Source organism: Hippopotamus amphibius, chromosome 4 (assembly GCF_030028045.1).
Source record: "Hippopotamus amphibius kiboko isolate mHipAmp2 chromosome 4, mHipAmp2.hap2, whole genome shotgun sequence".
In the NCBI taxonomy this organism is placed as follows: Eukaryota; Metazoa; Chordata; class Mammalia; order Artiodactyla; family Hippopotamidae; genus Hippopotamus; species Hippopotamus amphibius.
This window is the reverse complement of record NC_080189.1, coordinates 110,381,085-110,525,263: the sequence shown is the minus strand read 5'-3', so window position 1 is coordinate 110,525,263 and position 144,179 is coordinate 110,381,085. Positions and strand designations below refer to the sequence as shown.

Here is a 144,179-nt window from a genome sequence, read left to right as displayed (position 1 = left end):
CTTAGGAAATTCTAAAAGAGACATGATTAAGAATTTAAAATTTAGCTTATTAGATATGTGAAGAATTTGGTTGTACATCTAATAAAGCCCTTGAGTTGTGAGGGTGGATGCTTGTATTGTTTTTCACAGGAAATGGTGTTAAAACCACTTGATACCACTGTTTTCAAAATGCCTTAACCAGGCACTCGGCGTTTAAGTGGAACCGTCCATGACTCAAAGCGAAGAAGAGGAAACTGTCCATTTCTGTCCACTTGAGTATAAACCCACCTGAAGTCACGGTATCTGGGAAAAATAAGCAGAATAAGAAGGGTCACACTTGACATCATTGCCCTGATGGGAGCAAAGGACACAGCCCTCACTGGACAGCTGGAGCACCTGTTCCTAAAGAAAATGCAAGGAAATTTATTTTCTAACATTACAGAGGCTTGTATTTTTTCTTAATTTGTTTTTATTTTTTGAGGTACAGCAAAGTCAATCAGCTGTATTTATACACATATCCCCATGAGGCTTGTATTTTTTTATTCTTTAAATTTAACCATTTCCTGTGCAATGAGGGGGGAAGTAGTTAGTGTGCTAGCTGGCTTTCGACAGTTAAACATTGAGAAGATAAGGTTTCTAGACAGCTGAGCCTCACATCTGGGAGAAAGAGTAGATGCAGAAATTATGTGACTGAGCAAAAATGAAAGAAAAAAGAAAAAAACACTGTATAACTTAGAGTCAATTAAAGGCTGTTAAATACCCCATAAGCCATAGCTTCTCCATCTTTCCTTACAGTAATAAAACAGTTTTAAAAGCTAAGGCTCAGAATAAGAGGTCTAATGTCATTTAATGTATATATGTATATATATATTCATTTCACTAATATTGTAAGACAGGAAAGATTAGCACATTAAAAATTTTCAAAAATTATCCAAAATATTTTTGGTAATTCTCAGTTGATCAATTAATCAAATTAACCTAACAACAAAGGACTGAGTGGCAGGTACCCTGATTCAGAACAGATTCGATCCAAGCCTCCTCCCTACCCAGCTTCCTACTCAGGGCACATCAGGTGGTACATGACCCTGGAAGTTTTAGGCCCCTTCCCAGAAAGAAGCATCATTCCCTCCTGGTAAATGCCACAGTAATCTGTCTTATGCCTGAGATTACGACCTGTGCATATTGACTATGTTTTGACTTAAGGCTGATAAACAGTTATGAGACTCAGACCTATTGGTAAACATCATCTCCTTTCTCCTCTGCCATAGCTTCTGCGGCAGAGGACTTCTCTGCATGTTCTGAGCACCCGTTCTGTGCCAGATGTGCTACTAAGGATTTTTTTTTTTATTGTTTTGTTTGTTTTTTTAAGCATTGACTGCCTTCTCTAACCTAAATCTAAGTCAGCTTGAGAGATGAAGAAGGTGAGGCTTGGAAGTCGCACGTGTATAATGCCCACGTTATTAAGCTGTAGCATCGCATTAAGGACTGGGTGTGTCTTACTCTCAAGCCTGGGTCTGACCGTCCACCAGGGCCTGGGTGAGCTCAGCAGACAGCGTAGCTAATACTGTTCCCTGTGAGTGAATGTGGACCACCCAGTCACCTTCCTGTCCTCTTTTGCCCCAGAGCTGCCTCCTTTGTTTTAAATACCAGCCCGGTGGTGTTTCTTTCTCTTCTTACTCATTTTCTCCCCCATTTCTCTTCTCTCCACTTCTTCAATTTCCCCTGAGGCTGGAAGGACCCTGAGAAAGGAGAGAGGAAGATTGAATCTGGGCTGCTGTCTCCATGATCACATCTCACGAGTCCCATGACTGCTCTGTTGGTGATCGCACCCCGTCTTTGGTGGATGTTTCTCTCCCCGACTAGACTGAAGCTCCCTGAGGTCCAGGCGGTGTTTGCTTTGCTCTAATATTTATCTACTGATCCCTGAAACCGTACTGAGACCATGGGCTTACTTAGGTAATAAATGAATACACAGATTACCTCAAAATGAAAATTTTTGTAGAGTTGTGTCTACTTTCCCAATCTTTTCTATTTTATTTTTTCCTAATTGTTTGAGTTTGTTTTTACAAAACTATTGTAGATCATGAAGATGATTGCAGGCATCCCTCACTTATTTCTAATTTTGCTGGAGGTTCTTCCAATGGGATACAATGAAACGTAATACTGAATATTAGTTTGAGATATGTTTTTATGAAATGTCATTGATTTATTTTTTCCTTCCTTAGAAAGAGATGGTAAATGTTATCAAAAACTTTTTGGCAACTCTGAAGTGGTCCTGTGTTTTTTCCCTCAACCTATTAGTATTGCAACTACATAATATAATTTCAAATATTAAATTAATAATTTATTCCTGGGAGGAACTGTATGGGGAGTATATTATTCTTTTAATATACTTCTGAGGTATGTTTTGTTTCAATACTCTCATGTTCAATTTGTCTATTTTGTCTCTAGGTTTGTTTCTTTCATGTTAGACTGCTTCCCACCCTCAGTTTAGGAACCAGTTAATTTGGTTCTTGCAAGTGCGGTCCTTCCATCGATTCTAATTTCATTTGGTTGGTACCACATGGTTGTGGCAGTGCCAAACTCCGCTGTAGATGTTGTCCCGCTTGACGATGATACTTTTAACTTATTTCTGAGAGGCTTAGGAGGAGAAAGTATGTGAATGTACACTTACTGAACCATCTTTCTCATAAAACCAACAATCTCATTTCTCATTTCTCGTTACGAAGCCACTCTAAGATTGTCCTCTGGTAGTGAGAAGCCACCCCAGGCTCAGAGCTGCCCTCCCTGCAGCCCACCCTCATTTGCAGTGAATGAATCTCCTTAGGAAAACAAACGTCCCAGAAAGCTTCCTGTTTACAGAGGCCTCAAAAATGGGCTGTTAGAAACAATGTGAAGCGCTGGGACACATCCCTAACCGGAGTCCAAAAGTATATAATTGTCTTAGTGCTAAGATGTCATGTTGCCTGGTCTGAAGAGTGATCTCATTGACCAGTAAGAATTAAAGCTAAGACTACAGTTGCTAAATGCCAGGTTTGACGCTAGGTGCACGTTCGTGCATTTATCCATCTAGTAATCACAGGAACTTAACGCTTTACTGAAATTATCTACATTTTGCAGAGAGGAAAGCTGAGGCTCAGAGAGGTTACAAGCAGAAACATCAAGATCTCAACTAGAAACCGAAAGGGTCGGCCTTCAGAGTTTTTTCAGTCCATCTGCTGGTTTCATCAAAATCATATATTACCCAAGATGCAAATTCCAAGAATTTGCTCCCCTGGATAAAGAGTCTGTAAAAATCTTTAACAGTATCTCTTTGCTACCATGTCCCAGATCACACTTAGCACTTAGCTCCATCCACTGAGCCAGCCGTGTCCTATAAGTGACCTGGAGCCAGAGTTAGTTCTCAAAACCACACACGTTTTCACTATCTCCTTCCATCCATCTTTTCCAAAGCCCTGTGTGGTACTCCTGTCCCATAAATTATCATCGTGCAGACCAAAATCACACTCAGCAGAAGCTCGGCTTTGATTACTGATGTGCTGACTCAATCAGAACTCTCAAACCCAATTGCTTTTTAAAAAAGAATGTGTATTATACTTTAAGGGAAGTGCAATTTCAGCCATCACTTCATCTAGTACGACGTGAAAATGTAGTAACGTCCAGTTGGATTAAGAAAAGGGAATATTCTGTTTAGTTTTCCAGGCAATGACCTGTGATCCTGCTTTATATTAAAGTTTCTAGGATGTATTTTTTTGTTTATCAGTGCTTAAAAGTCACGTTTTTCCCTGTGGTTACTAACGCTTTGGGAAATCTCCCACCGAATGCAGTTGTTAGCACTGTGTGCTAAACTGGACTAGTGGAGTGAAAGTCAGTTATGCAACCTCAGAATGAATGTTCTGCTACTTTTACAAGAGGAAGTTTCTGTGGTGCTGTTCCCCCATCAAGTGAGGTGGAAAGAGAGCGAGGAAGAAAGAGAGAGAACAAGTACAGACCCATCCTTCAATTTACCAATTAAAAGGGCACAGTCTCCACTACTTCCAACAGTAAAGTCCATTGCCTGGAAAACTTTACTGTGCAAATAAGAGGACTAAGAAAGTAATTGGGAGTACCTTTGAGCTTATTTAGAGTATTCCATTGTTATTTTTACTGCTCTTGCCACCACCATCCTTATGACTAGTGTTAAAATAATTGAACAGGGAGACCATTGGACTGAGGGGGCTCTAATGTCTCAGTAGCCTACATGACCAACCAAAACCAAAGCCAGAGTCAACGCACTCAAATCTGAGAAAGTGAAACCTAAGGACAACTCTTACCGAGTCCAAGCTTGTACTGTTTGCCACACGACAGGCCAATAAGTCGAGAGAGGAATTGTTGGGACAAGGAATAGTGACTTTATTCGCAAAGCCAGCTGACTGAGAAGATGGTGGACTAGTGTCCCAAAGAATCATCTTACCTGAGTTACAATTCAAGCTTCTTTTATACTAAAAGGGGTGGGGGTTTGGTGGTTTCAGAAAACTTCTTGGTGTAGGAGTCCTTTGTTCTTGCAACTGTCCACATAGGTCAGTTCACAATGTTCCTATAAATCTCCAGCAATGGGAATGTAAATTGATACAGCCACTATGGAGAACTGTATGGAGTTTCCTTTAAAAAACTAAAAATAGAGTTACCATATGACCCAGCAATCCCACTACTGGGCATATACCCAGAGAACACCATAATTCAAAAAGACACATGCACCCCAATGTTCATTGCAGCACTATTTACAATAGCCAGAACATGGAAGCAACCTAAACATCCATCAACAGATGAATGGATAAAGAAGATGTGGTACATACATACAATGGAATATTACTCAGCTGTAAAAAGGAACGAAGTTGGGACATTTGTAGAGACATGGATGGACCTAAAGACTGTCATACAGAGTCAAGTAAGTCAGAAAGAGAAAGAAATATCATATATGAATGCATATATGCTGAATATAGAAAAATGGTACAGATCAGCTGGTTTGCAAGGTAGAAATAGAGACACAGATGTAGAGAACAAACATATGGACACCAAGGCGGGAATGCAGGGGCCGGGGTTTGGGGTGGGATGAAATGGGAGATTGGGATTGCCATATATACATTACTTATAAGAAAAAAAATCAAATTGTACACTTTAAATATATACAGTGTATTGTATGTCAATTATATCTCAATAAGTCCTTTAAATAAATAAATAAATAAATTAATTAATAAATAAATAAATACGATGAAAAAATCTCCAATAAGACAAAGGTTAATCTCTCTCCTGCAACTTTTTAATCTCTGTGTGAATGGAAAAGTATTATACCTTTAAAGGGCAGAGCCTTGAGATTGGGCTACCCTGTATATTTTAAGCTATAGGTAACATTCTGAACTTGTAGCAAAAGCAATAGAATACAAAGGTTAAGGTAAAAGAAAACAATAGGGAGTTAGATTTGTTCCTTCCTATTACACAACCAGCCAACTAAGCTTTTCCAAGTAAGGCAACCACTTAAGCTACAATAATTGCTTTGCTTTGTTTCAGTGTCTTCTGTATAAAAAGCTCTCCCCAGCTCCCTCCCATGGAGTGCTCCTAAACACCTCTGGTTCGGTGCTGCCCAATCTGAAACGATGCACACTCAAACTGCTGAAAAAATATTTGGAATGCCTCAGCTTACCTCTTAACACTATTAATCAATTAGTTTCCAAAGCAGTGATTTCACACCTTCTAAATGTCAGCCCACTAAGAAGGAGCAAAAGGTTCCACATTGCAAAATCCACATCCCCCAGCTTTTCCTAGAAAAAGAGATCAGTGAAACACAAGAGAATGTCACGTCCAAAGACGTTTCGGAGAGATCATGTTAAAATGGCTTTAATGACGAGATGAGGAGGATGAATGATTTTGCACTGCATGTGCACGTTTAAGGAGCAGTTAATGAAAATTCATAAAACATGATGAAAATATGTAAGATGACACCATACATTACAGATTAACCAAGTCACAATTAACTTGAAAATGCACGTTATTTAAAACAAAAAGAGGGAGAGAGCTGCCATTTCAAATTCCCGCTCAAGACACTATTGATATAAACACAACCACGGTGTGCTTTCTGTAGATATTCCTTAGATGTATCTGTAGGTATTCCTCCATGCTCTTTGGCCAAGAAACACTGAATTCTCCCCTGATTGGTAAAGTGGCCAATTTCATTGAAATTTTAGTAGACCAGACTTTCCAGTAGACCAGTTCATTGAAATCCTCTAAAATTCCAGAAATGTGCTAATTTTGGTTCAAGAATAATATATTTTAATAAACCTTAATAACTTGGCAAGTAAGTTGCAAGTGAATAGCCCTCATCCTATTCATTTAGAATACGAACATCATTTAGAAGGATCGTGAGTAGAATTAGGTTATTTGCTGACAATCAAACAAGAAGGGAATGTTTGGCACAGCCATTTCACCATATGTTTTATGATTCTTGAAATACCATCCAAGGAAAAAAGAAATTGTGTAGACTACCACGAGATGAGAATTGCATTTTTGTGGAGGAGAAGGCACAGTCAAGAACCAGATCTGTCGAATCAAAAAATGAAACATGCCTGATATTACCTCCTACGTTGAGCACATCTAACAGATTATTTTGTGAAGTCACAATCAGGAAATTAGTTTTTAATACAAAAGCCATAGCCAATGATTGCTCTAAAACTTCAGGTTCTTTTTGGACAGAGGAGGGTAGAGGGTGGCGGGCTGTCCCCTGCTGGTGCAGTAGATGCCGTGATGACTGAGATTTTCTCTGGTCCTACGTATTGTCTACTTGCTAACAGGACCTGGAAAAGTTGGATTTGCAGGAAGAGCTGTGCAGCAATCAGAAAAGAAGACAAAACAAGTACTGTGTCAGTTTTAGAGTCGGACAGTGAAAGGCACAGGAAGAGAAGGGTAGGAGATGCAGAGCAAGGGAAGGTATTTGCTCCCAGAGCAGTTACAGTGTAGCGGTTTCAAGGAGCACTCAAAGAAATGCTGAGGCATGCTCACCAGTTCCCAGGGGTGCAGTAGCTTAGTTCCCAAGCAATAGAAGGAGAGGAAAAGGGCACATGGGTTGTTAGTCAGAAGAGTCTTAATGATCACAAGTAACATTGTCTTTTGTCTTCTTCTTGCCCAACTTTCTGAGAGGATTTTACAATAGATAGTTTTCTCTGGGGAAAAGTGATGTGATGGAAGGGGCAAAATTTTCCAGCACAACTGTGCCCATGAGAAAATCCATCTAAGCAAGAGCAGAAGACAGTTCCCAGACACCAGTGAGATGAGGTGTCACTTGTCAGAGCAGGAGCGTTTGTGAGTGGTGTGGGGGCAGGGGTGTCGAGAGAGAACAAGAAAACATAAGCATTTTTAAAGCAAGGAAACCAGAAGTAGGGGGAGAACATTTTAACAGCTGCTGTTAAATTTCACACTTAAGTGCGAAATGTGGGGGAGAGTGAGAGATGTCTGAGGAATGATTTTGGAAATTTTGGAGGTGTGAATGACTGTCACCCCCTGATTCACCACTTTGGGAAGATCTACAGTAAACAGATTATTTTTCAAGGATGTTGGTTTTAGAATATGATTTCTTTTGAATGTGATGTTGGGCTGAGGCTGACTTTGTCCGAGTTACACACGTCTATTGGGAAAGTGTCCATAAAGAAACATTTCCATGTAAGGCATTGACTACAGACACCTAAATGTGAACTCAACAAACCCTTGCCCCAGGTCAACCAACCATTTCATATGTCATAATTTTGTTAATGGTGACACTAATTTCCTAGCAATGAACAATATCAATAGCTTCCTTGTGTTCCCCTGAGACTGCTAGCTTATTAGTATTATTATCAGCAGAGAGTTGCTAATCAGTCACTTACTGTTTCATAACCTCGGTTATGGGTTCCTGTTGAAACTTATCCCAATGTAGAAGTAGAGAAGCCGGAAGTGATACAGAAACTGCAAAGAGGAAATGAACTCAACTTATATTTGGCAAATAGGTTACAAACACACTTCTCAGACACACAAAAAAATAGGCATTTTCTGTACAAAACTAAAATATGTACAAAAATGAAAAAAGAAGAAAGGTTAAAATAGATGGGTAAATAAGTGACAGACACTTTCCCACGTGAAGATAAATAAAATTGTTTTTAATTAGAAGAGTTCATGACTCTAATAAAAGCGATGTAAATTTTTATTAAAAAATATAGAAGCAAGAAAATCTGTTTGGCCTTCATGTAAATAAGGAGCCAAAGAATTTTTTTTTTTTTTTGTATTTAGGAGGCTGATTTGATTCCTAAAGCATATTCTACTTCAAAGCATATTCTACTTTTTTTCAACCTATAAACTCACTTATCCAATGTAGTCATTCTTACAGAATAATGATGTGAAAATAGTTTTTATAAAAGAACAGGTACGAAATTTCTTTTGAGGGATTAATACATTAACTTCTTAATGACATGTTATGGAGAAAGAGTTGGAGAAAGAAAGAGACAGAGATAGATAGACAGACAGACAAAGAGAGACCGACAGAAAGATGCATGGGAGAGAGAGAAAAAAACAGAGACAGAGACAGAGAGTCTTAATGTTTCTCATTAAATCAGAAATCAGAAGAAAGGCTGAAAAATCGACAGTGCAACGTGGAACTAGCATTAGAAGGCAGCTCAGTAATACACACTGGTTGGTTTCTGCTCTGAAATTAGCATAACTGGCAGCTGACATGTCATCTATTTCAAAGTCACTGCAGGCAGGGAGGTTCTTAACATCAGTAAAGGTAAGGCTTTTAGCAAATTTCTTGCACATGATCAATGATTGTTTTAGAATTACAAGCTGAAGATAATCACCCTGTACGATCCATTAGAGTTGGGGCCTTTTTTCCCTAAATGCTTTTAGAAATAGAAAGGGCATTACATTAATTCTCCGTGATATTTCATTAGTTTCATGTCACTCGTTTCATTAGTTATATGCTATTTCACATTGGTGTCAATGACACAACACTAATTTCTTGACACGTACTTTTTTATGGTCTTCATGAATTGTGCTCATTATGGAAAATGGGCTGAATTTTTTATTGGTTTATCCTGAATGAATGATTATAGTGAAATAATTCACTTCATAATTGTTGCCAAGAAGATGCTTTTGCAAAAGTGTGTATATTTCTAAAGACATGGTTTGTTGGGGATAAAAATTTACAGTATTTGATAGACAATGAATGCAAATGACATAGTCACCATCTTCACTGAAACTCACCCCCCACCCGACGACTGCCTCAGAAAATAATTTTTGCAATCTAATCTAATTCAAGAAAATTCTTACCTTTAAAAATTGCTGATATCAGTGACATTTTAAAAGAGGGAAGAAAGGCTTCGAAGAATTTAATATGATAATTTTGCTTATCAAAGATATGGACAAAATTTGGCATTGATATTTAGAAGGATATAAAATTGCTACAGTGCATTAAAACCTGGGAATAGTAACTATACTGGAAAACATTTTGTCCGTTTAATGAAATATTAAACGGAGTTGTCATATGACCTCACCCGCAAAATTGGAAACGAAAGTCCACACAAAAACTTGTACATGCACGTCCACTGCAGCATTATCCATCATCACCGAAGAGTAAACAACACACTAGCATTCGTCAGTGGCTGGATGGAAAATCAGAAGGTGGTGTGTCGCTACGATGGAATATTATGCAACCATAAAAAGCAATGAAGCATCATTCACACTGCAACACAGATGAGCCTTGGAAATGTTATGCTAAGTGAAAAAAGCCAGACACAGATAGTTATTTTTGTTTCATTCCATTTTTATGAAATATCCAGAGTAGGCAAAGCTATGAAGTAGAAAGTATATTATCGATCACCAGGTACTGGGAAGGGAGGTGAACAGGGCCTGACTGACTGTCAGGGGGCTAGTAGTTGCCTTTTTGGGTGGTGAAAATGATCTGGAATTTGACAGTGGTGGTGATTGCACAACTTGGTGAATATATTAAAATCCACTGAATCATATGCTTAAAAGTGTGCATTTTACAGTGTATGAATTTGGCCTAAAATATGAATGAATAAGTAAAAAATAACTGGAAATTGATGACTATAAAATAACTAGTGTTAGGATTCCACTAATATCTTGGTCTGCATGTTTTCCATGAGCTCATGTTAAAACAAAAGTAAGACTGGGATAGAAGGAGGGTTTTTTCAGGTCCTTGACTTGTGTCTGCCTCAGTGCTTCTGGGTTTGAGCCTGGTAGACACAGAACATGCAGAAACAGAGAGGAGTGAAAGTGAAGCAGAACTGGATATTTGGCACAATGAAAGAAGAGATTTTGTCTTTTAATGTTTGAGAAACACCCCAGCATCCTATTTCTTTTTATTTTCCTTTTCTAGACTTCGTATCTTTCTGATAATTAATTGGAAAGGACACATATGATACTTTCTTCCTTTGAAAGAAAATACCTTAATACCCTACAGTTATTTCTGTATGAAGGGCAAATAAGTATCTTTTCAAAAAAGAATTCATCACAGTATTGTTTTGAGTTTCCAACAGAACTTGAAAGCTATTGGGGTTTGAATTTTGTTTGTGCTTAGCAAAAGCCAGCTATCTTCTTCAAAGAAAAACATCTATAAGGGGCTTATGAGCTTTTCTGAACATCAAATAGCTCTTGTAAAAATACATTGGGGTGATTTAATTGTAAACAAATAAAAACTAAGGTTTTAGCTTTCTTCTCATCACCCATGAATTTAAAAATTCAAAAGCTGTGTTGGGGTGGGAGGTGGAGTAAAATGGAAAACTGCTACCTGAAGATTTATTTAGAATCTTTTGGAAACCTATCATGGGATCATGAAGGAAGATAATTTTCTTTAAAACATTTTTTTCTTTAAAAGATAAACATTGTGATGATTAATATGGTGACAATTGCTTTAAAAGATAAGGACCAATGGAAGGATATGTCACAATTGGACAGCAGAATACGTTTCAACTCTCTGAATAGCTGAGTTTGAATAATAGCTTTGATTTAGAACAGACATAATTAAGCACGTATCCATGCAGTGGTCAACGTTTTCATGCATGAGGTAAAGACATGATATGTCATTCTCCTTGTCCTAAATTTTTCTAATAATTTAGGTAGGAAGATATGATTTTTTTCTGAATACACTTGGAGCGCTCTAGATGGAATTAGAATTTTGTAACCAATACAGTGAGCTTTACTTTGTAATATTAGGCTACACCAAAAGCACACACCTGTTAGATAAACCACATGTATGATTCAGTTATATCCTATCAATTTGACTGCTTGTTAAGTGTGAAAGAAGAAGGAAAAACACGCTAGTCCATTTAATGAATTGGCACCTTATCCAGACGCTGGGTGTCGGCCTCAGAGCTCCTTCTGCTTCTGAACCACCGGATCTCTGGCCCAGTCTGTGTCTGTTGAATAAATCAAGCAAATAACCTATGCACAATCTAGTCATAAAAAGAGCGTTTGCCTCAGATTGTAATTGTATTTGTTTTGAGTCAAATGTGCTAAGTGAGGAAATGTATGTGGGAAAATCACTGAAAATGGCAAGGGGTGCAAACCGCAGGGATCTGAGTTGCTGGCCATTGGGATAATTCGTGGATGCAAGCCGGATGCCAGCACCTATTAATGTTCAAGATGAACAGCGAGGAAATATATCTTTGTTGACTACTGGTGAAAGCAAAGAAAGATTAGATGCAAAATCACTAAAGAGCACTCTCTGTAGTCTGAGGGTCTGTGATTAGCCTTGTACACTAGCCCAGCGATCAGCAGGATATTTAATGCTTACAATGTGTGTCAGGTTTTACTCTCCCGCAGTGTTCCCCAATCACTTCCTGCACTGAATCAGTGAGGGCGACAGAGTTACACTTGCAAAGGAATGCACGTGTCCAGACGGTTTCTGTTGACTTTATAGGACAGTACAGTACTTCCTTTGAATTAGTTTTGCTCGACTTTTTATTCCCAGCAAATTCATAGGGAAAGAGCATGCAGTTGATTAGAAAATGCCCCTTAACATACACACACCACTATATATAAAATAGATGACCAACAAGGACCTACTGTATAGCACAGGGAACTATATCCATATCTTACGCTAAACTATCATGGAAAAGAATCTGAAAAAGAATATATGTGTGTGTGTGTATATATACATATATATGTGCGAGTGTGTGTGTCACGGAATCACTTTGCTGTACACCTGAAACTAACACAACGTTGTAATCAACTAAATGTCAATAAAATTTTTTTTGAAAAAAGAATATGTCCCTTGCCTCCATTACCTCCAGTGACTATGCTCTTTGTCAAGATTCTGGGGATCTAGAACAATAAGAAACTAATCGTGATTAATTGCTAAGAACAAATAAAATATGTCTTTGATACTACACGGAATTATATTTTGAAGGAGAGGGAATGTCGTGACTTCCAAATTGCATTGCCGTAATGACTGTATAAGTACATTTTTAACTTAGTGGATGTAAATCCCAAATTATGAATTCTCAAGAAAAGAAAAAAACATATGTTTAATTTCCCTAATAGTAAATGAAACAGGTAAAAAGAATTTTAAGACAGATGAAAATAAAGGGCGATTTGGCAACTGGACAGCCTATGACCTTAATATGTCACTGTTAATTAACCAAAAAAAGTCTTATTTGTTTTAGTTAAGTGGTTTGTGCCTATTCTTTTCAGATTTTACCATGGAGCTAACAGTGTCATTAATCATGCCATTTTAAGCGAACACAAATTCAGCACCTTTGAGGATGAAATGTGCAGAGAAAACAGTCCCAAATCCAATGGCAACAATGACTTCTACCGAAAAATTCCCTAGAAAGGAGGCTGTTACACATGTATATTGAAATTCACAATATGAGGCAATCTAGAGAACGGAATTAATTCACCTTCATCAGGCTGTGAACGTGAACAAGCCGTCTTCTTTGACAAATCCAGCTATTAGGAAACCAGGCAATGCACTCAGCCGGTTGCCAGCTCAGCTCTCAGAAGAATGGTGGTGACATGGGAGGTGGCAGGGAAATGTATTCTGTGCACATCAGGAATTCAAATTTAAATCCTTAAGTATAATCAGGTAGGAACACAAATATTCCAGTTACTTGATTATCAGAAATTAAGGCATTCAGATCCCTTTTTGGCGTTTCATATTTTATTTTGTTTTGTTTCATTTTCTTTCTGCCCTATACTATCATCATATGACATAAATCCAGTACCCACTTCTGTCAATTAAAAAAAGGTGAAATCTCAAGCCTAACTTACTGTTTTATCCTTCCTGGCACCGTCACTAAAGACGTCAATTCAATAATGGGGAAAAACAGTAGGTTTGAACTTTTTGTTAAATGTGGAATTTGGGGCTTATTTGACTTATTCTTTGTACTTGTTTCATTCAAGGGGGAAAGATTTGAAGATGCTAAATCTTAATTTCACGAGTTCGTGCCAAATTACATTATCCTAACAATGGAGATAGAGGGAACTGATTACAAAGATGTCTTTTTGGTTGTGACTAAAAGGAACATTTCAATTCTAATTGTAGACAAATTAAATACACCAGGGATTTGGCACCTGAAGAGGAACATTTTCTTCAGCATTTCATCCTGAAGGAGAACAAAATATGTATAATTTCCTCTTGACGACTAATTCTGAAGAGGGGTGTGTGTGTGTGTGTGTTTGTTACACAGGAGGGAAATGTCTTTAGAGCATAAGAGATAAACATATAACACAACTCCTTCCACCAGAAAAAAGACAAGCTGCAAAGGAAAGCCACATATGTAACTTTAAATTTTCTACTAGCCACATGAAAGAAAGGGAAAAAGACAAGCGAGTGAAATGAATTTTAGTGATAAAGTTTATTTAACTCAATATATCCAAATTGCAGCATCTCAATACATGACCAATATGGAACACCTACTGAGCTATCTTACTTTTCAATATTTGCACTCAATCCTCAAAAACCCATTGTGTATTTTATACTTATTATCACATTAAGTTTGGACCGGCCACGTTTCTAGAGCTCACAGCTAGAGGCTGCCTTATTAGACAGGACAGAGTCTCAGGTGAGCAACTCTAGATTTACCTGTGACCTTGACACCCCCAGATCCTACACACACCCCTTGACAAATCACGCAAACAGTGTACCTTTGTTACTCCACCTGTCCAAAGTGGGATTACATGTCCAGCTATGTCCAGCTGATTATGAAACTTTCCAGATTTAACCTATGATTAGAATAGTTCTCACAAGACCTGATGACCATTACTTGCTACTAGATGCCTTTAACATTGTGATGAAAGTTTGTTTCTTAAGGCCATGGGGTTTAACTTTGTCAGGGATAAAACCGATTAGTTTTTAGAAAAATGTCAAACGTTTGTTGTTTACCCCCAATTCATTTCCCCAGTGTTCTTTGCTGACGGAACACTGATTTTGCTTAAGACTCTACCTGTCATGGCAAGTGACCGTATCACCTTCTTAGGGGTTGATCCTGTGTGAGGTTGGGGTCCCCAACGAACAGGCTGTGAGGCAAAGCCCTCTCTCTAAAGGATTAATTAGGAAGGTCTCTCTTGGTGAACCCCCCCCAGAGGCTGATAAAACAGGTGTAAGCCCCACAGCTGCAACTTGCTGAAAGAGAGAGAGACAGACAGACAGACACACAGAGAGAGGGCAGAAGGTAGACAAATTAGGGTACATAGAATTGATCGCATATTCTGAAGTCCTTAAAATATCTAATTACAATCTGCTTTTAAAACTGCTGGGTCTGCAAGGGACTTAAAAAGGATAACAGTCAAGGTGTTGGTACAGCAATGATTTTTATCTTAATTTCTTTTGCTTTCATTGAAGTTGAACAGTATTCTCTCAGCAATATACCTGTAAGGTTGAGGAGTATTTTAATCCCATTTTAAGATCAGAAGAATGCATTAGAGGGGAATATTTAGATCCCTTCTGCAGATTAGAAGAGCAGGTCAGAGAACAGGTTAAGTGAAATGGCCAGAATTGCCTTGTAAACCGGCAGCAGAACGGTGGGGCTTGGGCAGGTGTTTTTAGCGCTCAGGTAACCACCTCTGGGCTCCAAAGCATCTGTGCTCATTGACAGCGACTCCACTGCCGAGGATTAGACCAGGTCTCGGGAATAAAATGTCGTATTTGTTTCTCCAGCTACCTGGTTGCATTCTTCATATTAAATTTGGTCTCAGGAAGGGATAAATTGGGGAAATCAGGTAAAATACTGAAAACCTTCATTTTTGTTTGTTTCGTCTCGTTGTAAGGTAAACCAACACTCTGCTTTGTTGCGATGATGCCGGCCTTGTGTTTAACTCCTGCTTGGTTCAGTGAAGATGCATTCTCCTGCCCGGGTTTATTACTTTCATAGTTATTCACTTGAGTAACTGTGTTTCTGAAGCAATTTTGGTCATGTCGCTGGACCCAGACAGGCTGATGGGGGCCTCTCCATGTTCCTCACTACGGGTAATTGCTATTTCTACAAATGTCAAAAAGTGCCATGTTTTCTCGGAGCTGTGAACAACGTTGTCAATTCAAGGGCAGCAAAATGTGCAAACTATTTCAACGCTTTTACGGGTATTGATTTAGGAATAAATAACAGGAATCCATAGTTAATACTCAGGAGTTGCCTTTATAAATCTAGTGGTTATAAGCTGTAGATATCCATTAATCCGAAGGATCTAGGAAATGGCTAGGAGAGCACCTGGAAACTTCTCCCAGAAAAGACTCATGATTTTCTTTAATTGTTCACCATTAGGCCTGCCAAATCAAATGCGGCCAAGAGAATATCCTAAATGGAAGCCCTGTTTCTAGTCGGAGTCTGTGTTAAAATTTTTTGTTTAGAACGTGCTAATGAAGGTTTTGAGTGGCAGTTGTGTCTCCAAGAAAATTATATTACAGGCCAGAAATTGAGAATCAGTGGCTGTCAGTGAAGACAGGAATGGGTCCTGGTGTTTTTCTTTCTGTGGCTTAAAGCTCCGACTGTCCGCTCTTCAGCCAGCAAAGATGTAATGCCTTTGCTGAGCAAAGCATGGCTATGTGCTCACAGGGGATGAGATTTAACTTCCCTCCTCTATTCAGGAGGAGGTAAGAAACAGCTCCCTCCGGTCTAGAAGGGGAGGTGACCATTTCTGCATGCAGGCTTGGAAGGAGCTCTCTTTGACGTTTTCCCTCCTGGAACGCAGGTGCCCGTCAGGCTCCATCACGGGCTGCACTGGTCCACGGACCTGCTCACTCCTGCTCCCTCCCAGCAGGCACTGCGGCCTCTGCAATCTCCGTGGACCACTTCTGACACACAAGGCTGGTGAGGATGGTGCCCAGGTCAGGGCCAAGCCTGCGGAGGCCTCATACCACAGGGAGGAACACAGCCGGGCTCAAAAAATAATACTCATAATTACAGTAAGGAGACCTTTCGGTTTGGAGGTGGCCTCTGCAAGGACTTCACTGTTTAAAGGGCATCGAGACCAGGATGCACACTCCCTGAGCCTGAAGGTCTTCCCATGAGGGTCAGAATTTGGGGTGTGCATCCATGAGGGGGTGGAAAAGCCCTGGAGCGCTGAATCCACTTACCTCCCACTGTTTCTACTTTGTGTGTGTGCTTAGTGCCTCTACTGGGTTAATTATTGTGAAGTCTAATCTATTTTTCTTTTGTTGCTTGTGCTGTTGGTGTCCTGTTTAAGAAGCCCTTGACTAATCCGAAGTCACAAAAATTTACCTCTGTGTTTCCTTTTAACAGTTTTATACGTTCAGCTGTTACGTTTAGGTGTTTGATTCATTTTGAGTCAATTTTTTAATGTGGTGTGTGGCAAGGGTCCAACTTGATTATTTTACATGTAGATATCCATTTGTTTTTGCACCATTTGTTGCAAAGACTCTTGTTTTCCTATTGAATTGTCTTGGCTCCCCTGTTGAAATTAACCGTGACTTATAAAGACTTATTCAGGGACCCTTGACTCTCTTCCACTTGGGTAAATGGGTATCCTTATGCCAGAGCCACACCTTCCTGATTGCTGTCGTTTGTTAGAAATCAGAAGATGAGCCCTTCAGAGCTTCCCTGATAGCACAGTGGTTAAGAATCCGCTTGCCAATGCAGGGGACATGGGTTCGAGCCCTGGTCTGGGAAGATCCCACAAGCTGTGGAGCAACTAAGCCCATGCACCACAACTATGGAGCCCACGTGCTGCAACTACTGAAGCCCTTGCACCTAGAGCCTGTGCTCCACAACAAGAGAAGCTGCTGCAATGAGAAGCCTGTGCACCGCAATGAAGAGTAGCCCCTGCTCACGGTAACTGGAGAAAGCCTGAGCACAGCAGCTAAGACCCAGTGCAGCCAATAAATTAAAAATAAAGAAAAAAAGAAAGAAAGAAAATGGGTCCTTCAACTTAGTTCCGTTGTCCAGTATGATTTTGATTATTTTGGGTTCCTTGTATCTTATTTCATCTTAACTAAATATTTTGATTGGATTATTGTAATTTACCTTCCAAAGAAATACATGTTCTCCAGATGGAGGGATGTATGTAGGTATCTCAGATTATCTGAGACAATCTGCACTGATCCTTAGTATCTTAGTGTAATTATTAAGTGTCTTCCTTTTTCCCCCGAAGAGTCGTATTTTGAAAGGCAAAATATTTGGTCATCCTCATTTTAGATCACATAGGAGTCACAAAGCTCTTTCAATGTCCAAGTAGGGAACTGAGTCCATTAGAGAAGTAGGTACAATTCGTAATCCATTCCAATTTCACGGAACTTTTGAGATTATCCTTCACTTCAACTTTTTGAGATAAGCTTATCAATCATTTTTAATGTCATGTTATCTCTCATCGGATATCCTCTGAGTTAAAGAAAAAAATCAATCCCTTTCACTCACTTTCTCCTTTAGGACAAAGCATGGAGAAAATATGCTTATTTAATATCTCATTTTTATCTCCCCAATATTATTACATTTGGAAATGCTTTAGAATATTATTCATTATTTAAATATTTTCTTACTGTTGCATAAGAATTTACATAAAATATTTACACTTAGCAAATAAACTTTTATAAAGCATACCGAACAATACCCAACAATAAATAACACGCAATAAAATTTTAGCATTGCATTCATCAAGTATGATATAGCAACATCAACAATAAAGATAAATTTGCCAAAGAATTTAACATACAATCAAACATTTAAAGTGAGTAAAGGATTAAAAACACAAAGTATAAGAATAGCAGTTGAAGGTTCTAGAGCAAATAAGATCGGGAATTTATGGCTAGAGGGATTTGTATCTGGGTTGTTTATTTTTACTTTTAACTTTGAAAATCAAAAATTATGTAGACCTGGAAAAAAATATGAATACATAGTCAGTCTTCTAATCCAATAACTGTGAGAAGAATGTTCATGAAATGGAAATCAAGAAAGAAATATTTGAAATTGCTATTAACTATTTTACTCGTAATTGTAGGTGAGTTTTCGTTTCCTCTGTGTTTGGACATTGACTTAGAGCAAATCTCTTCAATATAAAAAAAAATAGCTAAATAAGAAGACATTACACAGCATTTGCTAGGGGCACTGAAGCGTCCTGCGACATGAAGAAATAAAATTAGGTTAAATAATGCTGAACCTGTTTCACTGTGTGTATGGGGAGAGAATTTATGAGATAAACAACCGCCAATGGTGACTCCACCTGACGCACATTCAGTAGGATTTTGGATCATTATATTAAGACTGCAAAACTTATTTGCTTATTGCAAAAGTCTTGCTTTGCCTATGGTGACAAGTGTTTTTATATGGAAGAGAAAAGAAGAAAAAGCAGAAGAGAGGACAAGGATGCACTGCTATTTTATGCCTTCTCTTTTCCATATCAAACCTGTAGGGAATGTCTTGGTTCTGTATTTCAGACAATTTGCCAATGAATTCTCAACAAGGTCATTAATGAAAGGAACGTAGGTGCTCAGTGTTAGAGAAACCTGGAAGAAGGCTCAAGATCAAGTCATGAACTGTAGGAAGCTCTTATATTTCTTCTTTAGAATATGAATTGACTGTGAATTGAATATGTATTAAGTTCTACAGTTTTTCAAGTTGAAGGTCACTTCTAAAGCAAATGATTTGTCCCCCACTCTCTCTCTCTCTCACACACACACATACACACACACATCCTCCTATAAGGTGACACATATAGAGAGACAAAACGATTTAGTTTCCAGAATTTATATCATGTGCTGACTGTCTTAAAGAAATAAAGAACGGGCCATCTAATTTCACATCAGTGATGATATTAGGAAAAAATGCCAAAGACTGATAAGGATTGAAGGATGCTGTGTAAATAACCCGACCCGAATTACCAAGGAGGTTTTATGAGGTCATTTGTGCAGTGGAATATAACTAGTGTGCTGGGTTGGATATGATGTCTTGCTCACAAAGAATTAAACTTTATTACTCTACATGTTTTGAGTAAGGAGTTCCTCTTGTCTAAAATCTACTTCCCCTTAAAATATATCATTAACAAATTATTATTATTAAACAGCTCTATATGTAGAATAGGTACTTCTTGGTCAAAATAGAAACAACTCAACTAAAACAGAAATCTTCTTATTAGCGTTTATCATATGTAAGCCAATGAATTAAGGCACAGTCACTGTAAAGGTGTAGCCCTTACCTACCTGTAATTAGCTTTGTGGTAAAATTACACTCCTCTCAGTTATTTGTTCATGGTGGAAAATACATTACAAAGACATCCGGGAACTAGTGATAGCTATTTCTTTTTATTATGGAACTTGATTCCACTATTTAATTGTTAGGTATGATACCATTCACTGCCACTGGAAACAATGGCAATGTTCTTTTCTGCCTGTGCAATTGCCTTATGAATCAAAGAACACTGGTAGGCTGCAAAGTAATAATAATAAAAACGCACCATAAATTTCTCTGAGCAATTATCGTATTTCATGCCTTATTATTAAATGGAACTTTGAATTTTTCTACTTAGGTAGAATGATGGCTTTATGTTGAATGAAAGGTCTCTCATTCAAATGTATTGTGATATGATATATGGGGTGGGGAGGGGGTGGACACAGGATTCCATAAGGGGGGCTCGCCTCATTTGTGATAACGAAGGTTGAAACTCAGGTGTATATGCTGGTCCATCCCCCCACCACCCATCCCATCCTGCACAGACAAGCAGTGTTATCCCCAGTGAGGCAAGTCCCTTGCTTCCCCATCAGCTCATCTGAACCATTGTCTTGGAGACATGGATTCAGGGTTGTTTCAGTGCTCTGTATCAAGACTGCAAACAATACGAAAAGATACTGCTGATTTCCTTTTAAGCAACCCTTAGGCAATCCTTAAGGGTCACAACTTGTAGAGAGAGAAAAATAACCCATTTATGAAGCAAAATAAAACTTTTTGATGGTTAATTTTGTAACATATCTTTCTTATGGGAAATTATAGTGGGCACATTGTGAGATACAGTAGACAGTGCTCTTAACAACGTCCTGTAGCAGCGGCAGCAGCAGGTGTCTGAAGTAGTAGATGGCTTCTTGTATTTTGAGTAAATTCCCCTCATAAACATAATGCTTGCCAATGTTTGAAAACTGCTGCAACAGGAGTTTAATAAATGTTTCCTGGCTGATTGAATTTTAAAAAGTTATACATGATTATCGACACGACAAAATCAGAAACTATATGAGATAAAACCATATAAATGCTCGCTTTTCTCTTAGGCATTCAAATCTAAGACAAAAATCTGAAAACAGAATAACCAGTTTATGTGATATTTCAATCTACAGTAGATACACTCAAAGAATTGCAGCCAAAGTTTATGCCAATAAAGATTCATACTGTAAAATCACCCTGTGTGCCAATACGCTACTTCACATTGACAGAAAAGTGTTCACAAAGACTTTGTAATATCTTGAGGGATATTGTGGGCATTACTGCCCACTGTACGTGTGTGTGTGTGTGTGTGTGTGTGTATGTGTGTGTGAGAGAGAGAGAAAGAGAAAGACCTCCACCCTTAATAAACATCTGGAGTCATCCTTTGGCTTATGGAAATCCCCTCTGCTACCAGCATGGCAGAATTGAGACTCAGATTTTGCATGAGGATAATTCTCATTATATTTAATGGGTAATTTTAAAGATTGGAAAGTATAATTTAATGTTATAAAATTCCAATTAAATGACTTCACAAGAGCTGTTATTCTTGTAAAATTGGTTGAAAGATATTGTGCTATAACAGCTTTACGTGAGCGTGATTGTATTTAATTCTTACCACTGCTCTATAACGTAAGCACAATTATCCTTACCCAAAGAAATTGAGGTGATGACTTCTAACACCTACTACTTGCCAAAAAAAAGCACTGTCTGATTTTGTGAAGGTACACAAGTTCCTTAAAAAATCTCAATATTTTTAGAATAAGCAACATACATGTTATAACTGTATCTATGATGTACATATATGTATGAAGTATTCAAATCGTCCACAAGCACATGTTTGTTATGACTGGTCTCTTCTTCTATGTTCTTAGTGATATACCATGAAACTTGGTACCAAAGAAGAATAACACAAGCTGTGAACACACCGGGAACACGGTTCTTCATCCTTATTAGGTACTCAACACCAGGAGGTTAATTTCTGGGACACTGAAAGTTTTGGTAAAACTGCACTGAAGCGTCGCCTTATGAAACTAATGCATTTCCTGTTTGCCACCAAAGGCCATCCATGCGAATGCTGCGTTTCCCTCTGCCTCTGATTGTCTGTCTCTCCAGTAGAAACTGTTGGTCTAGTTAGTGATTTGGCCAGCTAGTAATCATTCCCTCAGGCTAGCAAAGCACCTTCTGTTTTTATATAGTGCTCTGAGCTATAGGGGAACCATTTATTCTCCCCAGTTAGATGTAAGCTAGAGATATTGGTCTTCTTAAACATCTTCCCTATTAAGGATTTAATGCAAGATGAAAGCTATAGAAATTTCACCACGATTTTATATTAAAATAATTGTTATGCTTGAGAGAGAATCCCCAAGTCTCCAAAATTCTTACTGTAGTAACCCACTTCTTGAAATAAATGTGCATCATGTGCTCCTCAATTATTAAAAGAAAGTATGTTTATTATGAAATGCTGAACAGATGAGGAAGAGGAAAACAACCTGTAATTTCACCACCCAGAGATAGCATTAATAGAATGAACACATATGTACAGACTTTAAAACTAGGATCCGATGCTCCATTACATTTTTATGACAAGAACAATTGTCCTTGTTAAAACACATTATATAGTCTTCTAAATTCTCACTTTTCTGACTTTATCATCATCTCTATGACTAGTTTTCTACTGTTAGACATTTAGGTTATTGTTTCTTTTCCACGCATATTATAAAATGTGATAACCTTCTTTCGAGGTAAATCATTACACTTATTTCTTATTATTGCTATAGGGTGTATTCCTAATGGTATTTCTGGGTCCAAAGATTTAAGTTTTATTGCCTCAGTCTATATTGACAACTGCCATCCATAAAGTTTGCAATCATTTGCAGCTTTGTGTTCAGTATAAAGATGCCCATTTTCCAGCATTCTGTCTAACATGGAATATTGCCCTTTTAAGTCACATTGGTTTGCAAGTAAAAATTATGTTTTATTGCTGTTTTAATTAGCATCTTGTATTGTTAACACACTACGATATTTTTCTGTGTTGGCTTTTTCTCATATGTATCATCTGTTCATACTTTGCCCAATTTTCTATTGCAGTGTTGACATTCTTCTCATCGACATAAGGAAGGTAAATAAAGGAAGAACACAGACACATTGTATTGTGTGTATTTTAACCATCACACACGTGAGCGTTCATTCAGGGACAAGTTTCTTCTACTAAAGATCAGGAAATGGATGGTTCCTAGTGTCCACGTGCAAGTAACTGAGATCAAAATTTAGAGATTCCTTTATTTGGATAAAAAATCCCTATCCTTGACATACACTTGAAAAATGCATGTGCCACCTGTTTTTAACCATCTTGTCCAAGATATTTTAAAGGACAAAATCACTGCATAATGATAGTGATAATGTTAGCCACAGGTAACATTTACTCTGAGTGTAGGAGGGGTTGTACCAAGCACTTCACATCCTGAGAACAATCCAGGAAGCAGGCAGTCTTTCTATTTGAATTTTATAGACAAAGAAACGGACCCTTATAAGGTAACACGCACCTTTTGTTAAATTTACCACATGTATTTTAAGATTTTTATGCTACTCTAAGTCACATTAAAAAAATCCCTTTATATCTGCATTTATTTTTCCATATTTTTGCTGCTATAGTAAGAAACAGAATTGCTTTTGTTTCTTGACCAGACACCATACTATTTTTATTTATTAGTTCTTTGTGATGGTTGTTTTGTAGGTTTCTAAGGATTGTGTGTATGTAAAGGATAGTGATCACTGAGAATAAACAGTTTTACCTCTTCATTCTCTATTCCACGTCTGGACCCCTTTCCTCTCGTGTGGTCTGTGAAATGAGCTCTGAAGTCCTGATCAGGTCTGCATACTGACTCATTGCATCTGACCAGGAAGAAAAGGGTGGTGCCCAGCTTTTTCTTTAGCCCTTCACCCCAACAAGACACTTCCCTACATACTGCAGGCTTCTCTCAGAACATGCCTGAAACACTCAGGTGGCAGACAGTTGTGTGAAGCTGAGGTGTTTGGGGTGGTAGCCAATCCAAGCGAGGCTTTCCTGCTTCCAGATTTTGTATTCTGGGCAACTCCATTAAACACACAGGGTAACACTCAGTTAAATGTCAAGTTGCCCATAAAGATGCTGCTAATTAAAAATTATAAAAAAGAAAAGAACTCAGAGTATCTCATTTCTGGGTTTTTTTTTTTTTTCTTGTTTCTTTTTCTGTTTTGGAAACTGTCCTCCAAACCTTGCTCAGCAGTTGAGTTAAACAAGGGCAGAATTTCGCTAGAAGTGAAGCTGGCCTAAATCGTCCTTTTGGAAGCCTCCCAAGAACACAGTAAAGAACGCGTGACATTTCGGGTCCATTAGGGGTGAAATGTGACCAATTCCAAATGTTTTCCGCTTTTCCGATGCCAGGCCACTCCATGAAGTGGCAGTTGACTATAAAATAGGCTTTTAGCCTGTAATGGAATCTCACTATTTCTCCACCTCCTTTCATGCGAATATTGTTTTAAAAACACCATCGATGGGTGAATATAATTCTTCAACTATTTTACCTTGACTAGTATACATTTTATGGTAACATTATAAGTTATGGACCACAGTTCATACTCTGTCATATAGGATTTTTTTTCCCTATTATTTGAAAGCAGAATAGTAACTTTAAGACCTATGAAAAGATGCAAATACATTATCCTCATTTTCTCCATGTTGTATAATGAATCACTTTTAAATTTATTACGTTTCTTTCCAGTTTAAATAAGTGTTATTTTTCATTCTGTGTGTCTATGTGTGGATAAACATGTAGGTACTTATATTTATGTTACATCTAAGCATAAATATTTATATGCTTAGGTTTTACATATTTTACTTTTTTATGTTACATATTTTAGATTTTAATATTTACATGTATATCTGAGCATAAATATTTATATGCTTATATTTATGTTACATTTAAGCATTAATATTTGTATGCATATATCTATGAATATCTGGATTAAAAAATAAGAATCACTTATTGTGTTTCTATTTGCTCATCTAGGGATTTTATACATCTCAGGTATAACAAATGTTTATTGAGCACCTACTGTGTCAATCACTCTTCTAGGTTTTGGGGCTATTTCAGTAAAATTTAGACCAAAATTCTGCCCTCATGAGTTTTAGATTCTGTCAGTTGCAGCATTCTTGACTTATTGTTACTATTTAGGGTAAAGGGAGTATATTTGTGGTTTTATACAGTATCAAAAATATTATTGTATGGGAAGAATAAATAATTGAGACTATTATTTTTGAGTTTTTGCTTCACTTGTATCAATTATTAAGTGTAAGGTATTTTAATCTTGATCAATTGCATTTTGTTACATTGTATCAGTACAGTCTTTGTTAAGAAGTACTCTATGGCATTTTGTATTCATATTTTAGATTTTAATAAATATTACCCAGCATAAAAATGACAACATAAAAGTCAAATAAATATATACTTGTTTATCTTCTACATTAATTTATTGACTGATAAGGTAGTGTAGAGATTTTTGTGTTCTGTATTCTGAGCTCAAGATCCAAAGCCGAGTTTCCTTCTGAGCATAGACTTCTCTGTTCACATCAATCGTGCAGTGTTGTTTATTTGATTATGAAAATTGTGGAAGCCAGTTTGTAAGAATGTGTAAACTACAACAAGATAACATGTTAAAACTGGTGATAAAACAACAATGGAGACGCATAACAGGCAGAAGTACGTGACTAAGATGCATTTCTGTTAGTGGGTTATACTCTATCTGTGCTTCTCAACCATAGTTGTGGATTAGAATGATTAGGTACCTTAAAAGTACAGATTACAAGACCCCTTTATCCTTAAAGTCTGATTTGTTTGGTGCTGTGTGGTGTGGACCTTGTAATGTGAGATTTTAAAGAATTTCATAAGTGGTCTTAATCTATAGCCAAAGCAGGAGAAACACTGCATTAATTGGAACTAGATCTTCTGGGAAGATCAGACCACTTATTTAATAGTGTCTATAAAGTTAAACACAAGCAAGTTGTCCAGGAGAAGAATGGTGCCTTGTGGTCCTAGAACTACATAGATTTTTCCTGGGAGATGCTTGTAGGTGGAGGTATTGTGACATAATGAACCACATTCTCAGTCGTATCTCTGAGAAGGATACAAAGATGAGATGCATCCGACTCTTTCTTATAACAATTCTTTTTTTTAAAAGATAGATCAAGAGAAATAATTTTAATTAAGAAAAATATCTATTGAAGGATATTAGTGAAATCTTCGCTTTATGTGATGGTATATATTTAAATTTGATATTGGAATTTTAGACCTTGCTGAATTGAGGGTTTTTTTTTCATTTTTAATGATATTTATTATTTTCTTTCTAATTTTACAAACAATACATGTTCATTGTAGATAGGCAAAAATATATAAGAGCACAAAGTAAAATCTAACCATCACACATAATCCTCACCCCCCCTAAAAAAACAGCATTAGCATTTGGATGCATTTCCTCCTAGAATCTACTTTTTTTTTTTTAGAACTTTTATTGAGATACAGTTAACATACAACAAACTGCATATATTTAGAGCGTACAATTTGGTATCCCAATCTCCCAGTTCATTCCCCCCCAACCCTCCCCGCTTTCCCCACTTGGTGTCCATATGTTTGTTCTCTACATCTGTGTCTCTATTTCCGCCTTGCAAACTGGTTGATTTGTACCATTTTTCTATAGTCCGCATATATGTGTTAACATACGGTATTTGTTTTTCTCTTTCTGACACACTTCACTCTGTATGACAGTCTCCAAGTCCATCCATGTCTCTACAAATGTCCCAGTTTCATTGCTTTTTACAGCTGAGTAATATCCCATTACATATATGTACCACATCTTTTTTATCCGTTCACCTGTTGATGGACATTTAGGATGCTTCCATGTCCTGGCTATTGTAAATAGTGCTGCAATGAACATTGGAGTGCATGTGTCTTTTTGAATTATGGTGTTCTCTGGGTATATGCCCAGTAGTGGGATTGCTGGGTCATATGGTAACTCTATTTTTAGTTTTGCAAGGAAGCTCCATACTGTTCTCCATAGTGGTTGTATCAATTTACATTCCCACCAGCAATGCAAGAGCGTTCCTTTTTCTCCACACCCTCTCCAGCATTTACTGTTGGTAGATTTTCTGATGATGCCCATTGTAACTGGTGTGAGGTGATACCTCATTGTCGTTTTGGTTTGCATTTCTTTAATAGTTAGTGATGTTGAGCAGCTTTTCATGTGCCTCTTGGCCATCCATATGTCGTCTTTGGAGAAATGCCTATTTAGGTCTTCTGCCATATTTTGATTGGGTTGTTTGTTTTTTTGATATTGAGCTGGATAAACTGTTTATATATTTTAGAGATTAGTTCTTTGGCTGTTGATTCGTTTACAAACATTTTCTCCCATTCTGAGGGTTGTCTTTTTGTCTTGCTTATAGTTTCCTTTGCTGTGCAGAAGCTTTGAAGTTTCATTAGGTCCCACTTATTTATTTTTGTTTTTATTTCCATTACTCTAGGGGGTGGATCAAAAAAGATCTTGCTGTTATTTAAGTCAAAGAGTGTTCTTCCTATGTTTTCCTCTAGCAGTTTAATAGTGTCTGGCCTTACATTTAGGTCTTTAATCCATTTGGAGTTTATTTTTGTGTATGGTGTTAGGGAGTGTTCTAATCTCATTCTTTTACATGTAGATGTCCAGTTTTGCCGGCACCACTTATTGAAGAGGCTACCTTTTCTCCATTGTATATCCTTGCCTCCTTTGTCATAGATTAGTTGATCATAGTTTATCTCTGGGCTTTCTATTCTGTTCCATTGATCTATATTTCTGTGATTGTGCCAGTACCTTGCTGTCTTGATCACTGTAGCCTTGTAGTATAGCCTGAAGTCAGGAAGCCTGATTCCACCAACTCCGTCTTTCCTTCTCAAGTTTTTTTTGGCTATTCGGGGTCTTTTGCGTTTCCATACAAATCGTAAAATTTCTTGTTCTAGTTCTATGAAAAATGCCATTGGTAATTTGATGGGGATTGCATTGAATCTGTAAATTGCTTTGGGTAGTATAGTCATTTTCACAATGTTGATTCTTCCAATCCAAGAACATGGTATGTCCCTCCATCTGTTTGTATCTTCTTTGATTTCTTTCATTAGTGTCTTATAGTTTTCTGAGTACAGGTCTTTTACCTCCTTGGTTAGGTTTATTCCTAGGTCTTTTATTCTTTTTGTTGCAATGGTGAATGGGATTGTTTCCTTAATTTCTCTTTCTGATCTTTCATTGTTAGTGTATAGAAATGCAAGAGATTTCTGTGTGTTAATTTTGTATCCTGCAACTTTACCGAATTCATTGATTAGCTCAAGTAGTTTTCTGGTGGCATCTTTAGGATTTTCTATGTATAATATCACGTCATCTGTGAACAGTGACAGTTTTACTTCTTTTCCAATTTGGATTCCTTTTATTTCTTTTTCTTCTCTGATAGCTGTGGCAAGGACTTCCAAAACTATGTTGAATAGTAGTGGCGAGAGTGGACATCCTTGTCTTGTTCCTGATCTTAGAGGGAATGCTGTCAGTTTTTCACCATTGAGAATGATATTTGCTGTGGGTATCTACTTTTTAGTATCTACTTTTAAAAAAAATTATGATATAACTGATCTACCTCACTATATTAGTTCTGGCTGTGCAACATAGTAAACATAACAATTCTGATTCGTGACACCACATTTGTGTCATTGCTATTACATTTTCTCAGATACTTTGTACACACTTTGTATAAATGCTCTGTATAAAATAGAAACAAAAGAAAACTTAGAAAAAGTTCAAGCCTGTGGAAATGTATTGCACTAGAATTTACAGCAATATCACTCCCAGCTTATTTCTAGTAGACATTGATTAGATAGAGACTAATTCTTACTGCATTGACTCAGCTGTACTAAACAAAAGGACTCCCTTCACTAAATTAACAAGGGAAGCAACCTATAAAAGTAATTAGGGAGGACAGAAGGGCAAAATTAATCCTAATAAATGGTAAGAGAAGGGTTTATTTTAGTAAGACTTGGACATTTTGCAATAGCGAGGATAATGTTTTATAAGTATCATTAATCTTGGTAAAGGGCTGATACCAGTGGAAATTGAAAACGGTGAAGCACCAAACCCTGGTCTATGTTTTAGCTGTCATTTTAGAATTAAGGTTTGTGAATCAAAACAGCAACCTTTTACTTTTTCCTGCATCTTTTGGTATGGCAGAGAAAGGATTCCCATCAAAATCGATGAAAAAGCTGGCATTACTTGGAAGCATGAAATGCTTAATGTTAAAATCACACACACAAAACAGATTGTAAAAGTTTAATATTGTGACCTTCAAAAGAGCAGATTATACAAAACAGAAATCAACACCCTTCCTCAACGATGACCAGGGGATCAATTATCAGTGGCATTATGCCTGAAGGCAGGTCATTGATCATTTCTATTGCCACAGCTGTGACTGCTGCTGCTGGGCTTAATGCATGCTCTTGACCCTGAGACCCAGCCCTAGTCATGAGCATCAGCTACTCCTTGTCTCCGGTTTCCAATATTTCAGGAGAATAAGGGTTAGAAACCTAGGTTTGAAAGGTCACCAAATCCTAGTGGATTTTTTTTTTTTTTTTTGATGCAGTGTTTGCTGTAAAAGATACTGGGAAATAGTTCAATAAATATCTTCACATTTATCAAAGTAATGGTAACTCAAGTGCTAGGCTAACCATTATTTTTACTTCATGTACAGCAAAAGTCTGCAGTAAAAGCCCATTTGGTCCACCCTAAAAACTTTGGAGAACCAGTGCTGGCCACTGAATGTTCACATACTTGGCGTCTTTAGTCTCTTGAGAGAGAGGGTGAGTTGAACTGGTGCTGCTAATAAGGTCTAATAATGTCAGGACTGAAATTTTCAGGAGGAAGAAACAAGTCTGCCCTATTCTCCAAGGTGAAGGTCTAAGTAGTGAGGGACACTTCACGGAAACTGAAAAGTAAAAAACAGAACGACTTTCCTTTGGGATACCATTTTCACTTTTTTACTAAGTAATATAGAATGGTTTTATGTGCGACAGTGCCAAGGGACACTTGAAGAAACTTGAACCCGGTCCTGCATAAGGGATTCGGAAGAATTGAAAGCTCCGGACTATTTACTGGCAACCTGAGAAGGAGCTATATATACAACAATAAAACAAAGACCAGTGTAGGACAACAAGCACAGCATTAGCAAACATACCAGCAGTGAGCGAAGGCAGATACCTAAGGCAAGAGTGGCAGAAGTGACGGCAAAAAATCCAATCAATTTCGGACATTAATGTACCAACAGAAAAGAAGCCCTGGGAAAAACAGCCTGGAAATTCAAAAATTACTAAAGATGATGTGTTCTTTTCTTTTTTCAGGAAAAATAAAGGGACCATGAGGTGTTTGATGCTCCAGGTGTTGATGTATAGGTCTCAGAACTCAAGACCCCTTCCTGGTTACCACTCATGGTCCTGGTCCTCCCTCCGTGTGGACTCTGGCTTATCTGATGGAGAAACTTACCATCAAGGCATCAGCTGGAGCTGTGGTCTTATCTGAGGCTGGACCAGGGGAGGGTCTGCTTCCCAACTCCATGGTGCTTGTCACATTCAGCTCTGTGAGGGTGTCACGGGGAGGGCATCCTCCCTTTTGCACCTCTGCTGTGATTAGGAGAACATGCCCAAAGTAGCCTGATAGAGGATGAAGGACGTGGGGCACAGACACTCCTCACATTCTATCCCAGAGCTCACCAACTGCCCCACACGTACGTAATGAACTCATGTGAGAAAATACGTCCCCTGAGGCCATCTTAAACCACAAACCCACAGAGTCACGGGCTAAATAAAAGCTTATATGTTAAGCCACCAGTTTTGAGGTGGTTTGTTAATGCAACATCATTTTGTAGTACAAAACTGATGCACTTTGAGCTGTCTCAAAATTTCACCTTGAAGGAATTCTCATTTATTTTAAGAAGCTATCAGTATTATCGAGGACTGCGTGTATGTATGTGTGTTTAGTTGGTTGCAAAGCTTAGTACTTCCTATTCTGGGTTTTAAGTTTTTTCCTTGGGTAGCTCAGTAGTCAATTTTCTAGTAATGAAGGCAGTGCTGCTTCAAGATCTCAGATGTCAGATGTGACTTGCAGAGGATATTATATATAAATGGTTGGATCCCAGTAAAATTTCCTAGATGTTAGTATGATTTGTTTTTCCCACCAAATTCCAGATTTTAAACAGTAAATCGCCTCTAATTTGTGCAAATAAGTGTGATTTCCCTACAGAAGAGTTCCAGTAGGATGGCACTTGACACATGCACTCATCACGGTCAAGATATTTGTTTTGAAATATGAGATCAATCTACCCGTTGCCTCTCAAATTTTTGGTGAAAAAAGGACTCTAAGAGTTAATTTCCACTTTTTATGTTCAATTCATCTCCAACAAAAGTTACCCTAGTTTTAAAAATAATCTTTCTTTCATTTTAATATCAATGGACTCAGTATCTTACAGGTGTAAATCATCATCAGCCCTTAGACAAGGCTCTTAATGCACAGGTAAGGAATAGTGTCCAGTATTAAATGGCAATCAATTAATTTCTAGTTAGATTTCTGCTTTTAGCAATACCATCTCTGAAATTTTTTAACTGAAAATGTGCATATTTTTGTATTTCTCCTTTAACATTTATTTTTAAAGCCTGCTAGTGATGTTCCAGATGAAACTTTTCTAACCAGATATTTTTATTATAGAAAGTGTGATAGGAATTTTGAGAAAACGCATGCCCTCTCTGAGCAGCCATTGACGATGCTAGAATCCTGAATGGTACTACGTGATGGGAAAGAATTCCAAAAGTAACCCCAAGGAGTGTATGACACTCAGGAATAACCTTATTCTTGAGCTAATTTCATGATTTAAGCTTTGTTCAGAATTTGAAAATAAAACTGCAGACTAAAACTATAATTTGCTTCAGTGGAAAAAATTGTATGTCAATTTAAATTTTATTTTGTCTACTATATTAAGATAGAATTCATTTGCAGTAAACAACACAGATGTAAATTCCACGATTTGAAGAATTTTGACCCCTGTATGCATTGTGAAACCATGGTCACAATCAAGATACCAAATATTTTCATCTCAAAAGTTTTTTTCATGCGCTTGGCCCATCCTCCCCCACCCCACCCCGTTCCCCAACCCCGCCCCCCCCCCTTCCCAGCAGCCAATGATCTGTTCTCTTTCAGGACAGATTAGATTGCATTTCCAAGAATCTCGTACAGGTGGAATCATAGAGCAGCTGTGAGATTTTGTCTTCTTCTGCTCTGAGATCCATTCCAGCTGCATATATTAGGAGCTTGTTGCTTTTTATTGCTGCGTGGTTTCTAGTGGAATAAGTATACTGAATTTTGTTTACCTGTGTTCCTATTTGGGAGATCTCCAGTGTGTGGCTATTACAAATAAAGCTGCTGTGAACACTCACATATGTCTTTTATGGACGTATATTTCCTTCTCTCTTGGGTAATACTTAGTAGTAGAAGGGTTGCTTCTTACGGTAAGTGTGTGTTTAACGTGTTTAAAAACATGTCAAACTGTTCCAAAGCACTTTTATCACAATCGTTCACAGGGTATGAGACACCCAGGGATTCTATATCCTCTTGCGAGTCTTTTCAGCTACTCTAGAAGGTGTGCAGTGGTATCTTTTCTATGTATTTTTTTCTTTTTTGGAGGGAGGTGAGATTTTCATGCCTTATCTTATGAAGGACCCATGCAATCTTTTGCCAAGTTCATTGGGTCATTTTGTCCCCTATCAATGAGTTGTCAGAATGTTTTTATATAATCTGAAGACTAGTCGTGTGTCTGATATACGTATTGCAAATATTTTCTCTTAATTTGTGCATTCCCTTCTGATTTTCTTGTGTGATTTCTTAATTCTTTGTTAGAAAAATAGTTTTAATCTTAACGAAGCTCCAAGTTATCTGTCATTTTTCTTTTAAGAATCACGAATTGTGTGCATGTGTGTATGTATATGTACTTACCCGAGATCATAAAGTATTTAATTTTTTTTTACCTGTTGTACTAGATATTTTAGTTTTAGGTTTCATATTACTGTCTATGATCCATTTCAAGTGTATGGCATGAGTGAAGGGTCTGTGTCTAATTTTTTGTTATCATTTGTTGAAATGACTTTCCACTTCTCGTTGAATTGTCTGGTATCTTTGTCATTTATCATGTATGTATAAGTCAACCAGTAGTTCTGAACTGCAGGTGGGGGGTGATTTTGCCTCTCAGGGAATATTTGACAATGTCTGGACGTTTTGTGTTGCCACAGCTCGGGGGTGCTCCCAGCATCTAGTGCATGGAGGTCAGCAGTGTGGCTGAGCATCCTGCAATGCACACAACAGCCCCCACGACAAAGAGTTATCTGTCCCCAAATATCATTAGAGCCAAAGTCGAAAAACTATTTTCTCGGCTTTCTCTTAAGTTCCATAGATCTACTTTTTCACCAATATCGTGCAGTCTTGTTTACTTGGGGTTTAGAATAAATCCTGAAATCAGCTGGGGTAAATCCTCTGACTTTGTTCTGTTTTTAAAAAATCACGTTGGCTCTTCTCATTTCTTTGTATTTCCATACAAATTTTACTTACAATTTGTCAACTATTACAAAATTCATGCTGAATTTTATTTAATTGCGTAGAGTATATAGACATGTTCTGGAGGGAATCAACATCTAGAATATTGAGGTTTCATATCTCGGAAAATGATATACTTTTGGCTCTAATTTCCTTCTGCAATTTTTTTTTTATAGTTTTCAGTGTAGAGTTCTTAGACATTACTTGTTAGATTTATTCTTAAGTATTTCAGGTTTCTTGCTCTATTTTTTAAAAAATTTTGAATGAACTATTCAAGTTCTAGCTGAACAATAAGGATGGGCACATTGCCAAGATGCCAGTGGGTTTAACAGAAGAAGTGTCTGCACAGGTTTCTGGTAACTAACTCGCTTTCCGTGAATCTTAAATTCTCAATTCCATATCTTTAGCTCATGGAGAAAGGGTCTCTCTCCCTGTGTTTTCTCCCGTTGATGTTTTTCTAGCTGTTTTCCAGGTGCTGCTTGTTCTTTCAGCTGTTCCATTGCCTACAGCATCTTCTTTAGGCTCTGGGTCTGTTTGTCTGTCTCAGGGTCTCTGGAAGGTGACTGAGAGGCAGTCTCTCTTGGTGGCTTCGCGGGGCAGGAGTGGACTCCTATCTGGACTCCTGCCACCTCTCGCTCTCTGCTCTGCAGTCTCATCCTCAGGAGTCCTTTGATTCTTAAGGGCTGTTTTTGACAGTGGCTTTTCACTTCCAGGTGGTGGTTTCTTATTCTGAGATGGTTCTTCCTCATGCAGTGCGGAAGCGGTAATTGGTTCATTTCTTAAAAGCTGTTGCAAGTTTATGTTCCTCACTGGGACTTCACTTAGAGCTGCTTGATAAGTTATTGTCCTTCCTGTGAATATTCCATCCAAAATTGACTGCCCAGAAAAACTGCCATATTCCTACACTTGAAGATACATCCTACTTGCGCAAGACAGAGCCGGGTTACTGCCAAATCTCGTACTCAATGTTAACATGTTACTCAAGAGGACAGGTGACCGTTAGAATGTCTCACCATCTGGGCACCAAGGAAAATATTTAGAATCAGAGGAGATGGGTTTAGAAATGAGTTTGTAGTTTGCAACATCCTACACTTCCTTCATATCCTCAGATTGCCAAGTTCAGATGCTACCAATATGTGTCCACGAGGGCTGTCGCAGTCTGCGTTAGGACGACCAGTCCCAACTTAAATGCAGAATCACATTTGGCAGGCATGACACAGTAAATAGCACAAAACTCAGTAGAACTAGAATTCTAAACTGCATCATAAATGGAGCTGTTTTTGGGTAATTGCACTACAGCACTTTCTGTATTTGTTGCAATGTAATGCAGAATTTCCCCCACAATAGGAAGCTCCTGTCTTTTCAACATCTGTACTGGCTGTTACTACACAGCAGTGGCTTTTGTATTCCCTAGTGTTGTAATCTCATCAGCCTTAAGGAAATTATTGACTAAAACTGCATGAGGTGCACCCAAGTTGAGGTACTGATCTAATCTAGCAGATGAAGACATGCCCTTACTCCCCCGGACATGGACAGCCACCCAGTGCAGTTAGGGTCCAAGTGAGAACACAAGATAATTGTTTGCAAATTCAGTTTATTTGCAATCGCATTAAAATTGTTGTTTTGAAAGAAGGGAACTTCATTGTTAACATTTCTGGTACAAATAGTTTCATCTTCTGAGCAGGATGGATGCCGATTTTGCATTGTTTTTCTGAATGAAGACTTCAAATTTGCTCCAGTCTTTACATGACAAAGTTGGAGCTTGGACAACCCAGCTGTGCTCTAAGTTAGTTTTAAAATATGCAGAAAGTATGTATCATTGTGTAAGAGTCAAAGAAAATAATAAGAATAGAGAAGAATCTTTATTGTATATTTTTGTTGTCGTTCGGATGGCTCCTGACTCCTGAGGCAGTTTGACAGACAAATCTATTTTTATGTATTTTTAAATGAAATTTTAAAATTATGTTCATTTTGAAGCCGCTAGAGACTCACATTCAGTTGTAAGAAAGATACAAAGAGAACCTGGGTATCCTTTACTCCACTTCCCACAATGAGAATCTAATTGTAAAACTGTAGCAAAATATCACTGCATCGTCAGGATGTTTACTCTGATACAGTCAAGAGACAGACCATCTCCATCACATGACTACCCGCCTTCCCGCAGCCCTCTTGTTCTCTCTTCTATACTTCAGTCATTTCAACAATGTTATATAAGTGGAATCATACAGAATGTAACTTAGGGGGATTGACTTTCTTTTCATTCAGCCGAAGTCAAATAAAGATTCATCTAAGTTGTCACACGTATCAATAGCTTGTTTTTTTTTTTTATTTTTTTTATTTTTTTGGGGGTACACCAGGTTCAATCAATTGTTTTTATACACATATCCCCATATTCCCTCCCTTCCTTGATGCCCCCCCCTCGAGTCCCCCCCACCCTCCCTGCCCCAGTCCTCTAAGGCATCTTCCATCCTCGAGTTGGACTCCCTTTGTTATACAACAACTTCCCACTGACTATTTTACAGTTGGTAGTATATATATGTCTGTGCTACTCTCTCGCTTCTTCTCAGCTTCCCCTTCACCCCCCGCCCCCTCCCATACCTCGAGTTCTCCAGTCCATTCTCTGTATCTGCTTCCTTGTTCTTGTCACTGAGTTCATCAGTACCATTTTTAGATTCCGTATATGTGAGTTAGCATACAATATTTGTCCTTCTCTTTCTGACTTACTTCACTATGTATGACAGATTGTAGTTCTATCCACCTCATTACATATAGCTCCATCTCATCCCCTTTTATAGCTGAGTAATATTCCATTGTATATATATGCCACATCTTCTGTATCCATTCATTTGTTGATGGGCATTTAGGTTGCTTCCATGTCCTGGCTATTGTAAATAGTGCTGCAATAAATATTATGGTACACGTTTCTTTTGGGATTATGGTTTTCTTTGGGTATATGCCCAGGAGTGGGATGACTGGATCATATGGTAGTTCTATTTGTAGTTTTTTAAGGAACCTCCAAATTGTTTTCCATAGTGGCTGTACCAACTTACAGTCCCACCAACAGTGCAGGAGAGTTCCCTTTTCTCCACACCCTCTCCAACATTTGTTGTTTCCAGACTTTGTGATGATGGCCATTCTGACCGGTGTGAGGTGATACCTCATTGTGGCTTTGACTTGCATTTCTCTGATGATGAGTGATGTTGAGCATCTTTTCATGTGTTTGTTGGCCATCTGTATGTCTTCTTTGGAGAAATGTCTATTTAGGTCTTCTGCCCATTTGTGGATTGGGTTATTTGCTTTTTTGGTATGAAGCTGCATGAGCTGCTTGTATATTTTGGAGGTTAATCCTTTGTCCGTTGTTTCATAGGCAATTATTTTTTCCCATTCTGAGGGTTGCCTTTTAGTCTTGTTTATGGTTTCTTTTGCTGTGCAAAAGCTTTTAAGTTTCATGAGGTCCCATTCGTTTATTCTTGATTTTATTTCCATGATTCTAGGAGGTGGGTCAAAAAGGATGTTGCTTTGATGGATGTCAAAGAGTGTTCTGCCTATGTTTTCCTCTAGGAGTTTTATAGTGTCTGGCCTTACATGTAGGTCTTTAATCCATTTGGAGTTTATTTTTGTGTATGGTGTTAGGAAGTGTTCTAATTTCATTCTTTTACATGTTGCTGTCCAATTTTCCCAGCACCACTTATTGAAGAGGCTGTCTTTTGTCCATTGTATACTCGTGCCTCCTTTGTCAAAGATAAGGTGCCCGTATGTGTTTGGGCTTACTTCTGAGTTCTCTATTCTATTCCATTGATCTTCCTTTCTGTTTTTGTGCCAGTACCATACTGTCTTGATCACTATGGCCTTGTAGTATAGTTTGAAGTCAGGAAGCCTGATTCCACCAACTCCATTTTTCCTTCTCAAGATTGCTTTGGCTATTCGGGGTCTTTTGTGTTTCCATACAAATCGCAAGATTTCTTGCTCTAGTTCTGTGAAAAATGCCATTGGTAATTTGATCGGGATTGCATTGAATCTGTAAATTGCTTTGGGTAGTACAGTCATTTTCACGATGTTGATTCTTCCAATCCAGGAACATGGTATGTCCCTCCATCTGTTTGTGTCATCTTTGACTTCTTTCATCAATGTCTTAAAGTTTTCTGCATACAGATCTTTTGCCTCCTTAGGCAATAGCTTGTTTTTTTATTGACTATACTCTATGGTACGAATGTGCCACAATCTATCCATTCATCCATCGGAAGATGTTTGGTTTGCTTCCACTTTTTGGCTATTAAGAATAAAATTTCCAGAGGAAAAAGATGGCGGTGAAGTAGAGGGACGTGGAATGCATCCCTCTCCACAGATGCATTGGGAATGCACCGAAGGACACAATAATTCCCACAGAGAACCAGCTGAACACCAGCAGACGGCCTCGGACACCAGAAAGGACCTCAGGGAGCCCGACATAGCCAGTAGGGAGGCATCTACAATGGCTCAAAGAGGGTGAAGCAGTGGAGCCGTGGCAGACGGGAGGGAGTGAGAAACATACGGAGGGTCCGCCCCGCAGCTCAGCGTTCCCGGACCGAGACCTCGATCCACAGCTGAACAGGGGGTCCGGGAGCGGGAGTGTGGGAACTGGAGAGCTGGTTCAAGGGGAGAAACATTGTTGCCAGTAAGGTGACGGACCGAGAGGACAGGAGGGAAGAGGTCCGCAGCGAGGAGTGCCTGTCCCTGAGAGCTGCCCGGCCATGATGGCGGCTGGAGGCTGCAGGCTCACGGGCTGGGGGGAGGAGCCGCGTGCATAGCCTCTCTCTCTCTTTCGTGGCCTCTGCAGCAGGCAGTGGAAAGACGCCCTGTGGGCCAACTAAGGCGCTCAGGGATAACAAGCACCCTCAGGCACTCGGGCAGGACTGGATTAAAACCCCTTGGAACGCCGGCAGCAGGGAGGCTGCCGAGAAAAACAAACAAACAAACAAACAAAAACCCGAGAGAGGCCCAAGTCTGAGACTTTCTCTTTACTCCTGAGCCACTGGCGTCCCTCTGCAACAGGCACCTCCAAGCCCGACTGAAACAACAGTGCATCACTGCTCACTCACTCCCAGGAGAAGGAGCCACTATTGTACCCTCTCCCTCCCCACACACCGAAGCTTACAGACTAACAATAAAGGAACCTCTGCTGGTCACAGAATAATGCAAAAAAATCCAAGGCGAGTAGAAGGACACTTACAGCTGAGACTCTAAGGAAACAGAAATATTAGTATCAATCCTATTGAACTGGTCCATTCTGGGATCAGTTCTGGATTTTTCTTCTCTCTCTCTCTCTTTTTTTTCTTCGTTATTATTTACGATCTTAGTCCTAAGGGATCTACAAGTTTTATAACATAATTTTTTAATGATATTTTTTATTCTATTTTCATTTTTTTTCCTTTTTATATACTTCTATATCTAGCTAAGTTTTTGGTAGTACGGACAATATATCTCTCATACTTTCCTTTCATCCCTATCTTTTATACATTTCTATTCCTTTCTTTTTATTTGCATATTTCCAACCACACTATGCTCTTCTGTTCCCCTTTCTTCCAGCCATTTTAAGTTTATTTTATCTTAACATACGTATAAGCAACACTATCGATCTGCTCAGACTCCTTGCTCTATTCTCCAGATGACGCACCACCTTGGTATTTAATATTAGGTTTTTGTCTTTATCTTAGTTCTTAGTACAACTCTCTAATTTCATTCTGAGAATCTCCGTTCTGTCTGGTGCTACTCTAGCTCTTTTCTATATTTGATCCTAGCTTACAAAATCTCCCTGGATTAGTGTTTGTATGTGTAAGGTGTTATTTGTTTGTTTGTTTGCTTTTGCTTTTGTCTCTGATTTGTTCTGTTTCAATTGTCAATTTCTGTTGGGTTTCTCTTTGAATATCTGGTAGCATACTGGGGTTCTTTCAGGTCTTTCCAGAGCCTTATGTCCTAATGGATTCAGTAGTTGTGTGTCTTATACATGTATGTGTTTCCTAGACTTAGTATTTGCTTAATCCAATACTTGGACATTAGTCTGAGGCTTGGACAGTCTGCTATAAACACCTGTATCACCAGGACAAGCAACCCCAAAAGTTTGGACAACCATGAGGAAACAAAGAAACACCATGCAGGCAAAGGAGCAGGAAAAAACCCCACAAGACCAAATAAATGAGGAGGAAATAGGAAAAATGCCTGAAAAAGAATTCAGAGTAATGATAGTAAAAATGATACAAAATCTTGATAACAAAATAGAGAAAGTACAAGAAACAGTTCATAAGAACTCAGAAAAACAAACAGCAATGGATAATAAAATAACTGAAATTAAAAATACTCTAGATGCTATAACCAGCAGAATGACTGAGGCAGAAGAACGAATAAGTGAGCTGGAAGATAGAATGGGGGAAATAAATGCCACAGAGCAGGAAAAAGAAAAAAGAATAAAAAGAATAGAAGACAGTCTCAGAGACCTCAGTGATAACCTTAAACGTACCAACATTCGAATTATAGGCATCCCAGAAGAAGAAGAAAACAAGAAAGGGTCTGAGAAAATATTTGAGGAGGTTATAGTGGAAAACTTCCCCAACATGGGAAAGGAAATAATTAACCAAATCCAAGAAGCACAGAGAGTCCCATACAGAATAAACCCAAGGAGAAATATACCAAGGCACATATTAATCAAACTAATGACAATTAAACACAAAGAAAAAATATTAAAAGCAGCAAGAGAAAAGCAACAAACAACATATAAGGGAAAACCCATAAGGATAACAGCTGACCTTTCTATAGAAACTCTGCAGGCCAGAAGGGAATGGCAGGATATACTGAAAGTCCTGAAAGAGAGAAACCTACAGCCAAGAATACTCTACCCAGCAAGAATCTCATTCAGATTTGAGGGAGAAATCAAAAGCTTTCCAGACAAGCAAAAGTTAAGAGAATTCAGCACCACCAAACCAGCCTTACAACAAGTGCTAAAGGAACTTCTCTAAGTAGGACACACAAGAAAAGGAAAACACCTACAAATACAAACCCAAAACAATTAAGAAAATGGTCATTGGAACACACATGTCAATAATCACTTTAAATGTAAATGGATTAAATGCTCCAACCAAAAGACACAGATTGGCTGAATGGATACAAAAACAAGACCCTTCTCTATGCTGCCTACAAGAAACCCACTTCAGACCAAGGGATACATATAGACTGAAAGTAAAGGGATGGAAAAAGATATTCCATGCAAATGGAAGTCAAAAGAAAGCTGGAGTAGCAATACTCATATCAGACAAATTAGACTTGAAAGTAAAGACTATTACAAGAGACAAGGGAGGACACTACATCATGATCAAGGGATCCATTCAAGAAGAACATATCACAATGGTAAACATCTATGCCCCCAACATAGGAGCACCTCAATACATAAGGCAAATGCTAACAGCTATAAAAGGGGACATCGACAGTAACACAATAATAGTGGGAGACTTGAACACCCCACTTACATCAATGGACTGATCATCCAAACAGAAAATAAAGACACACAAGCTTGAAATGACACATTAGACCATCTTGACTTAATTGATATTTATAGGACATTCCATCCAAAAACGACAGACTACACTTTCTTCTCAAGTGCACATGGAACATTTTCCAGGATAGATCACATCTTGGGTCACAAATCAAACCTCAGCAAATTCAAGAAAATTGAAATCATATCAAGCATCTTCTCAGACCACAATGCCATGAGACTAGATATCAATTACAGGAAAAAAACTGCAAAAAATACAAACACATGGAGGCTAAACAATTCACTCTTAAACAACCAAGAAATCACTAAAGAAATCAAAGAGGAAATCAAAAACTATCTAGAAACAAATGACAATGAAGACACAACAACCCAAAACCTATGGGACGCAGCAAAAGCAGTTCTAAGAGGGAAGTTTATAGCAATACAGTCCTATCTTAAGAAACAAGAAAATGATCGAATAAACAACCTAACCTTACATCTAAAACAATTAGAAAAAGAAGAACAAAGAAACCCCAAAGTGAGCAGAAGGAAAGAAATCATAAAGATCAGAGCAGAAATAAATGAAAAAGAAAGGAAGGAAGCCATAGCAAAAATTAATAAAACTAAAAGCTGGTTCTTTGAGAAGATTAACCAAATTGATAAACCATTATCCAGACTCATCAAGAAAAACAGGGAGAAGATGCAAATCAACAGAATTAAAAATGAAAAAGGAGAAGTAACAATGGACACCTCAGAAATACAAAAGATCATGAGAGACTACTACAAGTAACTACATGCCAATCAATTGGATAACCTGGAAGAAATGGATACATTCTTAGAAAAATACAATCTGCCAAGACTGAACCAGGAAGAAATAGAAACTATGAACAGACCAATCACAAGAACGGAAATTGAGGCAGTGATTAAAAATCTCCCAACACACAAAAGCCCAGGACCAGATGGGTTCACGGGCGAATTCTATCAAACATTTCGAGAAGAGCTAACACCTATCCTTCTCAAACTCTTCCAAAATATCGCAGAAGGTGGAACACTCCCAAACTGATTCTACGAGGCCACCATCACCCTGATACCAAAACCAGGCAAAGATGTCACAAAAAAAGAAAATTACAGACCAATATCACTGATGAATATAGATGCAAAAATCCTCAACAAAATACTAGCTAACAGACTCCAACAACACATTAAAAAAATCATACACCATGATCAAGTGGGGTTTATCCCTGGGATGCAAGGATTCTTCAATATATGCAAATCAATCAACGTGATACATCATATCAACAAATTGAAGGATAAAAACCATATGATCATCTCAATAGATGCAGAAAAAGCTTTTGACATAGTTCAACATCCATTTATGATAAAAGCTCTCCAGAAAATGGGCATAGAAGGAAATTACCTCAACATAATAAAAGCCATATATGAGAAACCAAAAGGCAACATCCTTCTAAATGGGGAAAAACTGAAAGCATTCCATCTAAGAACAGGAACAAGACAAGGGTGTCCACTCTCACCACTATTATTCAACATAGTTTTGGAAGTTTTAGCCACAGCAATCAGAGAAGAAAAAGAAATCAAAGGAATCCAAATTGGAAAAGAAGAAGTAAAATTGTCACTCTTTGCAGATGACATGATATTATATATAGAAAACCCTAAAGACTCTACCAGAAAACTGCTAGCACTAATTGATGAATTTAGTAAAGTAGCAGGATACAAAATTAATGCACAGAAATCTCTTGCATTCCTATACACTAACAACAGAAGAGCAGAAAGAGAAATTAAGGAAACTCTCCCATTCACCATTGCAACAAAAAGAATAAAATACCTAAGAATAAACTGCCCTAAGGACGCAAAAGATCTGTAGACAGAAAACTTTAAGACATTGATGAAAGAAATCAAAGACGACACAAACAGAGGGAGGGACATACCATGTTCCTGGATTGGAAGAATGAACATCGTGAAAATGACTGTACTACCCAAAACAATTTACATATTCAATACAATCCCCATCAAATTACCAATGGCATTTTTCACAGAACCAGAGCAAGAAATCTTGCGATTTGTATGGAAACGCAAAAGACCCCGAATAGCCAAAGCAATCTTGAGAAGGAAAAATGGAGTTGGTGGAATCAGGCTTCCTGACTTCAAACTATACTACAAGGCCATAGTGATCAAGACAGTATGGTACTGGCACAAAAACAGAAAGGAAGATCAATGGAATAGAATAGAGAACTCAGAAGTAAGCCCAAACACATACGGGCACCTTATCTTTGACAAAGGAGGCACGAGTATACAATGGACAAAAGACAGCCTCTTCAATAAGTGGTGCTGGGAAAATTGGACAGCAACATGTAAAAGAATGAAATTAGAACACTTCCTAACACCATACACAAAAATAAACTCCAAATGGATTAAAGACCTCAGTGTAAGGCCAGACACTATAAAACTCCTAGAGGAAAACATAGGCAGAACACTCTATGACACACATCAAAGCAAGATCCTTTTTGACCCACCTCCTAGAATCATGGAAATAAAATTGAAAATAAACAAATGGGACCTCATGAAACTTAAAAGCTTTTGCACAGCAAAAGAAACCATAAACAAGACTAAAAGGCAACCCTCAGAATGGGAAAAAATAGTTGCCATGAAACAACAGACAAAGGATTAGCCTCCAAAATATAGAAGCAGCTCATGCAGCTTCATACCAAAAAAGCAAATAACCCAATCCCCAAATGGGTGGAAGACCTAAATAGACACTTCTCCAAAGAAGACATACAGATGGCCAACAAACACATGAAAAGATGCTCCTCATCACTCATCATTAGAGAAATGCAAGTCAAAGCCACAATGAGGTGTCACCTCACACCGGTCAGAATGGCCATCATCACAAAATCTGGAAACAACAAATGTTGGAGAGGGTGTGGAGAAAAGGGAATTCTCCTGCACTGTTGGTGGGAATGTAAGTTGGTATAGCCACTATGGAAAACAATTTGGAGGTTCCTTAAAAAACTACAAATAGAACTACCATATGATCCAGTAATCCCACTACTGGGCATATACACAAAGAAAACCATAATCCCAAAAGAAACGTGTACCATAATGTTTATTGCAGCACTCTTTACAATAGCCAGGACATGGAAGCAACCTAAATGCCCATCAACAAATGAATGGATAAAGAAGATGTGGCATATATACACAATGGAATATTACTCAGCTATAAAAAGGGATGAGATGGAGCTATATGTAATGAGGTGGATAGACCTACAGTCTGTCATACAGAGTGAAGTAAGTCAGAAAGAGAAAGACAAATATTGTATGCTAACTCACATATACGGAATCTAAAAATGGTACTGATGAACTCAGTGACAAGAACAAGGACGCAGATACAGAGAATGGACTGGAAAACTCGAGGTTTGGGAGGGGCCGGGGGGTGAAGGGGAAGCTGAGATGAAGCGAGAGAGTAGCACAGACATATATATATATACTACCAACTGTAAAGTAGATAGCCAGTGGGAAGTTGTTGTATCACAAAGGGAGTTCAACTCGATGATGGAAGATGCCTTAGAGGACTGGGACGGGGAGCGTGGTGGGGGAGTCAAGGGAGGAAGGGAATACGGGGATATGTGTATAAAAACAGATGATTGAACTTGGTGTAGCCCCCCAATAAATAATAAATAAATAAAATTAAAAAAAAAAAGAATAAAATTTCCATGGGCCTTCCCTGGCGATCCAGTGATTAAGACTCTGCTTCCATTGCAGAGGGCATGGGTTCGATCCCTGGTTAGGGAACTAAGATCCCGCATGCTGTGTGGGGAAAAAAAAAAAAGAATAAAATGCCCATAAACATTTATGAATGTTATTGTGTGAACAGTTATTGTGTGAACACAAGTTTTAATGTCTCTATCATCAATGTCTAGGAGTGCAAATACAAGTTTGTACAGTAGTCCCACACTTAGTTGTTTTTAAGAAACTACCAAACTGTCTCCAGGTTGGTTGTACCATCTTCCTTGTTATTTATATGATAAATATAAATAGGAATAGGAGAGAAGAGTTTTTGGCAACTTAATGACTGATGGGTTCCTTCATGAAGTTGGGAGACACAGAAGGAGACACAGGCTTGGTAAGATTAAAATCATGTTTTTAGAAGCAGACTCACAGACATAGAAAAGAGACTTGTGGTTACGAAGGGGGTGGGGGTGGGGGAGGGCTAGATTGGGAGTTTAGGATTAGCAGATCAAACTATTATATATCGAATGAATAAACAACAAGGTCCTACTGTAGAGCACAGGGAACTATATTTGATATCCTGTGATAAAGCATGATGGAAAAGAATATGAAAAAGAATATATATATATAAAACTGAGTCACCTTGCTGTGCACCAGAAACTAACACAACATTGTAAACCAACTATGCTTCAATAAAATACATTTAAAAAGTTAAAAATAAAATAAAATAAAATCAGGTTTTTGTTTTGAATGTGATGAGTCTGAGATGCCTGGTGGGCATCCCTAGTGGGACGGCCAGCCAGCACTTGAAAGTGCAGCTGCTGCTCAGCAGTGGGGCTGGCAGGAGATGAGACTGGAGACTTGAAGCCAGGAGAGGACACCAGAGTTGAGCGATAAGAATAGGAGGACGCAGAAGAATCCTGAAAAATAGAAGTTCCAGGGGAGGAAGAAACTGAGAAAGAGACCTTGCTATTAATTTTAGACCATTTAAAGAAATACAGCAAAGGCCCACGTCCAGGAAGCTGCAATAGACCATGGTTTTAGGACTCACTATGGTAGGACCAATTTGGTGCTTTCAGTTTCGATGGTCTGGTGGTGACAGAAGCCATGTTTAAGAATGAACGTGGCCAAGGCAGTGCAGACAGCGCTCTGGTCTTTGATCCAAGTGGAAATCCATTCTGGGGAGGCAACGACACCTACTTCCAGTGGAGTCGACTTCCTCCCTAAGCATGGCATTGCCCTTGGTCAGAGTGGTTGGAAAGACAAGCTAAAGGGTTTTCCTCAGAGGAGAAGGGAAGCAACAAATCCAGCTGTTTGTGGATGAAGTCCTTGTCTCTTAATCTTCACGACTTGACTCTTTAAAATTTTGCCAAAGCCATCACAGTGCCTTAAAACGAGGGTAAATTTTCTTTCAAAGAGAATGTTAAATTTAGGTATGCTGATGGAAATAAACAATCTATAATAAGAATAGAAAAGTGTTATTCTTTCCAAACTGAGGACGCTAGCCCAGGAGACACAGATGACAGGAAGCACTAGAATGTGTTCCCCAGATGACAAAATAGATGAGGCTTCCGAAGGCAAAAGCCACAGAGCTACATAAGTTGCTTGTCAAGAATTATAATCGCAGCTGCAAGAAGTAAGGGTGCTTGTTAAGCAAGGATTGGGTGGGGTCCGAAATGGTTGCACAGTTACAAGGGGAGACCCTGAGACCATAAGGTTGCAGCTGGCAGCTGCTCACAGATACCGTTTTGAGAACGGCTGGTGGTGTCCTTCAGTCTGACCCAATTCAGAAAATTCAGGTTCTCAGGGATGCAGGAACGTGTCTGAAATTATGGCCACCCAGCTTCAATTTGAATGCCTGAACTTCAGTTACTCCATTTTGATTTTAAAATGTGTTCTTCTCTTTAATGGTTAAAGCAGATGTACACTGCGTGTTTGAGAGGCCATAAGACAGTCTGTTCTCCGACTGTCTTAGAAAATTCAAGGCTTAGAAAGTTCAAGCCAAATCGTGTGTAAGCCAGAATGACTTTCCCATACCTCAATATGTGAAAATTCCTCCCATCAGGCATTAATAATGTTGAATGATCATATTAAAGGACAAAGAAATGATAATTTACTGATCGAAAACTAAGGAACTATTATTGGGCAACTGTTGAAATACATCACTTAAAATTGTGCATAGATCACTTTATCTTTGCCCACAGATGTAAAAACAACATACGTCGGCTTTTAATGTTTCAATAATTTTTAGATACTCCCTTTTTTACATTGACTTTTGTTTCCTTACTCAAGTGATCTATGCAATATTCAATAAAATAATGTGTATGATCAATATAATGGTATCCCCTTAATTCTGAAAGGATTCTATGGGTTTTTTACAGAATGTCTTATAAAGTAAATGAGAAAATAACTGCTTGATTAGCACATGGATGGTAATGACAGGGAGAATGGGCTTGACATTAAAAAATACCATTAAAATACGTCTGGCAGTGGGATCTAGAAAACAAATGGGTTATAACAGCAAAAGAACAGTATCTATTTAACGCTGAAAACAAGAGGAAGACTTATTTTTTCCTCTAGACGATAAACTAAAACACGACTTGCTTTTAAACCCGTCAGGAAGCTCCTGCCTCCCCTCTCTGGTTGATAATAACACTCAGTCTATCCCAAATCTTGGTACTTACAAGGCTTTTATAGCAAATGAGAAAATAGTAAAGTTAATGCCCCTCAACAGGAATTTCATCTACACTAGTTACATTCTGAGTATGACAAATCCATTCAATACACCTGATCTTTACACAAAAATGATTTCAAATGGACGATTACATGGGTACAGTAATTGAACTCTCCCCCTTGGCTACGAGAAAATCGTGTCTTTTGTAATAAAGACTCCTTAAAACAACTGAATTTCAATATGAAGGATGACCTCAGAGGCTGGGGGTTAATTTCTCACTTGATTTCGCCATGTTCTCCTGCTCCCACCTATCATTTGGAGAGTCTGTAATCCGGTTTCATTTCTTCCCCTGATGTCTATAACTGTACCACTTTGCCACTGGAAGATGGGCTTGTCCTTTCTGCCCTGAAGGACACATCACTCCTCTTCTGAGTAGGTTAGCTTTGCCACATACTTTTTTCGTTAGTGTGCGTCATGTGCACTTGATGCTGAAGTATGTCTTGGGGAGTCGGTCTTTACTTTCAAAAGTGTGGGGTTTCTGACTTCACTCTTTGATCTTCATAAAGCCATATGGTTTTTCTGACCTTGGATAATGTGAAAGATATTTGGCAACTGTGCATGAGCAAAGGCTGTTGAAATTCTGTGGAGAAGTAACAGAACACTCTGATGGAGGACGGAGGATGTAACATCGCCCTCACCACCTAAAGCATGTACGTCTTTGTTCTTTTGGATGCATCAGACAAGAGGCTCCAATTGTTATCAACAAAATCACTTATCAAGTTCATTGCTTATGAGATGAAAATATTCTTCCCACTGTTAGAATTTTCCCCTGGGATATTATCCATGTGTATGTCAAACGTACAACCAAACCAGTACAATTTAGTGACTCCAGTCTCCCCAAATCTCCTTCCCCGACTTGGCAAATAGGATTCAGTTCAGTACGTTGCAACTTCTCTGTTTAATTAAAATGTTAGGGTACTTGATTTCAAGGAGGCTAGGAAACCCAATCCAAACTTTTTTGAGTTTTTATCTCATTCTAAATTCTGTGTTACTTTAGTCATAGCTTCTGTCATGTTGAGTACAGGAAACTGCAAAATAAATTTTTAACTTTGTGAGAAAGTAGGTAGCTTTACTCAAATATCAAGTATAAAAAAATCAGCTTGTATGACTTGCTTGTGTAATTTGACCAAAAATGCTGGAGGGCATCCAAGTAAGAGTGTTTTATGCTTTATTTTGTCTCTTCTCTGGGTAAATAACAATCCCATCTTTTCTGTCCAGTGAAATGAGATATTTACGTGACAAATTTTAGTATATTCCATGCATTTTAGTCTGTCCATGTTTATGCCCAAATACCATCCCAACAGCCAGGCAGTTTGAAAACGAGCCACATTACATTCTTCTGAATAAAATTACACAAATATTACATGAACTTGGGAGTCATTTCACTAGTAGGCATATAAGAAATTTCCTAATTTCCAAAGCGTACAATAAGCTTATTAGATAGAGAAAGAAGTTATTACAAATGTGCTTTTCTTTTCATTTAAAATCGATTCTTGGACTTCCCTGGTGGCGCAGTGGTTAAGAATCCACCTGCCAAAGCAGGGGACACTGGTTCGAGCCCTGGTCTGGGAAGATCCTACATGCTGTTGAGTAACTAAGCCTCTGCACCACAACTACTGAGCCTGTGCTCTAGAGCCTGTAAGCCACAACTACTAAGCCTGTGTGCTGCAACTACCGAAGCCCATGCATCTAGAATGCATGCTCCTTCACAAGAGAAGCCACCACAATGAGAAGCCGTGCACCACGACAAAGAGTAGCCCCCGCTCACCACAACTAGAGAAAGCCCGTGCACAGCAACGAAGACCCAGTGCAGCCAAAAAAAAAACTGATCCTCAAAGCTGCAAAGACAGGTAGAAGGGTCAAATCCCCACATCAGTATGTTCATTGAGGGACATTTTTTCAGAGCACAATAAATAAAATATCTTAAGAATGATTCCATGAATGTGATTCCATCTCAGGGCAAAAATAGATGTCATGCATTTTTACATAAGCTGGCTCTATAATCATTCATCAATAATGCATCCTTAATCTTTCCTCTATGCCTTCGTGACGTTTGAGGACAAATACACAGTTGACATGAATTTTAAAGCTCACGTGGGTATCATGAATGTCTGGCAGTGTTACAACACAACAAACTGCGTTATTTCCACCACACAATAACCAACATTTTTCACACTTTTGTAGATGAGGGAGCCGACGTGTTGATGGCACTTTGCCGTTAGGAGATAGCTATGTAACTCTAAGAAATTGTTTTTAATATTATTGCAATTTATTAGTTCTAAATAATTTAGAAGCAATTTGGATTTTAAGCATGTGGTCTAGGAGAGCTGAAGGGACAGTGTCCTTTAAAGAATGCAATGTAGGTAACTAACAGTAACCAAGAATTTTGGGAATATCTGCTCTACGGCTCTGTATAGTTTCAAGGGAATGCCCACGAGAACATGCACATCGACATGACTTTAAATCCTTCAACTTCATTTAGAGTGAAAATATTCTACTGTAGCACCTTTGGTTCTCAGCTGGAAAGGGGCTACTGGCCCATTTTAGCAGAGAATGACTCAGCAGTAAACCACTGTCCACGGGCTCACACACCTGTGTACGCTGTTTCAGAAAGTGATGGTAGGAAGCTCAGTGGAAAAAACCAGAAACTCCAGAAATAATCAGGTGGGCACAGCAACTCCTGCCCCAAATGTTTCCACCCACGAGCTGGGAGGCTTATAAACCCTGCAAGGGAGGCAGTCAAGAAGATGCTAGAATTTTCCATCACTGTGGAATCTGCTGGGAACTCAATCTGACTTTTACAATTTCTAAGTCTTATCTCCAGATCAGATTTCAAAACTGCCAACCCAACCACCAGAATCCCCCTATTGATAAAAAAAAAAGTCATAATATTGATACCTTCGACCAACTGATTTATGGTTCTGCCAATTCAGCAAAAGAAATGTGTGCAATTTTATCAAAAGTGCAAGATTCTTTGAAGCCCTGATTTCTGCATACTTTCTACATCTCTCATTTTTTTCTACTCAAAAGAATGTCCTTATCAATAAAGTTAGGAGGTTATATCTTAATATTCCAGCTGCTCTGCACAGTGAGGTTAATATATGACATTCTTCATTTTTTTCTTTCCCTAGTGGAAAAATAATAGCTAACAATTTGCCTTGAACTGCAAATCTGTTCTTTTGGCCATATGAGGCTGTTTCTGGAACTTTCGTTGTAAAAAATGAGAAAGTCAAGGGTGGAAGATACAAATTTCTAGTAAGTCACTGGTTCCAAATGATGAGTTAGTTATTCTCACAAATAACCCTCCAAACCAGTAGGGTGCAGTTGCTCACAGCCTGTGTTAGGTATGGCATGGAAAAAAATGTTTTTTATCACCAGCCATAGATTCTGCTCTTCCAGTAACAGCACTGACAAGACATTTTTACTTGGGCAAATCTTGTATCACATATATAAAATATAAGATCTCACTATAATATGCTAATATTCTAAGATATTGTTGTGAAGACCAGCTAAATACCTTCTGTTGTCATTGAAATGACAGCCAAACAAACTTGACACTCAGCATGTTATAATGTCACTTTTTAAAAAATTCAAAATCAGGATTAATTGGTGTTGAGCCTTGTCTGTTGCTCTTGACTAAATGATTCCAAGATCTTTCTTTCCCAGAGGCTTTCTATAAAAAGAAAGAAATGTAAAATCTGTAGCATCTCTTTGTTAAGAGATTGTATAAGCTTCTGCTCTGTATTTTCATTAGAGAACAGTGAGGAATACAGTCTCTTGGTGCCTCACTAGGTTAAGAGAGTTTTAGTTGGATGTCATCTTTGCACTTGCCTCCATTAACTGAGGGTTGTGAATGGAGAATTGTGAATAATCGGTGTGATTAGTAGAGTCTGCTGGCTCTTGCCCAGAACCCACCTCTTAAGAGTGGTCATCTGGTCCTCTCCATAAAATTGAGCTGTGGGTTGTGGATAATTTCCTGTGCCCGCTTGTTTGACTGATGGGCAGGCCAGTTTTGTGGTAGGGGCAAGGGGCCCTCTCCTGAGCTGGGGAGAGAACGTGGTGGTAATAACAGCTAAAGATCCCTAAAACTGCCTTCTAAAGGCACCATTTATCAAATCCTTGAAGTGAGTCTCCATCTCTTGGTATTCTGAAATGTCCTTCTCAAAGAAACTCTTAGTTAATTGTAAGGAAGATGTCTCAAATTTTGCCAAATCCTAAAAGAGTGGAACTATAAATTCATTTAAAGTCATATTATTATTATAATATGGTTCAGTGATTTAACATTATTTTAATGAATGACTGATTTGCTAAGCAGATAAAGAACATTCTCCTGGTGATTTAGGGAGCACCTCTTAGGTAGCTCCACCTGATATACAAATACATCTTTTATCACCATCTCCTTTCCTAAATTTTTTGCTTTTATCTTAAGTAGCACTTAGTCCCTCTACAGATAACCAAACACCAAACATCAGTATCATCTTTGAGCCTTAGATATTAAAGGGGCAAAAATATTGTTACTGGGGATACTTAAAGAAGTATGGTTTGTTCAGAGGAAATTATTTGAAATATAAAATTCCTTCTAAAATCTACATTTATAAACAATTCGTAGTCATATTTCTAGCTAATTTCCTTCAGGCACAACTGTACTCTAATTATTACCATTTGACACTCAAAGTAGGTGGATTTATTTTATTTCTGTCAATAATTACCATTCATGTGCACATTCATCGTGAAGTTCATTCTAATGGGATTCACTAGTCTATTTGGGATGTTCTCAATTCTTCAGGCAAGAAGCAATCATCTCATTTCCTACTTTTAAAAATGAAATTCATGTGCAGTTAATGCGTTTAGTAGAGTATCTGAAACAGATCAGAAGTTTTGAGTCCTTTAAAAGATAGGAAGTCACTTTTAAAGAATGGGTTAATGCGTGGTAAGAAATAAAATACTCATCCAGCTTTAAATTCTACTCAAAGCCCACAAAGCCTGGAGCTTCAACATGAAATGATGATTTTATTGCTTTGCTTAAATCATTTTTCCTTTTTCCTCCAATAATTTTTTTTTAATTCACTGATTCGTAGAAAACAAGTCCAGATCTGTAAGCCTAGGGCGGTAATTTTAAAATGAATTGAAGGGAAAATCTGAATTATTTTCTTTTTCGGTTGTTATTATCCTTTGGGAAACAAAGGCGGTGTGGGGATATTCAAGACCATCTAGTCCTATTTACTTCAGAGGTGAGCAAACCTGTGCCCAGAGAGATGAAGCCAGTTACTCAAAATATACCAGACCAGTTACTCAAAGTACACCAGATACTTAGCAAAGTCGAGCAGACAATCAGGTCTTCGAGTCTAGTGGACAGAAGGCCTGCATCCCAGCCAGGGGCCTCATCTTTTCCCAAATGTAATATAACTTATTTTTATGCTTCTTTAATCTGAAAACAAACAGCCCTGCAGGGCTTCTCTCTCTATGTAAGTGAATATTAGAAGAGGCAAATTTCTCTGTTAATAAAAGGCCTTCATTTCTCTTTAAAATCTCTGAGTTTGAGAATTTACCCAACAGGCAGCATTTGTGTTTGGCCTGCTTGTGTGTCCCTGGGCTGTTGCTGGTCCTTTCCCAGCGATGCTTATTCTCATATTCTCTGAAATCTGAGGATGATCGCTCAGAAAGATGGACATAAGGTGTATCCTCCTTACGGGCGTGTGGGATGCTGAAGATGCAGTCTCTTGAAGAAACGCCTCTGCAGTGATGGAAACTCAGTCGTGTGTAATTGTAGATGAAGAATCCGCCTGTAGCTTCTTCCATCAGGCCACCTATATTTACGCACATGTTTATTTATATCCCATCTTGTTTCCAGAGGGATGTGTGGCCCTACCACACCCCATGGAAGGCCAGTGTTTCTGTCCAAGTTCAGGCAAGTCTTCTGCAATATTTAGAGACTCTAAGTGCATCATTAATTCTGAGGCATCTAGATATTTTTAGTTATTAAGTACTACCAAGAGCTGTAGGACAGTCCCTAAGGCATAAATACAAAGAAAAAGATGAATAAGTTATGAAAATCACAAGCAAAAAAAAAGTAAAGTTTAAAAAAATCTATAAAGACAGAAAATAAGAAAAGTGGCTAAGTATCCAAATAGTCATATTTTTTTAAAAATGAAATGTTTCACTTATACAAAAATCAATTCAAAGCCACGTCTTCGAAGTCTAATAAGCTCCTTTATACTAATAAGTACCAACGTTTTGTCTCTCTTAGCAAAATGTTAATGCAATGCTAATGGCATTTCTCTATCTTAAATGTACTCCATTTGACTATAAATTAATAGAAATAGATCCAATTATAAGACTTTAAAATATTCCCTTTTTTAAAAACCAACTTCTAAATTATATAAATATTAAAATACAGAAAGAAAACAGAATACATTATTGGGTCAATATCTTGCCATAAACATCTCAAATTAATTATTAACTTCCTACAAACAACTAATTTATTTTGATCTACTAAAACATAAAGGATTCCACACAAATTATTGTTAATTACATCAATTTCGTCTGTAATGCTGTATATTTTCCATTGAGCTTTCATTAGAGTTATTTATATGAGTACTATTATAAACACAGTACGTATTAGGTTTTTTCTAGAACTACAGTCATCAAGGAGAAAAGAGCAATCAGAAGTGAAGCAGATGAAGAATGGTATAATTCAACAGAGTGCCAGGAATGGCGATCGGAAATGGTTGTTTGGAAATTAGTTCACCTTCCCTTTGGCCGGTGTTTTCTTACACAGTCACGGGCCCTAGTGTTCTCAAGATTTGCCTGCAAGAAGGCATCTCAAACTTTACTCTGTGTAGCAGATAACCTGAGTATCTTGCTAGAATGAAGTTTTCGAACCTGGAGGTCAGGATGGGACTCCTGAGTCTGGAGTCTGGATTTTTAACATTCTCCCAGAGGATGCCAGCCACTGACTTGCAACCCCAGCGTGCGTAGCAGTGTTGAAGGGCGACGTGTCTCAAATGTGGTCCCCCCCGTCCACCCGCTACAGGTTCATTAGATGGCTTATTTTCTTTAAAAAATGCAGAACTCTAGAAATGACCCCAGACCCAGTGAATCTAAGTTCCAAGGCTAGGGCAGAGTTTTCATCAAGCCCTCCACCTGGCAGTCTCTGCCCAGCAAAGTTTGAGGAAGGCCACTCCGTGGGGAATTCGCAGGTATGTGCATTTAACCCTAAATGTAGGACGTGAACATCAAGGGCAACTTTTCACAAAATAATTAGATGAGTACAAGGCTGCCAAAAAGAGAACTGGTGCAAACAATTACTGCCCAGAAAAAGAAATTCCAGATCATCAACTTTTTGAGGTATCTGTCATCTTATCTTTGTTTGATACTTTGCTTCTAAACCAGGAGCCCTCAGACTTCAGCATCCGTTAGTGACACCTGGGGGTCTCGGTAAAACCCACCCAGTGAATGAGTAGGTCTGGGTTGAGGTTCCAAAAATTTGTGATTTGTGTTTGTAAGTTTCCAAGCGATGCTGATGCTGCTTGTGTGGGGACCATACTTTGTCCTTCACGACTGCGTGATCTTGACAACTCACAAAACCTAGAATGCCCGCGGTCCTGTTGGATTTATTTATTCAATCCAGTGTCACTTGAAGATGAGTACTTTTATTCAACACAAGCTGTTTGCCCACAAGCTGAGACAGTCCAAGGGGCTAAAGAAAGAATCATGGAATAGAGTCTCTGTGTCCTGGGTTTCTGCAGTCCAACGAGACAGGTGAAGCTAACAAACAACATCCTTCTATGAGATCTCAAGGAGGCACACAGCAAGGTGTTAAAAATGAATGAATCATACCCATTTTAGGAGTTCTGAGAATTCGGAGTGGCCTGAATTAGCTTGTATTGTTTTAATCAGCAATCTGGTACTGAAGTGTTCCTGTTTGCAGGGATAGCAAGTTGAAAGAACGTTAATTCAGTATTTGCTGACTCTGTCCTTTTCTAGAGAGGCAATTATATCTCTTATGAATAATGATTGCTTTGCTCCTTTCTTTCCAATTCTTGCATTTCAAGCTCATTTTATTTTATTTTCTATTTCCAATGTGATTTTTAAAAAATGATGTAACACATCACATTGGATCTAAAGCAGGCCAGCTGTAGTGCCTGACCTGAGGGAGCACTTTCCTATCGCATTCACAGGAGGTTTTAGGGAATGCGTCTCCTTGGGGTCTCACGAGCTTAGAATCTGATATGAAGGGTGTTGAAATTATGCAATGCACAGTCTTTTTCAAAAATAAATAAATACATAAATTTATATCTATCATGTCACTTATGTTTATGTTTAAAGATGTACTGGGAAAAGTCTTATGGACACTCTGTCCCCAAACCATCTGGTTCTCACTTTCAGCCCCCACAAGGCTAACCCTTGCCTTTTGTATCTTTTCAGAATTTTTATATGCCTATGAAAGCAGATATGAATATATAATGTTATTTTAGACCTTTTTTTAATAAGATGTTTTTGTAAAATACTCATTTCCTGTATCGTGTTTTTTTATTCACCTAAAACATATATATATAACATAGAGATTTTCCATATAATACTCTGCTCTTCAATTCTTTCAAACTTTCTACTCTGTAGATTCACCCCTGCACAGATTCATCATAATTTATTTCACCCGTGTCCTGTTGGTGGACATTGAGGTTGTTGCTATCTTAAGCAAGACCACAATGAATGACCTAGATCACGTCACGTAGCAAGTATTTAAACTGTACAATAAATCATGAGAAGTTAATTGCTGCTCAAAGAGAATTATGCATTTGTGATTATGATAGTATAAACAAAATGTCCTCTATAGGGACAGTAATAGGAATATCCTTTTTCCCAAAACCTCTCCAGCAGGAGGTATATCACTCTTGGAATTTTGCCAATTTAGTAGTGAAAAATGGTGTTTCGGAGAATTTTTAAATTCCATTTCTCATGTTATCAGTGGAGATCAGGGTCTTTCCCTCTGCTTAAAGGCTCTTTGTATTTCTCTTTCCATAAACTCTTCATTCATTTCCTTTCCTCATGTTTTCTTATCATTTGTTTTAGTCTTGTTTTTAGGAACCCTTATTTATTAGGGAGATCACCATTTCTTTCTGAAATGGGAACCCAAACATTATTTCTTCAGCTGTTGGATTGTTTTATCTTTGGATAGAAAGGGGGTTTTATTTTAACACTGTTGTTTTTAAAATGTAATCAAGTTTATCAACTTTTATATATATCCACTGGATTTTGGATAATAATTAGAAAAGATACTTCAAATGTATAAAGAAGCACTATCATTTTATAAATTATTCTCATGGCTTTGTTTTTTTATAATTAAATCTTTTTTCCATTAGGAATTTAAGCTGGTGGACGTTTTGAGATCACATATACTTTTGTTGTCGCCATGTGGTTACTAGCTGTCCTGATATAATTTATTTAAATGCATTTCCATTTTATCCATAGTAATATGTCCTTCTTCATTATTGATAATGGTTATTTGTCCATCTCTATCTTTTTCTTGATCAATTTCACCAAGAATTTATTAGTTTTAGTAGTATCTAAAAGGAATTAAACTTTGGCGTTGGTGATCATCTCTGTGGTCTGTTTAGTTTCTATTTTATTAATTACTTCTTTCACTTTTTCTTTTTTCTCCATCATTCCACCTTTCAAATTTTATTTGCTGTCATTTTTCTAATTTCTTAAGGTGAGTGTTTAGCTCATTGATTTTATACCTTCCTTTTTTTCCTAATGTATCTAAATATCTATATACCATTTCTAATACACTATATTTTATATATATACTATATTTTTATAGTATACTATATTTTTCTACTATATATTATTCACAATTTTAAAATAAAACAAAAATCCACAATCCTGTCTTTAGCTCTATCCACAAGTTTTGAACTAGTCAGATTATTTGAAATTATATTCTACCCAAATGTTTTCCAAATTTAATTTTGATTTCTTCTTGGAGCCATGGATTTTTTTTAAATTAATTAATTAATTTTATTGGCTGTGTTGGGTCTCTTTTGCTGTGCGCGGGCTTTCTTTAGTTGCGGGGAGTGGGGGCTACTCTTCGTTGTGGTGCACGGGCTCATCATTGCAGTGGCTTCTCTTGTTGCAGAGCTCGGGCTCTAGGTGTGTGGGCTTCAGTAGTTGCAGAACATGGGCTCAATAGTTGTGGTTCACGGGCTTAGCTGCTCCACGGCATGTGGGATCTTCCTGGAGCAGGGATCGAACCCGTGTCCCCTGCATTGGCAGGCGGATTCTCAACCACTGTGCTACCAGGGAAGCCCCGGAGCCATGGATTATTTAGAAATGTATGATGTATGTTCCAAAGGTTTGGGAACTGTCTGGTTTTCTGATTTCTAGCTTAACTCAACTGTCTTCAAGAAGCATGTTTTGTATTATTTTAATCCCTAGAAATAATTTGAAACTTGGCTTATGGCCCAGAATGCAGTCTATTTTTGTCAGTATTTTGCACATATTGGAAATAATATGTGTTTTGCAGACACTGGAGATAACATTCTAGATACGTCTGTTGGGTCTGCTTTGCCGATATCTTCTATGTCCTTATGGTTTATCTTTGTTATCTACTTGTTTTATCATTTACTCTGAAAGGTGTGTTAGCATCCTCAGTGATGTGAATTTGTCTTTGTACCTTTGTTCTTCATTTTACACTGTATATTTCAAGATGATGCTATTCGATGAATTCAAATTAGTAACAATTACATCTGCTGGTGAATTGAACTTTTATCATTTTGAAATGCCCCTCTGTAGTGCTATGTCTTGCCTTAACATCTACTTGGCCTGATGTTAATCTAACTACAAGGTCTTTCCATTAGAGTTTTTCCATGATAGGTCTTTCTGCATCATTTTACCTTAACATTTGTGTAATCTTAAACAGTCTTCATGTAATCTTTAGGTGAACAGCATAGAATTGGGGTGTGTGTGTGTGTGTGTGTGTGTGTGTGTATGCACTTGTGTACACAAATGAGCTTTAATTCAGCTTGACAATTTTTGGTCTTTTAATTGGAGTCCTTTTATACTTAAAGTAATAACATGTATTTGTGTTTAGATTTGTCATCTCACTATTCACTCTTTATTTCTATGGTCTTTTGTTTTTTTCTCTGAATTAAGGTTTTTAGATTACTCTGTTACTCATCCCCCATTAGCTTTTAAATTGTACTGTCAAATTTTTATTATTTTAATGATTGTAGAGACACCATAATATGCCTTCTTGACTTATTAATTCCTAATATAAATTGGCACTTTTACCTGAGTCAAGACACTTGCAAAGACTTTACAACTCTTACTCAACTTAACCCTCACCCAAACTGTGTTTTTGCTGTTTGTTTTGATTCTAAATTCATTTTTCATTCCAGATGTTTTTGAAAAAAATTATGTATTTAGTCCTTATTTCATTTACCCAAATCTTTACCCCTTTCTCTTCACTCTTCCTGCATTCCCTAAACCAATATTTTGGAAATCTTTCCTTCTGCCAGAAGGACACTTTTTACTACTTCCTTTAGGGAGAACTTAACAATGATGAACTGGGTTAGGTTTGTATAAAATAACTATCGTTTCACCTTCATTTTTGAAGGATATCTTTATGGGATATATAATTCTGGATTTGGAGTTTCTTTCAGAACTTCAAACATACTGTTCTTTTGATTCTACTGTTTTCTCTTAGAAACCAGGTGATTATTTTATCATTGTTCATTTGAAAATAATCTGTATTTTATTTTCCACTCTGGTTGCTTTTACGGTTTTGTCATCACAGTGGTTTCAGCTATATTACCACGATGTTATAAATGACTATCTAAAAATTACATATTTATCATGTTGCTGTTCATATACTTCTTTTACTGGCAGCTTGATTCCTTTTGTCATTTTCCAAAAATTACTGGAAAGAAGAAAAAGTCATTTCTACCGATATTGCTTCTGTCCTATTCTTTTCTCTCCCGTGTTTTATCTTGGACACTTTCTTCAAGTCTATCTTGCATTTCTTCAGTCCTCACACTTTTGATACATAAACAATTTGTATGGATTTCAAGGGCTTTGTGCTGAGTGAAAAATGTCAGTCTCCAAAGGTCATGTATCACATGTTTCCATTTACGTAACATCCTCAAAATGACAAAATTATATAGATGGAGAGCAAATTGGTATTTGCTGGGGGTTGAGAAAGGTGGAGATGGGTGGAAGGGTATGACTGTAAAAGCACAGCAAAAGGAGATTTCTGTGGTGGTGGCACAGTCTGTATTTTGATGGCCGTGGTGGTTACACAAGCTACACTTGTTACAAAATGACATAGAACTGCACATAGATCATTGTACCTAGTCAGCCTTGGGGTTTTGCTATTACATTATAATTATGTGAGATGTAACCATGGAGGGAAACTGGGAGAAGCTACAGGGACCTCTCTGTACCATCTCTGTGACTTCCTGTGAATCTATAATTACTTAACAATGAAAAGTTTGTTAATTAAATCAAATGCCCAGATAATTTTTACTGCTAATGATGGCACCACGACCCAATCTGGTATTATAGCATATAATTAACGTACTGAATAAACAGCTTTTATTTATGCAAATGCACAATAATAATGGGAAAATATTCCTTTCCCAATAACATCAGAAAGATAAACTACATAAGATTAGCATAACAAAAATGACTATATCTGTATGAAGAAAACTTTAAAAATTTTTGAAGGATGGAAAAATTATGAACATGTCAATCAAGATTCAACATCACAGAGAGGTTTTGTCTTCATTCAATATGTAAATTCAAGATTATCCCCCTAAATAACAACAGATTTTTAGCAGGGATTAGTTAACCTTGTTCTAAAGTTCATGGGGAGAAAAATGCAAATACAAAAAAAGTTGAGTAGTGAAGATTAATTAAAAAATCATAGAACAATGAAGACGGGTCATTCTAACAGATATTAGAACATATTACAAAGCCTCAGTAAGTAGAGCAGTTGATTACTGCCATGTGTATAAACAGAAAAAAAAATTATAGCACAAAAAGAAAAATCTAAAAATTGGGTTAAACTTATACAACACTGTATATATATTTTTAAAAGTCATCTCAAATCAGCAGAGAAGGGAGTTCTGCATATGGGGATGACGGGCTCGGATATTCAATTCTTCTAATGAAGAGGACAATAAAAACTGGAGGAAAGTCTTAAAAATCAGATTGAAGTTATCAGAGATCTAAGAACGCAATGAAAAATTATGATGCCAAGATGTAACATAACAAGGAAACAGCAGAGCTGAGCCAGGATCTGGGGCGACTTTACAGCCAGAAGCATCTTCAGGTAAGCAGACTGTGTACAAGAGGCTGAGAAGCAGGACAACAGACACCACAGAGCCGTAGGGCTGGGGCATGGGGTTCAGGGGGAAAAGCACGTTCAAAGATGCGGACATGGTGGTCATCGTAAGGGAGGTAGTTTTCTTTGGTGACTTGGTTCACCATTCCTTCCTAATCCACCCAATCGAGTCCCTTCCAGGGACCCCCTGCTGACAGCCAGCACCTGCGAGGCACCAGCACCCTCACACGTGTCATTCCTAGGCACGCGTGACTGGCGTTCTCCATGGCCCTCATCCATATACTTTGGAAGCAGATGCAAATGCTGAACGTTGCTAATTTCAAGGCTAATGATAAATTCCCAAGACCTGGCACTTGAGCGTTAGATAAAAACTGAATGAAACTAAGAAGCTTGAGAGCCTAGTCGCATACTCCATCTATCTGACTGCAAAAACAATTAAAAACCGAAAATTCCAACACTGAAAGAGGAATATGAAGAGAAAAGGAATGAAATGAGGGAGGGAGGAAGGGAGACAAAGACCAAGGATCAGAAAGAGGGACGAAGGATGGGGAATGCAGCCTCTCCAGGACTCTCCCCGAGAATAACAGTATAACATGCAAAAATGCTGAGTCACCATGCTGGACACCTGAAACGAATGTAATATTGTAAATCAACTGTACGCCAATGAAAATGAAATAAAATCCACTAAACTAGAGAAAAAGTGTGCTTCTTTTTATAACTCAATTGTATTCCGTGGAATAAATGGGCCAGTATTTTTTGTTAACCAACCATTGAAGGGCATTTTAATTGTTTCCAGTTTTTGGTTATTTCAAAGGGAGCTGCTGTGAAGACTCACGTACAGGTTTCTGTGTGAACAAAGGTTTTCATTTCTTTGGGACCAATTCCCAGGGGTGTGATGGGTGGGTAGCAGGCTAAGTATATGTGCAGTTTGGGAAAAAAAATTCCAAAACTGTTTTCCAGAGTGGCTGAATCAGTTAGATGGAAGGGTAGAAAACATCCTTTTACCCTCCCCGGTTTATAATATAATTGTCTTCAATATTTCCTCTACGTACATTGAAGGGCACACAAGACCGTCATAATTTTTGCTTCACCTGTCAAACATGACTTTGAAACACAACAGAAGAAGGAAAGGCTATTGTGTTTAACCATGTTTTTGCTTGCTGTGTGCTTTCTTTCTTCCTGATGTTCCAAGGTCCCTTTTTTCATCATTTCTTTTCTATTGAGAGAACTTCCTTTGAGTGTAGGTATGACACATTCTCTTAGTTGTCTTCATTCAGGGAAAGATGTTTTCCTTTGTCTCAGTTTTCAGAAGTTTAAATATGATATATCCTGTTTGGGTTGCTTGGTCTTTGGCCAAATTTGGGAAATTTCCAGCCATTATTTCTCCGAGTATATTTTCAGCCCACCTTCCTCTCCTGGTGTCCAGTGAGGCAAACATTCAACCTTTTGTCAGAGTCTCACAGGTCCCAGAGGCTCAGTTCATTTTGTTTTTCAGCTGATTTTCTCTCTGTAGTTCAGACCGCGTCATTTCTGTTGTTCTAGCTTCAAGTTTACTGACTCTTTCCTCTGTTGCTGAGTCCATCCATCCAATCTTTGCTTTGTTACTGTATTTTTCAGGTGTGAAGTCTGTTTCTTCTTTCTACCTTCTGGTTCAATGTTGAGACGGCATATTTTTTCGTTTTGTTGCAAGTGTGCTTCATTGCAGTGATTTTCGGTCGGCCATTGGAACATCTTTTTCAGGTAATTCTACCACCCGTGTCCTCCTGCTTTTGGCATCTGTGGGTCATCTTTTCTCGTTCACATTGAGATTTTCCCAGTTCTTGATGTGACTGATTTGGGGATTGAATTCTGGGATGGGTGTGGACCTTCCTTAAATATTCTGTTAGCAATGATCCCATAGCACTGGGAGAAGGGTGGGTCCAGCTTGTTACTTCTCGATGAAGGTGGGGTCCCAGTTCCCGGCTTGGCCAGGGTGAAGGGGTACTTGTTACTGCTGGGGGGTAGGGTCAGGCTCCCTACGGCTGACACCACCCTGGCTGACAAGCAGGAGTGACCCATTACTGCTCCCCGTGTGGCCTCAAGGATACTATGGAAGGGGGAAGCCTGTGTACGCTGTGCAGTGGTAGGACTCCTGACTCCCTGGGTTGAGGGGCAGGGGGCACAGGGAAGGACAACTAAACCTGTCTGCCCTTGTGATGGTTGGTTTCACGTGTCCACGTGACTGGGCTACAGGATGCCCAGGTATCTGGTAAAACGTGAGTTCTGGGTGTGTCTGTGAAGGTGTTTCTGGAAGGGATTAGCTTTTGAATCGGTGGATTGAAGAAAGCAGATGCCCTCCCCAATGTGAGTGGGCCTCACCCAAACCGCTGAGGCCTGAATAAAACACAAGGGCAGTGGATGGTTAAGTCAGTTCTCTCTGCTTGAGCTGAGACATCCATCTATTCCTGCCCCGGGCATCAGAGCTCCTGGTTCTCAGGCCTCTGGACCTACTCCACTAGTTTCCCGGGTCAGCAGGTCATGGGATGTCTCAGCCTTCATGATTCAGTGAGTGAATTCCTTATAACACATCTCTTTCTCTGTATCTCTGTGTATTGCCTATTGGTTCTGTTTCTCTGGAGAATCCTGGCACTATAGCCCTCTTCTTCTATTTCCTGTCAGTCATTGGTCACGGGTGACACTGCTGCATGGCACTTCCTTGTGTGTCCTGGTGGCCTCACCTGCCTGTTGAGCACCTGGGTGCTAGAGCATCAGCTAACTCCCATCATGACTGGTACAGGCACCAGGTGTAGAAGCCCAAGCATCCCTGAAAGTTGAGGCACCAGGAGATATTGAGAGATTAAATGATGCCATAGAGCAGGCGTCCAGGACAGGGCTGGAGGCAGGTGGGCACATAAACTGGACTGGTAGGGACCCCAGATGTAGGTGGCCTGGAATTCCAAATTAGAGAATGTGCTTCCTAACAGTTTTGCAAATGAACAGTCTCAGAAATCTTCTAAGCATGAAAGCAGCATGATTTTCAAGACCAAATCTGGAGAAATAGCTAGTTATTGTGAGACAGATATTTAAAGAATAAAATGCTGGAAGAAAAACATTCTTTTCAGATGAATTGGAAGAAACTACAACAGTTGGGATATGAAGTGATTAGGTCTAAACTACAGTGCCAACTCCATTATTTTCTTTTTTTATTTTAGTGTTTCATTCTTAAGTTGTTTTCAGTATTTAAGCAATTACGTTTGTTTCAGTACAAGTATCTATGTACCTGTAAGATGGTTACTGTCTTTTACTAATTACAGGCACCCGAGGTTCATCTGAATTCTATTAGCATTTTAAAGTATTTCTTTTATTTTTGCATAAGCCCTAATGTTTATTAAACTGTATAGCTCCTGGCTAATATAGTCAGATAATGAGATGTATGTAATTAAGTTGATTTTTACATCATCACTAGGAACCGTTTGCTGCCAACTCCAGGGACAAGCACTCAGAACACACGAGGGGGCTTCCCTGGTGGCGCAGTGGTTAAGAATCCCCCTGCCAATGCAAGGGACATGGGTTCAGTCCCTGGGCTGGGAAGATCCCACATGGCACGAAGCAACCAAGCCTATATGCCACAACTACCAAGCCCGCGTGCTGCATCTACTGAAGCCTGAGCACCTAGAGCCTGTGCTCCACCACAAGAGAAGCCACCGCAATGAGGAGCCCACGCACCGCAACAAAGAGTAGCCCCGACTCTTAGCAACTAGAGAAAGCCTTGGTGCAGCATTGAACACACAATGCAGCCAAAAATAAATAAATAAATAAATAAATAAATAAACAAACAAATAAATAAACAAATAAATACATCTTAAAAAAAGAAAAGAGAAAAAAGAACACACCAGGGAAAGAACCTGTACAATAAATTAAGGGTACCATAAGTGCTGCACTCAGCTCACCCAAGGGTGCAGCTTCCGTCACACCCTCAGTTCATTGACAAAAAGTTGGGGAACGATATTCCAAATCTCACAGGCACCTGCTTGGTGTTTTGTAGCCCCGTCTATTTTACATTCCAGGACTTGAGCTGGACAAATCAAACAGAACTGGAAATACTTTGATGACAGACAGCTGCGACTATTTAAAGCATGACTATTAAAACCCTTTCCATCCTCTCATTCCAGACGAAGGTAATCATGCTGTATTTATGTGGTGGAATAGATTTGGTACATTCAGGGTGTTCTGTTAAAGGTACATCTAGGGTGTTCCTTTAATTCCGAAAATAATCACCATCTCTTCATGCCAGGTAAATGTAAAGTCCTCCAATTTTCTCAACTTGTAAATGATAATAAAATTATCCATTTTCCCCCAAAAATAACCTATTAAGGGGAGTAGATAAAATTGATTCAATTATAACATGTGTAAATGTTTATCTCAAAGTAGCATTTTTTCCATAGCTTCCACAATGTTCCCACTTCCAATTCATAGGAATACCACACGGTCCGCTCCCAGCCTTGCTTACCTTCTGTCATGGAAGTTTTCATCTCCGTTATCGCAATGGTTATTATTATTTTGGAAGTTCAGCTTCTCCACCAGTGTTGTTTTTGGACCCAGGGAGAAATATATTCTTTCGGCCTACATTCAGGTGAATATCCACTAGACCCCAGCAAGCATCTTTCATCCAATGAACATTTTGTTCCATCCAGGCTTCCAAGTGAAGTTAACATTTTAATATTACTTCGAATTTATTTTTAATCACATCTATGATTTTATAATAGTATTTAAAAATGATAGTTCACATCATTTTGTGATAATACCCAAACTCTGCACCCATTGACTGCCACAATCTCTACTAGAAGAAGGACATTGAAGTCATTTTCATTTGTTTTTATCAAAATGAAAGAGAACAAGGGTGACATCAACTGAGAGTGAAAGCATCCTCTTCACTCTTCACACCTCCTCTTCCCCAGGGGCGGGCATCATGTGAGGAATAGGCTTCTGTATTTTCTCCAAGATTCTTGCTCCAGATCAAAAATTTTCTCTGGTGCTCTATCTGCTGCAAGGATAAACTCCAGTTTCTTACCCTGACATCCAGCAACCTGGCACACCCATCACACTTGATTCCACTTTGCCCCAAAGCGAACTTCCCGTTCCAGCTCAAGCGATCTAGTCAGGACAGACGGGACAACACAGCTTAAGCTGGTCACTCCTGAGAGTCTTTCCCTCTAAATATCTCAGTCCTGCCCACCTGTCTTAACCCATTCGGGCTGCTTTTACAGAATACCGTAGCTTGGGGGGCGGGGAGGGTGTTGTCTAAACAACAGACGTTAATTTCTCCCAGCTCTGGAGGCCGGATGTCCAAGATCAAGCTGCCGGCAGATTTGGTGTCTGGGAGGACCCTCTTCCGGTTCACAGACGGTGTCTGTGCTGTATACCTGAAATGAACCCAACATTGTAAATCAACTATACTTCCATTAAAAAAAGAAAAAAAAAGAGAAAAAAAAAGAACGTTGAGAAATAAAGGCCACTGTCCGACACAGATACAAAGTGAACGCTCCCATGAGCTGCATCCCTGCAACGACCTTCAGCACCTTCATTTCCTTTATCAGCTCTAGGTCTAACATGGAGGGGAAGTGAGACCTGGCAGAGTAGGTAATAAACCACACTGTTATTTATCTATGAGGTCTATTATCATTCATGGCTGGTATAGTCCACACTTGACTTTCCATGTTGTTTTAAAAAATAAAGGAGCCCAGCGTCCCCTTTTCGGGATCGTCCACGGGACACGTTATGTGCTGGTCTCACTCCTCCTCTGTGTCCCGTGAGGCTGCGTTGGAATTGTTGGGCTGATTGCAGTGGTTGGGGACTCCACTCCTCGGCCAAACCCCTAGAACAAAGAGGGTCTCCCGCAGGCACTGCTTTCAACTCCTCCTTGGGGGCAAAACCCTGTAGAGGATTTCTACCCAAATATCTACTAAGCCAGAAGATATTACCCAGTGCACATTTCCCCCTTCTTTGTGGAGCAGAAACGCTCACCAATTGGATAACGATTTGGGATAACTATTAGCCAGAAAGGAGTCAGAGGAGGTGAAATCAAATCTTCACAGCCTTCCCTGACACCTGATTATCATCTGTCAGTCTTCTGGTCTTTCCTTCCTCTTGCTTTTTTTAAAATTGCAGTAAAAGCGTTTACATATTTCAAGAATTTGTAGATTTTATTACTTCAAAGTTCAAGCCAGCCTGTGTGATGTGACAGGTAACGTGTTTACATCTGGCAATGAACAAATTTGATTACATAACAGCAGTTGGACTAAGAAATATCTCTTCTGAAATATGATACTGTGACATGGAAGCTGGTTATCAGCAGACAGCTGTGATATTTTTTAAGCTTTTAACTGTGTACTACAAAATCTCTATGGCTAGGATGCAGTTAGCAAGAATCAAGGTCAGAAAACCAATGGTCTCTCGTGTACAAATATAACATGATTCTGATTTGTAATTCAAAGAACTGACAGAATTAACATTTAAATTAAATGCCAATCCACTGATGTCTCATAGCTATTTAATATCATACAGTCTGTAACCCTCTCTGGTGCTAATTTTTCTCCTGTCTATTAATCCCAATTTTATGGGATTGCTGTGGACAGTAAATAAGATAAATTATACAAAACATTTAGCACAAAATCTGCCATCCAGTAAGTCCCCAAATCCTGGCTGGGTTCACTTTTAAGGCTATCTATGCAGTGTTAACTTTGTTCTTTTCATTCAGATTTGTATTTATTCATTTTGTTTGTTTGTTTCAAGCTTTATTGAAGCATAATCGGTAGTCCATTCACTGCACTTATTTCGAGTGTGACGTCATCATCACAGGCAAGGTGTATCTGGCTTCCCCCAGATTTCTTGGGGTCCACTTGAAATGCGTCCTACACGTCCTTCCTTGCACCCCCCACTCACCCATCTTCAGATAACAGCTCATAAGATTTCTGCCACTTTAGATTAGCTTGCATTTTCTGTGTGTATAGAAACGGAGTTATATAGCATCTACTTTATTTCTGCGTTTCAATTCTTTCACTCAGTATAATTATTTTGAAATGCATCTCTTTTGTTGCGTGTATCAATGACTCATTTCTTTTCCTCTCTGAGTAGGATTCCGTTTTATGGGTATACAATTTCCTTATCTATTAATCTACTGAAGGGTATTTGGAGTATTTAAGATTTGGCTATCACAAATAAAGCTGCTATGAACATTCCTAGATCTAAACTTAGGAGTGAAAAGAATAAAACTTCTAAAAGAAAACGTTTTCTTTGGTTTGGGAAATACTTCTTAGTTATGAAATGAAAAGGAAACACTATGAAAGCAAACAAATCAAAGACGTATACTTACCAAAATTAAAAACCTCTTCAGATGACATTGTTAAGAGAATGAAAAAGTAAGCTACACACTGGAAGAAAAGATGTGTGACATATATGTCTAAGAAAAAACTTGTTTCTAAAATATATAAAGAACTCTTACAACTCAATAACCATAAGAACATAATTTGAAAAAAAATAAGCAAAGATTTGAACAGCTCCTTTGCCAAAGATGATATATGGATGACTAATTAACACATAGGAAAATGTTCAATGTATTTCTGCATTATGGAAATAGAAATTAAAACTGCAATAAGATATCCCTTCATGCCCGCTTGAATGGCTAAGATCAAAGAGTGACTGCAACACCTGTGCGTGAGGACGTGAGCAATAGGAGCTCCCCTCTGCTGCTGGTGGGCATATGAAAGGAGACATCTTACATCTGCCTTGGAAAACAGTTGGCAGTTTCTTGGAAGTTAAACATAAACCTACCAGATGACCAAGCTACTCCATTGCTAGGAATTTACCCAAGAGAAATAACAGCATATGTCTACATGAAGACTCCTAGCTCTAAGCTGAAAGAAACTAAACCAGACTCGATGTATAGAAACCACTATCTCAAAGAGTGATTAAAGTTTTGTAACATCAACCAGTCCCTCAAAGTTCATTTAAAATTCTGTAAGGAGAGAACAACATCAGGTCTTCTTCATTTTCATTGGTTATTCCCTAAAATGTGGTGGAAATCAAGGGCATGAGAAATTACTATATAAAGGGAAGAAGTGATACAGAAACACAGAGGAAAAAGAAAAACAAACTTCTTAAAGACAAGCTTAAATACATAAATGCTTTATCAAGTAGTCCTGCATGATTTACAAAGATAAACAGTCTCTCATGTGGTATATGCTTTAAGACTTTGCATCAAGTATGTTAATTCAAGTTAACAATGGATATTACATAAAATGTACAAATGTAGTAAATCCCTTCACTTACTTTCAGTCATTCACGTACTATATTAAGTTGTATAATTCACACCCCAATTGACAGTTACAAAATAAACTCTTCCAGAAATGTGAAATCTTTGTCGAATAATTCTCCCCATATGTTTCTGGCAAATAAATAATTGAGGCTTAAGAGAAATGCTATCTCTGCTCTCGTTTCAAAAGAACAAAGATCTAGCATCCTTTTCTAGTTTTTAAAAAATTCTTCGCATCATAGATCAAGTCACTTACATTTGAAGGAAGCCAATATTAATATTTCCTTTTCATCTTAGTGTGCTTATAAAGTAGTTCAAACGATTTCCACACATCTGCAGCTTAGATGGAGATACAGCATGTCTTCTAAAAATGTAATTCTAACATTCTCACCCTTTAAAGATTCTACAAAGGACTGTCAACCAACTGTTTGGCCTAAATCATCTGGCTAATCAGCCTATGGCATCAGCTCTAGTCAAGTGGAAGAGAAGTAAAAATGAGACTTTGCTGTTTGGTAACAAGCAGAGTAAGAATGACACCCCCCATCATGTTCTTAGTCATTTCTTTAAAAGGCTCGCCTAAGCAATCAGAGACGTAGACAAAAAATCTTAAGTGCAGTTTCTCTTCATTAACAAAAAAATACGTTGTGTCATGACACGATTTTGTTATGACACATTTGACATGAAATCTCAGGTAAAAGCAGAGGTAAAAGTAACAAGGCAGGTAAATTTTCTATCTCTTTCTGTCATAACTTTTTTTACTCCCTCCAAGCACACCCTGTTTGCATCAAGCCACACAATTTTATCCTATACTGTCCTCCCGAGTGAAAAAGAACAAGACGAAACGAAACCCAAACATGCATTTATCTGAGTTTCAGTTCTCCCAATATCAGAAGGAAAAATAAGTGTGCATTAAACACACGTAGCGATATTGAGAAGAATTGTCTACACCTCCAAAGAATATATGATCGAATCATATGGGTGAGCCTGACAAGCGTGGTAGGCATTTGTTCTATTTCTTTACAAGAGGGACAAACCTCTATTTTCTCCCCAGATACTTTCCTGAGCGCTGTTTGTCAGCACTTAGTAGTTCTTGTTTGGCAGTGATAATCTTTCTAAGTTTGACAGATTTACGTAATTTCAAATTGTTTTCAAGGCTCACTTTCAATTCGTGTTTCAAACTGCACTATGTGAAGCATGTAAAACACTTGTTTCAATGAGAACATGATGGTTGCACTTAGTATTTACACAATATGACATAAATCATGTCAGAATTAATAAGGTCTAATTCTATTAATGTCAGAAAAGATTAACGTAGGTTCTCTCTTCTAAGCAGACTTACTCGATACTCTTTGAATTATTCTTGACAGTGTTAAAATTAGACTAAGCCTACAAATAAAATAGGCCAGCAAATAAATTGAAGTAATAAATTAAGGCATGGTGTAAACAAAGGTATATGAGCTGGAAGGAGCCGGTTTGATTGAAAACCCGTAGTAGACTTGTCATCGACAACAACTTATTAGTCTCTCTCCTGATGGTTCTAGTTGCCTCTGAATTGAATTTGTCTCCACTGTGTGTTTGTTACGAAAGGCTAGTTTCTTACTTGGGATGTAAAAATGTTAATTATAATTAAGAGAGGCCCTATTAAAGCCAGAGAGCATAGTTTTATGATGTAACCAAAGATGTTTTACTTGTCAGTTTGATTAGCTTGATCAGAGGTGGCTAAAATTTCGATCTAAACCTCATGAGTTCATGCAGTCAGAGAAAGTGTGAATGAGAGGTTTAATCTGAGTAGCTCTTTTATTTCTACATTTGTTTGTGTTTGTTCCCTTGTGCAAATTAGTACTCATGGGGATGTGTTTTTCCAAGAAGTGGGAAAAATGTCTTTAATTTAACCTTTCACTGAGCTTCTATCCAGCCATGAAAGGCATTGCTTTCATTAAAAAAAAAAAGTTTTTATTTTAAAATAAGGTTAGCATTCCAACTGGCAGTATATGATATTATTCCTGTATTTTATTAAGAGAGATATAGATCAGGTTGGGGAGGCTGGAAAAGAAAGAGAAGAGGTAAAGTTACCTGAAATACTTAGAAAAATGTAGGAACAATACACATCGCCGTGTTCATAACGGGAAAATACTTGACTGAGGATGTGACAGGTATGTACATATTGCTTATGATGGGTTTATATTACTAAGGATACATACTATTTAAAGTTTAGTTTATGTGATGTTTATTTAAATTGTCTAAAGTATTCTGCATAAAATTCATTACAATCCAAAGAACAGAACTAGGTCAACTTGAAGAAGAGAATTTTGCCCCGATGATGAAACAAAAATAAGTCATGTTTTTATTTTCTCCCAAAGGATATGGTTTGGAGACCATGGGTTAGTATTTATATGGCTTCAAATATTCAATTGAAAGGAATAAAATGGGGAATATGTAGATTATCACTGCAAGGTGTGCCCACTGGGAGAGACAAAGTGGAGATTCCGTACATAGGGGATTTCTGGACCCTGCCCCACGCCCCTTTCCCCAGCTGGTCTCCATTGCTCTCCTGTAATAAATCGTGACTGTGGGTACCACAGTTTTCAGGGCGAGTTCTGTGAGTTCTGGCAAATTACCAAGCCTGACAGTGGTCTTCGGTGTCCAGAACTCTCAATTGGTGTCAAAAATGAGGATTGTCTTGGAGACTCCCCAACTCTACAGAAACACACCATTCACGTACAGAGTATTCTTGCCCAAAATACATTAAACTATGATCTATTCATGAGAAACAATTAGACAAATTCAAAATGTGAAGCAGTTAATAAGAACAACTCACCTGAACTCTTAACTATGTCAATAATCTGAAATCAGATAAACCAAAAATGTGGAAAGAATGCTTCCAGAATAAAGCCTTATAACACTTAGAGGAAGAGAGAAAATGTTTCTCCTTACCATGGAATAAAAGTCTTTCGGGTCAGACATTTTAGGCCAAAGTAAGTTTTGTACCCATCCCTGAACCACTAAGACGTGACGAGGGTTTGCTGAGTTCTGCCTGGTATATATAAGCCACGGGCTGGGGACCAGGTCTGGCAGAGCTGCTGAGCCTATTCCGATGCTGGTTTGCTAAGCCTATTCAGATGCCACCCCCCAAAACTGAGGATAGAGTCATGTTTCCTTATCACGTATGTTACATGGAGGGAAGAAGTAAGTCACAACAGTGTCCAATACACCCACATAATTTGTCCAGATTTGGGGTTCAAACAACCCAAACAAGAAAGGTCCACCTTCTGCTGAGACCATGTTGGATTACAAGCATTGGAGACACTTAAAAGATTCAGATTCCAACGACAGAGACCTAAGTTTTTAAACATATTTCCGTGTTTAATTTTAAAAAAATTTCATTTTATATTGGAGTATACTTGATTTACAATATTGTGTTAGCTTCAGATGTACAGCTAAGTGATTCAGTTATGTGAATACGCATATCTATCCATTTTCAGATGCTTTTCCCATATAGGTTATTACAGAATACTGAGTAGAGTTCCCTGTGCTATAAAGTAGGTCCTTGTTGATTATCTATTTTTATATATAGGCGTGTGTATACACCAGTCCCGAACTCCTAATTTATCCCTCCCCTCTACTTTTTCCCTTTAACCAAAATAAGTTTGCTTTCTAAGTCTGTGAGTCTGTTTCTGTTTTGCAAGTAAGTTCATTTGTATCATTTTTTTTAGATTCCATCTATAGGTAGGTGTAGTATCATAAGTAATATCATATGATATTTGTCTTTGTCTGACTTACTTCACTTAGTATGATAACCTCTAGGTCCATCCATGTTGCTGCAAAGGGCATTATTTTACTCTTTTTTATGGTAATATCCCATTGTACATATGTACCACATCTTTATTCATGAGCATTTAGGTTGCTTCCCTGTCTTGGCTATTGCAACATAAACCAAATACCCCTGAGAGAAGAATGACAAATAGCAGCTCTTTGAAAATCACTAATTAGCACAGCTTGGAGTATCACTTTCCTATATTCTACAAATACTCTTGACTAAGACACCACTAATATTGATGAAAAATATCTGTAGCATTACTACCATGCTTCATCATGAAGGATGCATCCCCATCCAACTATATTTTTTCCCCTAATTTGGCCAGGTAAGAGCAAGATTTAGATGGCCTTGGAATGTAAAATCCCATGATTCTAAAAATAATAGAGGAAAATAGAAGTGATTCAAGAGAGTATAACTTTTTTAAAAAAAGAACACAGGTTAATAAATTAGATGTCTCTAACAAGTTACATTGGACCTAGAAATTAAAAGCACATCTGAAACAAAAATAACATTAAAAATAAAAGTAAAAATAAAAAATAACATTAAAAATAACATTAAAAATAAAAGTAAAAATAAAAGAAATGCACAATTAAAAAAAACCCAGGAATATCTCAGTGTAAATGAGTCATCTACATGATCAGACATGGAAGAATCTGCAGATGATAAACAAATGAACATGAAGTTTTAAATTACACAAATCTAGGACTATAGCTAGGAATGTTGTGGTTGCCACATAGGGTGAGATGCTGAAATCAGAAATGATACTTTTGTTGCCAGCACAGACAAATTGAATAGCTTTAAAAAAATATATGATATTCACTTGATAACAAAATTAAAATAAAATGGCCATTATTTTGAAACATTTTGTAAGAAAAGAATTCCTAATCAGTCCTAGCAGTTTGGGTAATTATGTGTCTGATTAGCCTAGAAGAAAACACATACTAAATTGGCTTTATTTTTAATCATAGAAAATAGGTTTATTTTTCTTTGTTATGGTAAAGAAAAAAATTACAATGATCAAGCCTTAAAATAGTGTCTGAAATTCAAATACGAGGACTAAAAACAGAGTAAAATCATAAAAGTGACTCATTTTCTTTTATTGGGGGATTATACATTCTCTACAAATCCTCAAAATACGAGTAAATGCCAATTTGTAATAGTTCAGAGCTACAAAACGGAGAACTGGTTGTAAAAGGGACTGACACAGACATGTGGCATTTCCATGGGAACACTTGGGCAGTCTGATGAATAATGTAAGCCAAATCCATTCTGGAAAAGGTTTCCTAACCTGATTACCTCCGTAAACATAAAATATTGACTTCTGCATCTGACAAACCCCTGTATCAATGGATTAACTGCACAAAGGACAGCCAATCATTCCCCTGCTAACACGACACAAAATACCAAATATGAAAGCTGTTTCGATCTTGATGGGAAAGAATCAATTTTACTTTTAACCTGTTCAATCCTCTCACTCGTGTTCAATAACAATTTACCCTTTAAATGCTACTTAATTTAGCCCTAATTTATTTCCTGGCAAATGACTCCAGGCAAAATTGAATTCAGTAAGGACCCATTTTCCCTTCTTAACCTTCATCCTTTCGAAGATGTTGTAGGACAAATCATTGTAGCGTTTTCAACTTTATTTTTAGTGGAATTTATTTAAAGAAGACTATGAGACAGTTAAACAAAAAAATTAGTATCGTCTGTTTGTTCAGACCACATCCGGCTTCTGCTTGAGAGAGAAGAGTGAAGTGATCATGTGAACAACCACTAAATGAATCAATTACAAATATATTTGAAGATGCTGGGAAGAATCCAAAAGCAAAGAGAAACAGGGAGAGTTGAAACTTGGAAAATGAAATTAGAAGAAGAGCTGTAACTTGCAGTTTCTCAGGTCAACAGCTCAATCAATCTCCATAGCTAAAACAGCTAAAACTGCAAAAAACGAAAAAGGTAGGGAACGCCACTGCCTCATTAGTTAAAGGTATCAGACATTGGCGTTCGGCACTGGAAAGGAAGTTGGAAAACGTGAAGGGAAGATCTGGGGCAGCCTGAGAACCAAGGGAGTCAAACGATCTATGACTAATATGCCCAGAAGATTGAGGGGAAAGATTGCCTCCACCAAATAAAGTCAGGATAACAAGAGTAAGGGGGTATATGTGTAAACACAGCTGATTCACTTTGTAGTACAGCAGAAACTGGCACAACAATGTAAAGCAATTATAGTCCAATAAAGATCTGAAAAAAAAAAAAGAGTAAGGGAAAATCGTGACACATGACAGATGCCATGGGAGTTTAGAATAAGGAAGTAAAAGAGATGCTCCGAATCGGGGCGGGGGGGGGGGGCGGTAAAGGTGGGAAAATTTCTCTGAATTAGTATAAAAATAAAGAGAAGAAAAGTAGTTTATATATACATATAATAAAATAAGAGTATCAAGCAATTATGTTCAAAGCCCTATTTATCTGTGTGTGTGTGTGTGTGTAAAATGATGGAGACAAAGATATTAAGAAAATAGTACAAGAACAATGGGGAAGAACTCAAAACCACCATATTGAAGCTGCACCCTGAACCCCATAAAATGAATGCAGTGATCTAAATAAAGCCATGTTTTGTGAAATCTAAAAATCCTAGGGGTGAAGAAAAAAAACTATAACAACTTACAGAAATAAAAAGCAAGTTTCCTACAAAGACAGAAATCAAAACAAATTCATGCTTCTCTACCTCAATGTACATTGGAAGAGAAATTAAATCGATTCCTCTCATGCCTCCTAGACACTGGACGCCAACAGTACAATGGAATGTGCCCTTCCAGCTCTGAAAGAAAGTAATTTTCCTGCTAGAAGTTACGCCCATCAGATCTATGCAGTGAGGAGAGAATAGACGTCTCCAGACAGGCAGTGACCAGAAGTGCTCACCCCTTGGGGGCCCTTTCTGTCAGAGTTGTTTAGGTTTTCACGCTTGGACATTCTATTCCTGACCGTCCACCTTACTCAGTTCTCCATATTAATCGGCTGGTAGTGAGAGAGTAGCACTGACATATACACACCACCAAATGTAAAATAGATGGCTAGTGGGAAGCTGCTGCAGAGCACAGGGAGATCAGCTCGGTGCTTTGTGACGACCTAGAGGGGTGGGATAGGGAGGGGGGGAGGGAGGCTCAAGAGGGAGGGGATATGGGGATATATGTATACATACAGCTGATTCACTTTGTTGTACAGCAGAAACTAACACAACATTGTAAAGCAATTATACTCCAATAAAGATGTGTATACACACACACAGACACACACACAAGTAAAAAGTCTTCACAATGTATTTCTTCTCAGCAGGACTCTGTCTCCCCTGCCCCTACTCCATCCCATGCCGCCTTCTTCTCTGTGGGTGCTCCAGCAATGTCTCCCTTTTCCCCACAGAACACCCTCTAATTCATCCCTCATATGGCATCTCACTTTTTTCTGAAATGTATTCATCTCACTAGAGGACCTCCAAGCTCTCAAGAGCTTCTCATGCACTTAGGATACACTTACATTGTATTAGTGTAGCCATGATGCTCTGGTCCTGCAGCTGGAATCTTTCCAAGGGGAACCAAGTTTTCCAAAGCCAGTTGAATCAGCCATGCTGTTAGTTCCAACACAGTGGGTTGTTATTCTTGTCTGGGTCACACAAAGCCCTCGCTTTATGCAAGATCCTTTTTTTTTTAAGCTCTTTATTGGAATATAATTGCTTTACACAGTTGTGCCAGTTTTTGCTGTACACCAAAGTGAATCAGCTGTATTTATACATATATCCCCATATCCCCTCCCTCCCGAGACTCCTTCCCACCCTCCCTATCCCAGCCCTTTAAGTCATCACCCATCATCCAGTTGATCTCCCATTTATGCAAGATCTTCTCCCATGTTCTTCACTCTGTCTGATTCTCTCCCAACACCCATCCTGTCTAATTCTTACTCATTCAAACTTTCTATCTCCCACGGTTCTGGACTTTTGATGAATGCAGTGACCGTGTTTGTTTTTGATACCAACATACAGTGTCAAAATACAGATAAAATTCACCATCACAACAGCTAATGAGAGATTTGTGTTAAATTGACCAAGTATATCGTCATCCCAACATTATAGGATCTGCAATAAAAATGTTATATTCCAACTCTCAATGTGGTACAGATTTAATAATGACAGTATTCTCTTCTTTTTCACTTCTGGGAATACTTCCTTCTGCGGAGAGAGTGGTGAGTGTGGCACGGCACAGAGGGAACAGAAAAATCCAGATGATGTTACTGCGCGGAGTAATACAAAGAGAAACTGCCAATCTTCATTACCATCATGAAAATATTTTCACACTCTTTACTGAAGAAATTTCAAATCTGCAGACTGATTGCAAAAACTGTACAACGAACACCCATGTATTCTTCGTTTAGATTTACTGCTTGTTAATTCCTCTCTCTCTGAAGGTGCGTGTCTTCCTCCTCCTCCTGCTCCTCCATGGCATCATCCTCATTATTATTATGGCCACAACTCATAAAGAGCAACTTGCTGGCCTCCAGATCCTTCAGCCCTAAAGACGTTCTCATCCATCTCCTAAGAATCAAGCTGTCACCTTACGCATCTGCAATACAATGATCAAATTCAGAAAACTTACCATGATGCAACACCCCTATGCCTTGTAGAGTATATTCAGATTTCCCTAATTGTTCTGTTAAAGCTCTTTTTCAGCATTTTTTTTTCAATTAATTCAACATGCAACCTGGTGTCAGTCGCTTCACTTACCTACCATGTCTTCTTCTGGAACAATTCCACAGTCTCTGTAATTTATGACATTTACGTTTGTGAGGAATCTTTGCAAACTGTCCCTTGGTTTGTGGATTTGGGGCAGCTTTCTTATTTGAGACTCAGGGCTCTGTCATTGCTTTGTTGGCAGAGATGGTCCCAGAGGTGTGAAACATCCTCAGGTCAGCACACTGCGGGGCATGTACCTGTCCCCCTGAACTGTAGTCATGGGGCTACGGTGGCAGCCATCAGCTTTCTCTGCTGCAAAGTTACCTTTTCCAGTCATCATTAATAAGCTACTTTTGGGGACATACCTTGAGGCTGTTCAAATGTCTTGATCCCAACAGACTTTTACCAAATGATTTTAGCATTCATCGATGGCTCTTGCCTAGATCAACTATTCCTGTTACAGCTGCTAACTGGTGATTTTGGTACCTCCATCATTCTGTCTGCACTTATTAGTTGGCATTGCACCAGAAGTAAGGCTTTCCCTCCCCGATCTCCACTTTTTAGGGCTAATTTAATCATGTTCATGGAAATCAGCCTTATAAATATTAAGCTATGGCTACGATAGCACAGCAGATATATGTCTGGTATCTAGTATATCATGTGGACCCCTGGATGGAAAACTCAATCTGAATTGAGTCCTGATTTTATTGATAACATGCAGAGCTATTAGGAAAATCACTTCACATCTCTACGTTTTAGTCTTTGTATCTGTCCAGTGAGGATTTTGACTACTTAATATCAACGTTTTCTTTCAGTTTTGATAGTGTATAACTCTCGAAATATTTCAGTCAGTGTTTGTGTGGCCCTAAAGATTTTTAAGAGAGGAAATTCCCCCTTCTCAGTCTTAATGACAGCTGGCTTGATTAATTGCAATTGGCCAAAAACTGGCAAAGAATTCCTCACTCCATTAACTTATTTTGGTTCTCATTGAACTTTTAAATTCACTTACTTTCCCTTGAACTTGTCTATTTCAAGCTTATTCTCATCAGTGTTTTTTCTTTGGCAACCGTATTTGGAAAACGCACAGACTGAGCACCAGTGTGGGAGGCATTATACAGCTACAGACATTCCATGAGATGATCACGGGTACCTCACTTTGCTCTAGATTAATTATAGTCCTGCAGCTCCCACTCCAAGGCAGTCTGGGGGTTAGACGGCTGGGCTGAGGGAGCTGTCATCCCAGTGATGACATTCAAGGGGACCGATTTTCTGAAACAAATTCTGTACCAATTTCAACCTAAACTTTGAAAATGCCATATAACCATTTAAAAAGATGGTCATAGATGTGTTTGTAGCAAATTCAGCCCTATAAATTCCAAAACTATGAGAAAATCTTGTTGAAGGCTGAGAGCTGACAAAATGTATAACTCCAGGAACCATTTAGAAATGATAATTTTACCATCATTACTAATACTTCACAAGAATCTAGAGTGCCGCATGAAAAATCATCCTGGGCATAGTACGAGGAATGTAAAATAGTTAAGCATATATTAAAGGTTTGAAATTTCCATTCCATAAACATCAACGTAACTGCTTGCTCCTCTTGACATTGTTCAGAGAATAAATTACATATATATAAAACAATTTGTTACTTTCATGCCTGTCACTTTTAAACTGTAAATTTTAAATTGCAAAGTATTAAGGAAGGTTTAGAATTCCACTGTGATTTTCCTAGAAATAAAATATTAGAAAAAACATATGATAAATCATCTCTCTATCTGTATCTATCATCTAGGTTTGATGTGTATATGCACATCTGTGCGTAAATATATCTCTATAAATATACGAGCATAATAGATCATTTTTATTGAGTACTTCTTTGGAAAGAGGTGCTAAGCACTTCACATGAATTATGACTTTATATAAATTATGTCATTCAGTCTCATTAATAACCTTATGAAATAACTACAACCACTGTCCCATTTTGCAGTCAAGGATATCAAGTCAAAAGCAATTAAGTTGTCTATAACCTATTAATAAATGGTAGAACCCACTGGGGAAACAGACAACTAAGTACTATGTCTTTTATTCTTAAAATTTATTTAAACAAATAATTTATACATGGATGTGTTTTTTTCTTTTTCTTTCAAGGCATATTTATAATGTATTATATAATATAATGTCTATAATATAATATATAGTATATAGCTGTAGTATATACATAATTTCCATCTGCTTTAATATTTATATATATGTGTGTATGTATTATGTGCTCACCAAAGCTCTGTGTGCAAATACAACTCCCGCCTGTTTTTCAACAGCAGGGGGACTCCAGATTGGCCACGTGGGCTGCCCTTGTTACAATGTTTTTTTTAAAAACATTTTTAATTTTTTAATTTTTTTATTGGTTGCCCTGGGTCTTCGTTGCTGCGCACGGGCTTTCTATAGTTGTGGAGAGCAGGGGCTACTCTTCGTTGCTGTGCACAGGCTTCTCAGTGCGGTGGCTTCTCTTGTTGCAGAGCATGGGCTCTAGGCATGCGGGCTTCAGTAGTTGTGGCACATGGGCTCAGCAGTTGTGGCTCGAGGGCCTAGTTGCTCTGTGGCATGTGGGATCTTCCCGGTCAAGGGATTGAACCCATGTTGCCTGCACTAGCAGGCAGATTCTTAACCACTGAGCCACAGGGGAAACCCTGGTCCTGGTTACAGTGTGATAGAGCTGTGCCTGTGTTCTCTGGGGGAACGTTGTTCTCTTGGCTAATGTTAACCTTTAAACCTTGCTAAGACCCAAGATTGTAGGAATGGACAGCAAGACACTTACCAGTGGTCTCTCACTGTAACAGGGGGCGGCTGCTCTCACCTCTCTCCCCCAGTTCCCGATTCTTAACTCTGGCGTCCACAACACAGCACACTGGCTGTGGATTTGAGAGTCAGAATCTTTTAGGAGCACAACCCAGACTCAAAGGTGTCATCCCTCGGCGGAGCCTTTGGATGTGTGATCTCCCATTCTGTCACCAGGTTTAGGATAAGAGGCACCTGGCCATGCCAGTCAGTGTCTTGGGTGTGAGCTCCCTCCCTCCTTTCTTGGCTGTAAAATGAGGTGTTTGTTGGTAGTGATTCACAAGGCTTTCTGAAAGTTCACGGACGGTGATGCTGGCAGAAGGGTTGCGGCAAGTAATGGAAAACATATCAATAATATAAAATAAAGAGTTTCCTTCTTCATTAACAACAATCTAATGTAATCAGCCTGCCATTGGATGGAGGGCTAGTCCTCCCTGGAAAGGTCCAATCCGAGGATGCTCAGAATTGGTCTCTCCTTTAGAACTGGGCTCTACAGGAGCACCAGCACCAGCAATTGCCCATCAACCTTGGTGAGTGGCCCTGAATATATTTATGGCCAATAATGACTTTAGCAACGTATGTGCATAAATCTCTGTGCTGTATGCCTCCCCCCTCCCCCACCTCTTTCTCGTTCAGTGGGAAAAGCGTATCTCTGGAGCCTGTCTAACCTTGTCTTGGCTGAATTAAAGGGCCAGTTTCCATAGCAAGTTAAGAGTTCATAGGAAAACCGGGGCTCCTGGATTCTCGATCTGGCGATGGTAGCTTCATCCAACATCCTCCCCCACCAGGAGTTAAGAACTGCTTCAAGGTTTAGAGGTAAAAATTCAGGAAGGAAGATTGGAGGACAACCAAGGTTTATGACCTCCTCCTCCCTTTTTTAGAGCTTTTGTTCACCGGCGCCTTATTTTATATTGCAATTGAAAACACTTGAAAAGCACCTCATCAAACAAGCATGCAAAAATGAAAGCGGCATGGAGCCAATTGGCTGCAGTTAATTTTTAATTACGCTCTCTCTCCACTCTGACTTTATTTATTGCCAAGCAGCTAGACGGCTAGAACCCACCAGAGGGGAAATCACCAGGTCTGTGTGAATGGGAACGTCCTTACAGTACATGGTTCAAAGCGAGATTACAAGTGAGACTGACACTTTTCACAACAGCTTGTTTTTTCCTCCTTAAATGTCATCGTAACACAGCCCTGTCTCAACAAAGCCAAGGTGCACAGAAATGTACAAAAGCCGCAGCTCTCATAGCCCCCCGCTCCTGCTGGAGGGAAAGTCCTGTTCCAATTACAAGAAAAACATCAGGGCCTGAATTAAGAAGGAAACATCAGGTAGAAAACAATCTACTGATCTCTTTATCGTCAGTTGAATAACCAGCCTTAATCATTTGGAGACTTAAAAAATAAAAGGAAAATTTGCGCTGTTATGAACGATTAGATTGGTTTTAAATCATCCACATACTCAAAGTTCACTGCTTTTCACCAAAACACAGTAATCTTGCCTTGGAACCGTACCAGTTTGTGATGGCTGACGAACTCCACCAGGCTGGCTGCATTCCTTCTGAAATGATGCCTTATGAGTCGAATAAAACCCAGAGTTTGTCAAAGATGCTCTCACACAATTGGGATGCCGATGTCAGAAGATGTGGAGTGAAAATTGGGACACAATACTATGGTTGCATAGCTTCTTTCACTTTTTTCAGATCAATTGATCACAGATAAAATTACACACAAAAATAAAGCCAAGAGAACGATAACTATTGTCACTCTAAATCCTCTGAAAATACAGATCTTGAGGTAAATCTTTTGGGAGTACGTGCATTCTTAACTACGAAGGAAAACAACTACAGTCAGCTCCCAATAACAAAATAAATCAGTGCGAACTTCTTGGAAGATGTGTTCATGTGTTGATACAATACTGTAATAGGTTCTTTTTGTATTTGTACCACGTTATACCCTACTTATCAAGCGTAAATCAATTTAGTATCTCTAACACAAACATAAAATTCTGATAACCTTCTCTAATAGACAAAGTATCCCAAGCTATCTTGCCTTGCAGATAAGCCTAAATGGAAATGCCTGTATGAAAAGCAGGATTTTTTAATATTTTTGAGTTGTTTTGTTTTTCACATTTTGCAGTGGTCTTGCTGCTTGGAAGAACGGCCACAAGGGAATGTTTTACCTTAATTTATACTGACCTGGTTTTATAAAAATCAGTAATAATGAGTACTAAGTATTTTAATTGGTGAACGCATACCCCGTAAGGGTGTTAAGTGAGTTTTTAGGCCATTTTCTGGGTACTCAGACCCCCAAACTGGTGCATTTATCATGACAGCCTTTGAGTGTTTCCTTTGCAACCTTTGATCCAGGGACAATATAGTACATGTGTTTCTAATTGACTTGCACTTAGCTCATAGAAGTCTGGTTTTGTGGAGGAAATGTGATGTCCAAGAAGCTGCTGAGAGGCACTTTTCTTGGAAAAAGGAAGTAATGTCCTTTTATTTTATAGTTTACCAGCTGACTTCTAAAGATTGGAATTTATTTCTAATGTATGAAAGCACAAAGTTCAAGTATGTTCTAAATTTGGCCTGGTGTCTTTCCATTTCTGATTGGAATGATGTCACGGCATCAAGCTGAAGCAAAGAAACAACACCTCTGGACCAAGGGAGCAGAAATTGCATTTTCAGGATTTCTTTCTCTTGGAATTCCCTTTTTTGAAGCCAGGCACGATCAATCCGTGATGTCATGTTTCCCAGTAATTCTAGAACAAAGTTATAGCTCCTTGAGCAAATTTGTTTACTATCTTAAAAACTCACTTTAATGTTTGCTAAAGGTTTTATTGCTCCGTAGAATCCTTCCAACCTGCAATAGTGTGTTTAAATTTTGAGAGTTCCATTTTAGAAAGTAAACCACACTTTCCTTTCAGCATTATTGGAGAAAGCAACCTGTGTGGTGTAAAGTTCAAGCCTTCAGATCCACAGACCTTGGATCTTTCTGCTTTCTTGGCTACGTGATCGTGTACAAAATAATCTGTGTGTCAGCTTATTCATCTATGAAATGGACAGTAACGCTTACCTGCAGTTACGGCAAAAAAAAAAGCAAGTGGGGTCATGCCTGAAAAACAAGTAATTCGACTGGCATTCTTAGCCACTCAACAGATGATCATTTCCTTCCTTCTTACTGCCTTGAACAGGAAGCCCTTCTACCATCATTGACAACTATTCCATATAATGAGTTTTGCTAGATAACAAAACCTGCTTTTAATCACATTTCAGGGAGTGGGATTCCTATGGCAACCGAGATTTATTATCTTCTTGGAAACTTCAAAGAGTTCAATGGATAGTGAAGCTACATTTTGAACTCAAATTTAAATATTTAATTAAAATTTTCATCATGCCTGGTAGACTTTTTGACCTCCCTACAAAGAAGAGAAAGATTGGAGAGCTTCTGGCCATAGTTCCTCTGTCTCTCACCCTCCGCCTTTCTTTTATCATAGGTCAGACTTCCCAAGCATCTCATCAGCTCTGACAACATCTATCAGGTCTGTGGCTGATCCACAGAGCCCTACTGAAAACTAATGCCACTGCGAGGATGCTTATTCCATCACAAAGCTATTTTTCTTGGAAACAAAGTGAGATTAAAAATATATGCATGTGTGTCTATAAGTTAAAATAATCGTTAAAGTCCTTCTCTAATGTTTGCATTTTGAAAATAGTCATAATTTACTATTTCACCAAAGCACGTCCGTAGTCTGTGCAATACTTTATTATGCCAAAATACAGGATGGGCAGGTACTCGTAATCCACAAACCCCAGGTAATCCATCCTGCTTACAAGTTGTTGTATCTGCTCTCTCACCTGCTCCCTGATGGAGACCTTGCTGGCTCCCACCTCCACGAGCATAAACTTTTACAAAAACAACCTTAAGGTTGTTTTTCATTTAAGTGTCTCTGTTCTCCTCTTGGTTCTTATATAGCTATCATCTCCAAACTCATGAGTAGCATTGATTAAAACTATTTGTTGTTTGTACCTAATAACACTCAGCTTTATAAATGAGTATGAAAAATCTAGCGAAGAGAGCTGTCTGTACACACAACCTGGAACAGACCTCGCAAATGTGACCATTCTCTCGAAAGCACTTTTTCTAGTGTGTTTCGAACCATGCTGGTTGGCAAAACCATCATGTGGCACCCACATGGCTGAGAATTCTAACAATACTGATAGAATTTGTTGACAGAGCAGAAAAATGGAGAATTATTGAACACTCAGTGAGCAAATTCACAATCTAGGATAAAGTAATTATATAAAAAATAATATGGAGAAGGGTTCTGGAGTTAATTCCTACTTTTTCTTTATTATGGCACCCTTGATCATGGTACATGATGTGGACTGAATGTGGAGTCCCCCCAAATTCATGCATCAAAACCTAATCCTCAGTGTGAAGGTGTTAGGAGGGGGGGCCTCCAGGAGGTGATAATGTCATGAGGGTGGAGCCCCCATGATGGAATTAGTGCCCTTACAAAAGAGACTGAGAGACATGATCTTCCCCCACCAGGTGAGGACACAAGAGGCATCCTTCTGCAGTCCAGGTGCAGGTCCTCACCAGACCCTAGATCTGCAGGCACCTTGAGCTTGAACTTCCAGCCTCCAGAGAGTGAGAAATCAATGTCTGTTGTTTAACCACCCAGTCTGTGGTATTTTTTTACAGCAGCCTGAGTGGACTAAGACAGTACATGTAGGCAGTAGTAATTCAGATAATCAGCTTTGTGGTCTAGTGTGGATTTCCCATTGTGTGTTTTCCAGATTAGGTGTGTACATTTCTGTGCATTTCATGTTCCCATAGACCTTCCTGGCCAATGTTGGGATACCATGTTTGTGTGAATCCTGGTTAGATTTCTGAATTTTTTGCTTTCTAAATGTTGATGTTCACTTTTCGTCCGTTGTCTCACAATGGTAATTTGCAGGCAGAGGCATTCATTAAATTTCCTTGGCAAATCAGCTCATGTGCTCATTTGTTTCTCCTCTCTCCTTTTAAAGCAGTTTCTCTTTTTTTGCACCCTCTGACTCAGCTTTCCTATAGCACCGATGAGGGGAAGGGAGAAGAGCTGAGACGGTAGTCTCCAGTTTTCATTATGACTTTTCCCAGTTCTCAGAAAGACAAGAAATCCCGCACATGGTTTAGAGCAGGGTTTCTCAGCGTCGGCATGACTGACACGTTGGGCTGGGTCATCCGTCACTGCCGGGCTGCCCTGGGCACAGTAAGATGCTTCACAGCATCCGTGGCCCCCACCCATTAGATTCCTGTGACAACATCCTCCCCCATCAGGAAAGTCAAAAATGTCTGCAGACGTTGTCAAATATCATCTGTAGAGACAAAAATCACCCTAGGTCAAAGACCACGGGTTTAGAGCTGATTCCTTTTAAGAAAGAAATTACATTTGGAAAGGATATTTTCATATGAAGTTACTTGAATAACGTGGCATTAAATGGTATGCAAAGTAATTGATTAATAATAGTAACTACAATATGATAATACCTTACTTATCTTAAGCACTTACTGTGCTCAAAACACTGTGCTAAATTCTGCCCATACATAACCTAATTTTATTCTTTTTGAGGTGTATATAGGCCTGGGAAGGATGTAGAAACTGAGAACTTCAAATTCCAGTGCCTCAGATGCTATAGAAGGTACCCACTGACATAGCCTAATACCGCTTTCTCACTTTACTCAGCATTAGCTGATCTGTTTTATTTTTAAAAATATTTTCAGCCAGTGATTTCAATCAGAATAAGGAGTCATTAAAAGATACTTACCTCAGATTCCTCCTTTGAAATAAATCCTGCCCTTCCATTCTATTTTTCTGTGTTCTCATCAGTGTCGGGCAATACATGTAATTGATTTTCCTTTCTGTGTTGTACAGCGATCACATCAAATTGTGTATTTATATGCATTCTTGCCATTTAAACTGTCACTCTGGGAAGTAAACTGGCAATGGCGTCTACCTTTGGCCTATGGGAATTATTAGTAGAGTGATATTACTTTGCTAGCCAGGTTTTCTTCTCCACTGATGAAAATTGATTTTCAGTATGCAGTGCAAGAGTTTCCAGCAGAGAGAAATGCACAATGAATACAGTTCCTGTGCTGTGTCGTATGACTCATTTTACATGCACAATTTCCACATAGCACAGAAGAGATTTTTATGTTCATTAAAATAATCACATTCATCTATGATAATTTCTTCAGAATTTGGTCCTGTTATCAGAAAATCTGTGGGCAGCTTGTCCAGCTGAGGGAGTGGAAATTCATAACTCACTGTCAACTCACGGATGCCCTGGTAGGGGCTGAAATTAAAACTGTGTCTCAAGACAGATTGACATTCAAGGCCAAGTTTCTTCCATCTCCTACAATTGATGACAGAATTGCACTGGACGGGCTCATCTGGACAACTTGAAAAATTATTTCATATCCTGAACTCCAATGATTAATACGTATTTTATTCTTCTCAATAAATCACAGACTTATGGAAGATAAATGAACAACCTTTTCTAGGTCCAGAGTGCATCAATAAAGAACTCTGTATGTTAAAGAAAAAGTGACTCCCGAGTTATAAATGTTAAACATGCTATTGAATTCCAAAAGGAAAGTACTAGAATGATCTGGCCATCAAAGCTGGTGGGTTTCCACGTGCTGTCATCATGGAGCACAGTCAGGACCTTTTCCCCATGTGTTCCATTTCTCTGGCTCCTCCGTCCCCATTGAGAAAGAAATAAAACTTTTGAAGAAACAATAAAAATTGTCAGACATGTGTTTCATGGGTCATCTCAACCTCTGTGCAGCAGCCAGGAGGGCGCCTGGCAGTTGGGTCTTTACATGATCCAAGGGAGGAGAGAGGGTGCCACGGACATAATTCGGCTTTGAATTTGACAGACATCAGATAGAGTTGCATCACTTCATAGCAAATGAAGTAACAGAAAATACAGGGCTGGAGAACGTGAGAAGCAGTGTGAAACAAGACGTTCTTCATGAGAAGGACAGACTTCAGGAGGGATTACAGGGAAGTTTCTAAAATCCCCTGGTTGTTCTCCTGAACAAATACAATTTGACGTGATTGCTTGTCATGAATTCTATATTAAATTGAAAAAGTGTTTAGATGTGTGGCTTCTAAGGGGGAGAGGGGTGGGGGAGAGATGGATGGGAAGTTTGGGATTAGTAGATGCAAGCTATTATACATAGAAGGGAGAAACAAGAAGGTCCTACTGTAGAGCACAGGGAACTATATTCAATATCCTGTGATAAACCACAATGGAAAAGAATATGAAAAAGGATGTATATATATGTGTACATGTATAACTGAGTCACTGTGCTGTACAGCAGAAATTAACACAGCATTGTAAATCAATTATGCTTCAATAAAATAAAAAGTAATGTTTAATAATTTATAATTTATCTCATATTTATTCACATGATGTTTTCATCACCTTCTATCTTCCAGATATCATGAGAAGCACTTAGGGATAAACTACTACATAAGATAGCCACCATATTTCACTGCTTATCATCTCTTCACTACTTAGCGTAAGAGATACCCTGAATATTGAATTTTTTTTATTAGCTGTATTTATACATATATCCCCATATTACCTCCATCCTGCAACTCCCCCCTTTTTGCTGTTCCAGAAAATAAGATAGATAATATGAAGAATAAAGTCTGGTCATCATTAAATATATTGAAAATATAGTGAAAAGCTAGTTTCACAAAAGTTCTGAGTCATTAAGTATCATCTCTTTATTCAACAAAAAATATTTTAATAAGACTATAAGACTACCTATGGGCTTCCCTGGTGGCGCAGTGGTTGGAGGTCCACCTGCCAATGTAGGGAACACAGGTTCGAGCCCTGGGCTGGGAAGATCCCACATGCAGCAGAGCAACTAAGCCCATGCACCACAACTACTGAGCTGCGCTCTAGATCCTGTGAGCCACAACTACTGAGCCTGTGTGCCACAACTACTGAAGCCCATGCTCCGCAACAAGAGGAGCCACTACAGTAAGAAGTCCCTGCACCGCAATGAAGAGTAGCCCCTGCTCGCTGCAGCTAGAGAAAGCCTGCGTGCAGCAATGAAACGCAGCCAATAACTAACTAAATAAAATTATATAAAAAAAGACTGTAAGACTATGTGTGTGTGCTGTTTGCTGTGGCTGCCCCTGGTTTAGGATGGTAAAGACACAGTCGTCTCTGCTTTTACGGGTTATCAGTCCTGAGTTGAAAAAAACCAGTCTGCACGAAAACAAACAAATGAGCAGGGTCAGCACCATGTAACCCGGATGCAGCGCAAGGAAGGGGCTGGCTGGGCGGTGAAATCATCACAGAGCAATCTGACAGATAAGCCGGATGCGGTAGCGCTTCCCGAATAGCCTCTTGGAGAAGCTGACAATCGAACTGATATGAGATCTATGACAAGAAGCCAGACTCATGAATATCTGGAAGAACATTCCAGAGAGAAGGTCAGTTTCAGAACATTGCTAAGAGTTTTTAGAAACTGATAGCATGTCTACACTGTACTCAACCGGTGGGTGGAGATTCAAGACATTCAAGTCCTTGAAGATTCTATTCTCAATGCATCTGAGACCACATAACAATACAAAGCAAGGAAGTGGAATGGTCACATTTTTCTTTCAGAAACACTTGCCACCTGTTTGATGTTGCACAGGTAGAAGATGACATCTAGCATCGCCAGAGATTCGAAGGGAAGTGGATTTATTTGGAAGTATAACTGATAGGCGTTACTGAGGCAACTTAGTAGTCAAGGAGACTATTTCAATTTTTAAAAATGTTTCTTTTATTAAAATGAGTTACCTTCAGCCATCCAGCATTGGCCTAGTTTTGGTCTGGCTATTAACTTTAAAGAGCTTATGCTGATACACTGATCAGGTTCCAGCAAAAGTTAAATATACTTACAAGATGAGAGGCTAGCGCTGATGAGGTAAGGAGCTGAATCTACTTGGTGCTGATGCATCAACAGAAGTAAATTTACAGCTCAGCGTAACATTAATTTAGGTTTAGCAATATATAAAACTAAGCAAGAAAGTTATGCTAAAAAAAAGAGAAAGTTACACTGGTATTCTTTCCATGTTCTCACCACATCAAGAAAGAAAAGGATAATTATATTACTCTAAGAGACGATATTTCACAGAATGAACAATGTGATTTTTGTCTTAAAAATTGAATGTAATTTTGCCAAATAAAGAGAGACAGAGAGAGAAGGGAATATTGCAAAGAACAGATAGCACTTGAAAAGGCATGAGGATGTGACTGACAGTGGCCCATCAGGGAACGCCAGAAAACCTGGGTGAACAGATGACGTGGTAAATGGCGGAGGACAGCAGGTTGTAAAGCTCAAAAGTTGGTTGAGCCTAGGTTATGAAAATCCCCACATTTCCTGCCCAGGAGTTTGGATTCATTGGGAAAGGACAGTATGTGGATGTTTTCAGATAGAAAAATAAAACAATTGAATCTGTATTGCAAGCAGGTAAGACCAGGACAAAATGGTGAACTAGGACAGGCTGCTAGACTAGTTCCCCTCCCTAAATCAACCTTGAGGAAGTTGCAAAGTTGGAGGAAAACATAATCTGCACAGCACACACACACACACACGTGCGCACACACGCATACACACACGCACACACACATACACACAGTGAAATGCCCAGGGAGACAGCAAGGCCTGATGTAAGCTGTTGTGTGTATGGGCTGCAGGGAACAGGGTGTGACATTTGTTGCCTGGACACAGAGGTGGAAAGACAAATTGTAGGAGAAAAAAAAATCTGCTCTTACTTGTCCCCATTTCCAAGTCAGGATTATCACTGCTGTCCAATCATTACATAAATTGGAAAGAAGAAGTCATCCAGGGAAAGCTGAAGAACACCCTCTCCAAGCACAAAAACCTGGAGGAACACACGCTAAAGAAATTTACCTGCCAATTCTGCATCCCCTGAAAAGTTTAAAAATGAAACCGTGGCTGGACTTTGGTCTCTCCCTGACACACCTGACACGCATCTCCTGTGGTGGTGAGAGCCCCAGAGAGAACCAGCTCAAAGCCAATGACTAAAGTCCTGAGGACTGCCACAGGGACCAAAGTGACAGCGGATGAACCAGCATGGACCAGAGGAGCCTGAATGGTTGTAGAAGACAAGGAATTGAAGATAAAAAATTCTCAAGAAGGTGAAGGATGTTTTCCATCTGAAATAGAGATAAGAATTTTCAAAATATGGGACAGAAGTATTAGGTACAGTGCGTAGGAGCTGAAATGAAGGAAGCAAGCACTGAGGGGAGAAGTAAGACAGCGAAAGCCGCAGAACGATTGGGGTGAAAAGATGCACAGGAGGAAACCTCAGGAAAAATAGCAGAAATTTTTAAACATTCACAAGTGGAAACATTGATGTCTGAATCACAGCAGTTCTTCAAAAAAAAAAAAAAAAGAAAGAAAGAAAAAGAAAAACTAAAAGAGGAGAGGAACTTTTAAGATCCACTTTCTTAACAAATTTCCCGAATACAGTACAGTGTGGTAACTGTAGTGACCATGATGTACATTTGACCCCCACAACTTACTCATTTTATAACTGGAAGCTTGTGCCCTTTGACCAACATCTCTACTGGTGATAATTGTGTTTTCTAAATAAAAATTTTTGAATGAATACTTAAATATCTTGGACTACTTTTGATATTTAATATTATTTATTATTCATTACAATGTATAAAACTTCTAAAAAATTATCTTTTATAATTTATTCTGATATTAATGAAGATGGAATATATGGAAAGTAGAACTCTACATTGAACTATTTTATTCAGGGTTATTTACTGCTTTTAAGCAATGTAGTTTAGAGAATTTTTAATTATTCAAGCAGTTATTTTTTTTAAGAGGTTTGGGAGAATTGATGTTAAATAAGAGGCTTTTTGATCAGTAATAGTGACATATCTGCTTACTTAGTGAAACGTTCTGCCTGTCAAGACTAAATTCTTTGAGAGCAGAGATCCGAATGCAGTGTCCTGTTCATCATTACTTAAGCTTGAACCTAGCAGGCGCTCAGGAAAACATCTTGTCATTGACCTCTGCTCCATTTCTGGAGAGCTTGCCGTGGCGAAACATACAGCAATTGATTTGATCGGGATGCCCCGAGAGTTTGCTGTCTGATTCCCCTCTGCCTCTAGAAAGTAAAATCACCAGTTGCATACCTACTGTGTACTTAAATCGCACATCTACTCAATAATCAAGAACAGATGGAATTAGCTGATATAAAAGAGCATGCTTTTCCCTCTCCACCCACAAATACAAAGTAGAAAAATAGAATTCTCCGTCATTTATTTTTTCTAACGAGGACACCTTCAGATGTATTAGTCAAACTTGGAGTCACTCCAACACTAACACTTATGTCTAAATTTAGAACTAATGAACTGTTTGCATGTACCAAACTAGAAAGCCCATATTCTCTCCGTTAGCATCAAGGCACTTTTCTTCAGCATAAATCTATTGCCAAAGAGAATATTAATGCTTCTTACTTAGTGTTACTGGCTCACAAACTCAGACTTCCTTAAAGTGCTTGGGAAAAGCACCAACATATTCAGCAGGAAAAACAAAGAGTTTGTAGAGAAAACTGGCTTTAGAGAATCAGAGATCCCTCCATCTAAGTGGGTCTCTAAAGGTTCTCCAGCCCAGCATCCCTTGCCTGCTCATTTCTTTCTTGGGTGATTATCCAACCCTCTGAATACCTTCCCTGACGAGACACTCCCATCCGCCTTTTACTAGCTCTGCTTGGCAGCCCCCGGCCAAAACCAAAATCCTTTTCGCTGTTGCCTCCTGGAGCACTTCAGACTTGCTCCTTTGGATGTACAGGTTGATAGCTCGTTCAGGGGACCCTCTTTTAATGCTTAATGACAACCACCACGGCTCCTCCCCCTCCAGCATCCTATGCCCTGCATCCCAGCCCTCTCTCCTCCAGGCTAAAACGCCAGCTCAGGTGCCCTTCCTCAACTGCTCCCATTTCAAGTTGCCTTGTCATCCCCGCCACACTTTTGTTATGCTCCAAATAAGGCAACTTTCCTACCAAGGGCATGTGACTTTTAAAAGAAGTTACATGTGGAAGAGACACGAAGAACAGATTGTTAGGGAGTGCAGTCAGAACCGCCCCCCCGCCCCCAACTAACGGTTATGGCTGAAATGAGTGATGATTAAAATAGTACAGTGATGTGGAGGGGAGGGAGTAAATCCCTGACTATTTTATTTACAGGATCAAAGGAAGTGATGATCACTTTGATGGGATGAGACCACAGGGATGAAAAAACTCAAGGATACCCTCAAGACCTACTTTGGGAGGTTAGCAGATGATACCATTCAACTTAAATCAGAACATAAAGGGTAGAGTAAATTTACTTGTAGGAGGAAGTGCACAGTACATTGAATGTGTTTTCTTAGAGATGCTTATTAGAATTGCTAGAGAGAGAAGTTTTTCCAAGTTATTAAGATATCTGTATGCTGCTTACATGTTAAACATCTCAGAGCGGAGTCTACTCTCCCAAGCCTAGACCATCATATGCAGTGCTTAAAAAATTTAAAACGTTGAAAATGAAACTAAGCCCTTCTTTCCTTAACTTTCTGCCCCATTTTCACAATCACAGTCACCACCATCCAGTCAATCTTTCGCGTTAAAAAAAAAAAAAACTGTGGTATTGTCCTGTGATTTGTCTTTTTTCTTTAACATTCAGTCAATTATCAAACATTATTAGTCTCAAAAAAGTTTGTTTACCAACTCTGGATGTTTTTCCCCATTGTGATGCCATTCCATTAGATTTGTCACTTGCCATTAGTCTTCAGCATGGTGTGTTATTTCATAGCTTCTTACCTGTCCTTTTGACTAGGATCTCTGTCCAGTGGCATCCTGGAGACGGCTTGGGCTGTCATGCAGAAGCCCACGGCTGAATGTTCATGAATTTTGTGAGCTGGGTGTCAAACGATTGCTAGCTTGAAATTAACTATAGTGGGAGAATTTACATATGGAAATCCACCACTGCAAATTAAGGCTTGGATTTTTGTTTTTTGCTTTATCAGAATACTAACACTCTTGCGCGTCCAGTCTGCCTACCACACTGGTATCAGAATTCTCTTCTTCCAAAAGCAAAGACAGCACTGGCACGACCCAAGAAAACGTGAAGAGTGATTTCTATAAATGTAAGACTTTGTCCGAAATACTGGTGAATGCAGGAGTCTGATTTCAAGGTATTTCTATGTCAGAACATTAAAGATTCATTTACAGAAAAGCACACTCCCACATAGGCTTCTCTGTGGATACTTAAAGATGGTGGCCACCCTTGTCCTGATGAAGAAACAGGTGCAGATTCACCTTCACGCAGGCTGGAGGGTCTCCTCCCAGACAGACCCATTCAATGGCTCTTTTACACATGACCAGGCATCTTGATTACATGTTTCCTTGTGTCCTGTGTCTTATTAATCAATTGATGTATCGTAAGTTTGACATCCAGAGAGGAAGGCGATTCCTGACGTTGGATAGAGTTCTTTCCTCCTTGTCTTCTGTAAAGCCACTTTATTCTTCTCAAGTAAATATCCTTGTTACATTCAGGATCTCTTATGTGGGGGAGGAGAAAATATCTGTGACGACGTGATTTGCTCAAATATTACCAAAAAGTAATGTTGATTTATTTTTAAACCTGCGAAGCTGATTCTCACGGTGAGATGAAGACATGAGGTCAGCTGATATTCTATGCCTTCATCCAGTTTTCTTCAGTTGACCGCATATCACAGACAATTCAGACTCCAGAACTTTTCTGTGTAGCCAGACAGTTTCTATTTGAACTCTCTGCTGGTTTTGACTATTGGCCGACTGCTCATTTTACTTATAAATGTATCATTTATTAACAGTTGACATTATAATTTGATCTGGTCTGATCAAAATGTCCTTCTACTACTCTCTCTGGTCACACAACTTATTTTTGTTTGTGCTCTGTTTGAGGTAAATCTTTGGACTCTCTCTTTCAGCTTATTATATTAGCACTATTACATTTTGGCTTACAGGATTTTACATATTTCACTGCTTTAAACTGTACGGGCTTTCTCATGCCCAAAGGAATATTTGCTTTAAAATCTTTTTAAAACAAAAATATATGAGAAGCTCTGGGGTGAGGACAAGGCATCCACATTATTTTACACACTGGAGTCTGAAAACCGTGGTCCTATACATCAGGATAATAGCCAAACGCTCTCATATGAGACACAATTCTCCTTCATTATCCAACTCTTATCATCTTAACTACCTTCAAAATCCCATTTTCAGTCATATTCACCCTACAGTGTTTTGAAATATCGAATTTCTCAATTTGTTCACTGCTCTCTAATCTCTGGGCATATTAGGTGTTTTAACGTTTTCATAAATTCTCATCTCTGAGTTGAGAGGCTTTTCTCTGTATTACTGCAAAATGTGGTTTGCAAATATCACCTCCTCAGAAAATAATAGCAGCTAACACTTATCCAGTGCTCCCAGCATGTTGCCAAGTCCTTCCAAGGATCATCTCATTCAATCCTTCCCCCGCATTTCCAAGAGGAGGCTGTAAGAGGACAAACACGTAGCCCTGACCCTCCCGGTCACCTGCGTGAGTTTCCACAGAGCCAGATCCAGTCCTGGGGGCCCGAGCGCTGGATCCACCGCCTCCATCCCTCTCCGCTGCCTTTTGCTACAGTTTCTTTATGGCAATCATCGAATTCTAACATGATCGCCTTCATGTACTTACCCAGCTATTTCTGTTCTGGTTTTCCCTATCGGAAGCTATGCTTCACTACCATATGGACTTTGATGCCTGGGCCCAGAAGAGTCCCTGGTACATGGAAGATGCTCAGTAAATAGTTCTTGGATGGATGGATGGATGAGTGGATGGAAGGAAGGAAGGACAGGTGGATGGGTGGTAGATGGAATGTGGATGGATGAATGGGTGAATAAACGGGGGGAGAGGAGGATGAAAGGGCAGATGGGTGGATGGCGGACAGAATGAAGCTACTCTTATCTGGGTCTTTACTTTCAGTGGGTGGGGGGACACACATCTAAACAGATATATAAGCTTTCTCCTCTTTTCTCTCTGGGGGTAACCAGTTTGAGGTAATATCGTGCTTCTTAATGTGTGGTCTGCAGAACAGAAGCACCAGAATAAACGGGGGGCTTATTAGAAATCCAGAGCCCTAGACTGCACCCAGGCCCGCCAAATCAGAATCTTTGCTTTAACAAAATTCCCAGCTGCTCCCACGTACACTGAAAGCTGAGCATTTTGGGGGCCATCTTTTTTTTTTTTTTTTAATGAGAGGTGAACAGGAAAGAGCTCAGACTTACACCTGAGAACACCTTTGAATTAAGAAGCCAAAAATTCTTTTGGTTTCAATTTAGAAATGGGATTTTAATTTTCCCTATGTTCTGAATGTGAAAATAATAAAAAATTTAATACCATGTAATACGGAAAAAATTCTAAGACGGTCATAGAGAACTAAGCGAAATTAAATCCTTTTCAATGCTCTAAAAAGATGATTTTTTTAAAAAGGGATACAATTCATTGGCATTTCTAACAGACTAAATGTTATTTAAAAATTAAAATTACTTTTGCAAATCTCCTTAAATACTAAAAATGTGATTTACTAAAAATAATTTTCGAATCCAATAGAAAAATACGAAAAGAAATGGGACTGCATTATTTCATGCAGTTTCTGCATTTATTCTCCTTATGTTTGTTCAGATTATGTGTACAAAGGATAATAAATAGGTAAGAATTAAAAGTGAATAATTCAGGGAGGGTTCTGGGAAGATGGCGGAGTAGGACGCGTCAGGAATCTATTTCATCATCCGGACAGTAATTGCACTGGCAGGATCTGTCTGATGTAACTATTTGGAGTCTATTGAAGGCTTGCAATTTCCGGGGGAAGAACTGGATGGTAAATTGCAGTCACCTGTGGTCAATTTCAGCTCACAGCACAGTAGCGGCTACCTACCCCCCACCCCCAGCTCCTTAGTAGACACCTGTCCAAGTGTTCCTGGAGAAATTGCACTCAGCAAGCAGGAGCCAGGGTGGCCAAAAAGGACCCTGTCCTCTAAATATCAGGGATCTTGCTGCGGTCGCTGCTTCTGATCAGAGGCTCAAAGAGGCAGCGCCACTGTTGTCGCGGACCCCTCCCTCACACCCAGACCATCTGACCTGACGTCCAGCGGATTTAAAGCACCAGCACCCTGCTTTTCCATCCTTCATTCTTCTCTTTTGCCCCCTTTGGAGGCAGACATTAACTCAAGAAGTTAATCCTAACTAGAGGCCCATCCTAACTAACTTGTTATCAGTTTCTTATCCTTGTGTCTTTACTTGGCCATTGTTTATGGAGAAGAGGGTCATAAAAATGCCTTTCCTCTGCTAATTTCTCTAATGTATGATTACTTTATTCATGATAATGAAATATTAATACAAACACTAAGCACACTTTTATTGAGTAATTACTCTATAGGTTTATCTTATTTAATCCTGACCATAACTCGAGAGATGGGTTATGTGGTTCAATAATTTGTATAGATGAGGTCCCTGATGCTTAAAAGAGTATGTAATTTACCCAAGGTCACAGTTAATTAGGACCAGAGTTAGATTGGACCCAGTCTGGCTGGCTCCAAAGTTCCTGGTCATAAACTCTGAAATCAGATTAAGGACAAGGAAGGGACTTTGAAGAACGGCTTTTCACCAAAAGGACCATTTTAATGCTGAGAAATCTGCAGTTTTGGCCAGCCAAGGCATACAAGAATTGTGGAGGGTCACTCATTCTATTTCTGGGAACTAAACACCTGAGGTATTTTCAAAAAGGAAGGGCAGTTGCGGAATGGGTTTGAATGGGGCAGGGGGTAGTTTATCGTTTTTGAGCATTGAAAATAATTACATTCTTCAGGAGCAGAGAGCATGAAAAAGTGCCCCTCTCATTACAAGTCCATTGTGAGTTAGCATACATGCCTAGAATGATATGCTTGTTAATAAGAAACAGGTTGTTTAAAATAGACATGGATTATAACCACACTCTTAGTAATGTTCTCTGATTTATAAAAATAAATAATGTTCAGCATAATGATTCCTTTCACTCTTTCCTTGAATTTTTAAGAACCACTGCCTTACTGCTTTATAATTAGTGAAAAATGTCATAAAATTATGCAGAACTCAATCCTTTAAAAATCATTGTTTGCCTAGACTTTAAAATGTTATTCAGTACTGTCATTTAAAAATGGCTTTATGTTTAAATATGCAGATCTGCAAGCAATTAGCTCTTTTAGTGGACTAATTGCTGTTGCTATTTAAAACTAAAATGAGACAGTACAGCTATATCAGTATGAAGAGAAAGACTTCTGCTCTAACATAAATAAATTCATAGAAAGTTTCCTAGGGCGTTTCTAGCTGTTTTTCCCTAGGTACATATTACTTTGGTCAGCTTCTGTTCAGGGCTATTGGCCTCATGATTAATAATCTGAAATTTCTCTAATACAGCTTCAATGCAATTGATGCAGAAGACACAGTGCTGTCAGTTTGGTCATTGATTTTTAAGCTTCACATCCCCTTTGTGTACCAAGTTATTAATCAGTCCCAATGGCTCCACTGGAGATGTGCTGATTAATAAACCCTTCTGATTAACTCCTTGATTTATCCTTGACCCAATTATCATTACTGCGAAAGTGTTAGTCTTTCATCATAACGTACAAGGAATCTATAAGGAGTTCGATAGCCACCAAGGCACAAGCGACACCATTATTTTTCAGACATAAGGGGAATGACCTCCAATGGGATAATATTCAACTCTGTCTCAGAGGTTAGTGAAATGAACAAGGGAAAGTTGCTTCTGGTGGTGTGTTTGCAGAGGTACAGACGCAGCACAGGAGTGAGGCAGCCGAGAGTGGGCTGCTCTGGCTTGGACACTAGGAGATGTGGCTTCTTTCACTAAGACCAGGCGCACTCATGCAAATGCCAGCAAACCATCCTTCCAGAAGACTCATTCCTTAATGTGAACAATAAGGGCGGCAGACAACATGATCTCTAAAATATCAGTGATGTCAGCCCAGTGTTGGGGCAGCTTTCATTCCTGCATCCCCTGGGAACTTTCCTAGCAAAGGATGGGATCATCATTACTCAATGTTTTAATTCTTTGCGACAAGCAGCAGACACCAGCTCTGATGGCCTAGGCTGTACAGGAATTTGTTGTACAAATATCGGATAGCCCATAGAATTTCAGGAGGCACTCAGAGCCATGCTTGGCATCTCCACAGCCGGAAACACAGACACACACACCTCAGCACAGCTCTGTAAGGACACTGCCACCAGACCTCTTGCCATCAGATGCTGCCGTTGTTCCCCCTGCCACCCCAGCACAGGGCATCGAAAGTCACTGCTGGTACCACTTCCTCTACCGCACTCGGAAATCACAGCTTCTCCACCGCAGAAAGTCAGCCAGGCTTCAGGACGCTAGAGGTCTACACTGTGACGCTCTGATTGAGGCTGAGCAGAGGTCTACAGAGCATGCGAATGGACCACAGGTGCCTCCCCACAATGGGATCGGCTGGGGGGGATCTAGCTGGGGGGTCTCTTTAACTGCCCGTCGAACCTCCTGCAAGGTTATCTCTTGTTCTAGGCCCTTCTCAAAAACGCATCCTACCCAGGCACCTGATAATGGGTTGGCATTGTATTTCCAGGTTCAGACTACGCTGGCTCCAATCCCAAAGAGTCTCCCGAGAGCAGAGCGCTTCATTCCTTGTGATAACAGGTGCAAGGTGTAAATGCGTGCTCTACCTTCAGGAGGCTGTCACTGCCCATTCCTGTGCCCAGGCCCCTTTACCAACACCTGGGACACCTTACTTCCTGCTGGAGGCCAGCAGAACACACCATCGCCGAATATTCCACTGTGGCAGTGGGATTATTCTGAGCTAAAGGCAAGTGAGAAGAAACAGATGTAAGAAAAGCTCTCTGTCCTCCCCCATTCGCCTAAAAACAGGACATGAATGTATAAAGGTGTCCCCTCCCCTCTCTTCCAGGAAGGACAGAAGTTAACCAGCAGGGACAACTCTAGACCCTGCTCAGCCCAGAGCCGGCACCAGAGGAATCTACACAATAAACTTTACTTACTAGCCCCTATCTCCTGTTAACTCCCCCATATATTACCTTCCCATCATTTGCTACCCTAGAAACTCAAAGTCCTTTTCTTTTGTCTTGTCACTTCTCTAAAAGTGTACTATTCCTTTGTTAAGACACTATATAAGCCCAAGTTCTAACCACCCTTTTGAGTTACTCATCGCTGAGTTCTCCTGTGTGCATGAGCCCTGTATACGTTAACAAACATCTTTGTTTTTCTCTTGTGAATCTGTCTTTTGTCAGTCTCATTTATAGATTCCCCGGACAGAGCACCCAGGAGGGTAGAAGACAAAAGATTCTCTCCCTTCCCCACATCATTATTTTTCTTTGAGGTAACTGACATAAGTCTTTGGCTCACCCCCTCTTGATCTGTTTTTTCTGTTGGCCAAGCAATTCCCTAATTGACTGCCCATTTATCTCACACCTACAGATACCCTGTCCTTCAGCCCTGGCCACAGATCCACACGCGCCATTCTGTTGCCAGGGCTACTACCTTGCATCTGTCATTTCAGAATCCTGCCACTCCCATGGGTGCTGGGGGCCTTGGGTCCACAGTGACCCACTCGGCTGCCATGCTGGCCACAGGGCAGTGATGCTCAACTGGTCATCAAACAAATAGCCCCTGGATTCCTTCACTGCTTGTGGGGCTGGGATGCTCTCTAGGCCCCCCCAGGATACAGAAGCAACTGGGGGCTTCTCTGGCTCTGTGCAGTAGATCTGTTCTAACACACTGGCTCCCAGAGCTGTCAGTTCTTACTCTGCCAAGGCCATGCTAGCATCTCCACAGTAATACTATACAATGGAGGTTTAATGGACAAAAATTGTGTATATTCAAAGTGTACCAAGTGATGTTTTAACATATATATATAGTGAAATAATTATATAATCAAGCTAATTAACATATTCATTATCTCCCAGTTCACCTTTCCTTTCTGTGTGGGAACCCTTAAGGTCTACCCTCTCAGCAAATTTCAAGAACACAAGTCTTGTTATATACAGTCACCAGGCTGCACATTAGCTCCCGGAGCTCATTAATCTTTTAACTGAAATGTTGTACCCTTTGACCAGCATCTTCCCATTTCCCCAGCCCCTAGCAACCACCATTCTATGTGGTATGTGTATATGTTATATAGGCATACATATACACACACAGGACAGAATATTAATTAGCCTTAAAAAGGAAGGAAATCCTGCCATTTGGACAACATGGATGAACCTAAGGACCTGATGCTAAGTAAGTTAAGCCAGACACAGAAAGACAAACATGGCATGATCTCACTTACATGTGAAATTTAAGGAATTCACACTCATGGAAGTCATTGTTTCTTCAAGGAGACAGGCAATGGCATATTAGCTTTTCATCCCTGCAGTTCACACTGTTGAGATTAAACCTCCCTGCAAAGCTGAGCTGCGGCTTAAGAGAGACACTATATTTAATAATACACATTGGTGGCCATTATCATCATTATTTTAATGTTTTAGTGTCCTCTTAACTTTCCCACTTTTCCCCCTTTTAGTCTATCCCATAATCCTCTATTGCACCTAATTCCAAAAGAGTAACACACACACACACACACACACACACACAAACACACACACACACATCCCAAAGCGTGTTTGCTTAGAATTTCTGTCTGGGTTCACGTAATGCATTGAGAATTGATTTCATAAACATAGTCACCACACTGTACATTAGGTCCCAGAATTGATTCCTTCCTACAAGAAGGCGGCCAAGTGACCTTGACTGTTACCCGATCAACAGGGGACGGAAGACAATGTGTTTTTCCTTCTTCTCTAAGATGCGGGCCTCCCTTATAACTCAGGTTCCATGCTTTTAGAGAGGACTCCTTCGCTCCTGCACGTGTGGAACTGTGGTTCCTGGGTCTTATTCGGGTCCCAAGAGCTACGGTTACAAAAGTGAATACAGAAGAAGGAACATACATTATTGCTGAAATGTCATCGAGGGAGGAAGAACTAACCTGAAAATGGCACGTAGGGGAGAAAATGGGGAGAGAAGAACGGCAGGCTCTTTAGAAATGAAGGACAATTAGTCAAGAGTGAACAGTTAGGATAAAAGGAACTCCATCTGGCCAACAGAAAGACCTTTTATCCAAAAGATGGTCTTTTTCTTTCCACAAAGTTCTTTCCTACCATCCAGGCAAAACCCGTGAGTGCCTTGCATCCATTACACAGGTCTTGCTTTCATCCCCTCTGCAATCTCCTTTGTCTGCATCAGTGGCCAGGTGGTCAGCTACCTGAGGCCATTAGACTCAGACTCAAAGCCTGCGCCTCCGCTGCTCCATTGTGGGAGCTTTCTTTCACTCACTTGACCTTGGGCACCTAATTTACAGGACAACACATGATTTATCTGCACTTGACAAAGAGAACACGGTGGACAACAGCTCTGAGAGTGTTCTGGCGTTTGGTTTCTGGTAATCCTGCTGCTCTGTGGGTTTCAAATTCCTATCCTAATCCTTTCAAAAATCTAAGAAGCTGAGGATCCTTCTGGAATTCCCAAGGCAAATACAAAGATAAACCCAGAGAGCATTCATTGACCTTATTTTCTGGACTATTAGAAACATCTAAAATTTATTACCCCTTTGCAGCTCTGCAATACACTGTTTCTCAGGATGTCTGCTACACAGGAAGCAGAAATGAGTTGTCTACAAACATATATAATTCACGTCACATTTACTGCAGGCATGTGGTACTATGTGATCTTGCTGGAGAAGGACATGGCCCCTGGCGTGGGCAGCCCCAGCTCAGCCAGTATGAGGAGCCTTTCTTCAAGTACATGTGGTGCTCACCGGGTGCTTTTAGACCTGCTGGCCTCAGCCTTTGTCACAGCCAAGTACCCTCTTAGAATGCAGAAAGTTTACCTTGATAACCTCATGGGGGTGGACATACAGCCTTACACTCGCGGGTCTAGGGAATGGCTTTTGTACTTTATGACCATTTTGTAAGAGTTAGACTTTATTTCGCAGATGCTTATGAAATCAGTCTCAACACGCCACAAGCAAATTCCATGCCTCTTGTGAAGGTAGAACATGAGACACCAAGTAGTTTTTCTGATTCACATGCAAAAATGCCTTTGTATAGGGAATGTGTCCTGAGAATAATTTATAGAAACTGCAATTCGTTGCCTTTCTTTCTTCCCACCAAAGGACTCTGGCAAAGTTAATATTAACACACACACACACACACAAACTTGTAAGACAGAAAAGATTATTCATTATTAATAAAACCTGAAAGCCAACAGTTCACGTGTTAACCTTTTTGTAAACAGCAAATGTTTCAACACACACGTTGGTGCATAGTAAGTGCTTTGATTTTTGGCAAACGTTATAGGAGAGATGAGAACAGAAAAGAAAGAATCAGGATAACAGGAACATAGAGGCTTGGAGGAAAAGCATGGTATTTTAGTGTGTCATTCTCTTTTGCAATAAACATTGACGTTTTCTTAGCTGATATTTTGAATGAAACATCATCCTAAACGACTTGCTTGCGTTAAGAATGTTTTGTAATCTGACATAGCACCCTGGCTATTATCCATCTACTGAAGGACAATTAGCAGAGCTCAACAATATTAAAACTGGACTTTTCAAGGCATTAAGAAATTAATTATTCATTTTCATTAGTATTGAAGCAACAAGCTATTTTCATTGACACACAGGCAGGGAGACACTTAGGGAATCACATGGGAGGCCTAGATATAGCCAGATGTTGAATTAAAGTTCAGGAGCCCTGAGCAAGATTTCACATCCCTGGAAAATATGTGGTTCAATGTAAGTGGATATCATTCCCTTAATTAGATACTCGTGGGAAATTAAAGGAGCGTTTCTGCATAAGCATGTATGCTGTCCTAAGAGTTCACTGAAAGTAGGATTCTTCTGGCTCACAAGGGAAAGTATTCCTGAGCTAAACGTTCAAAATGAATGTCATATGGGCTTTAGAGCAACTGGTAACCAATAGCTTTAAGCATGGTGACCATCACTGAGGATAAATGATGGGTTTGGGAAAATGGCTCAGGAGTTTCATATTTTTACTTCACGTTGTTCATGTTAGAATCTGTTTCCTTTAAATTCCTTGCATGCTTTGTCCCTGGGGTTAATTCCATAAGAGTGACTTCCCACGTTTTTCTGTTTCACAACAAATTCTGAAATACATTTTATTTTTTCTTAGAAAAACATACATATTTTGCTCATAATCTCTTCTTCTAGCTTATTTAGAAACACTCTTAAAGCCATGAAAGTTAACTTTCAAAGGAAAAATGTTGACCACTATGCATTCAACCATCCCACCCACAGGACAAAGTAATAGAAAGATAACATTGAGAATAAAAATGCTAAATATAAAAAATCCCAAACCCAATAACTCCATGCAACATGCAGTTGGTTATTACCTCCCTGACGAGGGAATCTCCCATTTTAATCAAGGCGCGTATAAACCATCTGAGACATGACACGTTTTAGTTATTTACTTGCTCAAAGTTTCCTTCTAGGGGCAGAGCTGATAGCAAAATGTGGCAAAGAATTATGACCTGTCTGGATTCTACAAAACTTTCGGGCTCAAAACATTTAACTACATATTGATTGATGTAGAGGTGGCTATCCTCTGTCCCCATTAGCTACAGACACTAGTACGGCTTCTTTTCAAATCATCACTCTTCTGTTTTGAGTGAATCCAAAGCTGCACGTCAACGATTACACATTGCCCCTTTTTTGGCTGCGGCATGGACCCGGGCTGAGATGCTCAGCGGAAGTCTCCAGAGAAGCAGACAGGGTTGCTTAGAAACCCAGGCAGTAGTTCTGAGCTGGTGACTTCCTACAAGCATACCTAACCTGATGCTTCGTTTCCCACGCGATGGTGGTGACGATGCGCATCGTTAAGGCCTTCTGGAAACCTCCTTATCTGTCTCCCCTGGGCTCATACATTATCAGCCACATCGCTCCCCACTTTCTTTAGAGAGGCTGAGCGGGCCCTGACTCCAGGGCTCTGCCCCCTCCCCTAGCTTCTCTCTATTTCTTACGGAGACCCGGACCTCAGGCTGGGAGGGCAGCGGGGAGGGGACACGAGTGAGGAAAAGGAAAGGAACCTAAGATCATTTCCTTAACATCACACCTCACGCCCTTGGGTCAGGGGAGTGCGCGTTGTGAAAACAAGCAACCCTCGGGCAAGGCTGCTTGCTTGGCAGAGACAGAGATGCAGGTTCGCGATGCAGAGCCCAGGCTGCAAGTTCTCAGTCCCTGCTTGTTTTCCCGCAGGAGAGGGAAGAAAACCGGAACCCCGCCTGGCCGCATCCTCAGCACGATAGCTGGCTCCCCTCCCTGGAAAGGGCATCGTCCGCCTCCCCGGTTCACTTGCACACCTTGTCACAGTATATTTCTGCAGTCGTGACTGTGTCTAGCCTGAGAGTTTCTAACCACGGTATCGAGTTTCTTCATTGATGGGCGATGTTCAGGGGAAGGAAACGACTACAGTTTCTTCTCGTGGAAACGCTGCCCATTGCGTCGCATTACTCCTCATCATATTCCTCTGCACCCTCATCTGTCTCCCTTCCCAGGGTTCACACCCAGAAGATATTTGCAGACGTTTATTCTGCCTTCCCCGGTCGTCATGTAGGGCAGTTATTCATATCGCATTCACTTAACATGCCTTCATAAATCAGTGCAAACAGCTCCTTCATCATTTTCATTGCTTTTCCCTAAACTGCCGTCAGGTTTTTCCATGTCTTGCACACACAATTAGGAATCCAAAGGCCAAATAAATACTCTAATAGACGGGCATGCCAGATTCTCTGGGAAGCTGCTTCCATTCTTCCTGGCTCAAGTCGATGGTCTTGAAGGTGCAGTTTTAAATTTCATGAACTCCTTAAAAATGAATCTACCATCCTGCCACAGAGACTTCTAATTTCCACAATCACACGGTTGCTTAGACAGGCAAGAGCTTTTATTCCCAGTGTAGAGATAGAGGTGCTCAGATATCACCCGACACGTGGGTATTACGGCACATGTTTCTGTTGGAGACAATGTCTATGAAACTTGTGTTCATTTCAATTTATCAAAATATATACATTAGTCCTTTTTTAGTCAGTTGAATCATTTGAAGATGTCTAGGTAAATTTAACAGAACCAAAAGATTATGAAAATGACAATTTTTTAAAATATTACTTTAATGGAGCCTGTAATAGTTGTGATAAACCTGTTTAAAGCCATATCAAGTGAGGAGAATTCTAATCCCAAGAGTCTGTTACAGCTTTCTCACCATTTCTTGACGTGCATCCTGAAGCACATCTTATCCCTTAAAGGTCTCGTGCACACCTGCTGTAGAATGTTTGTGTTTCTCAAAATTCATGTGTTAAAACCTAAGCTGTGAGGTGATGGTATTAGGAGGTAAGGTCTTTGAGGGGTGATTAGGTCATGCGGGTGGGACCCTCACGAAAGGCATTCATGCTCTTATGGAAGAGACCCCACAGCGTTCCCTCGCCCCTTCCTCCGGGTGAGGTCACAGAGAGGAGCCGGCTGGCTGAGGGGCCCTGATCTAGGACCCCCAGCCTCCAGGATGGTGAGAAATAAATGCCTGCTGCTGATAAGACACCCAGGCTTTGCCTGAGCCTACTGAGATGCATCCGCACACCGTTCCCATCCCCATCCCCCACCCCACACGGCCTGAGATCCATCACACCCTAGTTCCAGGTGCACTGGAGCACAGGAAGACCGACACCTCGCTAAGAGGGAGAAGACTGGGTGTGAGTCTCAGCTTTGCCACCATCATGCCAACACTCACTCTTAAAGTTGCTAGTTGGACTGAGGCATTGTTGTCCAAGGATCTTGGTTCAGTTCCAAATCCTGAACTATGGGGAGAGCCCACTAGCTCAGACACAAAAATGACAGGAAGTCGAGGACCCAGTGACACTTCCTCCAGCTGATGTGAGTGAGGTGGTCTTACTATGGATCAGACCCAAACATCCTTCCTTTTCTTGCTCAGAAAATGCTCCTCAACTGGATGTGTATGCATCCAAACAGAGAGCATTTACCTTTCCCTTAACTGGGGCTGCCCTCAGATAAGGACGCTGACCGGTTCCTGGACATCCTGATGGCCCTTTGGGCTCAGGCTGGACTGGTCCTGGCTGGTCAAAAGAAACAGTCAAAAAAAAAAAAGAGCCCTGCGTTTATTTATTTTGAATAATAGCAGTGGCTACTGCTCTTCTAAACAATGACAAAAACACCTCTTGCAGTGAGAAAAAATTATGTTCTACATATTTGGGGGGAATAAAAATCCCACCTATTTGACATTTTCATTCAAAAGTGTGGCAAACATATTTTAATTCCTCTAGGATGAAACATTTTCAAATTAATGTATAAATACTAAATGTATCTACTGAAACTTTAGCTAAATATAGTTACCCTATACAAATAACTTTATGTCTTCAAAATGGGGACCTAAAACTCCCTCTAGTGAAATGTTAGTTTTTCTGAAATGTCTCAAATTTTAAATTGCTAATGCACAGTTTCAGTTGTGGCGAAAATTCCACACTGTTATTCTGACAAATTAATTTACATAAGTTAAAATTGAATTTTATTTTCTCTTAAGGAAAATACAAACAGTAACTTAAAAACCCTTTTATTTAAAAGGGGTGTGTGTGTGTGTGCTCGCTTATGTAGAAAAGAAGGTCACAGAAGGAATTTAAAAGTAATAGTACTTATACTGCAAGTTTAGGGTGTTTAAAAGTTATTAAAAGTTATCATCTTAGGCAAGGACATATTAGCTAAAATAAAATAAAGTAAAATAAAATACTAATAGCTAATTCTTATTAAGCACCAGGCATGGTTCTAAGTGTGTGATAGGGTAGCCATGAGCCATGTATGGCTACAGAAGAGTTGAAATGTGTCCAGTTCAAATTGAAATGTGTTCTAAAACATACGCTGGATTTGGAAAACATAGTATGAAAAACACAGAATGAAAGATATAGCAATAATTTTAATTTTCATTATGTGTTAAATGGTAGCATATATTGAGTTAAGCAAAGCCAATGTTAAAATTAATTTCACCTGGATGTCTTTTTCTCTGCTTTTAACATGGTTCCTGCAGTGTTTAAACTTTGTATGTGGCTGTCATTTCTATCAGACTGCACTGTCTGTTGGAGTGCATTCCTCCTTGTGTCAGACCTGATGATGATCTCATGAGGGAAGTGCCACCGTTGCCTCATTTTACAGATGGCCAAACTGAGGACGGGGCAGTGAGGGACCTGGCTAAGTTCACCCCTGTCCTAAGGACTGGCGTCCAACCATCTCACACTAGATCTCATGGCTACTGGCTTCCAACACTACAAAGTTCAGAAAGAAATGCAAATATGCTGTGATCAACACAGTCACTCCTTTAATCATATAATTATTTATAGCAGCAAATTACCTGTCCTAGAATAATTGCAATGTGTTTGCTGAAATCTGATCAGACAAAATGGACTTAGTCACGCTTTGCATTAAACAGTCATGTGTTTATATCCTAACTACAATGGCAACGCTTTCCATTGGCGATAATGTTACAAATTTAACTCCATCCACAAAACAGTATCCTTAAAAGCAGCTCCCAGTCTTCCCCAGATTAACCTGCCAACGTCTAACCAGTAAGCTTACTTGGGTTGCATCTCACCTCAACTGAAGACATATGGGACTTTCAAATGCTTCCTCCTTTCCCCTAGTCAAAATCAGAGGTCACCTTTCCAAGTATCCACTATGGAGGAAAAGCAGCAGCATGGTTTCTGCTCGTTTTTAGACACATGCCTACAAATATGCGTATGCCAATCCCACTAAATCCACAGCCTTCAGGGTCCTGAATTTTTTTTTTTAGTTGCACTTTATCTCTTAGGAAGTTGGTCCCCTGAGGAATGGCTAAGGGTGGTTCTCAACAGGGAAAGAAGATAGAAAACTGGAACACTTAGTGTAGTACAGACGGGGAGATTCCCACAAAACCCGTTCTTCCAGAAGGGTCCTCTGATCTGGCCTGATGGGCTTTAGCATTGCAGCTTTTGCAATTGCTCTCAGTGTGTTCCAAAGGTGTTTAGACACATCTGCCTACACTAACCATCTTCTCTGCCCGCTAAGCCATCAGAGGTCCACGGGATACTAGAGTCTGGTTGGTCAAGGCCACTGCCATCAGCTAAGGGCAGCCCCTGCATCATAGCACCACCCTTCATCCTGGGCCATGGGCTAGAAACCCTGGAGCAGCTTAGACCTGGAATCAACTTTTCCTTTGCTTACATGTACAAAAGCTCTCTGAATTTATTTCTCCTACACACCTCTCAAATCCATCAACCTTCCTCCTTTTCTCCACTGTTCCCTGAGTTTGAACTGTTAAATATCTCCACTTTAGGTTACAGGTTTCACCTTTTTCAAAACGTTCACCACTCTGCAATCGGAGCATCTATCCAAAAGGTATGATTGTTCTAGACACTCCCGTCCACCACTTACAGACTTTGATGGCCAGTCATTACTTTTAGAGAAAAATAAAGCAAAATTTCCAACTCTGGTCTCCCCCCACCACCACCCCGTAGCCCCATCTGGTACCTCTGACCCCTGAGCCCTGCACTACGGCAGTGCTGGGCCTCTTACGGTTCAGAGCATATCAGGCTCACTTCCGCCATGGGGCCATCTCCCCTCTGCAGTTGCCATCCTAAAATTCTTAGCTAGTTACTGTCCTCTTGTCCATCAGACTTTAGGGCAGGTATACACCCAGGGAAGCTTTTCCCATCTTGGTACATTTTCTTCATTACTCTACAATTTCATGTAATAGTTGTTCTTTCCCTTCAAAACATTATCTATAATTATGCACCCTTGTTGGAAACTGTATCATGAGTGTCCATGTTTTCTATTAGAATGCATTCTTCATAAGAGCAGGTAACAAGTCTGCCATTGTAAAATAAGTGTAACTATTGCATCTCTTTCTTCTCCAAAATCCTATGATTCTACCTTAACCAAATGTTTAAATACCCTTGATGTCTACAGTATACCTTCCTAAAGACAAAATAGAGAATAATTATAGGTCACAAGTGGTGCTGGTAGACGGATTTCTCTTACACGCATAGAACTTGAGTGTAGTGGAAATTGAAAGTATGAATACTTGTACGATGTTTCTTAGATGTCATTTAAAATTCAATTCTCTGATCTAGTTTCCTAATCAAATTTCTATTTCTGAAAATTAAATTTTGTTGTTCTGGTTTCCATAGATTGCTAATGGGGTTCTCAGTAGGACTGCTCACAATATAAATGTGGCTATGATAATTTCTACAATTTATGCTACATGAATTTGGTCTTGTTCTCTCACCCCCAGGTACCCAGCTGGCAAATCCCTCACCTTTTCAAGGCTCTGCTCAAATCTCACCTTCTCAATAAGACCATTCTCTTCAACATCGTCACTACCATGGAAATACTAATCTCCCTACCACACTTTACTAGTTTTCTTTAACTTCTAACACAGTACATAATTTACTCATCTTCATATTTATTATTTATCAGCTGTCTCCCTCAGCTAGATCTTTGTGTTTTGTTTTATGATAAATCCAGACACTGGAACAGTGCCTCGTGCATAATTGGTGCCTAATAAATATTGATTAAGTGAATGATAAATGACTCCTTTTCAAAGATGTCTACAATTAATATCTAGAATAAATCTATTTTTTAAACATGCATTCTCCCCTCCTAATTTATTCCAAATGTCCCCTGAAACTCATACCAACTTTTGCTATTTAAATCAAGCCACACCAGTGGATCAACTTTTAAAAATGTTAACCGTGTGCCCATAAAGCATGCAACAGCCTTCACTCTGGTTTCCTCAGTCGGTAGCTTCTCACTCATTAGGCTTGAAACTTCGAGCCCACCCTGAAGGAGGCTTCTCTTTGATATGATTGTGTAGCAAGTCGCATACACTTGCTTGGCTAACATTTAGTGGAACACTTCTTGACTAAAGGAATAAGAGCAACCACAACAACAACAAAAAACTTCCAAAACAAACTGTGATGATTTTTACATGTTTTATTAGAGTGTCTGACCCAGCCTATATTACCAGCTCATGCTGCCACCACCGACCACAGACTGGACAGCTTAAAGCAACAGAAACTGATTTCTTACAGTGCTGGAGGCTGAAGTCCAAGACAAGGTGTGGGCACTAATCCTATCATGAGGGCCCCACCCTCATAATCTCATCTAACTCCTCCTAAAGCCCCCACCTCCAATACCATCACATTGAGGGTTAGGGCTTCAACAGAAGAATTTTGGGAGGATATATTCAGTCCATAATGAGTCTGATGTTGCTCTTAACATCTGCCTTTCTGACAGATTCACTAACTTGTTCTAAGTTTTCTATATTCCTTTATAAATAATTAAGCAATATATACTATTGGTGAAGAAATTAAGGTGTAATCAGAGTCAGAGGAACTGAGATGAAGTCTGAAATCTGTACCCGAAGTTGCTAATTTCACAGTTTTGCTTTTGAGTAGAAAAACTGGACTTGAGTTTTGGGTCACCAAGGTGTGGACTTGGTCATGTGTCTTGTACTCCTGCTTTGTACTTAAAACTACATGTCTAATCCTCCAATTCACATTCTCATCGTCCTCCAGGACACTAATGCATGTTCATGGGTAATTCATCCTCCCACGCTGGCCTCCATGGGATCTCCACTTGTAAGCCCTCAATGTCACTACTCTGAACCAAGGAAAGCAAGGTCCTCACAGACCCCTAAGCTGAGAAAGCTTCTAAGGGTCATCTAGGTAAGGCTATAGACACCCTTATGGCTGGCATGTGGTAGACCTTAAACACATATTTGAATGAATAAAATAATAATTTTCACCATGCCTGTGCAAACTGTTCCTAAACATTTCAGTTACAGGGTGGCTGAGAGATTTGATGCTGGTCCTAAAAAAGAATTGAAATTTACTAAAAAAAAGCATTGCTTCTCTCGCTTTGCTGACATATCATGGAGACCAGACTGGCAAAGCTTCTCCACTTCTTCCTGCCTTTAGCACAGAGGTGATGCCTGAAAGAGTCACAGCTCTGATGGGACCAAGAAGCAGTGACATCCAGGGAGCTGAGGGTCTCACCAAGACATTGGATTTCACACTGCTGAGCTTCTGGGTCAGTGGTGACCATTGCATCCTCTCGGCTTCTTGTGAACTGCTCTTAGGAAGGAATTCATTCCTAGTGGAGACAGTTCTTTATTCAAATCTAAAACATTATAAGGAAAGAGCTGGCATAATTTAAAACCTTCTTAGCAACCTTGTTTACAAACAATATTATAAAGAAATATGTAAAAAAAATCAAATGATACTCTGAAGTGACTGCTGGGGGAAAAAAGATAATCAAATATAAAGGGACAGTATGGAAATTTTAATAGACACAGTAGCAATCTATTTTTAATGTCTCTGTCACATCGAAAGTGATTTATCATTTGTTGGCAAAGCAAGGCTGAGGTTTATCACAAAGTTAATGCACGTATGAATCATTAATTATTAGCAGTGATCAATGCTCTATATACACTTTTCCTGCTTGCCTAAATGGGCATGTCCTTCCTGGGCCTTATGCAGCCCCTGCTTTTTTTGACCTAATATTTAAAGACGCAGTTAACCTTAAAGCTGTGTGAGAGCCCTGTGCTATATTCTGAAATATGGCCAAGGGGGCATGACCGTGAAATTGTTAGAACGGCTGTGATTCATTTGAAGTCATTTTATTGGAGAAATTACAGGTGCAAATCTCAATAACAGAATAGCTCAGGCTCCCGTCAAAGCAACTTTCTAAAACTAGGATTGAAAACTGGAATCAAGGTCAGGGTGACAAGCTGACCGTGTGCATTTTACAGCACAAACTCCAAACAGGAACCAAGCCATTAAAACAGCGAGTGATGAGAGTGGCTGTGTTCTTTTTTGGCCTGGGGGCAAATAAAAGTTTCAGAAGGTCTGAACTGTTGATTCCCTATGTGCTAGCTTCCCTAATACTGATGGTCTGGTCTACATAAAAATACATAAGTCAAATAAGTGAAATAGAGAGAGAAGTTTTTAATGTTAGTCCAGACCATTCTGACTGTGGACTATCTTGATAGCTACGTTGGAAAGAGAAGAAAGAATCACCACTCCATTGAGAACCATTTTCCACTGACGATAATTTCAGCCAGCATCTTCAAGTCTAAATGACTTACGAGGATATACAGGGTGGAAAGTCCACCTCGCGGAGGTAAAATGATTACTGGCCTCGCAGGTTCTGGGAGTAACCCTCTACCATTGCTACTGGCTCTTTGGTGTTTGACGTCTCTGAACCTAGCTGCTATTCTAGGAGGCAGTGAAGCTCGGTGGAGGAGATTTACGCTTTAGATCAGACATGCCTGCTTCGCCACTGAGGAGCTCTGTGTCAGTGGCCATTTCACTTAATGCGCTAATCTTCCAGCTCATCTGTGAAATGGGGATGTTGACAGTTGTCACTGTGTTGATGAGATGCGTGAGGCCGGCGATGCACGGAGAGCACGTGCCATTGTAAGAAAGGGCCCACGAGTGGCTGAAACGAAAAGGGAATGCAGTTATAGTGTATTTGTATAGAATTATACTGTTATAATTATGGAACATTATATATTATATTATACTTATATACAGTTGATCCTTGAACAGCTGGAAGGGCGGGGCACCGGCTCTCCACACGATCTCACACCGCACACACCCCTGTTGTAGGCCCTCCGCTTCCGCGGCTCGTCAGCATCCCTGGCTGTGCATCTGCGAATTCAACCTACCGCGGATCGCACGGCCCTGCAGGCTTTCCTATGGAAGCGAGCCCGCGTGTGGGCGGACCGGCGCAGTCCACGGTGTGCTGCGGCGTATCTATAGTATTAAGAGTACAGGACGTTACTATTCACCTGGAATGTGAGGTCTCTGGTTCTTAGCCCTACGTTTATTTTTACTGGGGACACTAAGGCACTGGCCCCTGCACTGAGAGGAGTTTCATAAATACCTTTGAGACCTGGTCACTGTCCCCAAGGTGCCTAATTCTCATGTCAACAGTGAGAACAAAGAACGGTGGATAAATAATTTGGACCTTTCCTGAAGGAGAAGATGAGCGAGGCTGGTGGTCAGTGAGATGTGTGGGGGGCATTTCCTCTGCCCAGCAGCTCGGGAGGTGGGTGGGGAGGAAGTGCAGCTCGGAGGTCTGCAGGGGGTGAGGCACTGTAGGAGGCTGGGCACCTTGACTGTGACCAGCACAGGCGCAAAACGAGAAATTGTAGGCGAAGGTAAGAGGCTCGTGAGCCTTGCCGTCGAAATTCATATTCTGTGCGGCTTTCTTGACTCAACCATAAGAGAATTTAAGAGCAAATATCCCTATTGTGCCAGCGTGTCTCACAGGAAGAATACAGACTCCTGGGTTAGGCAGATTTGGTTGAAAAGCTAGTGCTATTTCCTACTGGCTGTGTTTTCATAGACAAATAATTTGGACTCTCCCTTGTGCAGTTCCCTCATCTGCGAAAAGAGGAGTACACGAGAATTACAATGAGAAGTAAACGAACGAGTAGATGTAAAGGATCCAGCAGAATGCAGAACCGTGGAACCCATGGTCACTAAACGTGAATTTCCATCTATTTCATGTAGCAGGGCTATACTCTCTTCAGTGGCAACGCAAATCTAATATCCGGATTGGGATATAAAGCACGGCTTTTCAAACAATGAGTTCAGGAACTGTCATTCAGCTTCCGTATATCATGTGTCTATCAGTGTGAGTTCTAGGAAAGGTCTAATGAGGTCACTGCATGTTCAAAGTATCCCTTACTCTGTTTCTGCCTGGTTGGATTAATTAATATTTGAGCACTGGTGTTCAAAGTAGATTGAAATACCTTTAAAATACCACTTAGTCACTCAACTTTGCTTTTGTTATTGATCTGGCGGGGGGGGGGGGGGGGGAACGGGGGCGGTGCTGGGCATGCAAAGCCACTGAGTGTTAAGTGACCTCCCTGAAGCATCATCCACACAATGTCTTCTCAAGTGAAAGAAGGTTATGATGAGTTTCAGGAGAGGTTTCCATGAAAGGGCTCATCCCCATGTTTAGCAGTTTGATAGCAACACTACTTTGTATTACTTTTGCCAGGCCAATGATTACCTTCCACCCTTCAAGAAAATTAAATGGTGGAAGAAAGCCAACCTATCAAGACAAAATTCTTACTCGTTTCTCTGGTCAGGTGATAGTTTATTAGTAATGTTTTCAGTGAGGAATCTTTTTTTAAATGTAGTCATCTATGCATGTTTTCTTAAATTACCTGAAAAATCTAAAAGGCCAAAAAAAAAAAAAAAAAAAAGGCCATGGATGGTGCTTTTTAAAATTTTAATATATGAAATTTAAGTGGCAAATAGGGACGCCTGAATAATGAGAAGGACCGAATATACCTGGAACTGTGGAGACGGAGTTTGGGAAGAAAACAGGACTGCGATGCTGATTAGGTTTTTGACAAATGAAAGAAATTGCAAAAAGAGCAATTTGGCATTGCAGATGCTGGCTGTAGTTAGTATCCATCAGAAATACAATAAAAACAAAGACAGCAAATTATCAGTCGGGTGAGTGAAGGTCAGCACAGCCACATGAAGCACAGTTTACTGGCACCTCAAGCTAGACATTTCGATGCCCCTTCAGAACCCAGACTGGCTCACGGGTGCAGAGCAAGATTCATTTAAGTCATTACTTTTGAAGCTGCGGGAGGAGTGGAGTCAAAACGGCCCTTGATAAATAATGCAATAAATTTAAGTGTTGCTTCAGTAAATCTTCGAAGGGAGGGTTTTAAAAATTATTATTAAAACGTTGCTTACATGCCTAGGCCCAAAGCTATTATCCTTACTTGAATTTGTCAACTTAGCAGAAAAGTAAAATGTTGGCATTCTATCGAGAGAGAGAGACAGAGAGACACAGACAGAAAGACAGAGAGAAAAAGAAGGAGGAGGAGGAGGGAGAATGCGGAGAGAGGGAAGGGGAGAAGGGGGTGGGGGACAGCAGGGAGAGAATGACAGGCTATGGAGAAACAGTCAGTCTTGTTCTCTTGCACTTCCAGCACTGCCCTGCAAAGACTGCCATGAGAGGAGCTTTCTGATTCCAGGAGAAAAATGAGAAATTCTTGGAAGGGAGCTGGACACCCCAGTCCGGCCCAGCCTTGACCAGCCTGTCCGCAGCTAAGTACCAGATGCACGACAGAGCCCCATCAAGATGGGCAGCCCCACCTGGCCAAGCCTGGCGTGTCTCCCGAGCCTCTGCTAGGACCACCCATGACTGTCGTAAGCAGTTAAGTTTAGGGATGGTTTGTTCAGTGGCATCTTAGGGCAACAGCTAACTGACACGTAGGTAAAAATCCATGAGAGTAATTAGCATTTTTGGATGCATCTGTCAGTTGCATAAGATACATGCATAAATAGAATGCCTTTATTTAATTTGAAAACTGAGGTGGATATATGAAACTTTTGAGAAATAAGCAGTATATATAATATATTCTATATTTAAACATCCAATATAACATAAAAGTTATAAAATATTTCAAAATAGCAAGGTAATTTTATTTTAATGTTCTAAAATACGTATATATTATATATCATATATATATGAAAGAATATATATATACACACACACATATATGTAAAGGATGGAATTATTAAATGTGTTCAACACCGATAAAAATCATTAAAAATAGAGTTCCTTGATCAGTATCACATCATCACTTTACTAAAAAAAGATATATTGCCTACAAAGTAAAAGCACAAAAATTTAAATTGTTTTATTTGTCTTAAACACTTTTATTTCCTATGAGGATACTGACGTGGTATCATTGAACATAATTTATTAAAAATTCCATTCCTGGAGCTATTCAATAATTTATATAGATGCATGATGGAATGTTAACATTTGATGATATATTGAATAATTTCTTTCTAGCACAGATGCTTAATTATTAAAATCTGCATTGTGGTTTATAGGTTTACTAGGTAAAATATATCATAATCAATGATCCAGCTAGATTATCTGGTATACCTTCTAGTTCTAACACTCTAAAATTTATTCAACGATTTCAAATACATTTTTTTTTTGAGATTGACCATGAGAAATGACCTCCATTTTTCCATGAAGAAGGCATTCACCCACCTCATGCCAGAAGTCAGAGGGATGGAGAGGAAGGAGTTTTGAGACACTGAGTTGCCTCTAACAAAACGTGTATCTTTATATTCCCTTGTACTTTCAATTTGGATTACCTTATAATAAAGCATATAATAAACACACCATCCATTTCAAACAGTGGCCCAGGGAATTCCTTTTTTAAGACAAAATTATCATCTATACAAACTGGTATAAAAGACTCAAAAGAAATATTATCAAATAAATTATTCAAGCAGGTATTATAGAAATAATTACTGACATCTGCATTTTAAGATCATCAATTCTTTATTAAAATGAAAAGTTCTCTTAACCTAGAAGTGATTTTTTTGCAAACACACCAATAAATAACATTTTTATTCTTTCATTCCCTCTTGGAATCTAAATTCTGGTCTCATAGCAGCTTTGGAGAGTTTTAGGAAATTGTTCAAACTTCTCAGGTTGCAAGATGCAGTTCAAAGTCATGATGTGATCACCTAGGAGCTGCTGTGTACAAATGAAGGTGCCGGGGGGTATGTATGGGAAAATAGCGAAAAGAAATCATAGCAACTGAGCACTTCCACTTCCAGCCAAAATGGAGTAACAGGGATTAGGTTGACCCTCCCTCTTGAAGCAATTTAAAAAATAGGCAAAACATGAGAAACGACAGTTTTTCAGAACTGGGCAGGAGGCATCCTGGTGGAGAGACCCTAAAGAGAAAGGAAGCAGGTGAGGTACGCTCCGGGGTAGCTGTCCTTTATTGTCTAGAGACAGTTTCCAGACTGAAGCTCAGAGACGGCAAGGCAGAGGGATGCAACCTATCACCTGAGCCAGCAAACAAAATCTGGAGCGGCCAAGGCAGCTAAAGGGCACAGGACTGAGCACCAGAGGACAGGTGGGCAGAGAGACAGCTCTGGCGCTGGGCAGAGGGTCCACCCTGAACATCCACTGAGTACTGACTGTCAGCGCCCGCGTGTGAGGAGAGGACTCACGGCTGGAGAAGGAACCACCTGAGAAGTTCAGAAAAAGCAATCTCTGAAACCACACAGAGCCAGAAATAGTTCCTGTTCCCCAAACCCAGAGTGGAAGATCTTATCATTCACAGGGCATTGGGTAAGAATAGAATAATCACCAGGGTTTTGCCTCAAGTAGTGGGAGGAAATCAGACCTAGGAAAGATATGCTACCCTGGTCCTACCTAACAAGGATCAAAAGTAAATTTCAAAGAGATGTAACTATGACCAAGTGATGAAACTGCATCTCAGGACACAGCTCAAGAATATTTACAGGAATACAAAAGTTATTTATGATCAAGGTACTACTGAGTCAGACCCCTGAAATGGCCATAATTTCAAGCAACGTATATTTCAGAGCAAAGAATGTTGTCAGGGATGAAGAAAGTCATTTAACAATGAAGAATGGTTCAGTGCATCACCATTCTGGCTGCATCTGCCCATCCGTACAGGTTAAAAAAATATTAAATAAGTTTAATGTAGATCAAAGTTTTCTTTGCCAATCTGGATGCTCTCTAAAGAGCAGCAGTGGGTATCCTTTTGTGTCCTTGCAAGCCCACCCTATATCCTTCCTTCAGTTTCACTTTGGGAAATGTCCTTTCCTCCATCCTGTGCAGTCTCGTAGACTGTGACTCAACATGTATAGTAAACGACAAGCCGATTCTTTTCCAGAGAATTAGAATCCTGACGAGGGACAGGAAGGGGGAGAGAGCTGACCGATACCTACATGTCCCAGGAAGACTGCCCATTAGTCCTGGCTGACCTGGTTCTGATTGTCCCAGGTTATTCAGGTTTGTCTTCGATTTGATGAGCTACGTAAGCTGACATCTGTCTACCTCTCAAAACTTAAGTATCATGCTCTCTCGGTGTCTCACTAAATGCCAGCCATCCCAGCCTCCTCTCTCTTCATTACATGTTCCAAGTTCTGTCCCTCCAAGGCCTTTGACCGTGTTACTCCTTCTGGTGAGCAATTCCTGCAGTTCTAGCTATAAGTGGCTCCTTTTCATCTTTTGTAAATTAGCTCAAACGTTAACTTCTTCAGAGAGGTCTCTTTTTTTATACTATCTACAGCCACCATCACTCTGTTATTCTCTATAACGTAGGGTCAGCACATTAGGGCCCTCAGGCTAAACTGCGCTCACTGCCTGTTTTCCTAAATAACATTTTATTGGAGGGCAGCTGCACTCATTTTTTAATACTGCCTATGGCGGCTTTCACCCTGCAGTGACCGAGTGGAGTAGCTGACACAGTGAGAGTGTGTCTTGCAGTGCATAAAATCTTTGCTGCCTGGCCCTTTAAAGAAAAAGCTTGCTGACCATGCTTCATGATGTGATGGTTTATTTCCTTATACACCTTATCACCATCTGCAATTATCTTGATCATATTTTAGTTGATTAATATCTGTCTCAACACTGTAGGAGTGAGGAAAGGAGGTAGCTTGCCTGCTTTTAATCCAATGCCTGCTGAGAGCAGAACTCCACAAATATTTATGGAATAGATGAGTGAAAAAAGTGGGTATAGCTCATCAACAGGTACTCAGCAAGTACGGGCCACACCACCTCTAGTATTCAATGTACACGACAGTGAAGTGTTCTTCTCACCTTCTTCTCTAAGGCCAGCCTACTTGTGCAGCAGCTGTTCTTGTTTTCTAGCCATAGTTTATGTACCAGGAATGAACTTGCCCTCGGTTCAGTGGATCGTACTAGGAGTGGACACCCAGTAAGCAGACCAGCCAGAATGCTGTGACCACACATAGAAAGGTGAACCGGACCACACGATTCAGTAGCTACGTTTTTCAAGACTCAAACTGGAAGTGTGGCTCAGGAGTTAGATTTGTCTCTGTTGAGAGATGCCCGAACCAGACTGAATTTCTCCATCTCCAGGCATTCTTATGTCAAACCCACTTTGTGCTTGAGCTAGTTTGAGTGTGTATCTGCTGCGTGCATGCAGAGCAAAAAACTAGACAAGTCTAAGTTAACCCGAGCAAAAATGCATGCAAAGAAACAGGGAATAACTCTCTCGCAGAAGAACAGAATATGTGCCTTAAGATTTAACTGGAGTATCACCTGAAGACACGTGTGGCAAGTGGGGCACCCAGGGTGACAGTAAAACCACCAACCAGTTCAACGTGCCCTGAGGAAGAACAGACTTTCTGAAGCGATTGGTATCCATACCGACCAACTGCTTAAAGCGACAATGGCTTCTCACTGATGTCACTAATGACAGGAGAATCTCCTCGGCACATTTAGAGGAGTGTTTTTGTTTATCACTACAGAAGTAAAATTATCTAACCATCTTATTTCCTTTCAGTAAAGAAGTAAAAAGAAGCATGGTTTCATTGCTTTTTTTTTTTTTTCTGGGAGTTGCCTTTACTGCAAATATTAAATGACCATGACTGTAAAATAAAATTTGCTCAATAAAATATATTAATTAAGCACTCAATTTGTGCCCCGTTTTCTTCTTCTCTCTAGAGATTTATCAGTAAATAATATATGCGATCATGGGCTTCCTAGGTGGCGCAGTGGTTAAGAATCCGCCTGCCAATGCCGGGGATATGGGTTCGAGCCCTGCTCTGGGAAGATCCCACATGCCTTGGAGCAACTAAGCCCGTGTGCCACAGCTACTGAGCCTGAACTCTAGAGCCTGCGAGCCACAACTATTGAGCCCACGTGCTGCAACTACTGAAGCCCGCGTGCCTAGAACCCATGCTCCACAACAAGAGAAGCCACTGCAATGAGAAGCCCATGCACCACAACAAAGAGTAGCCCCTGGTCGCTGCAACTAGAGAAAGCCTGCATGCAGCAACAAAGACCCAATGCAGCCAATAAATAAATAAATTTATAAATAAATAAATTTATAAATATATAAATTTATAAAAAATATATATGTGATCATGGGTGTTAAATTGTGTCATGCACAACTCATAAATGAGAACATTAAGACACAGATATTTTGGAAAAATATAAATTACAAAACAAGTCAACAATGGTTCCAACAAATTGCCATTTATCCCCTACTGTGAATGCTAGATATTCTGGAAAACAATTAAGAGAAGAAAATTTGTCACATCTCATTCAAACTTTCACTAAAAATAAACCAAAACAAAATTCTATTTCCCACTCTCTATTACTAAGAAAATATCTTCTGAATATTTTATATATTATCCCGTGAAAGAGAACAGGATTTTGTCACTGTCCCATTAACAATGCTTGTCATTTTCTACGTTTTGTCATCACCTGCAGTTTGCTCTTATTTCAGATATTTTCTTCATATCAAATATCTTACATGTCTGGTGTTCTTCCTAGTTATTTCAGTCTTTTCCTTATTTCTTGTATAATCCTGCTGATTATTTCACCAATTTTCTTTGTTTTCTTTTGTTTGTATATTCTTGGACATCTACTGCTTTGATCTTCTTTTATGTCTTTTGTGTAATCCTTCCTTCTTTTCCAAATTAGTCCAAACAACTAATTTATTTATTTTAGATTGTTTAAACACACTTCCCACTGATGTGCAGTCAGAGTAATGAGAAGAAGGAAGGAAAGAGAAGACAAAAAATTCAATTTAGTCTTGTTATACTGCAACGATTATTTATACAGATTTTGTTTAGATATCATCCTTCAAAGAAAAATAATTTCTTTCTTTGTACTAAATTACAATCATGTGTAACAGTGAAAACATCACAACAAAGTATTTCTAAAACTATAACATAATTTTGAGGTGAAACCAGAGGCTTAAAAAATAGACCGTGAATGAAGTCTGAACAACAGTCATCATAAAACAACAGAACCACGTCTTCTCTTTTGCACCTGAAACCACCTGATTCTAAATGATTGTCAGTTGTGGACAGGTGGTGCTAATGTGGATAAACTTGCATATACACGCACAGAAGCCAATTAAAAGAGGTGTTCAAATGAACAGACAGCACAGACACACGTTTTGAATGTGTGACTCATGAACTGGGTCTTAACCTTGGAGTTAGCTGGAAAAAGAAAAAAAGGAGAGTAAACATTAAGTGGGAGGAAATAGGAATGTGAGATATGAAGGCAGACTCAGTGAGAAGCGATTAGTTCAGTAAGGCTGGAGAGTATGGTGTCCACCTGGGAACGGCAGGAATTCCAGGGATCAGATGATGAAAATTCTTATGAGTTGTGCAGAAGGGTGTGTTCCATCCTGGAGGAAGAGGTTCGATTCAAGTGTTTTAAATAGTCACGAGTCACTTTTTCTTTAAAGTAATGGGGAAAAAAGACATTCGCTATCTAGTTAGAAGATTGATAGAATGGTACCATGATGGGGGACAAGGAGGAGGAGTGAGATTCTGAGCTGAACAGGGACGGAGAACTGTGGGGAGGAGAGGAGTGGGCAGGCTCTTTGCGGGGCTTGCGAGTATTTGGATGCGGAGGAGGAGAGATGCTGGGGCTGTAGGATGACTCCCAGGCACCTACATGTCTGCCGGCTCATGCACTCTTTCTTTTGACATTTGTCTTAATATTCTGAATGTGTTTATTTCATCCAGTATATTTATTTTATGTGTAATGAATTATGACAAGGACTGCTTTGGACCTTTTGCCTGTCTTCTACTTTCCTGTGGAGGAACCATTTGCTAATGAGAATCCACTGCTTATTTTTTTTACTTTATAACTATAATACTCTCTATGCATCCTCGCTGCCAAACCTGAATATACTGGCCGTCTATTTTAAATATATGCCATGAGAATTAAGTTTAAAGAAATAAAAGAACAGTAGGAATAAATACAATGAAGATGAAATCACATTTAAACATGTGTCTGGATTTTTTTTTTAACATATATTCAACGTGTTCCCCACCCCTCAATGCATGAGGTTGAATTTAACCTTATATATAACAGGAAGGAGAGGCCAGACTAGCTTCACACAGTAGGTGGGGGCAGCTGCTGAAGGATCCAGGTACCAGTTTCCCTACTTCTGTGTAGTGAAGAGTGTGAATTGGGAAACAAAGAGGAAAATAAATGCTTGAATGTCCTTGGTTGTGTACCTACAAGGTGGGTTGTCAAGGGTTTGGTTTTTCTGTATGCAAGTCTTGATAGATACATAGATAGAGAGATAGATAGATAGATAGATAGATAGATAGATAGATAGATAGAAAGATGGAAGATAAGTATAGAAAATACATTTTTCTATAAAAATATTGCTACATTTATCACTAAATTATTTTTAGAAACTAGATTGTCAATAAGTTTCTCAATTTATTTCAAATGTGCATCTCATTTTCTCATTTCCTACATTGCCCTGAGAAACTTTTTTCTCTGTATCCATAACCAACTGCAAATAAATGATTTCCTGCACTCGTCATGTTAAAAAAAATTAAAGCATACATGAATATATCTATAACATTAAAAAGTCTCATTAGTTTGATCTTTGACTAATTTAATTAATGGTAGGAAGGGCATGCTTTGTTCTCCTTTATCCCTTTTACATTTATTAAATTTCCCTCGTGAAAAAAGTAACAGTCGGGTTAATACAAATTTATTATTTTTCATTACATTGCACATTTCCAATGCCTTAAATGAGAATTTAAATGTGCTTTAAAATACAAAGAATGTGAAATATTTTTCAAACACAAATTTTCTCCTGACATGCTATGTAGTGAACAAAATTATTTCCTATTACAATAGTGAAAAAAATCTTTATTGTAGGTCCTGAAATAGGAAACATAGTTCATGGTCCTACTGTCTAAAAAAGATCACAGTTGGCTGACTGTATAACATCTCGATTATTAGTTCTTGGCAAATTTCTCTCGAGGGCACTATTCTGTGGTTGTAAATGTCTATATCTCGAGTACTGTGGCATTGAACTGAGATTTTACATGATGTTTCTCTGAATCAATAAAACATCAATGCTTAAAACGGACTTAGAGAACCACAAACTTTTATTGATGTCAAAGCATTTAATGATGTCCTATTTACAAGACATTGTGTTAGGTAATATACACAATTATTAAAACTGGTGACCTTTATTTTCAACCATATTCATTCAGCCCATGAATGCAGACCCAAATATTCATCCCTCTCCTCTCTCCACACATTCCTCTCCCCTGTGGGACAGAGCTCGACATTCCCAATTTGGAACTCATCAACACACTCCTTAAAACCTATCCTGCGGCATCAAGTTTCCAAGCGATCATTCCCTATCAGGACATGTATCCCTCTGGCAACAGAGCATTTATTCGGGGGAAACAGCATATACATGCGTAGAAAGCTATTAAGCATAAAATGTGAATTGCAGTACCAGGAAACAATAGTACACTGTTCCTAAAGGGGTGGTGTGCATATCACCAATGGTCTGCGAAAAACATTAGGTGAAACACAGCCCGAAATGACATTTTATTGCAGGTGCTAGGCTCTCATCATGAATGTGCACTACCTCTAGGAAGGACAATTGAGAAATCTCAAAACTAATCTCTTTACATTTCTGACTCCCTGAAGCTCTGTTCCAGCCAAGAAAACACAGTAACAGAGCTCTGTGTGTTTCAAACCCACTCTGATGGAAACCGTCTTATCATCTCCAGGGCCCTCCCGTATGCTACCCCCTCATCGTCTTTGACCTCACTGAGTTCCGTAGCCTTGGCCCCCAGCTCAGGTTCTCTAATCGCCCTTCCTACTGCACGTATGTTCTTCAAGTTCAGGACATTCCATGCTCAGAACCCTTCAGTGGATGCCCACCAGTGTCTGTGTCACTCCATCACATGGAAACAGCCTTTTGTTTCTGCCTTGTCTTCGGCCGTAACCTCGTGCATCCTATATTCTGTCACACTGGACTCCACTCTTCTTCCTGAAGGTTCCCCACGTTTGGGACCACCTTGCTTTTGCTCCCTAACCCTCAAAGTGCCCTCTCCTCTCTGTGTCTATTGACATCTGCCTGAACCATCACACCCGGCTTAGGTGTCATCTTCCACGTGCTGTCAAAGTCTCTCCTGCGGCATTCTCCAGCACTGCGCTCACCACCTTATGAGTGTTTTTCTCTTTGCATTATTTTGCTGATATGTGGCGACCTTGTCAACTAGGTTGTAGTTTCAGGCAAGGACCCTGCATTATTCTCATTTGTATTTCCCATCGTTCCTACTGAACACTGGATGAATATATGGCTGAATGAAAGATTGCACTGTTATTGACCACCGCGGAGGGCAAATGAACACCCTGAGCTAGATTATACTTTTGGAAACTGTATGATGCAGCATTTGGGAAATAAATGGGGAAATTCTAGGTTAATTTGACAATAAATTCTAGCTACATGAGTAATACTAAAATTATGGTTGGAAACACAGTTATGAAATACTCTGAAATATCCCAACTCTCTCAAGTATTTCTAGGAAGAGGGTGCATTCTAGAATCAACAGAGATGGACAGACAAAATTCCAGAATATTTCTCTTACAGTTTCCTGCACAACCTGACACGCATCACAGTGGATTTGCTCACCAGGACACAGGTTTCGTTAAGGCAAATGATTAGTTTCTACCACACCACACATTACTGGAGATGAGGGGGTTAGGATAGCCCGGTGTGTCAAGGTCAACAAATGTTACTGAGCATCCACTTACTGAGGTGAAGGCACTGTGCCAGGCAGAGGAATCTGGTGGCAAACGGGACGGGTGCTCATGGTCCCGTCTTAGAAATGCTGTAATTAGGATGAGAGTTGAGAGAGTTAGTACAGGATTTCTGAGCATGTCACCTCTCAGAGAAGAGCTAAAAGGTTAGGAGGTAGTGATATTCATGAGAAGCAAATAATATCCCAGGTGAGAGAACAGTAAGAATGGGGGCCCGGGGTTGAGAAAGTGAACAAAATACTTTAGACAAACAGAAAATAATTCAGTGTCTGCTGGAGCGGGCTAGAGATGAATGAAAAGGAAGACGTGAGCAGGGAGCAGGGCTCAGAATTGGCAGAACTTGCGATACGGTAGCATGGACACTATCCTGAAGACGCTTAAATAGTTTCTCCGGGGATTTCCTATAGGACCTCTGGGAGTGGGCTGTGCTTTGAGAGTGGATTTCAGGAAGAGCTAGGGGAAGATCAGCAGTGGGCATTATTATCAGAGACGGGTGCAGACATCAGCTGGCCCATGCCAGGCGCAGTGGCAGTGGGATAGAAAGAAGGGAATAGAGTTGAGGACGGCAAAGCGTTTAGACTCAAGCAGACCTGGCCATCAATTTTCATGCTGAGGGCAGAGAAAAGAAAGTGGCTCAAGGATGAGGCTCAAGTTTTCTCCTAAACAAATTTCTGTCTTCTGGACTTGTATAGAATTTGGGTGAGAAAGGAAAAAAAAAAAAAAAGCTATTGTTTTAATCCGCTAATGTGTTGGGGGTTATTTGTTACTGCAGCATAGCAAAGACTTTTGTAACTGACCAAGCCATGAGAATTACATATGTACATATAGTGTGTTTGCATATATATGTCCTCACACACCCCTTCCTAGATAGCTGCGGCAGGCTTTGCTGGAAAACAGCAGCAACAACAGTATTGCTACTGAATTTCGAAGTCAGGCCACACAGGGAAGGGAAGACTCGGGCTTTGGAAGACCAAGAAGCAGTTTCTATTCCTTCCCCATGGAGCAGCATAAGGTCCTGGAGGGTTAGGGAGTGACTGAAAGTAGGTAGCAGTCTTTTTGGGTTCCAGAGATAACTCACCAATAAAAGCTGCTTCCTCCTGTGAGTGGAAAACAAAACAAAATAAATCAGCTACGTTTCTAGCTATATATGAGTAAGGCACATATAAATAACCTTATACACAAGTCAGTACATGAATGGGGTATAAGTACATGCACGTATTAAAGAGATGTATATATTACATATCTATAATATGCATTTATAATACGGAGGATATGTTATGTTTATACATACTAATATTACTATAAGGTGTGGTTGCCTCCAGGTGGGCAGCAGGGTGGCCTGTCTGTCCCTTACAGGCACGTCTGAGACTCACCCCATTGGCCAGACTTCTCTCCAGCCTCAAAGGCTGCCCGGTGTACATACGTGTGTTCTTGGTAACCTTGGATACTTCTCATTTCACAGTAGGTAGGTTTTGTTCCTTGGAATTCATGAACTGTTTGCTCTGGACAAGTGGAAAGATCTTTGTTAATAAAATCGATTCTACCCCGAAAACCTTTCCACCTCTGACCTTTCTTAGGTGTGTTCTTCCATTTCTTCATAGGGTTCTGAGCCTCACTGAGATGAGGGCTTCCTCCTGTCAAGGCTCCAATGTCACTGAGGTGCACGAGAGAATATAACAGTATTTATATAATGTTACCAGTGTATAAATGTTATATAACAATAGTATATAAATTATATAAATGTTATTATTATATTGACATGTACACACTGCTATATATAAAATAGAAAACCAACAAGGACCTAGTGTACAGCACAGGGAACTCTGCTCAATACTCTGTAATAACCTAAATGGGAAAAGAATTTGAAAAACAATAAATACGTGTATATGTATAAATGAATCTCTTTGCTGCACACCCGAAACTAACACAACACTGTTAATCAACTATACTCCAATATATAGTAAAAATTTAAAAAAAGAAAAAATTTGCATGTTTTCCTAAAATAAAAATAAGAACTAAAAAAACACTGATGCAAACGTGAATTTGAAGGTAGGTTTGTCCTCCAAGTAAATGATGATGTCAGCTTAATCTATGTGAGATGATGACAAAGCGTGTGTGTTTGTGTGTGTGTGTATGTGTGTGTTTCTAGAAAGGTGAAGTCAGTAGGGTCCCTTTTAATTTATGCACAGAGGGGCCTTGTGGGTGCACAGACAGACCAGAGGGAAAAAATGCCACTCTGTCCATCTCCAGCGTGACAGTGGTGGCTTCGATGCCCACCTCTGACCTGGGTAAGGAATTACAACCAGGATTTCCCTTGCATTTTACTTCTATGAAAAAACTGTGGGGATAAGCTATCTTTGGCTCTCATTTGCAAATAAAATATTATGTTCTAATACTGCCAGAAATAAATCTTTCTGAAAGCTATAGCATAATCTTAAGGATCATTGACAACCAGTTTTCTCATCAAATACAGTGAAATTAAGCTGAAAATAAAGATCATTAGTTTATAAGAAAGTAATGGAGAAATGCAGCAGGCTAAGGGTGTTGCTGGCCAAGCTCTACTGTCAGGAGACGTCATTCATTGACCTTCTCCTCCTATGAGATGGAACATGCCTCCTCGTCCGTCCTGGGCCCCCTCACTGGTGAGAGAAGGGATCCTTGCTGAATATTTCATGACAACCTGACTTTCCTTTAGGGCTTTGGCTTATTTTTCTTCTGGCTTATTTACAGCTTGCACTGGTGCTAAAGTATGTTATGGTTGGACACAAAATAGGCAGTCTATCCCCTCTCTTGGCAGTTTGATAAAATGAGTTCAATTTTCTTACTGGTTCCTCTCTAGAGACAGGCAGAATAATTGGTACTCAAAGACTAGTCCAGTCATGCTTACACTTAAAAAATGAGAATAAACAGTGATAGAAAACATATTTACTGTGAGGATATAAGATGTTAGAACATATCATTTTATCATCTCATCTAATGAAAATTTGGAAATTTAACATACTTTCTCACTGTTAGATAATGAAAAAAAAAACAAAGAAAAAATTCTACTTGCACAACTAACAGGAAGACATAGTAAAGATTTATATGGATTTTTTCCTAATATGGCAGACTTTCAAGGCAAAGAAATAAAAAACCCCATATGGTGTTGAAGATGGAGGGTCGAATTCCAAAGTTATCATTTGAAAGATAAGCTATGTGAGGCCCATGGGAGCTTTCTCCCCTTTAACCATATATATGTGAGTGGTTATTATAGTGTGGTTTTGTCAAGGGAACTTAGCAACGAGATAAAATAACAGCTGTATATTTTGTAGAGAAGTTTGCTTAGGAAGGCAGTTGCCATGGGAACGCCTGGCAAGAGCGATTTGATTTTGTGTTGTATGAAAGTGATGCGTTTACTTTGTCTAGATTATTTTCCTTGCACTGGCAACTTTGGGAGGACAAAAAGAAGACTAAATAGGCTTTCCCAGATATTTGCATATTAAAAAACAACCCACTTCATTTTGAATAGACGTGGAGAAGACATTATTGACAAACTTCTTCACTTATGCCAACAAATGCGTATTGTGTACATTTACTGTATTTCCAAAGAGCTCAGACTGCCGCAGCTTTGCACTGCAGCTCCGCTGCGCTCAGATGAGTCACAGTCAATCATGTCTTCAGAAATGTGCCTAAAATAGTTGCAGCTGGGAGACATATATATATAAAAAAATCTTATGAATGAGCAAAAACGAAGTGAAGTATACTCCATGGGGAAGTCTCTCAATGAAAAATCTGGTAAACAGGCTCTTGGAAAAAAAAGAAAGGGAAACAGATGCTGACTGATAAGAATTTCCTTCTTTTAACCAGGGGACCCCAGCCTGTGTGTGCTGGGGCTCCAATAAGGGCTTGGTTGAGATGTTTTCTCTCTGCAGGTGGCAGGCTTCGGTGAACTGAAATATCTGGATCAAAAGATGAAATGCGCTTCGCCTCTGAGACTTGCAACATGCATTTCAAATGTAGGAATTCAAGATGGCCTGGAGCCCAGGGAGCCTACAGAGTCTGAATTTACTGCAGAGCCCTGGGGTGTCTATCTTCCAAAGCCAAGGTCGCATATCACCAAGGAGCGAACAAAAGGCGAGTTCACACACCTTCCCTGACCCACCCCTCCCCCTTCAGCTTCCACATCAGGCCTTACTGGGAAAACCTATTTATTTTGCACAAGACTTGACAAAGTTGGAGCAGCTCAAACATATCTAGGGATTATCTACCTTGTCCTGCGTTGAGGGAAAGATCATCTCCCAACCAAGACTTTTCATTTAAAGCAGGCTCGGAAAGGCTACGGAAAGACAAAGGGAAAAGGAGCAGATTTTTTTTTTAAGTCAAGTCACTACAAGGACTAAGAAACTTTCAGCTTCTGACCTTAATTATTTTAGCAGCATCCACCTTCTAGGATGTGACTTTTCTCAAAAGCAGTAGGGCCTGGCTGTTGCTGTCTGAGCTTGGTTTTTCTCTTTGAGATGGGAAGAAGGACCCATGCCTTACCCCTTGACCTTTTTTTTTGCTGTTGACTAAGTTCACAGTCTGGGGGAAGAATACAGGCAACTCCCTGGATTCAGCTGGTGGCAGCTGAGTCCTGAAGTTTTTCAGGGCTGCTTTGACAATGTAAGGTCATTTTAGAGGAAAGTGCATCCTATTTTGACCCGGGATATTGGCCTGACGGTGCATTGCTTCTGGCATATCCCTGAGGAACTCTGAGACAGCCAGCCAGCCGAGGAGACGACAATGGGACTTTCAGAAAAATTACAATAGTGAACTTTATTTCACATGCACTACGTGTCTAACATTGTGATTTCCCAAAATTACTCCGCTGTTATCTTCAAAACGGCACTGGGAGGTCAGTAGTATTACTGTTTCCACTTTAGAGGCAGGGAGGCCGTGCAACTGGCCCACGTTCTCCAGGTGGGTTCGTTCAGAGCTGGGGCGGGGTCAGGCTGCCTCCCTCTAGAAGCGGACCCCATTACTACATGCAAGGTGCCCTCATATCCGATGGCTAGGAGGTCAGCTGACCACCCTCCACCTCCCCCTGCCTCTGAAGATGGAAGCTGGGGCGGAGGCCAGGGACTTCTGGAGCTCATCACAGCTCACCCTCCCATCTACATTTTCCACACACTTCCTATTTAATTTTACTGTTGATCTGGGATCTACTCAGCTGCTTGGAAATGTCTTGAAAGTCCTCATGCCTTCATGACACTCACTAACGTGACTGTCGACAACCTCGTTTTAAAATTGTTCCCATTTGGGGTCCTTAATATATATTTGAAATAAAATGAGGGGCATATGAAAATGGGATACAGGGCCTACAATAATATAATCATAGAAATTAGAGTTTAACCAGAGTCCCCTTAGTTTCAGAAAGTGTATCTATGGCTTTGGATATGGTAACAAGCTATCATCTTCACTTTGGACTTGAAAAGGTACATTTATCCTGGGATAGAAATCACACAAGCTGCACAGGGAAGGGATGGTCTTTTGATGCTTGGGAAGCCCAGAGTTTTGCCAGGAATCCAGTAACAGAAATGTCTTCCATGGAGAATCTTCTGAAACCAACTCTTTCTTTGAATACACAGCTCAAATGCAAGGGTTAAGGTCAAAAGATCAGGATGAATGACTGTGATTTTATGAACCGGGGGATATGTAAATCTATTTCAATATCTAAAGGTACTATACCATGACACATTTTTTTTAGCATTTCCTCTTGTTTAATAGATTTTTAGGCAAGCCTGAAAATAGATTGACACTTCCAGAAATCCAATATTGCTTCTTAATACTGTATTAAATTTTTTTAACTTTAATACAGTATTCAGTACAAATTCTAATGTACTGAAATATTTGCTTCAATTTAAAAATAAAAAAAGTATAAATCAGAATACATGTAGAGTAGTGATTTTAGCAAAAATAGGCAGCATTACTTTAAAAAGAAGTTCTTTTTTCTCATTTATTTTGTTATCTTGTTATCGCCTTACCTCCCCACTTCACTGAGTATAAAAAAGTAAAGGAAATTGGCAGCAGAATTAGAAGGATTTTGGAGCCCAAGAGGAGAGAGGAAACAGGTGTTGATGCCGGAAGTCGTATCCATTTGTGATGCGTTCACGCCCAGGAAAGGCCTGGAACTTTTCTGTGTAGAAACACCAACAGCAGAAACATCACAGACGTATTAGTACTGATGTTGTATCTGCTGAGGTACTATTGCGTGAGACACAGTGGAGACTTGTTTCTGTAAACACTCTAAATGTATTTTCTTGTTGAAAGCATCGTATGCACTTCAAAAACATCCCTCACAATAGAGCAAGTCATCCTTGTACAAGGCTCTTTTAGAAATAATGCCAGGCTTATTACTTCATGAGGGGGCAGCTGAACTCTGGAAGGAATTACAGAGACTGTTAGGAGGGTACATGCTGGGATTTTAGGAAACTCAGATCTCTAGGTCTGCTTGTTAAATCCAGACCAGTTCTGACATTTGTTATTTTCCAAGTCTCCTACTACATGACTATCTTTCTTCCTCATCCTGATATATATATATATATATATATATATATATATATATATATACACATATATATATATATATTTAAAACTATATATAAATATACATTCACACAAAAGTTCGACCCAGATGTCGAGCTGTTTCTCTCTGCTGGCGTGGAGAGGGATGCAAAGACAAAATTGACTGTGCTTTATGGGATGAATTTCCAGGTCACCAAATCCAGCTCTTGTTCTCTGGCAGATTTTTGAGGTGGTATCATACATGTACTCAAATAAGCACTGAAATTGACTTTGGCTTTGATGTGAAATTGGAGATGTTCTGTCCCCACAGGAATCTACTTTTAATACAAATAGAGATTAGGTATGCTATTAAGTTAGTGTTTTAACTAATCAGACATGTTTCCATAATTATTCATGTTGTTTTCCATCATGAGTATAATGAGTGACTGCTGGATTATTTGCCCACTCCCCCGCACCCCCCCAATCCTCCTACTGAGACCTGACCTTTTGCAAACGCACATGCTCACGTGCGTAACTCCCAGCACCTGTGATGGTCTTGTATTCTGGCTGCAATGAACTGACTTAGACTAGGCTCATCATAGCTCTTTCCCAAGGACTTTAGAACTGGGACTAAGAGATAGATGCAATTTCTTTCCCAAGGCTGGATCCTTACCACGCTGGGAGGTTTTGGCAGCCTTGCCTTCACCATGTGGATGGGAGAGACAGAGGAAGCCAGCTGCAGAGAGAAGAGAGGAGCAGACGTGCAAGGATGACTTTGCCAAGACCCTTCATTCCAGACGGGTCTCTGAAATCACTCAAAGCATCTGCTCGTCAGGTTCCCTTTTTTTCTTCTCCAAGTGTTTCATTCTGAGAATAAATAAACATGTCTTTTTTTAAAAAAAACTTGTAAGTAAAATACAAAAGGGTCTGTGCACAAAGAATTATAGAATCATAAGCGCAAGTGACCATTAGAATAATCAGTAAGTAACGCCAGGTTTTAAATTATTCTCAAAAAACTCACATGTGTCACAATGAACGGCACAAAAACAAATGTTAAGGAAACAAATTTATAATCGACTAAAATATCTGAGTAGCTTCAAAGTAATTCACAACATGACGTAAAGACAGGAGAAGCTGGAAAAGGCTCAAGGGATTTACTCTCTCGGAGCACTAATAGCTTTAGAAAATTGAGTAACACATTTCTGATGGGCTAAGCAATGTCTTCATCAAATAATGTTTGCTGTCTAATAGTGACTGTGAGTTAGTATTTGGTGTTAGATAAGAAGGAAAGTGTGTATTTGTCATGAAAGGTTTTATCACGCTTATCCCAAGCTGTGGAAAATTGCTAGCTTACGATAATCTGAATCACCTATTTTAAGCATCATGCTATTATCTAGGACAGACTATAGCATTCCTCTGATGCTCATGACAGTTCTAAATGTGTTAATATTCTTTTTGGTATCTCTCTCCCAAAGTTCACCTGAGCTTCACATGTTAAAGCTTACACAAGATGTTCTTAAGGAACAAGAACTACACAGACATTATATCAAGATTTCTGTTAAATAACTTCTAACAGAATAGTCAGTCTTTTTATCATCATTCAACATGGGGCAAATACTTAATAAATACCTTTCCTTTATCAGACAGCTCTAATCTAATACATCTCCAGACTTCCTAAAATACAAAGTCTAAATAAAGGTTTGTAATAATATCACTTTGGGTTAGTTGCCACGGAATGAAATATATCACCTTCCCTTTTTTAATTAAAATTTTTGATAAAAGTTTCTACTGTTTTTGCAAGCCTTTTTTTGTTTGTTTGTTTGTCTAATGCAATAACTTTATTTTACCTTCTTTTCTGTCTAGGTAATTTCTAATTTGGAAATAATTTTAAATGTAAACGTATTTGCAACTACAACAAAGAATCTCTTTTTTTCCCCTGAACCATTTAGAGATAAGTTGCCAATATGACACCCCATTCTACTGAAAAACTTTAGTGGGTATTTCTTACAAACAAGGACATTCTGCTGCAAAACCAAAATACATCAGAATCAGGAAACTAACATTACACGTTACCTATCTAATCTAGAGACCCATCCAAGTTTTGCCAACTGTTCCAGTAACCCCTGGGAAACTAGAAGATCCAGTTCAGATGACACACTGCCTTAAACTGCCCTATTTCTTTAGTCTCCTTCTGTCTGAAATAGCTCTCAGACTTTCCTTGTCTTTCACGACCTTGAAACTTTCTAAGGTTACAGGACAGTTGTTTTCACAAATCTTGAATTACAAGGCTCTACTAGAAGCACGAAAGAAAGTCAACTTCTCCCTTACTGCTTTCCTTTTCTCCTCTACCTGCTTTCAAAATGAAAAACATATACAATAATTTTAGATTAAACTATTTAAATGTTATCTCAATTGTCTACCAAATAGGAAGAAAACTCACACATGGACACATAATAGAAACATACATTTGTAAAATGGCAATCTGGGATTGAAGATTCTCAAGGAAATCATGTCAGGCCTAAAATCCTTCTGGACAGTAATACACACTGGATTTTCCTATGACCAAAGGACCCGGGTCTTGGCATGCCCTCATTGTCAAAACTGACAGGAAACTGAAGATAATCAGACATGATCAGTCTCAATTATCACCAAACATTCTTTTTCTCATCCTCTTCAAAATTGTCATGAGACTCAGAACTGCCTAAACTGCCTTGGGAAGAAAAATTTGTTCATAATTTCATTGGTTCCAGCTTCTATACTCAGCAGAATGTACTGTGTGTACAATTTTTAAGAGATGAAGACATTTATAAAATATTATCGCTATTATAAATGTTTCCACATCCAATCGGGTAGTTTTACAAAGTATTAATGGTATAAATGAATTACATTTTGAATACCTGGAAATAGCATGGGATGTCTGCATGTTGAAAAGGGAAAAATCTCTTTAAGAGACAAGGATGGTTATGAAAGATCTGATGATGTTCGGGATTTGCTTTAAATTATTAACTCAAACCCATTAGGATGGTTATGATAAAAAAAAAAAACTCAGACAAACAAAAAACAGAAAATAAGTGTCAGTGAGGATGTGGCGAAATTGGAATCCTTGTATCATTGGCAGGAATGCAAACGTGGTGCAGCCATTACGGAAGACAACGTGATCCGGGAAGCCCACCAAGCAGTCCTGAAAGTGGCCATGGCATTTGCACTCCCACCAGCAATGAATTTGAGTTCCTTTTGCTGCACATCTTTGCCAGCATTGGCTCTTTGTCAGTATTTTGGGTGTTGGCCATTCTAATCGTTATGTAGTGTTATCTCTGTGTTGTTGTAATTTTCAGTTCCCTGATGATGTATGAGGTGGAGATTTTCGTGTGCTTATTTGCCATCTGTATACCTTCCTTGTGGAGGTGACGGTTCAGGTCTTTTGCCCATTTTTAATCCTTTTTTTTTCCCTCTTACTGTTGAGTTTTAAGAGTTCTTTTTATATTTTGGATAACAGTACTTTATCAGATGTGTCTTTTGCTAATATTTTCCCCCAGTTTGTGGCTTGTCTTCTTACTAGTTTTTTTTTTATGCAAACAAACTTAACATATTATGTCAACTCATTACTAAAAAAGGGCTATAAGCACTGAAATTAAATCCCTCTTATGGGACTGCTGATATCTTGTAAGTATCTACTCTTGCTTCTTCTACTAACGAGTTAAAAATTGAAGTGCGTTTCTGAATTTTTTTTTATTCTATATTTGTGGCGTTAGACTAAACTTGTACACCAAAGATCACAGGTGATTCACTAACAGACTGTCGATAAGCAATCACTTGTTCCAATTCTCTAGACCATGCCATTGGGTTCCCCTTCCCCAGCTTTCCTTCTGTTCAGCTGAAAGACATGGGACAAAATGGGCATCTCATTGCCTTTGTTTTAAATTGAGATACCAGATCTGCTAACAGGTCATTTCATGTGAATCAGGTAGTGTAAAGGTCGTGGATTAAAGAGAATTTTTAGTTTAATATTTTACTTGGCTTTCAACGCACTAGCTGCAGTAAAGGGAAGAAACATTCTTCAGTCTCTTCATTCTAAATGGCATGTTAGGAATTCCTAACGATACCTAAGGGTCCGCCTAAATGCAGCAATAATACTTAGTCTTCTAACCAGTCAGTTCAGTTGGACAACTTGCTGCACACTTTTTTCTTCTCCTGATAGGATCGGATAATTACCATGACCTTCCCTGAAGAAGTTAACAGACCTGCATTTGCAATTATTTTCTTTCTTGTTTGCTTTGTTTTGCTTTGGGAGTTATGGATATTTACATATTTTGTATTTCACCAATGGGCCAGTGTATTGCATCATTTCCATTTTCTAACCCATGAGTTCAGCCAGTCTATGTAACACAGTATTTCATTTTATAAAAGAGCAATTTTGATCATTTTATGATAGATTATGGTAGTAGAATTAGTAAATGGCATTACAGGAAAGCAAAGTGTTACTTAGAGAAATCGCTCTGTCCCGGGGTGGGGGATGGGCGGGTGCCGAGAATTTTGTGGAGGGAACTAGATGGACAGGAGCAGCAGACCAATATGTATTTAAGCTTTAGGCTTCTCGCTCATTGTTTGAAAATGTTATGCTTACACTGATAAGAAAAATAATTAAGATAAGTCTTCCTGAAACAGAGATATTTTCAAATTCTTCTCCAGCCTTGTGATATAACTCCTGAAACCTCTGTTGTATTTCAGGTTAATTTAGATTTGTGATGTCCAGGGAAGACTTCAGTAGTCACCTATAAAGCATCAGTTTAAAGGGAAGGACTTGATAGGAGACATGCAATTACCTGGGAGTCCAGCTCTCCAGTCTCCGCAGCTGTGAAAAGGAAGAGGTGCCCCCTTTCATCACTGATTTGTTAGTAAGGACTGATTATCACTTTGTATTTCAAGTTAATGATTTGTAAGGAATTCTCTTTCCTATTTCTTTATTTCATAGCACCGTGAGTATATAACAAGCAAAGAAAACTATGTAAAAATTCATTGCCAAATTTAAATCATCCCACAGGAAAGAAAGATTTGATCTTTTGCCCAATAAGAGGGAATCTGTAGAACTGAGATTCTGGGAGATACTGAGTAGTAGTTCTAATAGACACAATACATTTTGAGGGAAATAGAATGAGAAAAAAATATCCCGAGGCTATCAATGCCTATTAAGAACTGGATCAAAGGAAATAAATGATTATATCCTTAAAAGTAAATTTCTACCTGTATATTGAAAGTAGTAAATATCATACTTCACAGGAGAAACTGAAAAAAAAAAGATGAGTATTGAATAGTAGTTTACCTTACCATAGCTACGATCTTAATAGCTGGCAATTAGTATTATATACAGAAAAAGTAATCATAATCTAACAAACTTGGTATTTGGCCAGAAAGAAAGTGAATTATAAAGAAAGAATTGCAGCTGAAAATTTAATCTTCAACAATAAGCAGAAATGTTGCATAAGGAGTTGTACACAATCAAAAAGATATGAATAATTTTTCATTTAAAAAAGGCAAAAAACATAGTAGCCTGAATATTTTACCCATAAATAGCATTCTCTCAAATAGATTGTGTTGTTTACTAATGAAGAGGACAAAAAAATAACTGCAAATATAAAATCTGAAAAGCGAAAGAGTTTAAGTACTGGAAAATAAAATGAAATAAATCAGGCAAAGTAAATTATTTTGAACTGAGAAGTACTATTCTACTAAAATACATTGAGCTATAATCCAAGGCAGAATATTTTGAGACACTCCCTCATTTTTACAATGATCGGCTAGGAGCAGATAATAATAGATTCAAAGATAATCATACTTGCAGGGATGGAGCTCTATTGCTTGTTTCAGAAAGATACTGATAGCTTCCATCCGTGATCAGGTACTACATGTATTCTAGAGGTACTGTGCTTGGAAACGTGGACACAGATAAAACTCAGAACCTTCAAGATCTTTCTGGAGCCAGTGCCATTCTCCCCAGTCCATTTTCAAGGAGACTGAGGTCATGGATATTCAATAATTTGCCTAACAATTGAACAAATTCACACAGCCAGTAAATATGTTACAATGAACACTAAAAAAGAAATTGAATTATAATCTGGCAAACCTTAGGAATTGACGGAAATGACCCCAAAGCCATTAGCAAGAACGACTTTGTGTATATGCACAGACAGCATTCACTTACAATCAGTAATATTACGTTATTTATTTTCCTTAAAAGTCTGCTTACATAAAAAGTTCTGTGATTAATTTCAAATGAATTTTCCAGTCCAGGTATGGCTACTTGGCCTTTTTATCCTACTTGCTGTAATACACTCAATCTCCAAACTATTGCCCTACCATCTAAAAATTGCAGCACTAATATGCCTATTGCCGACAGAAATTACCAAAACAGAGATCTGGGCATCAGAACAGACTAGGAAGTCAGTTTTCCACCCCTCCAAGCGGATTTTTACTTCTCTTCACTGAAGCTCTTATAGTCACTATTTAAACACCCCTGGTATGAAGAAATAAACCTCCATCAGTAGATGAAGTATTCCTTCCATTTTCTAAGAAATATATTTTTTAAAAACAAAAAAGCAAAAGAAAATCCCAAAACACTGATTCGAAAAGAGACATGCACCCGATGTTCATAGCAGCATTATTTACAGCAGTCAAGACATGGAAGCCACCTAAGGGTCCATCAACAGAGGCATGGATAAAGATGTGGTATATATGTGTATACAATGGAATATTACTCAGCCATAATAAAGAACAACATGTTGCCATTTGCAGCAACATGGATGGGCTAGGAGGGCATTACGCTCAGTGAAATAAGTCCAACAGAGAAAGACAAATACTATATGATATTGCTTATATGTGGAATCCAAAACATACAACAAACTAGTGAATATAACAACAAAAAAAGAAGCAGACTCACAGATATAAAGAACAAAGTAGTGGTTACCAGTTGGGAGAGGGGAGAGCACTACAGAGGTGGGGGAATGAAGATTACATATAAAGATTTAAGATTACATATAAAGATTAGGATTAGATATAAAATAAGCTACAAGGATGTATTGTATAACACAGGGAATATAGTCCATATTTTTTAATAACTATAAATGGAGTATAGCATTTCAAAATTGTGTATTGTATGCTGACAACTTATATAGTATTACTGTACATCCACTATATGTCAATAAAAAGAACAACCCCCCAAACAGATCTACTGTGTCATAGAGGACCATTGTACACAACACTGTATTGTAAAATTAAATTTTGCTGATAGTAGAACTTAAATGTGCTCAACAAAATAAGAGATAAATATACAAAGTGATGGGTGTGTTGATTAACCTGATGGTGGGAATCCCTTCATGTATACAAATATCAAATCACTGTGATGTACACTATAAATGTATTACGATTGTCTCAATTATACCCCAATAAAGCTGAAAAAAATAAAAATGCAAGCAAACAGCTACAAAGCAAGCAAACCAACCAACCCACACACATGGTGGTGACCACAAGAGGCCGTCACACAGCTGGTGGCAGCACCACGTGGCGGGCAGCATGACGGTCCTGTTTCAGGCCTGTGGCCGTGTCAACAAGGACATACAGCCCTGAGGGCTGGGGCACAGGATTTCGTCCTGATGCTTACAACTGCACACAAAACTCAGTACGGGGCGCATCTATCATTAAACACACACACGCACACCCTTCAAGTAAGCAAATAACTTCTTACTGCTTGCTCTATAGAGAAGTGAAATAAGTCAGTAAAGCAATTGAACAGATTATTAAAGTGAAAAAGGGTGGCTAAAATATCCCGTCTTTGAGTCAAAGACATGCTTTTTCAGCTTGATTGTGTGGAGAATCACCCCGTGTCTGCGCTCTTCTTTGTTAGTGGACATACTCCCTGGAATTGATGTGCCTCATGTTCACACACCTAAAACATACAGGTCGCCCTGGCAGACGCGTTCCCGCTTCTCCTGGAGTAAACTCTGCACTCCACTGCCTCAGGAGCCCCAGGACTGAACTGTGTACACCACCTGGAACCAATGGCCTCACTTCCAGCTGAGTTCACCCAGCTCTTCATCTCGTCTAAGGGGAGAAGCTGAGTGTCTCAGCAAGTGAGGCTTTGGACGGAGCAAAAGGAGGTGTCATCTGTCCTTCGAAAGCCTGGACTTGGGGCCAAGGCATCCACTCCCTTCCCCCGCCCTGTGCCCTGTGCAATCATTTCTCATTTTTTCCCAGCGGGGTTGCTTGAATTTCCAGACAGGCTCTGGCCATCCCTCTCCCAGGGGATTACATTGCTATGGGGCTTCAGAATTTCTGAAATGCTTTGATCTTTCAGGATCCAGGCATGATACTAACTGGAAAGCAATGCTGCTCAGATTAGCACAAAAGGAGCCACAACGGAATGGTGAACTGTCGAGCAGGAAACGCTGATTTCCATTCTCATGATTTTCCTCAATGATCTGACAGGGATACTTTCCTTATCTTGGACGTCTAGTCAGTATCAAGATGAGGAGGTGCTGCATCCCTGGCCCTGCCTCCAGGCCCCTTGGTTTGAATCTAGCTCTGTGGCTTCAGGCCCGGCTTTTCTCTTAGGCCCTCGTTTGTCTCTTCTGTGAAATGGGGCACTGTTAACATCTATCTCACAGGGAGGCTCTAAAGGCTAAAAAGACATTTACGGTAAACCATTCGGAACAGTGACTGGTTAAAATAATAAGCATTCCATTGATATTCATTAATATTAGGGAAGCTCATTTTTCTCTCTCTTTTTTTTTTTATATGATGCTATTCTAGAAAGTCTTCATCTGCACTGATTCCCAATATACATCCTTCAACTAAAAACAGTATGGGAGTGAGAAATCGAATTCTTTTTTAAACAGTCAGTTGTTTTACCTTTTAAAATTGTTTTAAGTCTCTGGATATCCAGTGACATACGTGTTTTCAGTCCCATTTCTACATAAAGCAACTAAAGAATATGCAACTCATGAGAGATACTGCTTGCTATATAAGGTTAAATACTATAAAAACACTATATAAAGGGAGCCGCAATTCTGCAAATTCCAGAGGAAAAAACTTAAAAGTTCTAATGCCCGCTTGTCAGTATTAAATTAAAAGAACGTTACTGTTCATCCATTTTACTGCCAGAAACATATTATACTTGGCACATTTTAATAAAACAAATTCAATGAATAAATACAAATTAAAAAATTAAACTATTCAAAATAATTGACTTTGGAATCATGTGACTTTCACTGGTGAAAATTTGGAGATTTTTTTGGAAAAGACAGGTATTTCCCATTTTTAAAAAGGTAAATTTTAAGTTAAGTGCATCAGGCAAAACTAGTTCAGAGTCAAAATTACCCTTTACAAAGCCATTAAGTGGCCCCTAAAACAGAGGCAGAATATTTACACAGGGCATTCCATTCTGAGAAGTACTCTTTTGGAATGCTGGAGTTTGAGCTGCTGAGAAGGATAAAGAGAAGTTCTACATGTGGATAATTGATCATTCAAATCATCGTGCCTTTAGGATAACATTAAGATTTTCAGTCCTGATTATAAGTGGTTGTGAAATCTAAGGTGTTTCTTCCTGCCAGCAGGATAAAGCTTATTCTAATGTTGTCTGAATAATTCATACCAGATTTGTTAGTTATAGACAGCATTAATAGAGATGCTATAATACTACTTTGGAACCAAGGGCATTATAGTCGACATTCTGGGCGTGTATTAAATGCTCAAATGATGGATTCATTTTTTTTCCTCACACCCCATGCTTGTCTGCATTTATTCATCCGTTAAACATGAACTTAATGTTTCCAATAAGGTTTTGTTTTAAAGTTGTTATTTGAGTTTCAATCTGCTAGTTTTACTTTGTTAATGCTTGATATTTTATGTAACAATAGTATGAGTTACATTTTAAATTGTGTGGCTACTTGACAAGCAATGGCCTGCCTTTAGATTTGAGAGCTGATACTGCATTGCTGTTACTACTTCATGATTCTATGCTATGCTTTGATGAGACCCACATGATCGGAGTCTAGGGACATGTCTCCTGCTTGTGGTGGCTCTTTGGGCAACTTCATGTTTTACGTGCTAGCGTCCATTTGTGCAGGCTCTGCTTCCAGGGGGCAGGCGGCTGATTGAAGCGGCAGTTAGCTGATGCCACTGCGGGTGGAGGTTGTGCATGGAAATTTTATGACCACATCCGAAGGCAGACACCAAGGCTGTGTGCCAAAGGAAGTCTGGCTGAGGACCTCGTGAAGATCTAGAAATGAGCTTTTCAAAACTCTGACGCTCACAAAAAAAGTCAATGCAGCTCACAAATCATGCACACGTTTTGTACCGTGCACTCTATCAAAAAATATGACGTTTAAACAATTTTTGGAACATTTAATCAGGGGAAAAAATTAATGTATTTAAATTGCATTTGATTCATGGACTCACCTACTCACGGCCAGGTCCTTTGTTAGCTACTAAGCGGCCACCGGGTAACTGGGGATGGTTCCTTCCTCCAAATCTATCTCAGTTTAGCAGGAGTGTATTAAGGGTAATCCAAAAAATAAACCTCAAATTATTGCAAAGGAGCAAACGTAAGTAAGAGCTATGTGGCCAGTCAAATCAGTGACGTCACCCACGAGTGCAAATGTCTGCAGTGTGTTGAGCTCTGCATTTGCCCTCATTCCCTGCTGTCCGTATCAGGCTCAATACCACAGCCTTCTAAGGCAGCACACTTATTTTATCCAAGATCAAAAAATGCTTTGTTTTCCAGCTGAACTTAAGGCCTATATTTACCCACAGGCATTTGTTACAATCCAAAAGATAAATCCCATCCATTAGAAAATGGTAAATTTTAAATTTGACTTCTGTATTTCATATTATATTCTTACTCATAGTTTTAAATTACATGGCCCCAGTATTACTATACTTTTAAATGAAGTTTTCTATGTAATGTACATTGCTTTGATATATACTGACATAAGTAATTTCCTTTCTAATTTTGATACGCTTTTACTTTGTAATATTGTGAAATCTGTTTTCCTAGCTTATGTGTACAAAATATATTTTCATAAGGTAGCAGTAAAAGTAACTTAAGCAAGTAAAAAAAAAAATGCTTTGTTTTCAACGACTAATCCAAAGTAAACAGTTTTGCCCATGATGTAAGGAATGGACTCTAATTGTGTTTCCTTTGTAAAACAGCATCTGAGGATTTCCTGCCATGTGTACATTGGTGACCACTATGAACACCAGAGTTTCCACTGGCATGTATGTGCGCTGCAGGTGGAATAAAACTCAAGAACCCATCTATGTGGATTTTGACTCTAATGTGTACAGTGAGACCACCACCACTTTTCCCAGTACCCTGGGGTTCCAGTCCCAGAGACAAAACTAAGAGGAGTGTTTGATTCCCAAGTACTTGAGATAATACAATGCGAAATAGTTCTTCAGTGTGTGCTTGGAGGTATTTATTCAAAGGGAGAATATTTGCGGAACACTATTAGATTCTGGACAATACTAGCAATCGAGAGAAACCTTGAGTGGGCCCCGGAGCGGAAAAGGCTGATGGGAGGGAAAAAAAAGGGAGGGGAACAAAACGATGCTTCAATATGGAGAGGCTGGTAGAAGATTTTACTATTGAAAATAATTGTTCAGATGAAACAGATTTTTTATTTCCTTTTGTTTATTGAGAACTAAACAGGACAACATGTTTAATTTTTAAGAAAATACATTGGTTGGTGTAAAACTCTTTCCGAACTATGTTAATTATTAGTTCAAAACACACTAACAAATTTTTTTCTGTTTTCACAAATATGTGTAAAGAACAGATAACCGTCTTTGTGTTAATTTGGTTCTGCCCATGTTTGGAAGCAGAGAGATACAGGTGCTTTATTAATAGCACCTCCTGTCACGTGACTCTCGTCTGAGGTGTAGACTGGAGACGGAGAATGTTGACGACCACCTTCTCTGATGCTCTGATAAGAAAAATCCTCAACTGTGATTCAAGATTCCAACAGAGTTTCTAAAAAGAAGACCATTTAAATACAAGTGTGGAATCGGAGATGATATATATTCAATTATGTATTAGACATTATGTCCAAATTCCACCAGATTTTATGTGCTGTGGCGTTTAATTGGCTATGGAAAGCCTGCCAGTGTTTTGATTTTCTCAATGAATCAGCTACAAAATGAACAGTAAACTGTTTCATTAGTTTCTTGTCAAAACACGATAGTGGTTTTCTCCACACGGTACAGATTTTTAAGACTTGTACTCGGTTCATTATAAAGATATTTTAAAATATGACGACTAAAGAAATTTACATTTTAAAAGTGTGGTGTATGACTTGAATATTGAGTCACAAGTCAGGAAAAGGTCGAGGCAATTAAAGATGGAATTTGCCACTGGAAACATGAGCAAATGCTGGGCTCTTTCCTCCAATCTCACAAGCCGGTGACTGAAT

The 144,179-nt window shown here is 39.2% G+C and overlaps 1 pseudogene; it reads right to left on the bottom strand.

Moving 5' to 3' along the window:
• Positions 1 to 33,691: 33,691 nt before the first annotated feature.
• LOC130851923 (eukaryotic translation initiation factor 2A-like) lies at positions 33,692 to 104,358 on the bottom strand (annotated as a pseudogene).
• Positions 104,359 to 144,179: the final 39,821 nt, after the last annotated feature.